Source organism: Rhinatrema bivittatum, chromosome 2 (genome assembly GCF_901001135.1).
Source record: "Rhinatrema bivittatum chromosome 2, aRhiBiv1.1, whole genome shotgun sequence".
NCBI lineage: Eukaryota > Metazoa > Chordata > Amphibia > Gymnophiona > Rhinatrematidae > Rhinatrema > Rhinatrema bivittatum.
In genome coordinates this window covers 485654062-485798240 of record NC_042616.1, presented here as the reverse complement: position 1 = coordinate 485798240, position 144179 = coordinate 485654062, and the positions used below count along the sequence as shown (strand labels likewise).

Genomic DNA, 144179 nt, shown 5'->3' with positions numbered 1-144179 from the left:
GCTTTGGCAGGAAACCGTGTGAATGGACTCGCGCTCACCGATGCTACTGCTGCTGCACAGGGAGGGAAGAAAGAGTCAGAGCTGACCAGGCCCAGGTTGCAAAGATAGGGAAGCCATGTGGAAAAGACCTTCCTGTACTACCAACCACCCTGGGCCTCTATCATGTTTTATCTTCTCCAGAGGCAGGAAGAAAAGATGCCTCAGCCCATGCTGTTATGCTCTCTGCTTGAAGTTGGTGGCTAGAGTATCTCCTGGCCCACATCAGATCTTCTTTTCTCTGAGATCTAGAGGAGTGGATCTCTAGCACCAGCTGGATCTCTTTTTCTTCAGAGATGCAGGGAAAGGATCTTCTGGCCCCGTGATCGCTCTGTTTCTCCTTCTGGTATCGCATGATGTAATCGGCTATGCAGCATGGTGGCTAGTTTTAAAAAAGAGGCTCTTACAGATGCTGCACACACATGTTTTTGCTTTACAATAAATGCTATGAGATCAATGTTTAAATCTAGCCAACTATGCATATTAGCCGGATAAGACTTATCTGGCTAATTTACACAGGATATTCAGAGGCACGGCAATACTGCTGAATATACCCGGATAAGTGTTAAAGTTAGCTATATAAGGTTACCTGGCTAACTTTAGACCTGCTACGGGACACATCTAACTTATCCAGTTAACCGGATAAGTAAGAATATCATTACTTACCCAGCTAAGCTTGCTGGATAAATAGTGCCGCCCAGTTATGGCCACGCCCATCCACACCACGCCCCTTTTTGATTCTGAGATGTGTGTGCACCGGGAGATATGCGCGCATGTAGGCAGCTTTTAAAACACGGCAGGCGAGTGTAATCTCTGCATGCACACGCATTTCCCAATTTGGTCACGTGCCGGGCTTTTAAAATTCACCTTTAATGGAATAACCACAGTCACGATGGCTGTTCTTGAGGATGCATTGCAACATTTATTGCATTTGTTAGCAAAACCGAATTTTAAAGTTTATAGCCAAGTTTAAGGAAATGAAAGAAAAAAATGATTTACCATAATCTATTTCAAGCTAGCAAAAATGAGATTTAAAAAGTTAATTTTGAAGAGCAGCAAAATTGCTGGACAATGGTATGCGATAGGCCTTGGACTGCTCAGTTCTCTTGCATTGATTTATAGAAGCAAAACCGCACCATTTGGTGGGCTTACTCCTGACAAACATTGATGCCATGGTCTTTCGTTTGCCATATTCTCTGAGAAATTAATTTTTATGCAGCCTTTTTTGTAGCTTTTACTGAGCCTAGTATTTTGATTGGATGACAGAAGCCCTCCTAATCTCTGTAAACTTCAGTTCTGCAGCGAGCTGGAAGCACTGCTGTTTTATTTTAAAACTAGAGAAGGGACTGGTCAGGGTTCCCAATTCCTGAAAAATGTTTTTACTGACAGTCTGCCAGATTTTTACTGACAGCCTGGCTTTGTTATGCACACACATTTTACTGTCGCCATTTTCTGCTCAGCTGAACTTACTGTGCCAAGATTCACCCCTTTATCCGCTGTGGAGGTTATCTCTGCCTGCATCGGGAGTCTTCAGGACTGTGGTTAAACCAAAGGACTGCTGCTAGTTTTCTTCCAGTCAGCCTTGAGGTCCTGTTTCAACTCTCCATATGCTGACTTAGCTCTGCTCTCTGGCCAGACCAGGACTGACCCAAACAGCAACTGCAAACTCAGCTGTGGATGTTTTCCCAAAGTTTTTGAGACCCTTACTTTGTTTCAGCTGGATAGTGCCACTGAAGGACCTTTTGCTTCCCACTTTACTGAACCTATGTTTCCTCAAAAGCTTGTGCACTACATCTCTGGATAGGGCTAATGTTGATCTAATGAAAGGTATCACAGCTTGCAAGAAATCCTGCTTTATACTGCTCAGGCATTGTCTGCTTGCAGAATGAGACCTTTAATTAGTTGTGCACTGCTCTGTAATTAGGATCAGATGTACTAAAGGGTTTTTCCTATTTAGTTTCTATGGGAAAAACCCTTTAATACATCTGGCCCTTAGCTTTCCCTATAGATTTAGGGCCAGATGTACTAAGCACTTTTCCATAGATACAAAGAGGTCATTATTCAAAGCCATGTTATCCATCTAAATGGCAAGCTATCCAACTAACTCACAAGTTATCTATTTAGTTTTGAATATTGGTATCACAAAGGGAGTCAATTATCAAAGTGCTATATGGCGTTTTCACTTGCAAAAACACCATAATGCAGATTAGAATCAGGATTTCTGAAGCCATATCACACAGCTTTTAATTACACCTTTTTCATGAGAGAGAGAGAGAGAGAGAGAGAGAGAGAGACTAACTATAAGGCCCACCTAGCTACTCGAGGTGAGGTTTAGTATTAGTGTAGGGGTTAGGGGCCACTTTGACATTCAGAGTGTGACGTACGAACAGAACAAATCTCATCTTTGGGTGAGTTTCCTCACTCTGAAGGTCATCAAATCTTCACAAGAGTGCACTGTTGGGTCCATCAAGTTAGGTTGAGAGAACATTGCACAAATCTCATCTTTGGGTGAGTTTCCTCACTCCGAAGGTCATCAAATCTTCACAAGAGTGCACTGTTCTGTTCGTACGTCACACTCTGAATGTCAAAGTGGCCCCTAACCCCTACACTAATACTAAACCTCACCTCGAGTAGCTAGGTGGGCCTCAAATAGAGTTATAAAATCCTACCTAGTAGGAGGGCCTTATAGCTAGTCTCTCTCTCTCTCTCTCTCTCTCTCTCTCTCTCTCTCTCTCTCTCATATATATAAAACACACCCCTTTTATTATCACATGCAATATTTAGTGCATTTTGATAAATCCAGGCCAAAGCTTGTTTACTAAGCTGTTTCCCATATACAAAGAATGAAAAACCTTAGCAAAACAGGAAAAACACTTTAGTAGATCTGTGCTATGCTGAACATGGATAATATAAAAAATATCAATGCTAAAATGCTACAGTACAGTGAACCAAACATACTGTATATGGGCCCTTTAAGCATCTATACTAGTAAAGTTTATTTGGCAGTAAAAAATAAACGAAGACCCTCCTTTTTCATTCTAATGTATAGACAAGTCCTGAGGTTGTACAGTTTTTAAAGCTTCTGCTTTTCCTCCTGAGTCATTTCTGCATTCACAAATCAAGCTAAACTGGGGTGCTACTGTGCTGATTGTTTTTAGAGCATTTTCATCATGGTGGTATAGCACAAACTTAGCAGCAGCAACAACTAAAGAGTAGACTTGGAGAAGCTTTTCGTAAAAAGGAAGGTGTGCCTATGACAACAGGTGTACACTTTATATTCCAAGCTAGGTTAATAAATACAGTAAAGAAGCAAAATATATTTCCTGAAAAAGTAGAGGCAGATTAGGAATAAGAGCAAAAAAGGATGCACTGGAGACCAGAAAAAAGCAAGTTGATATTTTGAGGCATCTCTTACATCATTCTCCATCCCACACTTACCAACCTTTCACATATTTACAAAATTAAACAAAACTTTCTTTATTTATGTAATTATTTTTATCTTCCACTACTTTTGAGCAGTAACAGAAATAACTTTCCAGTAAGAAAAAATTTCTACAATAAGTTCTGCACATCCTTCCCACTTTTTTTTTTTTTTTAAATCCTTAACTTGTAAAATAATCTGAACTGACATATTCCGACTTACAGTAACATGAAATGCAGGTGCTATGATATCCTCTGGGTATCCTCTGGTGCAAGCTAGCTGAAACATGCCAATTCTTGACCATGTACATGTAGTACTAGGAGGACAATTTATTCCTAAATATTAAAGAAGGCAAGAATAAGGCTGGACAGAATTGTAGGTTCAGAAAAAGAATGATAAATAGGGCTGGTGAAACCAGAAACTGGCAGACGGAATGGAATAGGTGGGATTCATGTTTCTGAGTGGCTATGTGAATGTGAAGAAGTCAGCCCGATAAGCTAAATGACCCTTTCCTATGCTTATAGGCTTGAAAAAAGTGACTTGCTATATTCACTTGTAACAGCAACAAGTTTCTTTGGTATACAGGCATGCAAATTAAAGCAAAACACACAAAGAAACAAAACACCAAACCTTTATTGTAAATCACTGCTCTAATATCAGAAGCATCAGACTCTCACGCGGCATGTTGCATATAAGGATTACTGTGCATTAGCTGTCAAAATCCCACTTGTTTTCTCTTTAGATGTTTCTCACCCGCTGGAAGCTAATCTTACGTATTTTTTTTCACCTTCTTACCTAGGGGTTTCCATGATGTGTATGTTTGTGCTTGAGAGGGCTCCAGATATGGTTCCTCCATGAAGAAGTAACAAGTCTTGTGTCTCTTTCATCCAGGCCAAGCAAACTCCAGCGATTACAAACAGACCCTCATAGAGTTCTAGGCTCTCAGATATTTCAAACTGGGCAAACATTGTGAGCATGGAATGCGGAAAACTGCAGACTGGATGGATGAGGCAGGATACATGATGTTTTTTAATTTGAGGAAGTGAGCAAGATAAGCCAAATAACCTTTTCCTGTTCATACAGTATATATTTATTAAGGTTTTTATGTTTTTACACATGACAGATTCTCACTGGTAATCATTAGGCAGGATGTAAAAGCACAGTATTCCAGGGAATTCCCAGGCATACTTCACCTTGCAAATGTAGGACTTTGCATAATACACATAAAATACTGCAATGCATTCACCGAGTCAGGTGAATGTATAGCCAAAGATATGTATAAACAGGAGACCTGGGTTCAGATCCTGCTTCTGCCACTGCTAATTGTTGTGGCCTTAGGTAAGTCCTCATGGTATATAAGAACATAAGATATGCTGTACTGGGTCAGACCAAGGGTCCATCAAGCCCAGTATCCTGTTTCCAACAGTGGCCAATCCAAGTTGCAAGTACCCAGACATTAAATAAAGCTCAAGCTACTATTGCTTATTAATTAATAGCAGTTTATGGATTTTCCCCTAGGAACTTATCCAAACTTATTTTTAAACCCAGTTATACTAACTGTTGTAACCACATCCTCTGGCAATGAATTCCAGAGCTTAACTATGCAAAAAATCTTATATCCCGAGTTGACATGCGTAACTCCATGTTTTAAAACCAGCCACCGCAGCACATGTCAGCTTCTTAACCAGATAACTTTATTGCTGTTCCTGATGAGGAGCAAGTCTGCATATTTTGCATTTTAGGGCTTACACTATAGGGTGAGGGATCTGGTTCAAGTGGGGGGCATGCAGAATGAAGAATCAGAGGGGTCAAGATGACCTTGAGATTGATTGGGCAAACTGGTGGACTAATTGGAAAAACTGGGAATGTCCCTCATGCAAGCATGTTTTACCTACATGCGAGCGCGTTTACCTGTGTGCTTTAAAGCCAGCAAACTCCAATGGAAGATACACAAGGTAGGTTTGCTCTAGTAACTTCTTAAAATTAGGAGCATAGTTAAGCACGCTAGCTGTATTTTAAATCTTGTGCACGTAAATGCGTGCATGATTTTAAATTGTATCATATCAGTGCTCGTGCGCCGATACTTGCATGTATGAGAGCATGTCCGCTCGTTTTAAAATTAGCCTGTTAGGTTTCAGAAGTGTTGATCGCTATTCTTTTTTAAATTAAATTTTACTTTATGCTAAACAAACAATATATCATCAGATTATAAATGCCAGTTGTATAGAGTGTAAACAAAGCAAAAAACAGCCACCAGAGGTAACATTGGCACTTTCCGAGCAGATGTTCAGCTTGGGATAGCACACTTCTGTGCAAAATAACATTCTGTGTGGGTCCTTTTTTCTCTGGCTACTTTGGGTTGAAAAAAAAGTGATTTTATCAGCTGCTTCTGTTTTGCTTCTGAAACTGTGCATGTCAAATCACCTTATGGGTTTTTTTTTTTCTAACTTTTTACCTACTTCAGTCGCTGTGTCCTGTTCCTCCTCTGGTTGCCTGTCATAGAGGATCTCAGTTCCTCTCTACATGACACCACTTTGGCCTTTTCCTGTCCCTTTTCAATCTATGGCCTCTCAATATTTGTTTATTATTTTGATTATATGCCACAATTTCCATAAAGGCTCAAAGCAACTTATAGCTTCAAAACACATAACAACACTATCCATATAAAATACGATAAAAACATCAACCAATAATAGGTCACTAACAAGTACTGAACTGTGATGGTGTTTTTAGTGGTGTGGATATTTGTCCACTGGGAACTAAACCGAGACCACCGGCTCATTTCAAATAGCCCTCTGAAGGGCTTCATTTCAGTCATTATTGATCACAGCCATATGGACTACTGTGTGGCATAGGAAAGGGAGGGCTGACGCTATGCTTGTCCTAACTTGCCTTCACCACAGTGTTGACAGCAAAGATAGTGAAAGCAATTATCAGCAAACCAATAGAAGCAAAATAGCACAGTATTTTCTGGACGACAGCTTGATGGAAGTTTGCGAGCCTTTTTTGTTTAGAAGATTGCTTGAATAGAAGTAGTGGCATCCACTCATGTTAAGTTTTTGAAAAGCGATTGCTATCAAGTAATGGCAGCTTTAGAATACCATATTAATGGGACACTTTGATCTTTGCAAATCAGGGTTGAAAAGATTGCTGACTATCAATAGAGGCAGTTGCTATCTTCAGGAAGACATACTACATTGTATCTTGTATATTGGTTTATTTATGAAGTTCGTGAAAGGTTTTTCTACCATAAGGGTTATTATGCCAAAGTGACATCGTGGTGTACTTCAGATTCAGATGAAATGATCCCCTGATGAAGCCATTAACATGTGAAGCAAGGGCTCCTTGTTGGGATCTTTAAATATTTATGTACAGGTCTATAAATATTTACTTATCGGGGTTTGACATTTTGAGAGTGGAAAGTGCAAGTTTCACATTTTTAGTGGGGGGAAAGATTGTGGAATGGGTTTTAACATAATCTTTTTAGTATAATTGTATGCTTTGTTAGCTAGAGGTACTGGAATGTACAGTACATGGATTTCCACAATCTGTACTTTTATCTATATTTTGGAATAATTGAAGATTGTGATGTTCTGTTGCATTTTTGTGTGAATATGGATCTTTATCATCTATCCTATTGTATTTTGTAAAAAATATATGTTGTTACATAATGATGTATGTTATTCATGGAGTTCTTTATAAATGATATATGTATATAAATGTATATTTCTATAATAAATATTTGTGCATATTTTTGTTAAAATTTAGATGATCCATTGTAATGTTTATACGGCAAAATAGCAAGCAGCAATTCAGCTTTATGTATTATAAGATAATTCACCTGGTTCCATGCCCTGGTCCATTAAGCTTGCAATCTAAGAGGCTGATGAGCTAAGATGAAATTCTCAGTCTGCTTCACAGATTAAAAATGGCAACTTCTGTGCCTAAATTTGATTTAGATGCACAAGCTTCCTTTTTTACACATGAAGGAGACTTTGCAAATTGTTTTGTCTTTGCGTGTAGTAAATTTAGGTTTGTGAATTTACACTTGCAAACTTTCATGCAAATTCAGTTAATGAGCTGTTATGATGCAAAATCACATGCAGCAGCTCATTAACTATGTTTGCAACATTAAAATATGTGCAAAAAGGACTGTGCTCTTTAAGGTGCAGTTATCTTTTTTGTGAAGTTGTCTGTACAAAGCTTCAGAGTGTTAGTTTTCAGCTGAGTTTATTTGCATACAAGTCCTGGTAGAAAACCCATGTAAAATCACAAATTCTGCATGAATTTCACTATGTCTTAGTACATTAGCCTCTAAATATGAGCACAGAGCGGTTTGTGACTCATTCAAGGTTGCACAGTGAGTGGCGGCTTGGGAGATCAAAACAGGGAATCCAGATGTGCAAGTCATGTTCTGTTCTGTGCTGCTGATTCTGTTGTAAAAATTGCTTGCTTCTTTCTTTATAAAATCCGGGGCAGCACATGCAAGAAGGGGGGGTGTTTGAAAATAGCAATTTACGCATGAGATCGGGCCTCCCCCAGTTCCCTTCCAGTCCACTCCAATTAAGAAGCAGACTGGGAGGAAACTTTCTTACCCCCCTACCTACTCTCCCTCACTCTTCCCCTCTTGTCCCTGGCCCCTTTGAAGGCCCTACCTTTTTGTTTTTTTCTTGTTTTCGATCTTATGCCAGTTCCTGAGCTGGTGTAAGTTGCGTGCGCTGGCAGCCTGCCGGCATGTGATCCCCCAGCACAGCAGCAAATGGCCGCTGTACCAGTGGCCTCCAGCTCCACCCTGCCCCACCCCCTGGACTGCCCCTCCCCGTCCCGGGACTGCCCCTTGGAAGAAGCCAGGCCCTTGTGCGCGTAACAGGGGTTACCCGCATGGCTGTGCCTCTTCTAAAATGTGCACAGTGCGCAAATGGCAAATGAAATTTAAAATAGACAAGTGCAAAGTGATGCACTTAGGGAAGAGTAACCCAATTTATAGCTACTAAATGCAAGGTTGCACATTAGGTGTCACCACTTAGGAAAAGGATCTAGGTGTCATCGTTGAAAATACATTGAAATCTTCTGCTCTGTGTGCAGCAGCAGCCAAGAAAGCAAATAGAATGCTAGGGATTATTAGGAAAGGAAAGGAGAATACAACAGAGAATATCATAATGCCTCTGTATTGTTCCATGGTGTGACTTCATCTTGAGTACTGTGTTCAGTTCTGGTCACCACATCTCAAGAAAGATATAGCAGAATTAGAAAATGTATAGAGAAGGACAACCAAGATGATAAAGGGGATGGAACAATTCCCCCATGAGGAAAGATTAAAGAGGTTAGGACTCTTCAGCTTGGAGAAGATATGGCTGAGGGGAGATATGATAGAGGTCTATAAAGTAATGAATAGAATGGAATGAGTAAATGTTAATCAGCTGTTTATTCTTATGAAAAGTACAAAGACCAGGGGATACACAATTAATTTACTGGGTAATACATTTAAAACTAATAAGAGAAAATATTTTTTTACTCAACGCATAATTAAGCTCTGGAATTTGTTGCCAGAGGATATGATGAAAGCTATTAGTATAGCTGCATTTAAAAAAGATTTGGACAAGTTCCTGGAGGAAAAGTCCATTAAAAATTATTAAGGCAGAGTTGTAGAAATCCACTGTTTATTCTTGGGATACGCAGCTTGGAATCTGTCTACCCCTGGGATCCTGCCAGGTACCTGTGACCTGGCTTGGCCACTGTTGGAAACAGGATGCTGGGCTTGATGGACCCTTGGTCTGACCCAGTATGGCATGTTCTTATGTTAATCTTTTTGTGGGGGAAACTCTCGCTTATGGCCCAGGTGGAAGTGTGTTTCTTTCTGTATGTGATGTTAGATGCTGCATCCCAAGGGGTGAGATGCTGGGACAAACCAGGCAGGACAAGGCTCAGAGTGGTAAATTAAAAGTTACTGACTCTTTATCATTTAAATTAAAGTCCATTTAATCCATAAAAAGTGAAATTACAGCTGACTGATGTACAAAGGTGTTTCTTTCTCTTTTGGATAGGTGTCCTTTATCTCAGGAATCTGGGTAAAACTTCCCATGGTGATTTTTAAGTGCACAAAGCTCTCCCAGTGGGCTAAACAGGAATCCTATTGGAGGATCACATTAAACTCAGAAAATTCCTACCTTAGTACCAGTTCATTCACTGATATCCAGCCTGTCCTAGCCCTGTGAGGTAGAGATCCTATGGGAGGTCTCCAAATGTCTTGATCCTTCTCCTTAGTCTTGTGTCGGTGACTTCTTGAGCAGGAAAAGTCTTAGGAATCAGGAACCAGGCTATCCCAGCCCTGGAACCCTTATGGGGAATGGTGGGTCAAAAACCCTCCCCACAAACCTGAATATTTTCTTGCTGTAAAAATCTCTCTATGTCTGCTGCTATACTGTCTCTGGTGCTTGCTCCCCTGTAGGGAATAGATCAGGTCGCCTTGGTTTCCTGTTCCGGTTTCCGAGTTCTAGTTACCTTGCGCTCATCTTGTTCCTGTGATTCCTGGTTCCTGCTTCTCGTGTTCGTCTCATCTGTCTATTGGATCGACTACCTGGTTCTGACCTCTGCTATGCTGGACCTCTGCTACACCTGACCATGCCTGCCTTCTCTGTGCCTTGACAATTGCTACATCTGACCATTTCTGCCTTCTCCGCGCCTTGATCATTGCTATGTATGACTTTGCCTCAGACATTCTTGAGTCCAGAGTTCCACGTTGCTTGCTACACCTCCTAAGTGCCGCCAGCCTCCATTCAAGCTTGTCTCTATCCTCTGGACATAGACTATTAAGGTGTTCAGGCATCCCTTGGTGCTTGAGTTTCTGTTCCACGTTCCGTCCAAGATAGAACCACGCTACCTGCTGGCTGCTGTCTCTGGGTTGAAGCATCTCCTACCTATACTCAACCTTAAGGCCCGCCTAAGTCCTGCCGGCCCCGGCACCCGAAGGCTCAACCCGAAGGGAATGTGGGCTGGTGTAGGAGAAGCTTCAGTGGCCTCCAGCTTCAGCCCACTCCGCCTGCTGACGGTGGGGACCCATAGGCCCTCGCCTGCGGGTTGCATCAACCCTATCTCAGCCCAAGGATCCACCTCCTACGCAACACCTCTGTATCGCTCCATTGTGCAACCTCATCTTGAGCTGTTCTGGTCACCATATCTCAAGAAAGATATAGCATAATTAGAAAAGGTACAGAGAAGGGTGACCAAAATGATAAAGGGAATGGAACAATTCCCCTATGAAGAAAGATATAGAGGTTAGGATTCTTCAGCTTGGATTAGAGATGGTTGATGGGAGATATGATAGAGGTCTATAAAATAATTAGTGGAATAGAATGATTAAATGTTAATCAGTTGTTTACTCTTTCGAAAAGTACAAAGACCAGGGGACACACAATTTTGTTACCAGGTAATACATTTAAAACTAATAAGAGCAAATATTTTTTTTATTCAACGTATAATTAAGCTCTGGAATTCGTTGGCAGAGGATGTGGTGAAAGCTATTAGTGGATCTGCATTTAGAAAAGTTTTGGATAAGTTCCTGGAGGAAAAATCTATTAACCATTATTAAGACAGGGTTGCAGAAATCTACTGCTTATTCTTGGGATAAGCAGCTTGTAATTTGTCTACCCTTTGGGATCCTGCCAGATCCTTGTGACCTGGCTTGGCCACACTATGGCAAGTCTTATGTTCTTATGTTCTCACAGGGATGTAATTTCTAAGCAGGGACTTAGGGCCATCTAGTGGCTGACCCAAGGGGTCACCACACAAAGAATGGTTTGATTTCTACAAATTAGAATGTAATGGACATCTCTGATGTTCTCGTAGAGGTTTCAGAGTGGCCATGAGCAGGAGATTCTTCAAGAATTTTGCAGAAGAGCTGCCAGTTTGGCCACCAGCATTAGACAGATGCTCAGGAGCTGAAAATGCTGGAGATAGACAGAATTTGTTGAAATCAAGAGGCAAGTATGCAGAATATGCTGGGAACATGGAGGCTACAATTACAGTATTGTGCACTATATAACTAAAGAAATCCAGTAGGAGTGATAGTAAAGCAGTTTGTTTTATGGCCCTAAACTCAATCTCACTGAAACTAAAGATTAATTATTCACAATAAATTCCCCTAGAAAAAAATCACAATTAATAAAAATAGCTCACTTGGTTTAGGCAGTCAATAAGCAGCACTACAGAATGTATATTGTATCAACATGGATTCCATTTCTGTTTTAATGCAGAATAATGTTAAACACCGAGCAAAGAATACAGAATAAGAATTCGTGTCCCCAGGCTGTTTCCTCAGGATGTAGGTTAGATTTAGCAAAGGATGAGAGTTTGCAAAACATCTACCCACAGCATTCCCAACTTCAAACATTTATAGATGTTCAAATCTCCAGGGGACCGGGACTAGGGTGTGCCAAAAATAGTTTGCCCTGTGGATCAGCAGTGCTCTCTGGAAGAACCCTCTTCTCTACTAGCTGCAGTCAGCACTGGCCAAACCCGCTGTGCACAATCAGCTGAAGAAAGGAAGGTTTCACTCAGACAGCAGCTGCAGTCAAATACAAAACATACAACGGCAAAAATAAAAATGAAGACTTTGCAGAATGTGTAAGAAAATCTGGCTTTTGCCCCTTAGCATTTGCAAACTCTTATTTTAGCATACTATAAATTAGCATATCAAAGGAATTTCTTCCTTTCTGTGCTGTATTGGTTTTTGCAGATCAAAACTGACACAGGACGATGATTCCGTCTAACTTTTTTGGGTCTCTGCTACAGAGTAAAACATTATCTAGATCCTTTCTTTACAATACATTCTAGTTATTATAGAGGTAATTTCAATAGCATTTATGTGCATAAAACTGGGTTTTACAAGCTTAAATAGACTTTATGCATATAATTGGGTTTTTGAAAATTGCTGTTTTTATGTGGTTGTGCAATTTCACTGAATTTTCAAAAGATTTTAGGAAAATAAACAGGCTTTTGAAAATTGCTACGATACATGCTACTTTTACGTTCTAATGCCTTTGAAAATTCACTCCTGTGGTTCTTACATTTTAGATGGAGGGAGATTTTTGATTGGCTGAAAGCAGTCTCATAGACTGGTTGATTTGTCTATCCAACTAGTTTTGACTCCTCTTCAACCATAATCACAGGGTTTTTAAGAGTGGAAAAACTTTATTAGTCAAATCAACTGTTAAATAAAATAAGCGAAGTTTCACCCTAGAGCTGCTCTCATGTTGCTGTTCAGCTTCTGGTGGTCTCTTTCCTTCAAATAAGATAACAGAAAATAAGACCCAGCCCAGGAAGCATCAGGTGAAAGGATTCTAGGAACTCCACTCTGAAGTTAGCTAAAGATCTCGCTTGAAGTCATTTTTCATTGACTGAATGTAGAATAGATGCACTGTAGATCCTGCATTCCTCTCCAGTAAAACAGATTCTTCTCACAACAAAAGACATACATATCAATAACAGACTTCGTGTTTTGTTAAAAAATGTTTTAAAAATAACACTGCACCTATAACAGGGTATATATCATCTTAATACTTTCTTAAGTTATAGAACAGATTAGTAGGTCTCAGTATTCTGGAGTTTTCCTTCTCTCAGAGAATAGCAGCGCATTATTTTCTCGGTCTGCATCTTAAGTTAGTCAGGAAGCATGACAGTCTCTCGTAAAGATAACATACAGTGGTAGATGTGCTCAGAGTCTGGCACATGTGGAACTTTGACATTTTTAACCCCATCTATAAAACAAACCCAAAAAAAAAAAAAACATGTCTTTTATGGATGAATGATAGAAAGTGTCAGTAGTCAATTATGATCAGATAACTTTACCGGCTTGCTGACACCCTTTCTTAATAGTTAAATGATTTTTTTTGAGACAGTGTTAGATTTTCAGGAGCAGTAAAAATTGTTGATATTGATTCTTTTTCTATGGGGTGACATAATGGTTGAGACAAAATTCCACCTATAACTTTTTTATTCAATTGCATGCTACCAAAGATCTTGTATATGTGACAGAGTCGCAGTAGGATGAACATAAGGAGATGCCATACTGGGTCAAACCGAGGATCCATCAGGCCTATTTTCAACAGTGGTCAATCCAGGATACAAGTACCTGGCAAGTACTCAAATATTAAATAGATCCCATGCTACAAATGCTGTAATAAGCAGTGGCTATTTCCTAAGTCAACTTGACAAATAGCAGTTTGTGAACGTCTCTTCCAGAAACTTTTCCAGACCTTTTTTAAACCCAGATAAGCTAACTGCCTAAACCACATCCTCTGGAAAGGAATTCCAGAACTTAATTATGTGTTGAGTGAAAAAGAATTTTTATCAATTTGTTTTAAATGTGCTACTTGCTAACTTTATGGTGTGCCCCCTAGTCCTTGTAATATCTGAAAGACTAAACAAACAATTTACATTAACCCATTCTAGTCCTCTCATGATTTTATAGACCTCTATCTGTTATGTTTAAGGAAGGATGTGAACCCTGGGCTGAGATGAGAGTTGTCTCCATCCACAGGGAGGAGCCCTGTGAGACTCACCATCAGCAGGTGCAGTCTCAGTGTTGCATGGGACACAGCTAGAAGTGGAGCCTTTATTATATTGGAGAGAAAAAATAATGTCCACAGAATGCAGATAAAGTAATACAGTCCTGGGCAATGGGAATTACCCAGAGTGAGTCACAGCTGAGAAGATCCGGTAGTGCCCCGCGGAGTGGGGTACACCGTGAATCCCCTCTGATGAGTGTAGGCACCTTCACTAATACAGATCCGGTAGTGGCCCACAGAGCAGGGTATGCTGAGGATGTCTGTACAGTAGATGTTGAAGAACTGGCAGCAGTACCTCAACCCGGAAGTGGCTCCTGTAGATGATGTTGACTTCCACTGAAGAAATGCGGTAGTGGCCCGAGGGTCAGGGTTCGCCGTGTGGAATCACTGAAGCAGTCTGTAGTAGAGGTCTGTAGAGGTACTCACAGTAGATGGTTCCTGGAGAGAGTTAGAGATCTGAGGAGCAGATCTAGTAGCAGTCAGAAAGGAAGGCCCTCCGAGGTGCGGATAGCTGGGAACGCAGGGGAGCCCCGTGGAGTGGGTACTCAGAGCGTCCAGATGCCAAGACCAAATCAGGAACAGAAAGTCCTTGAGAGTGGAGAGATCAGCAAGACAGAACTCCTTGCTAACTCGACAAAGGAAAGGGCAGGTCCGATTAAATACACTAGCGGGTTGACGTCATCGGGCGGGGACGCCCCCAAGGTTCCCGCCATGACGTGTTCAAATAAGGACCTTGCGTACGTGCACGCATCTAGGTAACTCCAGGTCCAAGATGGCAGTCGACAGCGCCCATACTGTCACAGGAATGCCAGCGAGGTCGGTGGGACTGGCAGAGACTGCCGTTCTTCCCAGACTTGATGGTGCATGGAAAAAAGAGGTGAGCATGAGAGGTCACAGCCATCTGTGACCAGCAGGCGTAACAGTACCCCCCTTCTTAGGGCCCCTCCCAGGGGGTTTCGGCTTCCTGGGATGCGTTCTGTGGAACTGTTGGATCAAGTCCTTGTCGAGGATGTTACATGCAGGCTCCCAACTATTTTCCTCAGGACCGAATCCTTCCCAGGAAATAAGATATTCCCATTGTCTGCCGTGTTTTCTTACATCAAGTCTTCTACTTGATATGTGATGTCCTCCTCGGCAGACAGAGGCTGGGACTCCGGTATTTTCCTGGAGAACTTCGACAGGTTGAGTGGTTTCAGAAGGGAGATATGGAATGCATTATAAGAACATAATAATGTGCCATACTGGGTCAGACCAAGGGTCCATCAAGCCCAGCATCCTGTTTCCAACAGTGGCCAATCCAGGCCATAAGAACCTGGCAAATACCCAAAAACTAAGTCTATTTCATGTTACCGTTGCTAGTAATAGCAGTGGCTATTTTCTAAGTCAACTTAATTAATAGCAGGTAATGGACTTCTCCTCCAAGAACTTATCCAATTCTTTTTTAAACACAGCTATACTAACTGAACTAACCATGTCCTCTGGCAACAAATTCCAGAGTTTAATTGTACATTGAGTGAAGAAGAACTTTCTCCGATTAGTTTTAAACGTGCCACATGCTAACTTCATGGAATGCCCCCTAGTCTTTCTATTATCTGAAAGACTAAATAACTGATTCACATCTACCCGTTCTAGACCTCTCATGATTTTAAACACCTCTATCATATCCCCCCTCAACCATCTCTTCTCCAAGCTGAAAAGTCCTAACCTCTTTAGTCTTTCCTCATAGGGGAGCTGTTCCATTCCCCTTATCATTTTGGTCGCCCTTCTCTGTACCTTCTCCATTGCAATTATATCTTTTTTGAGATGCGGCAACCAGAATTGTACACAGTATTCAGGGTGGGGTCTCACCATGGAGCGATACAGAGGCATTATGACATTCTGAGTGCCGGTGGCAGCTTCAAACTGTACGTGACTGGACCCAGGCGGTGGAGAAGTGAAAAGGGTCCTATGTACCTTGGCACAAATCAAACCTATGGCAATTTAAGACTAATGAAGCGGGTACTAAGCCATACCTTGCCGGGTAGTAACTGCTGTGCGGCTCTGAGATGGGCATCATAGAACTTCTTGGCCTGTTGTCCAGCCTTCAGGAGACATTCCTTAGTGTGTTCCCACAAGCGATGTAGTTCTTGCGCCGATGCCTGGGCTGCAGGAGAAGCTACGGATAATGGCATTGATAGTGGAGGTAACGGTTGACGTCCGTAAACTATTTGAAAAGGAGATGACCCCATTGAAGCGGAGTGATGTGAGTTCAGAGCAAATTTGGCCCAGGGGAGCAATTCTGACCAGTTGCTTTGTTTGGAGTTGACATAAGCACGAAGGAATTGTTTTAATGTATGGTTCATTCTTTCTGTCTGTCCGTTGGCTTGCCGGTGGTAAGCTGATGTAAGATCTAATGAGATGTCAATTTTCTTGCACAGAGATCTCCAAAACCTAGCTGTAAACTGGACCCCTCTGTCCGAGAGGATATGCTTAGACATGCCATGTAGATGGAAGATGTGCCAGATGAACAACTTGGCCAGCTCCGGGGCAGATGGTAAGTTGGGCAGTGCCACAAAATGTGCCATTTTGGAAAAGTGGTCAATGGTGACCCAGATTGTATTATTACCATTGGACAATAGCAAATCTACTATAAAGTCCGTGGCAATGTGTGTCCATGGTTCACTGGGCATGGACAGTGGTTGGAGGAGTCCCCAGGGACAGCCAACTGGAGGTTTCTGTCTTGCACAGGTAGGACATGACTCTACGTAAGCCTTTACATCTTCCTTCATAGAAGGCCTCCAATAATATCTCTGTAAGGTGGTGAGTGTTTGGGACTGTCCAGGGTGACCTGCAAGCATAGCATCATGGGCCCATCTGAGAACCTTCTTCCTGAGAGAGAGAGGTACCACTGTCTTCCTGGTGGGAACCATGTGTGCAGCTGCAAGAATTACCTTGGTAGGGTCAATGATATGTCGTGGTATGTCCGGGACGTCTTCTGGAACGAAGGAACGGGAGAGTGCATCTGCCCAGGTATTCTTATCTGCTGGACGATACTTCAGTAAGAAATCAAATTGATTGAAAAATAGGGACCAGTGCACTTGTCTATGGTTCAAGCGTTGCGCATGACGAAGATATTCAAGATTTTTATGGTCAGTGTAGACTGTTATCTGATGTTGTGCACCTTCGAGACATGGGCATCATTCTTCAAACGCCAATTTGATGGCAAGTAACACCTTATCTCCTATCCCATAATTCCGCTTGGCAGGAGAGAACCGCCGGGAGAAGAAGGAGCAGGGATATAGCATGTGAGTGTCACTGTGTTGACTAAGGACAGCACCAATTCCGACTTCTGAAGCATCAACCTCGACATGAATGGTCATAGGGGGTTCGGGTGACGTAGACATGGTTCATGAATAAACACTTCTTTTTATTTCTGGAAGGCATCAACTGCTTCTGTAGACCAATGAGAGGAATTGTCTCGCTTCCACGTCATGGCTGTAAGAGGCGCAGTCAAGGTGGAGTAATGGTGAATAAACGACCTGTAATAGTTCGTGAATCCGAGAAATCTCCGCAGAGCTTTGACCAGTAGGTTGGGGCCAATCCCGGATGCTTTTGGTCTTTTGTGGGTCCATTTGTAACCCCTGACTGGATACCACATAGCCAAGAAAGGGAACGGATTCCTGATGGAAGGAGCATTTTTCCAATTTGGCGTATAGGTGATTATCCCTGAGTCTTTGGAGAACGTTGGCAACATCTACTTGATGATCCTGCAGGTTTTGGGAGAAGACAAGTATATCGTCGAGATATACTACCTCACTACTGACAACATGTCCCTGAAAATTTCATTCATCATGTTTTGAAATACAGCTGGGGCGTTGCAAAGGCCGAAGGGCATGACTAAATATTCAAAATGGCTGTCGCGGGTATTAAAAGCTGTTTTCCACTCATCACCCTGGCATATATGGACCAAGTTGTATGCCCCTCTGAGGTCCAGATTTGTGAATATTTTGGCCCCTTGGAGCCGATTAAAGAGTTCAGAGATCAGTGGCAATGGGTAGCGGTCCTTCATGATGATCTCGTTTAGTCCACGGTAGTCTATACATGGGCGAAGGGATCCATAATTCTTACCCATGAAAAAGAAACCGGCCCCAGCTGGAGATTTAGAAGGCCTAATTAAGCCCTTTGCCAAGTTTTCTTGAATATAGGCTGATATAGCCTGAGTCTCTGATAGAGAAAATGGGTACACCCTTCCTCTGGGAGGTTCGGAATTAGGTACCAAATTAATGGCGCAGTCAAAGGACCATGAGGGGGAAGAGTAATTGCTGCCTTCTTAGAGAATACGTCCTGGTAGGATGAATATTGCTGAGGTAGGTCTGGAAGTGAGGTGGTAGTGGTTAGGCATGGCATGGTGGTGACCTCTGTTGCGTCCGTCGCTGCTTGACGCCCTCACTCCGCCCTCTTTACCTCTGTGGCGACTCCCTCCGGATCTGATGGACAGCTGGCTGCCGCGGCATCTCCATGCCACCTCCTTCCGGCGTACCCGGACTGGCTCGAAGCTGCAACTCCGCTATCTTGTCCTGATGCCTAGGGCGCGCACACGCACACGTCCTGACTCTTGTACCAGCAGGGCACGAACCTCAGGGGCGTCCCCCTGAGATGATGTCACCTGCTTCCAATATTTAAAGGTATTTGAAAATGCTAACAAACTGAGTTAGCAAGGATAAGCATACGGCTACATACTCGCTTCAGCTATCCAAGCTACTCTGCCTCCTCGGACTTGCTAGAGGTACCCGCTCCTCGAGGGCCTCGCTCTTTTCTTTATTTTCAGATTACAGATAGGAACCGGTACTCCTCCTCGAGGGCCCATGTTCCTGGACACTCTGAAGATTCTCTACTGCCTGGAAGCTATCACTGCTACAAACAATTGTGAGTTACCATCGCTCTCTCAGAGCTTTCCCTGGAACCAGGTACTCGCTTCTCGAGGGCCTAATCCTTTCCAGCCCCTGAGCTTACTTGAGACCTTACGTGAGTTTTGTCATCTAGTTCTGTTCATGAACTCTGTCTACTCTGCCTACTCACTTTCTACAGTTTCTCAACAGCTCAGCCATCCTGGGATTGTTGTTCCAGTACCTGAGGGACTACAGCCCTGCCGGGCATATCAGCTCACTACTGCCACCTCTGGTGGTTTCTAATAACCTGTTTAATAAAAGAATTAATGTGTGTGTCTCCATACTCCAGCCTAGCCGGTGGTCCCTCTCGGGGTATCCTCCCGAGGGCGTAGTCATCTGCCATCGGCCCAGGGATCCACCCACAACTATATCAGATTCATTACAGATTGCTACTCCTTAGCAAGACGATATCTGAGACACTACAAGATTGCTGACTCCTCCCTCTCCAGGAGCCCGCTACACAGAGCTTTCTCTATAGATTGCTCCTCCTTTCTGACTGCTCCTCCCATCAAGCATCAGATTTCCATCAGATCTCTAACAGATTGCCTCTCCGCAGTCTAACCCATAACAAATTGCTATCTTGAGCAGCAGATTTACAACAACCTCTTGAAGGTATCTTCCGTGACAGTCTCTTCCCCATTGGGACAGTTCCAAAGTGTTCCAGTCAAACTGGGGTGAGTGAATCTGTCGCCAGGGTATTCCAAGTATGACTGTATAGCTTTATCCATGACCAGGAAGGAGATAGTCTCCGAGTGGCGTGACCCCGTGCAGAGACGAATGGGTTGAGTAGCTCGCTGTGTATGGATGATAGCAACAGTGGCATGAGTGTCTGGATGGTGGGAATTCGTAGGTGCTCTACGAGTTGTTTAAGTATGAAGTTTTTCCTGGCACCAGAGTGCACTAGAGCTAATGTGTGGAATTTGAGGGTATTCGATATGATGGAGACTGGAAGAGTCAGTGGAGGATATGGAGAGGTTAGACCTAGGAGGAGTGCTCCGGCGGATCCTAGAGTCTGCAAGTTTCCTGGACAGATGGGACAGGAGGGAGCTGCATGGCCAGGTTGTCCACAGTCCATGCAGAGGCCTAATCTTTTACGATAACACCTTTCCTTGCCTGTTAGATGGCTGCGGCCTAATTGCATGGGTTCTTCCTCCTCGATACTGGGTATGGAAGTGGTCTGTGTAACCGGTGCAGGACGAGGGCGTGGAACTCCCGGTGTTATCTTCTTGGGACCCTTTATTTCTTGTGAGCGCTCCCGTAGATGACGATCAATTCGTCCTGCAAGATCAATTAGGGAGTCCAAGACATCAGGGAGCTCACGGGCTGCTAGCTCGTCTTTAATGTGGTAATTAAGACTTTCCAGGAAAATAGTCTGTAGACAACCCAGATCCCAAAGCAATTCGGATGACAAGGTTCTAAACTCAATAATATAATCAGTCAGGGGTTTGGTACTTTGTTGAAGGTGTAGGAGAGCATATCCAGCGATGGTCTTATGAGCAGGGTCGTCGAACACTGAATGAAATAGGGTAAGAAAATCCGTCAAATCACTGAGGATAGGATCATTACGCTCCCAAAGAGGTGAAGCCTAGGCCAGGGCTTTCCTGTCTAAAAGAGACAGGATATATGTAGTTTTGGACCCCATGTCTGGGAAATAGGTAGGCTGTAAGGAGAAGTGCATACAGCACTGGTTCAGGAAGCTTCTGCACAATAGGGGATCACCTGTAAAACGAATGGGTGCAGGCAAGGGCACTGAAAGTCTTACGGATCCAGTAGGTGAAGAGGAGATAGTCTTGTCAGGCAAAGATGCAGCTTTCAACCAAGAACTGAGCAGGTTGAAGGCGTTCACCAGTGTCTCCAATGTCCTTTGCTGTTCAGCCAGATGCTGGGCCAGACCAGGGATGGTCTGAAGGGCTGAGAGCTGAGCTGGGTCCATGGAGTTAGCAATCTGTTATGTTTAAGGAAGAATGTGAACCCTGGGCTGAGATGAGAGTTGTGTCCGCCCACAGGGAGGAGCCCTGTGAGCCTCACAATCAGCAGGTGCAGTCTCAGTGGCGTGGGACACAGCTAGAAGTGGAGACTTTATTATATTGGAGAGAAAAAGTAATGTCCACAGAATGCAGATAAAGTAATACAGTCCTGGGCAATGGGAATTACCCAGAGTGAGTCACAGCTGAGAAGATCTGGTAGCGACCCAAGTAGCGGGGTATGCCGTGAATCCCCTCTGAGTGTAGGCACCTTCAGTAATATGGATCCGGTAGTGGTCTGCGGAGCGGGGTATGCCGAGGATGTCCATACAGTAGATGTTGAAGAACTGGCAGTGGTACCTCAACCCGGAAGTGGCTCCTGTAGATGATGTTAAGGTATTCTGTAGAGCAGGAAAGCTGAATGACTTTCACTGAAGAAATGCGGTAGTGGCCCGAGGGTCGGGGTATACTGCGTGGAATCACCGTAGAAGTCTGGAGAGGTACTCACAGTAGATGGTTCCTGGAGAGAGTTAGAGATCTAAGGAGCAGATCTAGTAGCAGTCAGGCAGGAAGGCCCTCCGAGGAGCAGATAGCCGGGAAGACAGGGGAGCCCCCGAGGAGCGGGTACACAGAGTGTCCAGATGCCAAGACCGAATCAGGAACAGGACGTCTTTGAGAGGGGAGAGATCAGCAAGACAGAACTCCTTGCTAACTCGAGGAAGGAAAGGGCAGGTCCGATTAAATACACTAGCGGGTTGACTTCATTGGGTGGGGACGCCCCCGAAGTTCCTGCCAAGATGTGTTCAAATAAGGACCTTGCGCGCGCGCGTCTAGGTAACTCTGGGTCCAAGATGGCGGTCGGCAGTGCCAATGCTGTCCAGGGAACGCCGGCAAGGTTGGCGGGGACTGGCAGAGACCGCTGTTCTTCCCAGACTTGATGGAGCGTGGAAAAAAGAGGTGAGCATGAGAGGTCGCAGCCATCTGCGACCGACAGGCATAACACTATCATATCCCCCACTCAGCTGACTCTTCTCCAAGCTGAAGAGCCCTAACTTCTTTAGCCTTTTCTCATAGGGGAGCCATTCTATCCCCTTTATCATTTAGTCTCTTTCTCTTCCTCCTTCTCCTCCATCACAGAATGTTGATGCTCTGGTGTTGGATACTTCTCTGCTGGGTTCTCCTCCTCCTCAGTGTCCTTTTCTCACCTAGCAGGCAGCAACATGGGAGTCGAGGGGTCATTCCAATACCTTCTATCAGAGCTGGTGTGGAACGACCGTCTTTGCTGGAGGGATGGTCACAGAAGAAGCCAAAAGAATATGAGCTGAATCTATAATGTGTCTGGGGTGATCAGGTGTGTCTTGAGCCTCAAAAGATCAAGAGAGGGCATCTGCCCTGGCATTCTTGGATGTATGCCGATATCTCACTTCAAAGTCAAAATGTGCGAAGAACAGGGACCACTGGGCTTGGTGTGTGTTTAGACGCTTTGCATGGTGAAGATGTTCCAAGTTCTTGTGATCGGTATATATCGTAATCCAGTGTTGCGCACCTTCCAACCACCTTCGCCACTCCTCGAGTGCCATCTTGATGGCTAGCAACTCCCTGTCTCCTATTCCATAATTCTGCTTGGTGGAAGAGAACTTTCACGAGAAGAAGGAGCAGGGGCAGAGAAACCCCGTACTGGAGTGTTGGCTCAACATGGCCCCTACTCCCAAGGAGGACGTGTCGACTTCCAAGGTGAATGGACATTTGGGATTCGGATGATGGAGGCACGGTTCCCGGAGAAAGGCCTTCTTCAATTCTAGGAATGCTGTGACCGCTTCAGGAAGCCAGGCCTTGGTATTGGCTCCTTTTCTGGTGAGCACTGAGAGTGGGGGCCGCGATCCTGGAATAATTGGGGATGAAGTACCGGTAGTAGTTCGCAAAGCCCAAAAACCTCTGCAAAACGCGGAGGCCAGAAGGTTGTGGCCAGTCCTGGATACACCTGACCTTCTCTGAGTCTATATAGAAGGCGCTACTGGAAACAATCTATCCCAGGAAGGGTAGGCTCTCCTTCTCGAAGATGCACTTCTCCAGTTTAGCATATAATGTATTTCCCCGTGGTCACTGGAGAACTTGATGAACGTCTTGGCGATGGGACAGGAAATTCTTTGAGAAGATGAGAATGTTGTCGAGGTACACTATGTCACAGACATACAGAAGATACCTGAAGATTTCATTCATTATGTTTTGGAATACCGCAGGGGTGTTACACAGGTCAAAGGGCATTACCAGATATTCATAGTGGCTGTCTCACGTGTTGAACACCGTCTTCCATTTATCGCCTTACTTTATTCGAATTAGATTGTAGGCCCCTTGGAGATCCAACTTCTTGAACACTCTAGCCTCCTGGAGGTGGTTAAAGAGCTCTGTGCAGAGATGAATCCATTGCAGAAGAGACAGTAGGCCAGTGAGAAGACAACAAAGTTGGTCCAAGCAGAGGTTGAGGCAGGGAACAGACCTCAGCGATGACAGCAGGCTGAGGCCAGGACAGGCTGTGTTCAACATTATGAGAAGCAAGCAGAGGTCACAAGGCAGTCAGAAGTCATCAAGAAGAGGTCTGAAGTCAAGCCAGGAATCCAACCGAAGACTATGCCAGAGGGGACAAGCTGAGGTCAAGCCGAGGAGTCATTCCGAGGGAAGGGAAGTCAAGGCGGAAGAGCAGGAATACACCGAAGACAAATGAAGGACCAAGAGATGAGGACACAGGAACTCTGAGGAAGCGGAAGAAACCAGGAACACAAAGACAAGGCACAGGAACTGAAGCAAGATCAGGAATCAGGAATGACGTGCAAATGGCTGCTCCAAGGAGTTTGCTCTATTGCCGAGGCGTCTGAGGCAGGGCAGAACAGGCCTTATATATCAAGAGGCCTGTGACGTCATATCGGGGCGCTGCAGAGGATTTTCCGCCACAGGCTCTCTAAAGGTGCCCAAGTCACATGGGTGCGCATGCCTAGGGATACCCTGCTTAGCTGAGCGGAATTGCTAGTGCAGCGCATTGGACCATTGCAGCGACTGGCCGTGTCTTCGTCCAGGCCCCAGCCATGGCATCGGTGGACCCTCTGCGACCTGGGGCTGGAGGTAAGAGTGGCCAGTTGGTCAAATCAACAGTATTAATATATATAAGGCAAATAGTTTCTACTGAGTGTCTTAGCTTCATCTACACTATTAATGCTTTTGTGGTGTACTTATTGTTGGGATGGGAAGCAGCTGATGGAAATGATAGTTGTGACACATCTTCAGGGGATAGCCAAACTCTGATGACTGTCTGCAATTAATGCTGCATAAGGATCTTTACAGATAAAAGGTGATGGAGGTGGCTGAGGGGGTTGAGGTCATGGAAACAACAAGGAGTCCGTGATAGATCACAGCTGGAATCATTTGTGTGAGAGGTCTCAAATAGGACAATATTCTACATGTATTGTAAACAGAGCACACCAGTCTTTTTGGAGGCATATCTCCATTGAAATGTGGGTCTTTCTCAGCTATAAGTGTGGGCAAGTAGATGAAGGGATTTGCAGATGAAAGTGGGGAGCCTAGTGAAAGTTAGCTGGGCCCTACCATGGAGGATAGCTAGTGTGAGCAAGGAAAATGTTTTGATTGTAGTTAAGAACATAAGAAAATGCCATACTGGGTCAGACCAAGGGTCCATCAAGCCCAGCATCCTGTTTCCAACAGTGGCCAATCCAGGCCATAAGAACCTGGCAAGTACCCAAAAACTAAGTCTATTCCATGTTACCATTGCTAATGGCAGTGGCTATTCTTTAAGTGAACTTAACATAGAAACATAGAAATGACGGCAGAAGAAGACCAAACGGCCCATCCAGTCTGCCCAGCAAGCTTCACACATTTTTTTCTCATACTTATCTGTTTCTCTTAGCTCTTTGGTTCTATTTCCCTTCCACCCCCACCATTAATGTAGAGAGCAGTGATGGAGCTGCATCCAAGTGAAATATCAAGCTTGATTAGTTAGGGGTAGTAGGGGAAGTAACCGCCGCAATAAGCAAGCTACACCCATGCTTATTTGTTTTACCCAGACTATGTTATTCAGCCCTTATTGGTTGTTTTTCTTCTCCCCTGCCGTAGAAGCAGGGAGCTATGCTTAATAGCAGGTAATGGACTTCTCCTCCAAGAACTTATCCAATCCTTTTTTAAACACAGCTATACTAACTGCACTAACCACATCCTCTGGCAACAAATTCCAGAGTTTCATTGTGCGTTGAGTAAAAAAGAACTTTCTCCGATTAGTTTTAAATGTGCCCCATCAAATACCTGTAGTCATCCAGGTAAGTGTACTTCTCTGTGGGGTAAGAATGAAAATGTTGAATTTCCTTCACATCTGCATCTTTTGGGACACAGAAGTGATTTAGTCAAACTTTCAGCAGGAGCTGGCTTCTGGTGAATGGGGCTCCCATCAGAACATCTCTATGACTCATCTTCTCTGTTGTAAGTTGTGCCATTTCATGTGTGCTCCTTGTCTCCCTGTGCTGTGCATTTAGTAATGGGGAAGTATAAAAGATTTTTCCTTCTATAGACTATACATACTCGTGTTTGTGGCTAGGCTGCACTCATTTCTTAGGCCCTTTGAAGAGCTAAGATAGTTTTTTCCAACATATAGCCAATGCTGTAGCATTTCATAAATCAAATAACCCCAGAGGAAAACAAAAAACAATTAGCTGGGGTACAATCCCTTCCCAAAAATTCACTCCACTTTCACCCTCACCGCTATCCAGCTGGTTTCCTCTCTCATCCTCTACCATCTCTAGTTGATCCACCCCCTCCAGAGGATCTTCTCCCCTCCAGCGTATCTGCTCTCTCAACCTCTGTCCCTTCAGCATATATACTCTAATATCCCCCAACTCCTCTCACTTCTTCAGCTCACCTCCTCTCTCTCACACCCTTCAGATCTTTTTACATCCCCAGCTGATTCTTTCAACCCCAAACCCTTCTTATAACCCCCAACTGATTGTCTGCCATTCCCTTCATCTCAACCCTCTTCATTCCGTCCTCACTCTTATCCCCCATCCCCTATCTCTCACCTTCTCCCTTCCTGCCGACCCTTCTCTCATATCCCCTTCTCCAGGGTCAGAGACAGCATTTTCCTTTGGCCCATGGGCCAAAGACGGATATCAACAAGTGAAAAGAGATGGCAGGCTGAGGATAGGAGCAACATATATTTATTGGTTAAGTTCAGTAGTTGGTAAGGAGAGAGAAGCCATGGCAATCTTCAGCAGCCCATGCACACTCGACCTTCCCCTTCTCTCATGGCTGGTCCTAAATCTGATGTTGATCTACAAGTGGCAGCAGCATTAGTATACAAAAGCAACACTGCTTCTATGAGCCATTGCAAGCTCACAGGTTCTGCAGTGGGCCTAATCCTTCATGTTACCACAGAAACTCATTCAAGAGCAGTGACACTGCAAGGCCTGTGAATATGTGCTGGCTCACATACCCAAAGCTGACTTCAATGGTGATGATTCCTAAAGAGTTCTGCCCATAGAGGAATTTGTGACCTCACAATGAAGGTGTAGTGACCCCTTTTTGAGGTCCAGAATCACTGTTTCTGAAGCCATGAGCTAAGAAGTAAAATGTGACTACAACCTCTGAAGTGTTGTGTCCATTACAGGAAGGCCATTCAGGGGAGGCAAGTATACAGGGCATACCCTAATAACCAGAAGTGAAACACAGGCAGCGGTAAGGGCAGATGACATGAGGATAGAGATTACATTACAGACCTGCATGGCTAGATAAATGCATTACAGTGTGTGGAAGAGAGAGTGTTTGTAATAGCCCTTTCTGAATGGGGCTTTACTCAGGATAGAAAGGGATAAAAGCTGGCATAGGGGCACACACCGAATTGCAAATAATAATAAAAACTTTTATAATATAAATAGAACTTTGTAAAACTTTAAAACTTTTTACATAAAAGAAATAAAATTTGGGAAAGAATGGGAAAAACTACGGCATTAACTATTTACAAAAATAAACCAAACAGCCCCAGGGATAATGGGAGGCTAGGTCCTGAGTGGCCTAGGGGGCTGATGACTTTTAAGGTTGCCTCATTCTCATCAGCTTAAGAACTGCTGTGGAGCCATCTTGAGCTTGGGTGAGACACTCCAAAACACCCACCACCTTCTCAAGTCGGTTCACACACTGTGGACTTTCTCCCCCCATTCTCTCCACAGCAACCCAGATGTCATTCAGGGTACTGCCCTCCTGGGCCTAGAGCATGTGCTACTGAGCCAGAAATGGACTCTGCTGGCAAGGGGTGCTGCTGAGAATCAGGGTGAATGTCTCTAGGGACCTGCCCACTGAATCTGCTCAGCAATGGTTGGGAGGCATCAGGACCTTTGTCCTGAAATCATGGTACCAAACGGGGAGGAGGCCCTACAGTGAAGGGGAGAAGGATGGCTGCAGCCAAAGACCCAGAGCTTTGGGGGAGGAGGAGATTGGCTGCTGTACTATCACAGGGTCCACTACCACTGCTGGTGATGGTGGTGGGGGCTGCTGCTGCTGCTGCTGCTGTTCTGTGGTGGACAGGAGGGGCTTGGGGTTGATCGTTTTCATTCTCTTCCTCCTCTTCCTCCTCCTCGGATGAGCTGTTATCTGTGAAGACAGCAATGCTCCAGGGTGTGATGTGCTTGCTCCTACAAGCAGCTAGATGGCATAGCTTTAGTGGGAGAAGTGGAGGTGAAGGTAAATGCTCCTAACAGTGGAACACCCATGTCCTGTAAGGGATGACAAGGCCATAGACAGGTTCCCAGAGATATGAAAGCTTCTGTAAAGCTGACTTGTCATACATGAAGGCTAGATAATGTTTGTGGCTCTCAGGTAAGTTCAGTGTCTGGGTGGTTTGAGTTAAGTGCCCTACATAGCAACACGGAAAGGGCCGGGATGCTGCCACTAACCTCTCTGTGTTTGTTGAATGGGAAGCATATAGTTTACCTGGTAAGAGTATAAGGAGTAGGATCTAACACTCTTGAGTTCAACACTAGGCCTATGAGTACATAACAAATACTACCTCATGACAGTGTTCTCTGTGACAGAAAATAGGCAAACATGAAGTGAGTATTCATGAGGGTTGCTTGAAGAAGTGGGCAGAGACAGGATCATGTAGAGTGACAGAGCAATAGTGGGATCAATTATCTAAGCATGAAATTTCAACAACTACCATCCCTTACCCACAGCCCCACTCCCTATTAACCCAACCCACCCTTACCCACACCGCAACCCCCATTGTCCCCAATCCACCCCAACATCCCCTACTCACACATTGAACCTCTTATTGCCCCAACCCACTCCTAACATCTGCTACCCACACCCCAACCTCCTGTTACCTCCATTGCACCCAACCCACCTATAACACCACCTACCCACACACCCAGCCCACTATTGCCCCCCAACTCACCCTGAATATTCCTTATCCACATATCCAAACCCGTAGCCTCACCCACCTTCCTAGTTCCTACAATGTACTTACCACTCTGGGGTAGTCAGCTCTGTGATTAAATTAGCCTGGAAGCCTCTCCAGGCCCTGCAGAGTCTGGCATTGTTCCTTCTCATGCCTCTTATAGGAAAAATAATTCCCTCATTCCATTCCACCAGGGATGCCAGTCAGTAAACATCTTTCTTGGTGAAATTTAGCTGGTACTTAGGAGAGGCCATCTTGGAATGAAGCCACTTCAGAAGAACCAGAAATCTGCGTGCACATGCAAGAACATATATGCGAATGTTCATGATTTTGTGAGAATGTGTCCACATATGAATTCACATATGTATGATCATACATGCAAGTAAATCACATATGTACATTTGTTTTCTATAAAGATATGCATATTTTATAATCTGCACATGTGTATACATGCAGATTATAAAATATGACCGCACTTTCGTGTGGCACTATATATACAAATGTATATAGTGCCACGCAAACTCGTTTGAAAGTTATCCTCATAGAGGTCCATATTCAAAGGCCATTTAGATGGATAATTTAATAGTTATTATCCATCTAAATGGCTTACCCAGCTATATTCAGCCCTTATCCAGCTAAATTCTATCCAGCTAATAAGTTAGGTGACTAGAATTTAGCCAGATAAGTTAGGGATGGTCCAGGGGCGTAACTGGGAGGAGTTGAAATAGTCGGCTAAGTTAACCGGCTAACTTTGATATTCAGAGTTAGCCAGATGGCTTAGTTGTCTAAGACTGGTTGAGTCAAAGTGTTGTTTTAAACTTAGCTGGCCATAATTAGCCGGCTAGCTAATTAAGATAGCATGTTATATTCAATAGTGTGGTCGCACTATTGAATATGTCTCCAAAGTTCCTCCTCCCCCAAGAGGGTTTCTTTACAGCCATGGTATGGATTAATCCCTTGCTATCTGGTTAAGAATGACCTTCTACCATCACATTTCCAACATGCATTGGTGGAATAGTCATTCTCCAGTACAAGATCTGTCCTTTTTGAAAAGTCACTGTTGCAGTCTCTGGTGGAAACCACACAACTCTTCATGTTCAGTCCTTATGGTGAAACTGTCTTTCCTTTCTGATGCTGATCTTCTCCATTTCCTGGCTTCAGGTTTAGATGTCTTCCCATGCTGATGGTTTCAGTGTTCTTTGAACTTGCGCCCTGTATGAAAGCCTGAGGGCAGGTAGCTCTTTATTGTTGACCTTTGAGTTTCAGATTCCTGCTGGGTTTCACCAGATCAATATTGTCTGGATTATCTGAAGTCTTTTCTGACTTTTCTCAACTGGTTGCTCTACAATCTCAGCTTCATCCATATCGGTGGTGATACCCGATATACTCTGCAGTTCCATCTTGGTTCACATCAGTAGTGATTCCTGATTGCTCTACAGCTTCACTTTGGCCCATGTTGATTGTGATGCTCATAGCGACCAACTGCTCATGAATCTCATAACTTTTTTTTTAAAATTTATTTTATTTAAAAGCATTTATTACTCACCCCTCCAATGTTCGATGCGGGGTGAAAAGACATAATCATAAAAAGTAGACAAAATAAATGATACAATTATTTACATCAAAAAGAAAAGCCACAAGTGCCATGGGCTGAATAATACAAACTGGAGGAATGGCTGGATGGAAAACAAAATCTAAATCACTTTTAAGAGCTGGAGGGAAGAAGGAGGACATCACTGCTGGAAGTCCTCATGAAACAGGTGTGTTTTTAGTCATTTTTTTAAACGGTTTAGAGATCTGTGTGAGTTGCAATGAAACAGGGAGGGAAATCCAGAGGATGGGGCCATGAATGGAAAATGAGCTCTCATGTGTGGAGGCCTGACAAGCAGCTCTTGGGAGGGGCAGTGTGGACATCAAGGAAAAACTGGCAGGAGGAAGCAGAATTCGTGCGGGAGTGTGAAAAGTAGAATAGAGCTGATCCAGGGGGAATTGAGGTTGTAAAGCAAGTAAGTTATGTATGGAAATAGCAACTTTATATTTAATATGTGAAGAAATAGGTAGCCAGTGGAACAGGCGTAATATGATTTTGAATAGGAGTGCAGGTAACTAGGCAGGCAGCAGAATTCTGAATTATTTGAAGTGCACGAAGAGAATTTTGTTAAAGCCCAGTGTAGAGGGAATCACAATAATCATCGTATGACATTATCATATTTTTATTTGTTCATCGTCTTTCTGAGCAAGTGCCCAAGGCAACTTCTAACATAGCAAAAGCAATAGAAACAGAAACAATATAAAACTTTCAAAAATTTAAATTTTAACAATCAAGTTGGTAAGCAGACAAAATTTTAAAAGTCATAACAGACCCAAATAAAACCTGTAAGGTAAATTTTAAAAATTACACATGTAAAAATTAGCATATGTGCACATAAGTAGCCTCTACTCATGTACTCCATATTTTATAAAAGTCAAAAATATGAGTGTATTTTCACTTTCTTGCACACATAGACTGCCCTTTTTACACATATTAAAAAGGGCAGACTAGGGGAGTTCCAGGGAGGGGCTAACAAGTGTGTAAGTTGCTTTGTTAAAAGACACCTACGTGTTGCATTTTCAAATTTTACAACTAATTATTTGACCCATTTCCTTTATGGATCTGTAGCTCCGATTTCTCTAAGGTAAGCAGGAGTACAATTTTAACACATTGATATACTTGCAAAAAGTAAGGATTTATTGGTCACATTACCTATTCCTATACTTCTGACTCTTCACATAGTTAATTGAGGGAAATAAGAGGAGTGATCAAATCTCTCTGGTTTTAAAGAGTGTCCACCACTAGCTTCCAGTGGTGTATAGAATCCAGTTTAAAATACTCACTGGTGTTTAAGAACCAAGCAATCATGATTCATCCATCCTTGTGGGGCACTTTAATAGGTTAATTAGACTTCCTAATACCTGGCGTTTACCCCTTGGTAACCCTTGATATTAAGGGTATGTTGAGCTGTAATTATTTGTTTAATCATTTGCCCAAGGAGTGCGCATAGTTTACCATCTCTCTACAGGGTAGAGAGATGTGTATTTTATAAAACACATATTGATCAGAACTGTCACAGATTTACAGAGCCACTCCAATAATAACTCAATTTGGATTTAAGATAGACACATTAAGCTCAAGAAATTAAAATGTGATAACGAGCCAATGGAGTAAATATTATATGGGTTTCCTCATACATGTAGAATGGGAGAAACTCTTCAATAAATCAAGAACTATGCATGCAGAATTGTCTTACCAGCACCTCAGGTTGCTTCTTGCCCCAGCTCACCTTAACAGGCTGACCTAGTCCTAGTTTTACCCCTTTGCATTTTCAGAATTGTACTCCTGCTTACCTTAGAGAAGTCAGAGCACCAGGTCCATAAAGGCAATAAGTCAAAATTAAGAACAACTCATTCTGAGTCAGGTGGTAACCCTGCCAATATTAGCACCACTAGTGCAACCCTGCTTTGTAAGTGTTGCGGGCGTGGACCTTTGGACTGAAGTGAGGTTGACGCTATCCACAGGGAGGAGCTCTGCAGGCCCTTACCATCAGCAGGCGCAGTAGGTTGAGCCCTTGGGTGCTGGGGCCGGATAGACTTAGGCGCGGGCCTCTGTGTGGTGAAGGATCTGTTGCAGAAGTAGTAGGCCAGCAAGAAGAAGACAAGGTCAGTCCAAGGCAGAGGTAGGGGCAGGCAGCAGAAAGCAGTGACGAGAACAAACTGAGGTTAGGGTGGGCAGCAATCCAACAAAATCAAAGGAAGTCCGAAGTCAAGCCAGGAATCAAAAAGAAAGCAAAGCCAGAGTCTAGGCTGAGGTCAAGCCGAGAAGTCAATCCAGACGGAGAAAGGTGAGGCGGAACAGAAAAAAGAACGAAGACAGATGAGGGACCACCAGACAAAGACAAAGGACCACCGAGGAAGAAGGAACAGGACCAGGAACCGAAGACAGGAATCAGGAGTGCAAGCAGGATCAGGAAACAGGAACAACGTGGCAAACAGCTACTCCAATGAGTGGGACCTATTGCCGAGGCATCTGAGGCAGGGCAGAGCAGGTCTTAAGTAGTAGCAGGCCTGTGATGTCATCCAGAGGCTCAGCAGGGGTTTTCCTGCTGTGGGCCCTTTAAAAAGAGACTCGCCTCACACGCCGCATAGTGCCTGAGTGGCGGCCACCATGTCTCTGCTGGCAGGTGCGTTGGAGGCCTCCCCCCTCCCCTCATGCCAGAGTTAAGAGCGACCAGTTATGGGACGGATCCGCGGCCGGCCAAACACAACAGTAACTCTCTAGACTGAGAAAAACAGAGGGATGAAAAGAAAAATCAATTGGTGTCCTTTTTTACCTATAGGGAAATATCATGGAATTAAAATTCAGAAAATGTTTCTAAAAGTATATGGTTTTTATCAGAAGTATAGAAAACGTCAAATCCTCGGGTTTAGCCCATTCTCCTTTCCTGTATGCCTTCAATTAGCTGCAGAAAAGAAAACCCACAAGTAAAGGGCTGAAAATAGTTGGAGTGAAGTGACGCAGATTTCACCCCAGATGAAAGAGTAGATTCCAGAAGCCTCATTAAAAGCAACTGAGAAGCCAGTATTCAGCACAGAGTTTGCTCACCTGAAAAAATAAACCACGAGCTGCAACGAGGCTGTCGCAGAGCAGTGTGGAAAAGAGGTGACAGGGTTTCCCTCAGGTCACAGGAAAGGCCTGGCAATGCTGGAACACAAGATCCCTCTGTTTCTTCGGGGCTCGGAGAGTCAGGGGGAGTTCAGCCAGTGAGAGATGAGGCCACCTCCTGTGGAAGGCCTTACTTCACGGCATTTTGTGAGCAAAGGAGAACAGAGTCTACCAGAACAGTGACTTCTTTGAATGGCTCCCAGCCCCCGCTGTTCCGGGTACCTGGAAAGTGCAGCACTGTGTTCAGCTGAATGCTCTGCTCTCACTTCATACAGGCTCCTTTATTCCTTCACAAGTTTTCTCCATCCACACCCTTAACACTTAAAGCCTGTATCGCATGTTCAGCTTACTTACTGGTAATGCGCCAGCCAGGGATTTGGCTGTATGCACACCGCGACATCCACGTAGGTCATCTTCCTGGGTAGTGCTGTAGCACAGCGGGAAGAGCAGACCTTCTGGTGTCAGGTTTAATTCCTCCATGAGGAGCATGGAATGGGCACTTAAAAATGACAAGGGGCTTGATTCACCCATTTCAAAGCCAGAAAGGAGACCTAGGAGAAACCCTATTTGGAAAGGCTGGTGAATAAAGAGAATCCCTATTTAAAGGCAGAGCTAAGTCTGGACACAAGCATATAATGTTTTTTGGGCCCACCTGGTTCTAAATTGCAGAATGCATTAGCCTCCTCATTTCTCTGTGATTAAACTCCATTATCCCTTTCTGACATGCAAAGTCACAATAGAAAAAAGGCAGGAAAACTACATTGAGCATTCACGAACCAAGATGTTACACTCTCTGAGAGCAAGAAGCCAAAAATACCTATTTGCATGTCAGTCTCCACACAGCGTCTTACTCTACGAAACATTTATTCACTCTCTCTCTATAGAAATCAATGTGGGAAATATCAGTACTAATATAAAGATGGAAAACACATATTATTAGTGGCTTGGAAAAGTGCAAAGCCTCATGTGCTGCAATTTTTACAAGCAAATATGTACAAGCCCATCTCTAACATCACTCTATTGGATTAAGAGCTGCCCAAGACACAAAGGGGGAGCATACCCCCCTCAAATGGTTGAACAACCGTTCTGATAATCTGAGGAAGCATCACTCCACTTTTTCAATATTAAGGTGGTCTAAAACTTTACATTAGGGCAAAGTAGCATTAGAAAAACAGAGGCAGGGTGAAAAGGTGCCCAATTGCCCATTACTCTATCCCTCTTAAAATCAGCAAAGCAATGTCAGACCCTGACAGAAATGCAGAAAATGAAAACATTGTGATAGCAAGTTTGCATACCATAAATGGGGTTCTCCATTGACAGCAGGATGAATTAGTTATGATGATGCCAAAAAGACTCATCTCTCAAGCTCAATAATATCTTACAGCTGCGCATGCATGGGCGTTCCTGCATGCATGCTGCCTCATGAGCCCCTCACTGTTTTAGCTAGGTCAGCGACTCTCTAGGGAGATGGGCAGGTATTAAGCATGGCTAACATGCTTTCTCCATCGACAAGCAAGGTTCAATTAGACATGATAGACGGGGAAACCTAAGTTGAGGGTTGCTTGATGGCGCACTTACTGAATGAGCAATCTGGGCTTCCCATGGAGAGTGGACTACAGGATGAACAGGCCCAAAGTTACTGTCATTTCTTGAGAGATTTTCCAGACAGTAATGGGATGTAAAGGTGTGAACTGACGACTAAATTGCTGTTTTGCAAATGCCCTTGATTGAGACAGCTCTTAGGTGAGTTACTGAGGTAGCCATGGCTCTTATTTATTTATTTATTTAAAAGATTTATGTGCTGCCTAAAACCACAGCTCTAGTTGGCATGCAGAATAAAAAATTTATAAAAACATTACATAGAAAATATGAATCAAGCATATAATCTGTCAAATACCTAGCCTGACTTTAGCAACAATCCTGCTGATGCTGACAATGCCCCAAGTTTCTTCAACACAGAATCATACACATAACCCATATCAATTTAAGCAAATGCTTGCTGAAATAAAAATGTCCTAAACATTTTCTGAAAAGTCTTAGTAGCAGGTCACAAGATACCAGCTTTCTGGTAAAGCGTTCCAGAAGGTTAGTCCAGCCACCGAAAAGGCCCTTTCATGAGTTTTTACAAAATGTGTGTGGCTTAAAGAAAGAACATCTAACAGTCCTCTTTGCAAGGATCTAAGTATTAATGTAGGATTGTAGATGCATAACATTGAATTCAAATCACTAACGAAGCAGCTACCTCTCCAAATGATCACAAAACAAAGGAGAGAGGAGACTAAACCCACTCTATACTTCCAACATACAATTTTCAAAAATATTTTTTATGAAACAATTAAATACCCAACAAATGACAATATCATAAAGATTTTTGCTCTCGTGATAATATAATCTGCAGCCTCTCACCATGCAATGGGCCACAGGCTGTAATCAGCCTTTAGAGCTTCTTATTTATAATCATTTATTGTCATTTGTCCACCCACCTATTACCTTTATTCAATCTAATTCACCACTTTCTTAGAACTGAACGTTCTTTAAATATTGAATTCAAAAATAGAATACTTAGCCATTAATATTTTCAGTCAAGCAGCTACACTGCATTGCTGTTAAATTTTGAACATCCCAACATGAATCATGTTTCAACTGAGGTCCAGTCTTCTTCAGGGGAATTGTAAATATCAAATCAGGCCAATATATTCTGTATACCCCGGACCCAAATTTAAAGTCTCTCAGGGGGTTCAAACATGGCGCTACAGCGTCTCATCTGAAGAAGACTGGACCTCAGTTGAAACATGATTCATGTTGGGATGTTTAAAATTTAACAGCAATGCAGTGTAGCTGCTTGATTGAAAATATTAATGGCTAAGTATTCTATTTTTGAATTCAATATTTAAAGAACGTTCAGTTCTAAGAAAGTGGTGAAAGTTTATTTATGATCGCTTCCAGGAAGGACATATCACTGGGAGATGGTGTTGCAGGTGTGGACACTTGGTCTGAGGTGGAGTGGGGTGAGGCAGAGACCCAATTGGATCTTAACTTATACCAGCCCACGTTCCCCTTAGATTGAGCCCTTGGGTGCTGGAGCTGGCAGCAATCAGAAGGGCTGAAGATCTGAAGATGAAGTCATGCTGAATGGGATCAGTCTGAGGCAAGCTAGGGTCAGAGCAGGCAGCAATCAGAAATATCCAAGAACAGGCAGGAGTCGGTGGCATGTAGAGTTCAAGGAAGGTCTGGTAATCAGGCAGTGGTCAGTGGTAGGGTGGCAATCAAGAGAAATCCAGGAAGCAGGCCAAGGTCAATACCAGGTATCTGTCCAAGGGAAGGTGGGTCGGATAGGCATGACAGGAAGATGAGAGCATACAGGAGGCAAGGCACACAGAAGAACTGAAGACTGACCATGAAGCTGATGAGATGAAGACCACAAGATCAGAGGATGAACCGAAGACCAGGAACTGAAGGCACGGAGAAGACCAGGAACTTGGGAACACTGAGGCAACTCACTCTACAAGGCTGTAGGGAGACCTGTTGCTGAGGCATTGGAAGGCTGTCTGCAGAGGCCTTTTTATAGGCATGAAAAGCGATGCTGGCCCTTTAAAACTGTGGAAGTCGGGCGCACGCACACCCTAGGAGGAGCGGGTGCAAGAGGTGTCGGTGGTGTCCTGCTGAGAGAGTTTTCAGCATCCTGTTGCATTGCTGCACAGCTTCCTGCCATGTCGGAGAGAGGAGCAGCCTGGCAGCATCGGGGGCAGCCACGTAAGCCTGACCCAAGGGGTAAGTGCAGCGGTTCGCAGGTCTCCCTCGCTGACTGCCAAGCACAACAGATGGTTTCTAGGTAGGAGGGCACCTATCACTTCCACCACAAATCAAATTCACGACTTCCTATTGTCTCCCTTATATTTAAGCTGACTGATAGTATTGGCATTGCAGGACTGTTCAAACTTTGTCCTGTGAACTGTCTTACTCTCAAATCCAAAGGTATATCTAACCCAGCTTTTCTGTGGCTTCTCCCCCATAGGTGACAGAGGCTATCCACTCAGCAGAGAAGCCAGGGAGGAGTCACACCTCCGTCTCCAGTTAGAAACAGTCAACTATAAATGACAATTCAACAACTGAAAGGCCTCAGATCAACTCTTTTGCAGGAAAATGATAGAGAGCTTTGTTCATTCATAGCAGAGAAGCCAGGGAGGAGTCACACCTCCGTCTCCAGCTAGAAACAGTCACAAATCTCAACCGTAGAGGATTCCAGGAATTCAGTTAAGTTCCCAAAGTCCAATTGGTGTTGTACAGCATTCTCTCTTGCACATGCAAATGGAAGAAAATATACTCTGTTGAATTAAGGAATATTTTCTGGGGAAATCTGTAAGATCTCTGTCATACATTTCCGAACGGTAACTCGTGGCTGTTCACCCATTATTCTAGGAAAATTCAAAAGCCGCAAATTCAGATGCCTCCATGGTTTTCATTCCAGTTTCTGTCTCCATATTTGTAATTCGTGGTCTTTCTGTACTTGGTGAAGGTCAATTTTGTGTGTGTGACCGAGATGAGGTATTTAACTAGCATGTAGGTTAGTAAAATACCTCACCTTAAGAACATAAGAACATACCATACTGGGTCAGACCAAGGGTCCATCAAGCCCAGCATCCTGTTTCCAACAGAGGCCAAACCAGGCCATAAGAACCTGGCAAGTACCCAAACACTAAGAAGATCCCATGCTACTGATGCCAGTAATAGCAGTGGCTATTCTCTAGGACAACTTGATTAATAGCAATTAATGGACCTCTCCTCCATGAACTTATCTAAATCTTTTTTAAACCCAGCTACCTTATTTGTTGTGTTTTCTCAATAGGACATGCATTGGTGATGAACTGCTGTCTTTTATAAATAGGGCTATTGCGCCTGGTATTAGAGGGAGTTTGAGTTACTGTTATTGAGATAACACCAGAATTTATTTTTTGTATGGTGAGTTGTACGGGGAATGTTCTAGTTCTGCTTTATACCCATTACTGAGGGTCGGGGGTGGGGTTAGCCTTGTGACAGTCATGTGTTCAGTGTGTCACGCATGTGAGAACCATCTATCAGGTGTGTCCCGACAGACGAAAAGGTTGAGAATAATTGCATTAATGTATATAAAGAGAAAACACTTTGTTAGCTGCTGTACTAAACACAAGAGATTGCAGGAGACATTAAGACCATTAAGCTGAGTGCATCCTTATCTCCTCACACTTACAGAGAAAAAAAAATCTCAGAGTAGCAGTTTATGGAAAGAAACAAAATAAGCAATTGAAATAAACATTTTATCTTTCAACCTAAGAGATTTTTTTTTGCCCAGTATTATCCAAACATGCAAACTTCACACACCAAAAAATCAAGGCTACACAGGCACAAGGGAAACAGCTCATTGTTTTACACAACCTTTAGGTAATAGCAATACAGCAGATATTACTACCTGCATAACTGAGGCCAGATGTTCCAATGTTTAAGCTGGCACTGAGTTTGCCAAATAGAATGTAGCAGGCACTGGGTTTGCAAATGGACAATACAAGGAATGGGGTCAGCCAACCCCATTTTCTGCCTGGGAAGAATCCCCAGGCCTGATGGGAGGGGGAATTAGGTACCGAATGCAAAATCTGAGGGCCTCTGCTTTGCGTTACTATGTGACATGTCCTGTTCTTATGGCCAAATCCAAATAGCAAACAGAGCAAAAACTGCACTCAGTAATAACAGTTCCACCACATGCAGAAACATGTCACATAGTCCAATTTTTTAATTTCCAAATAATCTTTTTATTTTTACATGACTGGCAACTCCACTGTTATCATAAAAATACTTCAAAGGGTCCCCCAACACGGACCCGTGTTTCGCCGAGGCTGCGTCGGGAGGGACAGGCAGTATTTTAAAGAAATCTAAAAACAAAACATAAAGACGGACTATGTTAAAATGGGCTACAATACCGACACCCTTGTAATTTAAATTTACAGAAAAAGCTTTTTACATACCAAAGTCGATTCATAAACATTTTTCCAGGGAGCGCGTACATCAGTTCTATGAGAGGGTTTTAACAATCACAAAAAAGGCGCCAAAAATGATGGACCAATCAGCACGTGGGAGAACAGCCAATCAGAATCCAGACAGTGTCAAACCAATCAAAATCAAGTAAAATGAACCCATTCTAGTTCTTTATTGAGTCCGTGCGGTGTAACAGTATTGAGTGTATAAATCCACTTCTGCTCTCTGCGAGTCAAAAATTCTGAGAAATTGCCTCCACGATTTGAGCAAATGGGGATTTCTAACACAAAAAAGTATAAATCAGAAATAGTATGTGAGAAACGGATCCAATGATCCACCAGTGGTGCATTTTCACGTGACAGATTCAAATTAGATTTATGTTCGATGATCCTAGATTTTATCTTCCTTATGGTCTTCCCTACATATAGCTTCTGACACGGGCAGCGAATTATGTAAATAACACCTGCTGAATTTCAATCAGAGGAATCCCTTAGTATATATTTCTTTCCCGTAACTGGGTGTTCAAAGGACGATACAGGACTTGTATGTGGACATACAGAACACTGTCCACAGGGTTTTTGTATACCTATATCCTGAACGGATGACCATTTCATATACAAGTCGGACTGTGTCAACATATCTCGCAGATTCATGCCTCTCTGGTATGCAAAACGTAAAGGACCTTGAAACATATCCTGAAGCAGCAACGAGTGCCAATGCTTCTATATAATATGGGTTATAGAAAAACTTAAAGGAGAAAATGGTAATATACAATTCGTTGTAATATCTGGCTGCTGATTTTTAGGCAAGAAAAGATAATCCCTATTCACAAATAAAGCACATTTATAAGCTTGCTTAATCACTTTAGAAGGGTACCCCCTTTCCTTAAATTAAAAAATTGGACTATGTGACATGTTTCTGCACTCGTTGTGGTGGAACTGTCCTCCTTATGGTCAACATTTTTACATTGAAAGCAGAGTCCGCGAAACTTATTTTTCACTGCCCGAGCTCTATGGACTGGTTCAGGATTCCAATCAAGCACAGTACTATTGGCTAACATGCTATCACTGCCTAAGGGAGTTATCTCCCCAACCCCACCTTCTACTGGAATATCTTCTCCCCTCTTCCCAGTGGTTTTTTATCCTGTCACTTTCTACCTCATCAGAGAGCACTGCCGCAGGTAGCTCAGAATTGCAATGATCCCATAGGATTTCTTGCTCCTTATTTTTTTTCCTGTAGCTGTAAACTTGCAATCTCAGTCTCCTGCTGAGTGTTAGCCATTTTCCACTTCTCATTTAAATCAGCCTCATACTGACCATTTCCTCCTCATTATCTGCTAACTGTAACTGATATGTTTGTAGCTGCTGCTCAAGAGAAGATACCTTATGCTTTATATCCCTCTCTGCTCTCATACTTTATGAAGGACAGTGAGTAACACTCAGTCTCCCTGGGCAGCTCTTCCTTTCTTCCCCAATCTAGCTTTCCTTAGACGAGATGCAAAGGCATGGGGAGAATTTAAAACCTCTGCCTCCCAATTCTCTGCTTCCTCCACTCTCCGTTCATGCTTGTGCCACTGTGTCCCACGGAGCTCTAGTCCACCCTGGGACTCAGAAAGCCTGCTCCTCCGTAAATAAGGAATAAACAGTAAATAAGGAATAAACAGTAAATAAGGATGAAAAATGCACAGAAAAGCAATCAACTGTGATACCTGAACCCCCTATAAACCCTGTTATAGAGTCCATCAAGCTAGGGCGAGAGAACATAGTAGAAATCTCAACTTTGTGAGACTTTCCTCACGCCAAATGACGTCAAATCTTCACCGAGGGATACTGTGCTGTTCGTACTTCTCACTCTGCATGTCAAACTGGCCCCAGAACCATTCACGCCCTGTGGTATCACAGTTATTGCGTTTGTAATGGCATTAACACCATTTGATGAATGACCCTGCTGATTTCTAGCCCAACGGTTTTTCTTGTTACCCAATAATAGCTTTTCTCACTAAGCAGTAAACATTTATCATTTAACATTTATAATATCAACATTTTCTTATCTTTCCATAGTCTAGAAATTCTGAATGGTGAAATTAAAACTTCAGGATACAGTGAAACTAATCAGAGAAGTAACTTCCTAACATAAACTACTCTTGTTTCAATTTTATTTGCTTTGCTATAGCATAATTAAAGGATCGATACCTGTGTGCTATTCTATATCTTTCAGTAATGTGTGTGTGTCTTCTCTGGATCCTTTTGCGCAGGTAAATAGTTGGACTTTTTTTTTACTTTCCTTGTCTCCTCTTTTTCTAGTCTCTGTATGTTTTTCCCATTCTCTTTCTTTCTTTCTTTTCTGTTCCTCTTCTTTTTGATTATTTTTCTTGCTTGTATTTGTTAGTTCATTTTACTACTAGTTCAGGCCTGGCACACACTTAGCTGTTTTAGTTGTTAAAGCTGCACATCAGAATCTGCTGCCAGGCCAGAATCTCTTGACCTTGAAGTCTCTTTCTTCCCTTTATGTGTCTTCTTCCTATTACTCTATTCTTTAAAAAAAAAAAAAATTAAGAAAGTCTATTTCCTTTTCCCTACAACTCCTCTGCCAGCTATGTTATTTATTTATTTATTGGTTTTATATGCCGTCGTTCAGTATTCTATCACAGCGGTGCAGAGTTCCCTATGTGCGATGTCACACTGACTTATGTAACTGGTTTGTTTCTATCTAATAAAAAAAATGATAAGCAATGGAAACTCTACACCATAAGAAAGAACAGTGAATTTAAACTTTCACTCTTTCATACATACTGGTGAAATATCACTATTAAATCACTGGCACTGTTCCTTTCCTCCTAGTTAGGGGAAAGTGTTACATTGTAAAAGGACAGGTTTCTTAATTACAAACCTTCCCTTGTTCCTGGCAATTTCTCACTTTGGCGGCTCGAAGGGGATTTTTGGTAAAGGCTGACCACTTAGAATAATTAGACAGCCTTTCTCAAGATCCCACCCCAAACGAGTCTCAGCTTTTCCATGCTTCGGTTGATTAAGACCTGCTGTCACTCTGCTCCAATGTGCAGTTGTCTTATTCTGTGCGCTGCTGAGTAACCTTTCCCTTCTCAGGCCAGTTTAACCACTTTGCTGATGTTTAACTCACCTCTGGTTATAGAAGGCAGGCTCAGCTCTCCCAGAGTTGCCAGAGCTCTGATGCCTTCAGTTCTCCAGCCAGTTGTTCTTTTACCAGACTTTCAATAATTCTAACTGTGCTGTAACTAAACCCATGGTACAGCATTTCAATTACACAGTCTAGATTCCCTCTCTTACCTTGCCAGGAAACCTCATTACAAAACTACACCCATTCACTCTCCCCACTCACCCACTAATGTGCACATACTGTTCTTTCTCTTAAGCATGTCTTTTTACACTTTTTCTAGGCCTGAGAGCTGAGCACACTGACAGTGCCCCTGCTCTGTCTATTTTTCAGTCTTTTTCTCTCTCACAATTCTAAAACTGTGTCATGAGATCTCTGCTTCTGATGACGTCATTGATTGTATTAGTCCCCATACTACATAAAAATTCTGTAACTTTGCCCTCAGTGAGCTTTCCCTGTGACTTGCTACAAATATTTTTCATGTTAGTAAACATTACCAACATTTTTTATTTGTCATAATGTTTCTAATGGTCTTTGTGCTGCTGTATTTTGCCCTGTCTTTATTTTTCTTTAATTTTGTGGTTTTGTCTTTTTTTTTTTTTTAACTTTTAAACTCCCCCTTGAATTGGAGCCATGGGTTCCTGCTGACATGTTCACAATCACCAGAGCTTCTCTAATTCCCAAGACACCTTGGCTAATTTTCTTTTTTTTTTTTTCCATTAACCTCGGAGGCACTTTTTTAAAAATGTTATTTTAAAACTCACCAGCAGGCCCAGGAACTCAGCGGGGCAGGGGAACTGGTTATGGCCTGACAAGATACCATTTACTCTGGCCCCCACCCTCATCAGCCTACCCAGCACAGTCTACTCAGTGCCATGGGAACCTCTCTCCTATGATACTTTGAACTTGCAGCTCACAGCCACTGGCACCATTTCTCTCTGTCCTGTGTAAACTTCCCTGTTACTTTCCGTGGCTGCCAGCTGTTGCATAAGGACATAAGAACATAAGATATGCCATACTGGGCCAGACCAAAGGCCCATCAAGCCCAGTATCCTGTTTCCAACAGTGGCCAATCCAAGTCACAAGTACCTGGCAAGTACCCAAACATTAGATAAATCACAAACTACTATTGCTTATTAATTACCGTAATTGCAGTTTATGGATTTTTCCTCTAGGAACTTATTCAAACGTTTTTTAAACCCAGTTACACTAACTGCTGTAACCACATCCTCTGGCAATGAATTCCAGAGCTTAACTATGCGCTGAGTGAAAAATAATGTTCTTTGATTTGTTTTAAATGAGCTACTTGCTAACTTCATGGTGTGCCCCTTAGTCCTTCTATTGTCTGAGGGGCCGATGCAATAAAGTCGCGTACAAAGCGGGCGCTGAACAGTCAGGGCCCGCTCTCTTAATGCAATATTTAAATTAGGGGGTCGTGAACCCAAACGGTTTTCGTGACTGCCGGTCACGAAAACCAACGCTTTACTCGGCGTCTGTTTTTCTGATGGGTCCGACTGTCAAATTTTTTTTTCTTTGATTTCTTTTCTTTTTCTTCTTTTTTTGATGCGCACATCTATTAACGTCTGCTCCCTGGCAGGCGTTAATAGATGACAGTTAAATGTGTGTCCGAGACGCACATTTTCCTTTTGCATCAGGAGTGAATGCCTAATAGCTTCATTCACATGCATTTGTATGTGAAGAGCACTATTACATTAACTCCACGTTGGACACGCATTGAATATGTGCTAATCCCCTTATTGCATTAGGGGATTGATTAGCACCTATTCTACCCGCGTTCAACTGCACGTTAAGGGGCAGATTTTCAAAGGGTTATGGGCTAGATTTTAAAAGCCCTACCCGTGTAAATCCTCCCGGATTTACGCGTGCAGGGCACTCATGCACTGGCAGCCTATTTTGCATAGGCTGCCAGTGCGCGCAAAGCCCCGGTACGAGCGTAAGTCCTGGGGCTTAGTAAAAGGGGCGGGAGGGGGCATGTCTGGGGGCGTGTCTGAGGGTCAGGGGGTGGTCTGGGGCGGGTCTAGGGGCGTGGTGATGGTTCAGGGGCGGGCCGGGAGGGCGGTCCCAAGTCCCCCGGCACTGTGGCTTGTGCTGGGGGATGCGAGGCAGCGCGCGCAAGTTACGCCTGCTTCAAGCAGGCGTAACTTGCCCAACAAACGTAGGGGGGGGGGGAATTTAGGTAAGGCCGGGGGGGGGTTAGGTAGGGGAAGGGAGGGGAAGGTGGGGGGACGCGGAAGGAGCGGCCTCGGAGGGAACAGAGGCAGGCTGTGCGGCTCGGCGCGTGCAGGCTGCTGATTTTGCGCAGCCTTGCTCGCACCGACCCCGGATTTTATAAGATACGCGCGGCTACGAGCGTATCTTATAAAATCCGGCATACTTTTTAAAGATCTACCTCAGCGTGCATAACTTATGCGCGTAACCCTGAAAACCTGCCCCTGCGTGCGCCGAGCCTATTTTGCATAGGCTCGGCGGCACGCGCAAGCCCCGGGACACACGTACATCCCAGGGCTTTGAAAAAGGACATTGCAATCAAGCCTCTGGCAGCTGCCGTCAGGCATAATGATGGAATTCAAGGTATTAAATTGGGTGATAGGGAACAGAAGATTTCCCTTTATGCAGATGATGCTTTGATTTATCTGTCAGTTCCCTGTAGGTCAGACCCACTACTTTTGAGTCTCCTAGCTGAATATGGAGCTCTCTCTGGTTATAAAGTTTGTTTTTTAATTAAATTTTTTTTAAATTTTCTATTTATTCATTTTACAATTTTCCAAACATCAAACACTTGAATTGAAAAGCATGTTCAAACAATATTAATTAATAACCCTATAGATAAACAATATATTCTACTTTTGAACAGATACAATAATCAATTTGTAACTGTATAGTTAACAACATGCTCAAGCCCACTACAACATAGATCCAAGATCATCACAATCTCATATAATCATATTATTCAAGGACAAAATGGTACAGGAGAGAGCCTAATTTTTTTTACTAGATCCTGAGATACAGTATTTAAGGAGCTACTGGGCTAGAAGTCAAAGGAGAGCTAAGTGCACCCTTCTTTTTATTAGATAAAAAAGAAATTAATTGGGAAGGTTGGAAAAATAGGAAAAGCCTTGATATTTGATCAAACATTTGCATGGATATTTGAGAAAAAATAAAGAACCCAGTTCCAAAACTTGTGATTTCAACAATAAAAATTGTTGTCTTTTCTTCTGTGTTTGCATAGATAAATCCGGAAAGATTTGTATCTTTTGTTTCAAAAATAACTCATTCTTGTATAGAAAGTATCTTTTGAAAATCCACTCTCTATCTGCTTCTAATAAAAAGATGACCACAAAAGTTGATATCTCAACCAATTCTTCCTCAGGCTGCTCCAAGATTGCAGATAATTCCACCTTAGGTAATTCTTTAGGTAATAATACTTGAAATTTATTCATATCTGTTTGGAACCTCTTTTTTGGAGGTATGTAGTATGCTTTAAATATTATAGGTAATGTTTCTTCTGTTAGTTTCAAAACTTCTAGCATATACCTCCTCCAAAGATCTTTAGGTGCTATGTATGGAATCTTTGGAAAATGTATACATCTTAAATTTCTAGCCCGAAGCTGATTCTCCAAATTTTCGATTTTAGAATTCAAAATCTGATTTTCTTTAATCAGATCCAGCTGGGTATTGGTTTTACTCTTCATATTTATCTCCACAGACTGCAATTTTACTTTATTTTCCATTACTCCTGCATCTACTGTCTCCAAATGGTCGTCTATCAAATTAACAGTATTAGTAACATTGACCATTTGAGTGGCCATATTTACATTTAAAGTCTGGATAGCCTCCCATATCGTCTCTAAAATGAAAACCTTAGGTCTTACCAGGTTCTGTTGTAGAACTGATTGATATTCCAACCTAGCTCTCCTTAGCTACTGCTTTTCCTCTCCTGCTGCATCTTCACCTAATACCCGATCAGCTTGTATTTGTGCCGAGTCTATCCTTCAGCTGCACAGGCTTCGGAGGAGAGTTACCCAATAAGCCGACTTCCAGCACCCTGTTGTTGCTGGGTACATCTCAGCGCAGGGTTTTTAGGAGGGGATCTCTCCACCGGCGACAATGATGTCAATGATTCAAAACCAGGCTCGTGCTCTTCTTCCTCCCAAGTCCCAGTCAGCGAATCTTCTACCGGGATTTTCTCTGTCTCCCGACGAATGTGAGCATCCATGGGGCCAACCACGGGCTGAGCAGAGGGGGGCTCTGAGGCTATGTGCTCCCTCGCTCTCCTCTTACGAGCAGAATATGGCATTCACAGATTTTTCCTCTCCGGGTGTAAGCAAACGCTCACAGACATCTACCCGGTTCAAAGTCTTGGATCAACCACTTGCAGGCCTCAGGAAAAAGAAGGGGAGATCATCAATAAAAATTAGAAGGAGAAAGATGGAGACAAAAGCTGAATTGGAAACCCCAAAAGACCAGACTCTGCATGGAGTGTAATACCAGCGAAATAAAAACAATTGCATTTTCCTTGTACTATAAAAATATAGAAATATTCAGATGCAAATTTCCCAAAAATGACATAGAGAAAATCAAATTCTTCCCACTTCTCAGAGAAACAGAAGCAACAGTAGTCACATTCTCCTACCCTTCCAGGCCCCAGCAGTCTTGCTGTCCAGCCCTCTCTCGCTTCCCAGACATTTTAGTCCCCAGTAGTCATGCTCCCTAGCCTCTCTCCCAGTGGCATAGACACTAGGGGTGTGCATTCGTATTGAACATAAATGTAAAACGCTACTTTTTTTTTTTTTTTAACTTAAAAAAGTGATAAGACATAAACGATCGGATTTCCAACTTATTCAACATAGCTATGTTGAATAAGTTGGAAATCGCGATTGTTGATCCAAAATAAAAATTTAAACCCCTCACCTTCCTTAATCCCCCCCCAAAGACTTACCACAACTCCCTGGTGATCCAGCGAGGAGTGAGGACGCCATTTCTGAAAGCCTTTCCGAGGAGCAAGTGACGTCGGCGCCACGTCGGCGTGACACGGCGTCACGTGATTCCCCGCGGGTTCGCGCCGGAATGCTCGTTCGGCCCAAAAGGAACTTTTGGCCAGCTTGGGGGGGCCTCCTGACCCCCCCAAGCTGGCCAAAAGTTCCTTTTGGGCCGAACGAGGATCCCGGAAGCGACCCCGCGGGGAATCACGTGACGTCGGCGCCACGTTTGCAGTGACGCGGCATCACGTGATTCCCCGCGAGTTCCCTCCGGCACCCTCGTTCGGCCCAAAAGGAACTTTTGGCCAGCTTGGGGGTGTCAGGAGGCCCCCCAAGCTGGCCAAAAGTTCCTTTTGGGCCGAACGAGCGTTCCGGCGCGAACCCGCGGGGAATCACGTGATGCCGACGTCACGTGCTCCTTGCAAAGTTGGTCATAAATGGCGTCCTGACCCCGCTGGACCACCAGGGAGTTGTGGTAAGTCTTGGGGGGGGGGGGGGATTAAGGAGGGTGAGGGGTTTAAATTTTTATTTGCACATATGGACATATACTCAACTCATTGAATTCTGTTTATGTCCATATTGACCGCAAATGGGACCCCCTTTGGACATATGGACATATGAACTTAAACTTTTGCTCTGCACATCCCTAATAGACACAGGTGGGCCTGGATGGGCCATAATCCATCCACTTTGAATCTAGGCCCACCCAGTTCCAGCATCTGACTGGCCATGCAGGGCCAAGAGGAAGGTCAGCTTCTGCAGTCCCACGCCAACAAAAAAAAAAAAGGAAGAGGCAGCATAGGCATCAGGAGCCCCATGGAGCTGGCTTATGATGTGCCAGAGAAGACCATCACGAGGCCTCAGAATCCTACCAGTGCCGCGATCAAAACATTAGTTGCATCTGGCAGCTGGTGCCACATCATCATCAAGTGTTTTTAGCTGCTGGTGCACTCCTGCCAACGCTGTGATGAAGTACTTCTAGCTGCCGGTGCACGCCTCCTCATTCCCACATAGTTTAATGATCTGCTTTTTTGAACTGCTCAGGGCTTCAAAGAGATAAAGTGCCCTGTAGTTCAAAAAGCAGGGAGGGGGAGGAGCAGCATCGATGGTTAGAAGGTGCAGGATTAGATGCACTGACCACCAGCACTGGGAACGTGAAGGATGTAAGAGGTACGAGCTTTGAGTATTAGGGGCTCCAGGGAATAAAAAGAAACTCTGACTGGGGGATAACTAAGTGAAGATTTAGGGACTGAAGACTTCAGGGGAGAGTAGAAACTACTGAGTGGGATAGGTTGGACATTGAAAGCAATGGTGACTTGTAAACTGGGTGAGAAATGGTATGCGAGTGGGAATCTGGAGTAGGTGAGGTTTTTGGTTGGGGGAAGCCTAGGAACTTGGGGGTGAGTCAGGGGGTTAGTGAGGGCTCAGGGATTGGGTGTGGAGTGGGTGGAGACTGGGAACCTGGATTGGGTAAGGTTTTGGGGGAAGAGTGAGGACTGAATAGGGAGGGACAGTGGGATTAGGTAAGAGAATTGCAGTTTAATGAGAGCTGATGGCCTGGGTATGGATTGGCGAGAGTGGGGACTCAGAGATTGAAAAGGGACTAAGAAGAATGTAGTGGGGAAGTAGGGACTCTGGGATGGGGGAGAGCAGGGACTCAGATTGAATGGGGATTGGGAAGATAATGGGGACTTGCTATTTGGAAGAAGGCTTATGAGATGGAGATGTTAGTTGGGCTGGGAGAATAGGAGTAGGGGATCTGAGGTGGCGCTATGCATGTCGGAAGGGTGGAAGAGAAGGGGGCTTTAAAAGGGGGAGAGGTTGAGAGTGGCATGAAAGACCCGGGGTGAAAGAAAGTCGAAAAGGATAGGAAGAGGGGGCTGGAGAGGGGTGAGAGGCTTTGAAAAGGTATAGGTCTGTACTCTTTGAAGGGAGTGAGAGATGATGGAAGTGGGGGCTAGAAAGGAGATAAGAGAAGGAGCTGGAGCTGGTGAGAAGATGAAAGGCAGAAAAATAGCTGAGGCCTGGGAAAAGGAAGAGAACAGACTAGAACTGGGGGACTAGGGAATGGGTGAAAGACAAGGGGACTAAGAGATTGGGGAAGGAGTGAAAGACAGAGGGTCTGGGAGAGTGGGATGAGAAGGGGTGAAATAGGGAGATAGGTGAAAAGAGGGACATTAAGGACTGGAGTAATGAGTGGATAGAGAGGTAAAGAAGAGAATGGATAAAATAGACATGAAAGGAAATAGTAATGTCAGAGACAGATGTAGAAGAGGAAGTGAAGAAGACAGAAGAGAAAAGATATGAAAAATAGAAAGGAGACCCTGGAAAAATGGTTAAGAGAATTTAGAGGAAAGTGGGAGAGAAATTGGATCCAATTCATGAAGAAAAATTACATGCCCAGACAACAAAGATAGAAGAAAGCATTTTATTTTCAATTTAATAATTGTAATATTAATTTTGGGAATGTAAATCTCTGATTTCTTTATACTTTACTCAGTAGAGGAGGACATGCATTTCTGTTTCTATTTTTCTAGAGTTGTACTCCATACAAAGATTTACTTCTTGGGGTTTCAAATTTAATTTTTGTCTATATTTTTCTGTTTCTAATTTATGGTAACTTATTCTGCATTAGGTAAAGCTCGGTTTGTTCTGTGTAGGGATCTATAGCTTGTTCTGTTTTCCCAGTTGAAGGTGTTTTTGTATTCTTGGGCCTTGTGTAATATTTGCAGTCTTTTCTTTGCAGTATGCATTCTGGGAGTTAGTACTATTTATTTATAGGTATGCTCTATAGGTCTGGAATTACCTTTGTAGGGTAGCAGATTTAAAACAAATTAGAGGAAGTGTTTATTCACTCAATGCACAATTAAGCTGTAGGATTTGTTGCTGGAGGAGTTGGTCAAGGCACCTTGCATAATGAGGTTTAAAACAGGTTTGACAAGTGCTTGGAGAAAAAGCCCATAAACAATTATAAGCCAGGTAGATTTGAGAAAGCCACTGCTTATCCCTGGGAGTGAGCAACAAAGAATTGGAGACACTGTTTGGGATCTGCTGGGTACTTCCTAATGACCCAGATTAACCACTGTTGGAGACAGGACGCTGGGCACGATGGACCTTTGGTCTGACCCAGCATGGTTCTGACTCAGCTTATGTTCTTATGTTTTGTATGTCTTCAATGTGCCTGGCAGTGGAGAACATTTGTGCTGCTGTTACTGAAGTGACATTAGAAATCATGATTGGTTCTGTTAACAAAATTTTGGTGGGAACCCTAGAGGTCCAAGCCCTGAGTTTACATAGCTGGCATTGCTTCTGGGATGTGATGTGTTCAGTTAAGAGAGATGCTGGAAAGGAAGGGGTTTGAGAGACACTGCTGGAGACAGGAGAGAAAGAAACTACTGGGGATGGGGGCAGAGGTAGGCTTGCGAGAAGGACTCGTCCCTAGGGGTGTGCATTCGTTTTGAACGCATATGTAAAACGCAACGTAATTTTTTTTTTAACTTAAAAAAGTGATGAGGCGAAAACGATCGGATTTCCAACTTATTCAACATAGCTATGTTGAATACGTTGGAAATCGCAATTGTTGATCCTAAATAAAAATTTAAACCCCTCACCCTCCTTAATCCCCCCCCCAAGACTTACCAAAACTCCCTGGTGGTCGAGCGGGGAGTCAGGACGCCATTTCTGTATTCCTTTGCGAGGAGCACGTGACGTCGGCGTGATTCCCCGCGTGTTTGCTCCGGGACCCTCGTTGGACACAACCAGAACTTTTGGCCAGCTTGGGGGGGCCTCCTGACCCCCCCAAGCTGGCCAAAAGTTCCGGTTGTGTCCAAATAGGGTCCCGGAGCGAACGCGCGGGGAATCACGCCGACGTCACGTGCTCCTCGCAAAGGAATACAGAAATGGCGTCCTGACTCCCCGCTCGACCACCAGGGAGTTTTGGTAAGACTTGGGGGGGGGGGGGGGATTAAGGAGGGTGAGGGGTTTAAATTTTTATTTAGGGAATCGGTGCACGTATGGACATAGACTCAACTTATAGAATTCTACATATGTCCATATTGACCGAAATTGACCCCCCCTTTCGACTTATGGACTTATGAACATAAACTTTTTGTCTGCACATCCCTACTCGTCCCCCATTCCCCAACACATTCCCCAACCCTGTCCTCAGCAGTCTTGCTCTCTCTCAGTGCCCCTTCTCCATCATTCTCTCTTTTACATCAAAGAGAGAAGGGGCATTGAGCGAGAGAGTAGAATGACTGCTGGGTAGGGGGAATGGTTTCTGGATAAATATATAACTATCACTGTCACACATGTATGCCAAGTGGCCACCCATGCTAACTTCAGGCCCTGCCAAAATAGGAGTTCTGGCTACGCCTCTGGTCTCTCTCTTCCCAGACATCATCCAGACTCATATGCGGAGCAATAATGCAAAAACAGAAACATCACCATTCCTCATAAAACAAAATGAAGACATATAAATCCATCATAACAGAAACCGTACTAATAAAAAGCAATATTTCAGAACAGATTACGAACAGATCATCTAATAAATAATAAGGAGAAAAACAACTTTAAACATTTCCCAAAAATCAATTAAATATTTCAAATAGCACACATATCAAATAAAACCCAGTAATAAAAACTAATAATGATAAATGTCCCCTTCTCTATACCTGGGAACTTTTGATTTCTAGTCACCCTGAGATTGTCCTGGATTAGTGGAAGGGAGGTGGAGGGTGTGTCTCTGCTGGGCACAGCCTGTCCCAGTGGGAGGATATTGAGGAGGTTTGACGGTAAGGGAGACAGAAAGGCTGGAATCTGGTTTCACCTTTGTAGCTGATACTCTCTATGATTTTAATTGAGCCTCAGCAAGAGGTACGGTGGCCTCAGTATCAGCCAGGCGTTTGTTGTAGTTGTGTAACTAGGCAGCAGATGCCTGGTCCTAGTCACATCTGGGAAAACTGCTCTTTTGGGGGAACGCTTCTATTTAGGGAAAACCTGGAGAATGTAGTAAAGCAGTTGGGTGAGCCAAAATCTCATATGTTGCTGGAGGATAAGCCATGGGGAACTCATAAAAGGGTTCCCAACAGGCCTAAGATTAGGGAGGCAAAGTGCTACCAGCCGAGAAAGAGTTCTTCTCAGAGGCAGTTTGAGAAAACATTTCAGCCCTTTCGTGCAAGGCAAAGAGGCGCAAGGAACAGTGTTGGAGGCAGCACAGGGGGAGTCAAAGGTTCCTAATAAGGTTTGACGGATTCATTCTCCTCCTCTGCAGATTGGAGGATGACTGTCCTAGTTTTATGGAGCGTGGACCCAAATGACAACTGACCAGTGAATCCTTGCTGTAGTAAGAAATGAGTTCGAGTTAGGATTTGCTCGCCTAGTGTTTTTCAAACATTTCAGTTGCTGAATTCATGTAGGTGTTGAATTAGCACAAGTTTGAAACCATGTGTAGTAGTGCCAGACAGGGAGAGAGTGAGAGAGAGCTCAGTTAGCCTCTCAGCTTGTCCTGAGAGAGTCAATGAGAGCCAGCTAAGTAGCCAAGTCAGCTAGCCCAGCAAGAGCATGGCAGTGGTAGGGGTAGGGTAGCCGCTGAAAATCTCCTTTTTTAAAAAATTGCTCTCCATTGGCAGCTCTACTTTATGTGCAACTACCTAGCTTCTTTCCCCATTTTTAATCCCCATTGTAGCAGAGACTGCGGCTCTTACCAGAACCCAGAATGCATTGCCTGACTATGGCCAGTTTCTGTCACCATTGTGATGACTGAGACACCTTTCCCACTTCCAGGAGTTACGGGTGCTGCCTCTAAGACCGTGCTGAATGCTAAAATGGCTCACTGAGTGGCAAGGCTAAGAGCCATGGTACTAGTTTCAACATTGGCAGACTTGCAAAGAGGGACACAACTGGGTTCTGCCTTATGGCCACAAGATTTCCTAATGACCCTTGTCTGAATGAGGGAGATAGGCAGCTGTGGGCAATTGAGTGGGGAGAATGCAGAGTACTTGCTGTCTGTCTCCTGACTTTATATACTGTGGGCTTTACATCTATATCGCAGTAAAAACATTTAGGACTTAGAATGCCGATGTCTTGCCATGTGTCTAGAATTTGCCATACATACCCATTCAGCTTTATATTTAGAGTGTATACGCGTCCCAGACCTCAAGCTATGCTATCATTAACAGTACCTAACGGTCTGAAATTGCAGCTCCTGTCAGGCACATATGTGCCATTTGGCATTAGCCACCTTGTGTCTTTTGTTCACTTTATTGCTGTATAGCCAATACATTCCCCAGGCAACAAAAAGCTTTCTGTTTTTAGACACAATTAGCATGTCTGGAAAATTAAAGCAATTACATTTCTTTGGATAAATGGTATCATTTGATTTAGTTTGCAATGAGAACCCGAGGAGGAACAGTACTGTTCACCTCAGGGCACAATTTTTTTGATTTTCCCAGTTGGCAAATTGTTTAATACTTGCTCTGCAGAATTAATTGGTGGGGGCTGGGGGGGGGGGGGCCCTTAACTTCCTTCAAAATAAGCCAAATTCTGTGCTTGCAGTGCAGTATGTCTAATGCAAGGGAAGGCAGTTCTCTCCCAACCAGCTCACACGTTTCCATCAATGTCTGCTGGAATTGCTAGCATGTGTGCCAATTGGCAATCAAGTGCTTTTAATTCACCAGGGAGTGGAACAAGGAAAGCATTTTTATAAGGCTATTTAAAAACTATATGCAAGGGAAACAATTAAAAAAAATGTGCAGTCATTTTCTTGAGGGTGCAGAAATGCTATATCCAATATCCTCTCAAAAGTGCCAAATTTCTTCCACTGGATTTATGCCATGACTGATGCCAGCTCGTCAGAAATCTAAATAGTGAAGTGTTTCATTTTAAATATAATTTTTTATTTAGTAGAGCCAAAAATACCCAGACTGCCCAAGTCATACAATTAGACGATTTCTGCCAGATGAGGTATGTTCGTATTCCCCACTTTATGCAACCCAGTGAGTGAGGAAATCTGCCGAAGTACTGAAGTCTCCAAATGGTCAGCCTTAACCCAAATCCAAACTGCAAGCAAGATCTTGTGTGGAAATGCAGCATTACATATGATTTTTTTCTTGCATTCCTGATTTCTACTTGATAAGCAAGTTGAAAAAGATAATGTAACCCTGACCTGGGTGGCTCACTATGAGTTGGGGCATTCACACTTGATACTGGAGCTAAGTCACAGTCTCAGATCATTCACTTTCCTTAAGCTGTATATTTCACCTGAACATTGATTCCTTTCCAAAGAAATTAGTAAATTTTACTTTTGAACACTCAGACCTGTGTCCTGCCTTCTTTGTCCCATCCAGCAGAAGACAGGACACTGCACATCAGAAGGGGAATCTCCTTACCACCTGGGCCACAAGTACCTGCTTACCCCCATAGAAAGGCCTTACCCTTGGGGCAGTAAGGTCTGAAGGCATCAATGGCAGAGGAAGATAGCCCCATAAGAACATGCCATACTGGGTCAGACCAAGGGTGTATCAAGCCCAGCATCCTGTTTCCAACAGTGGCTAATCCAGGCCATAAGAACCCAAAAACTAAGTCTATTTCATGTTACCGTTGCTAGTAATAGCAGTGGCTATTTTCTAAGTCAACTCAATTAATAGCAGGTAATGGACTTCTCCTCCAAGAACTTATCTAATCCTGTTTTGAACCCAGTTACACTAACTGCACTAACCACATCCTCTGGCAACAAATTCCAGAGCTTAATTGTGCGTTGAGTGAAAAATAACTTTCTCCGATTAGTTTTAAATGTGCCACATGCTAACTTCAGAGATACAAAATTATTTTGTGTGGCCTGGAGGAAGCTCTCACCTTTAAAACAGGATTACACAAGAAAATAGAGAAAAAGAGAAAAAAAAATGCCCCCCATGACTTATCCCCTTTAGTAATCGAGTTTAAGATCTCCGCTTACTTGTCAAAAACATATGAGAAGTAGTATTACAAAATATGACATAAATCTTCAACTCTGTTCAGGTTGATATCCCAATCTCTTTTTTTGCAAGATCTAATAACAAAACAGGAACTATAAAATATAAGCTCTTGAAATTTCAGCGTCATCATGAATCTTCAAAGTGTGCTATGTCATACAAAACCTGAAGCACTATTCATTCCAGAGCTTCCATGAACTTATCAGTTTGGTCTTTCGATTGAATTAAAACTTGTTTTCCTTCTTGAAAAAGGGATCTTAAGTTTTGCTGAGAATGGTAAGTTAAATTTAATACCTTTGCAATGAAGGACCAAACACAGAAGCATTAATGCTAGCCTGCTTTCTTGCACTTTCACTGAAAAATCATTAAATAGGAGAACATTTTGGTTATTACACAGTAATGCATCTTTTTTCCTATATGCCATCATTATCTTTGCTTTATCTGCATAATTTAATATATGTGTGACCACAGGCCTAGGCTTGGCTCCCATCTCGTGCATTAGGCTCACTCTATGAAGGATAACCCAAGAGTTTGAGGAGCCATACCTGCACAATATACGATAATTCCAGCTCCTTGATATTCTTTGGCAAACCTAGCAATCACAGGTTGTTATGGCATCCTCGGTTTTCCTGATCTTCAATTCTTTCTAAAAATATTGCCTTTTGCTTTTTTATAGCTTCAAACTGCATTGTTAACTGTTCTGTTTTCATTTCTTGTGCAGTAACTCTTTAATCTAACTCAGAAATCGCAGTGTTTTGTTTCTCAAATCCTTCTTTTATCTCATCTTTTTAGGACTGCATTTTATTTAAGCAATCTCTGAGTACTGGATAGACACCTTTAGAAATCTCTTTTATCATGTCTTCTTTTGTAGCGAAGGGAGAACGAGCACTCTCAGACGCCATCTTGGAATCAGTTTCTTTCAGGCGACTTAAGGCATTTTCGTGGGCATAACCTCGTCTAATAATGAAAAATGCTCCTCTGCTTATTGTGGTATGTTCTCAATATCTCTCTCACAAGAAAAGGTAATAAGTAGAATCTGGCAAATAAAAATCCGGGTGAACAATGAAGGCCTCGACAGAGCTCCACTTCTCTGTACCTCTCAGCAGCATGGCATCACTGATCGTCCTGTTTGTGTGTACCTTTAATTTTCAAAAAGTATGCATATAACCAGCATGTCAATAACATGCATCATTTTATGCCATTGCTTTAAAATGAGAAAAGTCATGGATGTACATTTAGCCACACAATCTAATATTTAAACACAATTAATGCAAGTACTTTATGTTTGAAAATTGGTTTGTTGTGTGGGCTGAAAAGTACTCGTGTAACTTTGTAGTTAGGTATCCTGTCAATCATTTAGCCTGTAAATTGTAAAGGGAACAAAGACAACAAGAGACAAAATGGATTTTAAAAAGAAAAAAAAATGGTGTGACCACATCTCAAAGATGGTAAAAACCTCTTTTATGCATTTGCATCAGATTTATGAACTGTGCAACTATTTTGACAAATACAGCCTTGCTACTATGATACATAAGTTAATCACTGGTCATGTTGACTACTCTAATTCTCTGTTTCATGGCATATAATCTTAAATGCCTCCAACGCCTATAACATATGGCTACCAAAATTTTGGTAGAGGCCAAAACAGCTGCCATATAAGGCCAATTTCAAGTCAGCTATAGCGGCTCCCAGTCCAATACAGGATTCCATTCAAAACACTTTGCTTTTTTTTTCAAGAGTGAGAATATCATGGCCCTTGAATATCTCTCCCAGCTCTTGTTCTCCTACGCTCCTACAAGATAAGTTCAATCTTCCTAAATTGCCCCCCTTTTCTCTCCTCCACTGGTTTCTGCTAGATTAACTTGTCCAAGACTTTGTGTATTTAGCTGCTATGCCCCAAAATTATGGAACATGATACCACATCTTAAGAATTGCCAAAGAGGTAAAGCGAGGTGACAAAACATTTTTCAGATACATCAGTGAAAGGAGAAAAGTCCAAAGTGGTATACTGAAATTGAAAGGTGAAAAGGATCAATGGGTGGAGACAGATGAAGAAATGGCAGAAATATTAAACGAATACTTCAGTTTGGTGTTCACTAAAGAAGACCCCGGAGAATGACCGTTGCTAGTTAACAAGAAACTGGAGGGGAGTGGAATGGATGAAACTCTGTTTACGGAAGAGAATGTATGGGAAGAGCTGGGAAAATTGAAAGTGGAAAAAGCCATGGGGCCTGATGAGGTTCATCCCAGAATACTGAGGGAGCTCAGAGATGTGCTGTCGGCTCCACTGTGTGACCTGTTCAATAGATCCCTGGAAACGGGAGTGGTGCCGAGTGATTGGAGAAGAGTGACGGTGGTCCCGCTTCACAAGAGTGGGAGCAGAGAGGAGGTTGGAAACTACAGGCCGGTTAGCCTCACCTCGGTGGTGGGAAAAGTATTGGAGTTGCTGCTGAAGGAAGCAATAGTGAACTATCTACAAGCAGCAGAATTGATGGACCACAGGCAGCATGATTTCACCAAGGGAAGGTCCTGTCAGACGAATCTGTTCGACATTTTTGATTGGGTGACTAAGGAATTGGATCGAGGAAGAGTGCTCAATGTCATCTACTTGGATTTTAGCAAAGCTTTTGTTATGGTCCTGCACAGAGGCTTGTGAATAAAACGAGAAGCTTGGGTGTGAGTGCCAAGGTGGTGGCCTGGATAGCAAACTGGTTGAAGGACAGAAGACAGGATTTAAAGAAATTGGAAGATTGGTCAAAGTTATGGCACCATAAAATGTTATTCACAACTACCCAAGGGTTTTTTTGCCTCTAATTTTATAGACCAGGATTTAAAGAAGCTGGAAGACTGGTCAAAGTTATGGCAGCTGAGATTCAATGCCAAGAAGTGCAGAGTCATGCATATGGGGTGTGGAAATCCGAAAGAAATGTATTCGATGGGGGATGAAGGGCTGATGTGCACAGAGCAGGAGAGCGACCTTGGGGTGATAGTATCTAACGATCTGAAGTCAGCGGGGGGGGGGGGGGGGGGGGGGAAATGAAGAAATAGGATTTACATCCAGTCAACATCTAACAAAGCATTGATCTGAGCGGTATGAGTACCCAAACATTGGGATAACTTGCTCGATACGACGGTTACTACCCTCAAACATTAAGGGGCGGATTTTCAGAGCCCTGCTCGCGTAAATCCGCCCAAAACCGGGCGGATTTACGCGAGCAGGGCCCTGCGCGCCGGTGAGCCTATTTTACATAGGCTCACCGGCGCGCGCAGAACCCCGGGACTCGCGTAAGTCCCGGGGTTTTCGGAGTGGGCGTGTCGGGAGGCGTGTCGGGGGGCGGGGCCGGAGCGCGCGGCGTTGCGGGGGCGTGTCGGCAGCGTTTTGGGGGCGGGTACGGGGGCGTGGCTACGGCCCGGGGCGGTCCGGGGGCGTGGCCGCACCCTCCGTACCCGCCCCCAGGTCGCGGCCCGGCGCGCAGGAGTCCCGCTCGCGCGCGGGGATTTACGCCTCCCTCTGGGAGGCGTAAATCCCCCGACAAAGGTAGGATGGGGGTTTAGACAGGGCTGGGTGGGTGGGTTAGGTAGGGGAAGGGAGGGGAAGGTGAGGGGAGGGCAAAGGAAAGTTCCCTTCTAGGCCGCTCCGATTTCGGAGCGGCCTAGGAGGGAACGGGGGTAGGCTGCGCGGCTCGGCGCGCGCAGGCTATACGAAATCGATAGCCTTGCGCGCGCCGATCCAGGATTTTAGCCGATACGCGCAAACAAAAGTAGGCTATTCGCGCTCGTCTGAAAATCTACCCCTAAGCCTTATACTTTCCTTTGATACAGCTCCAACACTGCTCTCTGCATCAATGGCAAGGGTGGAAGGAAATTAGAATAAAAAAGCTACCAATAAGGGCCCTGAACTCAGCGGTCGGAGTAACAGATAAGTATGAGAAAATAAGTGTGAAAGCTTGCTAGGCAGACTGGATGGGCCTATTCGTTTTCTTCTATCATTTCTATGTTTCTATGTTACCTTCAGGAAAAAAAGACAAGGTTTAGCTATTGGGCCAGACTTTACCCCAGATTCTACTATGACAAAGACAGTGAATGAGATTCCCTTCTATCATTGGTCACCTGGACGCAGCCATGAGACTACTTCATCATCCCCTGCCCACCTTACTTACTTTAATACACCTTTCACTATCCTAGCTCCCTAATCTTCCTAGTAGACCTGTGATTGTTACATCTTGTGCTAATTGAAGATGACCATTTAAAACCCCCTTCATATCACTATCTATATGCCTATATCTATATGGGAGGAGGAATAGCCTAGTAGTTAGAGCAGTGGACTATGAACCAGGAGACCAGCGTTCAAGTCCTGCTGTCGCTCCTTGTGACCTTGGGCAAGTCCCTTTACCCTCCATTACCTCAGGTACAAAAACATAGATTGTAAGCCCTCTGGGGATAGAGAAATACCTACAGTACCTGAATGTAAACCAGTGTGATATCTCAATTGAGATTAAATGTTAGTATATAAAAAATAAATAAATATATACTCCACCTTCAGGTTTGTCCCTACACTACCATAAATTTTGATGAAAATGTAATGAGGATTTATTATAAATTTGGCTGTAATCTGCCTTGAGACTAACTTGGAAAAGACAGACTTTCAAATGTTTATAAACAAAATATAAACTACAGTAAGTGATAAAAATGCATACGCATTAAGGGCAGACTTTTCAAATCATTTATGTGCATAAAATGCCAGACTTTGCATGGAAAAAGTGTGCACATAATTAGATTTCACGTATACTTTTCTGCATGCACCTGTTGCAAAAGTGGATCCTTAGGCCGAGGTGGAGTTGGCACAAGCTGCAGGGAGGAGCCCTGCAGGTTCTCACCATTGGCAGGTGGAGCTGGCTGGAGCAGAGGTCCAACAGGAACTTCGCCAATACCAGCCCTTGTTCCCCTTAGGTTGAGCTCTCAGGTGCTGGGGCCAGCTGGACTTCGGCGCGGGCCTCTGTGGAGGTGAAGATCCAACATGTAGAAGGTGCTGCAGGCCAGCACAAAGAGGACAGCAGAGTCAGAACAGGCAGTGGTTAGGGCAGTCAGTAGGCAAACAGGATCAGGATCAGGCTGTGGTCAGAGGCAGGTGGCGTTCATTCAGTGTCATGGTTTAGGCAGCGGTCAGGGCAGGCAGAGTTCAATCTGTAACAGTGAGCAGACAGTGATCAGAGGCAAGCGAAAGTCAAGCAGCATCAAAGTCCAGTCAGAACTCAAGCCAGAAGTCCAATCCAAGAGATGAGGAACAAAGAGGAGGCCGAAAGATCACAGGAGTGAGAGGAGCGCTGAAGACAGACAAAGGGAAAAACTGACCTCGAAGACAAGAACTCAGAAAGCAAACTAGACAGCCAGGATCCACGCACAGGACACAGGAACAACACACAGCAGAATCAGGAACCAGGAAGCAAGGATCAGGAACCAAGAATGCAGAGGCAAAGCACTTCTCCAATGTAACTTTGGGCAGGGGAGTTTGTTCACATATGTTCCAAGAATTTCCAAAACTAAAGTATGTGCTTGAAAATGTGTGGAAAATCATTGGGTAAAAGTACCCATAGATAATCTCCCTCTTTGCCCTTTAAAAGTGTAAAATGTGGGTATAAAAATTTATACTTTAGGCCTAATCCCATGGCTCGAGTGGTTAGTGCTGCATATTGCCATGCAAAAGATTAGGATCTGATTCCTGGGCTGAGTTCCTGGCTCCCTGGCCAGCCAGCCTGAGGATGCTGCATAGGCAGTGCTCATATACCCTAGGGAAGGGATTCTCAGCCATTGCTCAAGGCTGGCACCCAGAGGTCAGAGTTATGGTCCATGTTAGCTGGTCATCCGAGGGAGCCATGGTTTGTGGCCAGTGCTCAAGGATTGTCATTGCAATGGCTGGGCCGAGCTGAGAAATGTCTATAAAATTAGAGGCAAACCCCCACCCTTGGGTAGTTGTGAATAACATTTTATGGTACCATAGCCCAATAAAGGCCAGTTTGAACAGAATTGGAAGCTCAAAGAAACAGGAGAAACTGCTAGGTCAAAAAACTAAAAAAAGGTAACTTTAACTCTCCATAGGTCTTCCCGTTAGGGTTGCAACTGTCTCCAGATTTTCAGGGCAGGTTGATCCAGTCCTGATTTTACCCCATGGCATGATGGAACTTATTCTGATTTCCCCATTGCATTCCCTAAGAAAAGCAAGACTATAAATACCTGCATGCAGGGGGAGTAAAACCAGGACCGGATCAACCTGTCCTGAAAATCTGGAGCCAGTTGGCGACCCTATTTCCCATTATACTGTTTGCAGTAGTTTTCATTGGATATACTGCTCTTATGGCAGCACCAGTCTTGGAGTCACATGAAAAGAGAAAGAGTTACTACGGCCCGTGGCCTCTGAAGCTGGTTTGGAGTCCTGCCATTTCTATTTTATTACTTATCAAATGACAGGGCCCAACCTGAGTGCAATAAATTGCACTGACAAAACATTTCTCAAATAATTAAATACCTGAGAGGTTTTGTAAGGCACCTAATTGTATCCAGCAAGGTCATGACTTTGCAGAGATACAGGTGGTCCCTGAATTCATGCCAATGTACCCCACGTATTCCCTTGAAATCCTGCAACTACTATAATGTGCAGGTGCGATAAGTACAGGGTGTGTTTATGAGACAAACTGGCTGGCAGGGAGGCAGGTCAGGGAGAACTGTGCCAATAGAAAACCCCTCTGGCTCCCTTGTGAACAACTTGCTTTGGAAGCGTGCACCATTTGATGCCTCAAGCCTGTCTTTTAGAAGCCGAGCCACTGAATAAATGTCAGGCAAGTAATTTTCCAACAAGATCTTGTAATGAGCAGCCAGTCTGAAGGTTTGGGTCCGCTTTAGCACAGTGGCAGTTCAGAAATGAAGAAAGGAGAGAAGGCAAAGAAGAGAATGAGATGCAGCACGGCAAGAAGCAAAAGGAATGCTAGTAAATAGGACACACAACAGAGTTGTTTTTCTTTTTTTCTGATATAGCAAAATCAGTATGTCAGTAAACTCTAAATACAGCACTAACCTGCTGATAGCACATGATCCCAACCCTGGTAGAGTTAGAATCTATTTATTTATTTATTAAGTTTTGTATACTGTCACTAAGACAATCCATTGTAACGGTTCACAGCATATTAACAATAACAATATTTCAAACCTAAAAACATCAAAATCATATTCATATAATTAATAATTAAGAAACATAAAAATACCTAAAATACAGTAAGAATTATTAACTAAAAAATCGTAAAAACAAACCACTTAATAATAACAGTTACTAAAGAAGAAGAGTGCTTAGTTTAGTTCTGTTGTACATGACACTTCACAAAAATATATCAGAAACATGATACATCAAATAAGGGATGATCCCATAAGGATCATCACTCTCCTCCACCCTCTTCAAAATATACATGCTACCCCTCTGCAAGCTCCTCTCGGACCTGGGCCTCTCCCACTACGTCTATGCAGACAACGTCCAGATCCTACTCCCCTTGAAAGCGAACATACAGAACACATTGCTACAATGGGAGTCTTCTCATACCAAATACAAAAACTCCTAACTCAGACATCGCTCACTCTCAACCGCAAGAAAACCGAAATACTATACATATCAAACAAACCCCCCTCAAAAAGCATTCAAAACCCCTTGATCACACAACCTAACACTCAACTCGCATCATTCGTAAAAGACCTAGGCGTCACCTTAGACTCCAAACTAAACCTAAAAAACCACATCAACGCAATAATAAAAGAGGGCTACTTCAAGCTACAGGTCCTCAAAAAAACTCAAACCCCTCCTATTCAATCATGACTACCGGTCAGTGCTCCAGGCCCTCCTATTTTCCAAGCTAGACTATTGCAACTCCCTCCTCCTCGGGCTCCCAGCGCCCACCCTCAAACCTCTGCATCTACTTCAAAATGCAGCTGCCAGATCCCTCACAAACAGCAAACGCTCCACCCATATCATTCCCATTCTTAAAGACCTCCACTGGCTCCCCATAACCCAAGAATGCAATACAAAACCCTAACCCTCATGCATAAGACCATCAACAATGAAAAGATAGACTGGCTAAAAGGACACCCTCCAACCACATGACTCGCAAAGAAACCTCCGATCCAAAAACACTGGACTACTAACCATTCCTTCCCCCAAACTGGCCCACCTTACCACAACAAGAGAACGCGCCATCTCAACTGCAGGCCCCTCACTGTGGAATAAACTCCTGACCCAAATCAGAACGGAACCCTCAACCCAGACATTCAAGAAGATCCTAAAAACAAGGCTATTCCAGAAAGCCTTCCAGCCAATGAGTTAACTTCATCCCCTCCCCACCCTACAATCATGGTTAAACTCACTCCTATCCTCACCCCCCCAGCACCCCCCTAAGCCCCTCCCCACCCCTCTCCCGTTCCCCTCCCCCATGTCAGCCACCGAGCCCTTATTCAAGTGTCTAAACCGCCAGTTATTTATTAGTTACCCCTTCAAGAAGAATAAGGCACTGCTATTTCAGCATCCCATACTCCCTTATGCTCCAAACTAGAGTTCCAAATAGTTAAATTGAGTCACTTTGTTTCTTTGTATATCATACGATAGTTCCAAACTGTTAAACTTTTATTTTATCTTATTCTGTTACGATGTAAAAAACAATAAGACACCGTTGTCATATCCTATGAGTTACTCTGTAAACCAATGTGATATTCCATATTGAATGTCGGTATAGAAAAAACAAACACATAAATAAATACATAATTCAGCTCTACATTGGCACAGCTGTTCAGGCTCGTCCAGGGCGGCCAAATATAATGTGGACCCCTTGCCAGCCGGGAGACACACTCCTCACCTCTCACGTTCCCTATGCTTTTCTTTCCCAAGTACGGGTTGAACGGGGGCGGGGTTTAGGAGAAGGGCAATAGTTTAAATCGCCGAATGGCCTATACCTCAGGGTCCAAGTACATCTCCAGGGCAACAGCCATAATATGTTGTGGGGGGCCCTGGCACACAAGGACCTCAGTCTAAAAACATCCACCTCCCCTCGAGTGCCGCACACCGCTCTCTGTTCGAGATTCTCACACACACCCCGCCCTCCCCTTTTCTTTTGGTTTCTTGTCTTTTGGTTTTTTTTTTTTCCACTGGATATGGTTGTTTAATGTTTGTTAGTGCTTTCTGTGTATCCGATGATTCTGTCGCAGCTGGTGAGGTACCCGAGCAGGGGTCTGGGCTCAGCCCTGCAGATCAAACTGGCTAAAAGACAGGAAACTGGCTAAAAGACAGGAAACAGAGAGTAGGATTAAATGGGCAATTTTCTCAGTGGAAGGGAGTGGACAGTGGAGTGCCTCAGGGATCTGTATTGGGACCCTTACTGTTCAATATATTTATAAATGATCTGGAAAGAAATACGACGAGTGAGATACGACGAGTGAGATAATCAGATTTGCAGATGACACAAAATTGTTCAGAGTAGTTAAATCCAAAGCAGATTGTGATAAATTGCAGGAAGACCTTGTGAGACTGGAAAATTGGGCATCCAAATGGCAGATGAAATTTAATGTGGATAAGTGCAAGGTGATGCATATAGGGAAAAATAACCCATGCTATAATTACACAATGTTGGGTTCCATATTAGGTGCTACAACCCAAGAAAGAGATCTAGGTGTCATAGTGGATAACACATTGAAATCGTCGGTGCAGTGTGCTGCGGCAGTCAAAAAAGCAAACAGAATGTTGGGAATTATTAGAAAAGGAATGATGAATAAAACGGAAAATGTCATAATGCCTCTGTATCGCTCCATGGTGAGACCGCACCTTGAATACTGTGTACAATTCTGGTCGCCGCATCTCAAAAAAGATATAATTGCGATGGAGAAGGTACAGAGAAGGGCTACCAAAATGATAAAGGGAATGGAACAACTCCCCTATGAGGAAAGACTAAAGAGGTTAGGACTTTTCAGCTTGGAGAAGAGACGACTGAGGGGGGATATGATAGAGGTGTTTAAAATCATGAGAGGTCTAGAACGGGTAGATGTGAATCGGTTATTTACTCTTTCGGATAGTAGAAAGACTAGGGGGCACTCCATGAAGTTAGCATGGGGCACATTTAAAACTAATCGGAGAAAGTTCTTTTTTACTCAACGCACAATTAAACTCTGGAATTTGTTGCCAGAGAATGTGGTTCGTGCAATTAGTATAGCTGTGTTTAAAAAAGGATTGGATAAGTTCTTGGAGGAGAAGTCCATTACCTGCTATTAAGTTCACTTAGAGAATAGCCACTGCCATTAGCAATGGTTACATGGAATAGACTTAGTTTTTGGGTACTTGCCAGGTTCTTATGGCCTGGATTGGCCACTGTTGGAAACAGGATGCTGGGCTTGATGGACCCTTGGTCTGACCCAGTATGGCATTTTCTTATGTTCTTATGTTCTTATTGCTGGTTATGGTGGGGGCCTGCAGTCAATGTGGCCTAAAAAGGATCTGGGGACAGTGTTGGCTTGCTAGGTTGTGGCAGTTAACTTTCCAGGGCCGGTATGTGGGATGGTTTACTGTTGGTTAGGTGTAATGTTTCTATTATGTGGCTTGGGTATTGTATGGTAATAAAGCTGCGGCCATTGACCTTTCAAATACTTGTTGATTTATGTATGAGTGTGAAAGGATGGGCCGAGCAGCTCGGAGGCTGGTCCAGGATATCTTCATATTATAAATTAATATAAGCAAAAAACAATACTAAGGCATAGGCAACTCTGGTCTTGGAGTGCCACATACAGGCCATGTTTTTCAGGATATCCACAATGAATATGTATGAGAAAGATTTGCATGCACTGCCTCCATTTTATTGTATTGTGTTGTGTTTTATATTTTATGTATGTGATCTCCTTTTGGTAACTGCTGTGACATTATTATGAGTCATGGTATAGAAGTATTTTTAAATAAATAAACAAATACATTGTATGCAAATATATTTCATGCTAATCATTGTGGATATCCTGAAAACCAGACCTGTTTATGGCACTCCAGGACAGGAGTTGCCTGTAATATATCAAATACATAATATATCAATACATCATTAAACAAATCAGAATCAATTACATTCTATCATAAATTAAATCCATATAACTTACCTTCCTCCAAAACCCTTCTCTCATGAAGAGCTTGGGGCTAAGTAATGTATTTGCTGGGATGCTGTAATTATAATGTGATTTTATGTATGTTTGATTGTTACATTGCTACACTGCTGAGAATTGAGGGTTGTGCGGGATATATATTTTTTTAAAACATAACTAACTAAATAAATCCATACCAATCCCCAAAACCTCCTAATGCAGTGATATTCACTTCTAGGTCCTCAAGAGTGGCAGGTCAGGTTTTGAGGATATCCTTAATGACTATGCATGGCATAGACGTGCATGCATACTGCCTCAATTGTATGCAAATCTACCCGATATATATTCATTAGAGATATCCGGAAAACCTGATTCGCCTGTGGTCCTTGAGGACTAAAGTGAAAACCACTGCCCTAATATATAAAATAACATAATCAAACCCAAAACAAAAAAAGGGAACTAATAACAAGAATAAGAACATAAGAAATTGCCATGCTGGGTCGGACCAAGGGTCCATCAAGCCCAGCATCCTGTTTCCAACAGAGGCCAAACCAGGCCACAAGAACCTGGCAATTACCCAAACACCAAGAAGAACCCATGCTACTGATGCAATTAATAGCAGAGGCCATTCCCCAAGTCAACTTGATTAATAGCAGTTAATGGACTTCTCCAAGAACTTATCCAATCCTTTTTTAAACCCAGCTACATTTTCTGACAACAAATTCCAGAGCTTAATTGTGCGTTGAATGAAAAATAATTTTCTCCGATTTAGTCTTAAATGTGCTACTTGCTAACTTCATGGAATGCCCCCAAGTCCTTCTATTATCCAAAAGTGTAAATAACCGAGTCACATCTACTCGTTCAAGACCTCTCATGATCTTAAAGACCTCTATCATATCCCCCCTCAGCTGTTTCTTCTCCAAGTTGAACAGCCCTAACCTCTTCAGCCTTTCCTTGTTATAAAACTCTGTAAACCTTTGTGATGGTTCCCGAATGACGGTATATAAAAGTTATTAAATAAAATAAATAAATAAATAAAATGTTTGGGATGTGGAATATAAACTGGGATGTGATGTCACCAGCAGTGTGTTGTATATTACAGCTGCATTTTCCTCATTACCCATTTTACTACTACTATGCTTACTATTTATCATTTCTGAAGCATTACTAGACAATTATGCAATGCTGTACAGATACACATAAGAGACAGTGCCTGCTCCACAGAGCTTACAGTCTAGTCAAGACAAACATACATGATAAACAAGAGTCTGGGGAAAGTGTATTGATTGTAGTGAAGTGCTTAAATTTAAAAGCAGCCTCAAAAAGGTGAGTTTTTAGACTGGATTTGAATAGGAATGTATATTAGACCAGTTGTTCTCAGCCTTTGTTTTCCATCATGACACACCTGACAGATGATACTCACATGTGTGACACATTGCACACTATATTTAACAGCTCTACTAAAAAAAAAATATCCTAGATATTATTTTATTGTTGAAAATGATGCAGGAGAAAGATAACATATTCTTTAATTTTAATAACTGCTTATAAAATATCATTATTAAATGCTATTTTTTCACAAAACTTTTGATATTTACTTACTGCATCGATGAGAAATCTGGGACTGCTATGCATTTACAGCAGAGTTTTTCGATACAGACACTCTCATGCATTTCACTGTCCACCTCAGAAAGTTCTGACTTCTTCTGTAGTTTATACAGACCAGAGTTGGGAAATTTCCCCTTTCAATTCACCATACAAATAATATATTAATATTCCGGTATCCTCTCTGTAATAGCACTTCAAAATCTCTTCCCTGCCAGGCACTTTTGGGCCGATTCAGTAAAGTCCGCGGGAGAGCGGGCCACTTGCCTGTGCACGCGATTCAGTATTTAAATGAGGCCCGGCAGTAGAAACGAGCAAAAGGAGGCGCTAGGGACACTAGCGCGTCCCTAGCGCCTCCTTTTGGCCCGGAGCAGTGGCTGTCAGTGGGTTTGACAGCCAACGCTCAATTTTGCCGGCGTCAGTTCTCGAGCCCGCTGACAGCCACGGACTCGGAAACTGGACGCTGGCAAAATTGAACGTCCGGTTTTCGATCCGACAGCTGCAGGCCGACTTCAAATTTTTTTTTTTTTTTACTTTTTTTACCCTTCGAGACCTCCGACTTAATATCGCCATGATATTAAGTTGGAGGCTGCACAGAAAAGCAGTTTTTATTGCTTTTCTGTGCACTTTCCCGGTGCTGGAAGAAATTAGGCGCTAATTTCTGAAAGCAAAATGTGCGGCTTGGCTGCACATTTTGTTTTCTGAATCGCACGGGAATGACTAATAGGGCCATCAACATTCATTTGCATGTTGAGGGTGCTATTAGGTTTGGTGGGTTGGACGCGCGTTTTCGGCCCCTTACTGAATAAGGGGTAAGGGAAAACACGCGTTCAATGGCGGGTTAACAGTGCGCTCCGCTGGAGCGCACTGTACTGTATCGGCCCGTTAGTGAAATAACATGAAAACCTGCTAAAAAGACATCTAGAAATTATATAGCATTCCAGCCATACCATAAGAGCACTAACACCCAGGACTTGAACAGCAACAACCTTACCTATGAAAAAGCAAAACTGCAAATATAGAACACAGTACACTTACTATTGGAGAAACCAAGAAAGCCAGACTGCTCTAGATTCCTACACAGAATCTACATCCTAGTTAGCAGAATCCCTCACCTCTGTCAAACTTGCAGAATGCAGGCTGACTCTTATCTAATACAGAACAAAAGACCATAAATTATAAACATTCATATAGAGAAAAACAAACTCCAAGAAACCAGTAAGGGGGCGCAGCAGAAAGGCAGGGGCAGGATACAGCAGACCTGCAACATTTGTGGCTTGGATTGGTGGTGGCAGTGATTGCCAGGGTTGAGGGAAAAGCAGCAACAGGGAACGGTGATGAAGAATTTTAAGTTCCAGTTCCTTACTCTGCACTCTCCTCAAGCAGCAAGCATAAGTGGATGTTATAGAAAGCATAGGCTTGCCATGTCAAATTTTTGGTGACAAACCTTTCACACCTTGGTGAAACACTGGTTGAGAACCACTGTATTAGACCTTCCTTAAAAGCCTGATACCAGGCATTTAGCTAGGTGCACCTTAAGCCACAGACAGGAAGGGAGTTCCACTCTGAGGGTGCTCTCCTTAGAAGGGAATAAGAAGCTAGGCCTAGGGAGAACACAGGGACCCCAGGTAAAAGAAGGAAGACTAGAGGGCTAATTCTGTTGAACCATGAGTTATATTGCTGTCTTTATTTTGTGAACTGCGAAGGTAAGCAGAGCTGCTTCTGTTTTGTTTTATTGTTATTAATAAAGAAGTTTATGAGAGAACAGCCAAGAGTCCAGCCTGAATCTGTTCTCTGGCTCGCCTAAGACCGCTCACGGTGTCACACCCAGTTTGTAATGTAATGTTAATTTTTTTGCAGTTTATTTCTCTGCTGTAATTGTTCTACTACCGTATACTTAAATACTGACTCCAAAATGTTACTTGTTGGTGATTTTATGTAATATCCCACTTTATACAAGCTTAAGCCCAAAGTGGGTTATAATACAAAATAAATTAATAAACACACAGAAACTACAGTAAATTTTGTATACATCCAGATTAAGGGTAAAAGAGTTTCCTTCAATTCCATTTAAATGGAAGTTCAGGTCTTTGAATTTCTGCTTGGCATTTACTCTGATGTTAATACCCACCTATGGCCTGACTCACATGTGACTGATTTCTTTTTAAATCCAGAATTATTAAGATCATTTCAGATGAATGCAAATATTTACAGGTTTGAAGCATTCATAATATTCAGAGATAGACTGTATCTGGTGAGGAATTGTAAATCAAGCAGGCAAATTGAAACATTTTAGTGGGAATTCACTATGTAGAACCTTTTTACTCTTAGAAAAAAATATTGAAAAGGTTAACTTTAAAATTTGCAATTTTCTGAAACTTGGAAACCAGTTATTTAAAAAAAAATGTAGATTTCACTTTGGTTCAAATTAAGAAATGCAAAATGCACACAAAAGTGTAATTTCCTAATTCAATATACTCACAGTGACCAGAAGCCCCAAACTAAACACACTCGTCACTTCAATCCACAGCAAGGCTGGAGTCTGGCCTCTTTGCTTCATCATTTGACCCCTTAATGTAAGACATTAACAATTAAATTAAATCTGTCCAAACTTTTGTACTCCTTGGTCATAAGAAGGGTAGTTTTTAAAGCCAATTCTGCAGGCAAAACCCTGCAGAAATTAGTTTTTAGAATATTATCGGCCCTGTATGTGTTGTGGTTTTGCTAGGGAGTTAGCGATCTGTTGTGGGTTAGACTGCGCAGTTAGCAATCTGTTGGAAATCTGATGCTTGATGGGAGGAGCAGTCAGATAGGAGGAGCAATCTGTAGAGAAAGCTCTGTGTTGCAGGCTCCTGCAGAGGGAGGAGTCGGCAATCTTGTAGTGTCTCAGATATCTTCTTGCTAAGGAGTAGCAATCTGTAATGAATCTGATATAGTTGTGGGTGGATCCCTGGGCCGATGGCAGATGACTACACTCTCGGGAGGATACCCCGAGAGGGACCACCGGCTAGGCTAGAGTATGGAGACAGACATACATCTTTTATTAAACAGGTTATTAGAAACCACCAGAGGTGGCAGTAGTGAGTTGATATGCTGTAGTCCCTCAGGTACTGGAACAACGATCCCAGGATGGCTGAGCTGTTGAGAAACTGTAGAAAGTGAGTAGGCAGAGTTCATGAACAGAACTAGATGACAAAACTCACGTAAGGTCTCAAGTAAGCTCAGGAGCTAGAAAGGATTAGGCCCTCGAGGAGCAAGTACCTGGTTCCAGGGAAAGCTCTGAGAGAGCGATGGAAACTCACAATTGTTTGTAGCAGCGATAACTTCCAAGCAGTAGAGAATCTTCAGAGTGTACAGGAACATGGGCCCTCGAGGAGCAAATACCGGTTCCTATCTGTAATCTGAAAATAAAAAAAGAGCGAGGCCCCCGAGGAGTGGGTACCTCTGGTAAGTCTGAGGAGGCAGTGTAGCTTGGATAGCCGAAGCGAGTACGAATCTGTATCCGAATCCATATCTTTGCTAACTCAGTTTGTTAGCATTTCAAAGACCTTTAAATATTGGAAGCAGATGACGTCATCTCAGGGGGATGCCCCTGAAGGTCGCACCCTTACTGGTACAAGAGTCGGGACGCACGCGCGCGCCCTAGGCATCAGGACAAGATGGCGGAGTTGCAGCGTCGAGCCTGTCCGGGGATGCCGGAGGGAGGCGGCATGGAGACGCAGCAGCAGCCAGCCATCCATCAGACCCGGAGGGAGTCGCCACAGAGGTAAAGAGAGCGGAGTGAGGACGTCGAGCAGCGACGGTCGCAACAGTATGTTGGTAAAAGCATGTGTGTAGCGGCCTCTCTGTGTGCACCTTTATCCACGGTGGCCAAGAGGTCGATCCCAGGGGCAGGGGTAAGAGAGGTGCTTGCCCTTATATGCGTACCTTTGCATTTTCAAAAGCATGCAAGTAAATTGTTCCCAGGAAAACTTCCTGCACACATTAGTGGGTGTCAGTGTGTATGAGTAGTTTTCCTTGGGGATAATTTTCAAAGTGAAAATAGGCAGCTAAATTGAAAATGAGTGCATAACCTGTAGGTAAACATTATCCTCAGACTTTATGTTTCTGCAGATAGTCTTAAAATTACCCCCTTATACGGCAATTTTCAAAAGCTATATGCAAGGGTTAAAGGGCTGTCTGAAAACTACCCTCCCTGTATGCAGGCAAAAGTATGCATGGGGATCAACAAATGTGCGTACCTTTATCCATGAGAAAAGTAGGTGGGACTAGAGACATGGTGAAGTCAGGGGTGGCAGCAACACATATAGTTTTGAAGGGAAAAAGTAGCCAAGGAAAAAACAGGTGCAAACCTCTGCGGGTACTTTTGTGCCTATGCAATTGTCATGGACTGACATACTGGAGCCAGGGAACACCCCCATAGAGACAGTACAGGGCTACAGGGCAGGACCCGAGCTGGTCTTCTGCCTAACCAAACCCCTCCCCAGCAAATTGAGCACTTGGGTCCTGGGAGTTGGTAGGACTTGTCTTCTATGGAACATCAGGGCACAGACTAGGAGCTGAGGTCAGGCATAGGCTGGACGAGGCAGGACAGGTTGAACAAGACAAGGCAAGCTGGAAGCTGAGGCTTAGAGTGGGATATAGGTACTGGCTAGGAGCTGGATACAGAACACAAGCTGGGCTGGATATGAGGCAAAGGGCAAGGCCTGGAGAATAGACAAGGGACTGAACTGGACTGAGCAGGATAAGGAGAAGACTGAACTAGACAGATAACAGGGAACAAGAAAGCCCAACAGGGCAAAGTAATTCTAGTAGGCCCAAAGGTCGTAAGGTAAGACAGAAAATTCCAGGAGGGCACAGGGCATGGCAGGGAGCCTGAGAGACTGCAGGGCAAGGCCAGAAGGCCTGAAAGGGCCCAGAGCATGGCAAGAGGCCAAGAGAGGCCACAGAGACAGTGAGAAGCCAAGATAGGCCACAAGCCTAGGCAAAGCAGAAGGCCCAGAGGCCACAAGGCTAGGCAAAGCAGAAGGCCCGGAGGCCAAAAAGCTATACAAGCCAGGTTCCAAAGTTAGGCAAGGTAAAATAGTAAAGTAAGAGTGGCCGGATCAGAGAGCCAAGGTGATTCATTATTATTAAGCTTTCTTTTTTATTAGCCCCCCTTTTCCTCCTCTTATAAATGTGGACATATGATAATATTAATTACCTGCTATCAATTAAGTTGACTTAGAAAATAGCCACTGCTATTATTAGCAACAGTAACATGGAATAGACTTAGTTTTTGGGTACTTGCCAGGTTCTTATGGCCTGGATTGGCCACTGTTGGAAACAGGATGCTGGGCTTGATGGACCCTTGGCCTGACCCTGTATGGCATGTTCTTATGTTCTTAATAAGTTTTGCTTTATATTTTGCTTATATTGTGACTCACTTTCATTTTCTGAATTATTTTGTATTACTGTACTGTAACAAAAGATTATAAATAAAGAATTAAAAAAAAAGAATTGTGAGGAACAGCTATCAGATTGAACTTCCACAATAAACTATATACATATTCTTTAGCATTACTAATATTAGGAGCTGGTATCCTATTGTCATTATTTTGCCCTAACAAGTGTGGTCTCCCTTGGTCCGAACTATAAATTACCCATTGCTTGGAATGTGGAGTACCGTATGAAAAATATTTAATAATATGATTTATTTTCAGGTTTGTAGCCTGAGTAGGGGATTAAACAGGTACTAGTCACCTTGATACCACATTTTCATGCCCTTTCCAAACAACCTATCCCTTGTGACACCACACACCAGATAAAATCATCGCACCAGAACAAAACAGTAATTAACCCTTTTACTAGTAGTGTGTAAGAAGACAGTAAATCCAACCAGAAATTTAAATGGGAAAAGTATAGTTGTGAAGATAATAAAAACTTAAAATTTTCTTATTTTAAATCAAGCAATGCAAAAATATCACTGGGTATGGCCTGTTAGCCAGAGCAACCAACCTACCCATATGGATAGTAAAAAGAAAAAAAAAATAAGGAATGCTGATAGAGAGAGGTTGGGAGGAAAAGCAGTGAAGAACACAGCTTTCAAAAATTGTCTTTACCCGAGTACTCAAAAAGGCGGGGGGGGGGAGGAACAGATCCACCCCAATGTCACCAGTTTGTAAAGGGTGTACCCTGTCCCAAACACAAAATTGTGTGAAAAAAAATAAATTAAGAAAATGAAGTCCCTTTTGATGGTGGAGCTGGCTAGATGAGAACTGTAATGTGTGAAAGGTCTCTCTCTTTTAGGGAACCTCCATAAATGGTTTACTTGGTACTAAATAGAAAGCTGGCCTGGTTTCATTCTCTTACAGAAAGACTACAGTCCATCAGTGTCTCTTTCCCAGCGATATCTCATGTGGCTGTACCTGCCAGCTAGGGTTTAAGGTTGACTGTGGCTAAAAGGCTGAAGAAGTTAAGATGAGATACAGATTTTATGACAAAAGGAAAGGAAATAAATCTTGTCTCTCCTCTGCTAAGATACTCTGTACAAAGTTTAGATTACTTAACTCAGTCTCTTAGGAGGGTGATCCAGCCATGTACTCCTGGGCCTGGATATCTCTGGAAAGGAAGACTCTCAGTCTCTCTGCTTCTGGTTCATCTGTCCCTTGTTGGGATTTTCCATGTAACTCCCCTATGAAGCAAGAACAGCTGTCTGTCTCTATATTTCCACAGAGCATGGACTTCTGTCTCTCCCTCTTGATAATTAGCTATTCAGGAGAAGAACTGATTGCAGGATTGCCAGATGTACTCTTCTCTTCCTGGCTTCTGGCTCCAACTCCTGGCCATCCCCGCCCCTCACACACAGACAGAGCCAGTCAAATTGCAACTTTTCTTCCTTAAATGGTCTTCCAGCATGTCTTTAGCTTCCTCCTCTGCTGGCTATGTAGTGCTGTTCTCTGAGCAGGCTAAACAGTACAGCCCTTTTCTTAACTTGTTAACACTGTGAGTGCTGGATGCTGGTTCTTGCAGAATATTTGTCATTCACAGGATAGCACACAGTGGTTTTGCCATATTTTTATATTCCTTCACCTTGGCTGTGATGGCTTGCAGTCTCTCAGGGTTGAAAAACCCATTTTGACAGGTCCAGAAAAGATCTAGATGCAGCTCGGTCCACATTGTAAGGCTCCAACGCCTGGTATGCTCATGGGGGCAGGAACCTGGTTTGTAGTAGCTTGCTACACAAAGGATATACGTTTTACTAGCCCTTCTGTTACCTCCCTTACTTGACTGATAAAGAGATGGCAAATGATTCTAATTGAAAAAGTATATACTCTTTGTAGCAAGCTACTACAAAGCAGGTTCCTGCACACAGGAGATCATCATGTGTTGGAGCCTTTCAATGTGGATTGAGCTGTGTTTGGATCTGAGTGATGTGTTTTGGACCTGCCAGGAAGGGTTTTTCAACCCTGCAGAGACCTCAAGCTGCTGCAGCCAAAGTGAAGGAATATAAAAATACATCAGAACCCTGTTATGTTCTTCTGTGAATGTAGCCCAGCAGGAAGCACTAGGCGAGCTAGGCCTGGGCCTAGGGTGCCAGCCATTAGGGGGCGCCGCTGCCACTCGCAAGCCAGTGAGGCAGGATGAGGTGACCGCTTAAGGCAGAAGAATTGTGGTGGCAAAAAGTGCCCTTTTAAAATTCTGCCAAGCACCTCCTCACCCTACCTTCCTCTCCGTCTTGCCACCCTCCTGACCCCCCCCCCCCCAAGACTCATGAAAACCCCTGCTGGACCAGCAGGGGGCTGCCGCTCCTGGGCCATCATCTGTCACTAAGCAAAATGGCGCCTGTGGCCTTTAGCCCTTACCATGTGAGAGGGGCTACCAGTGCCATAGGCCGGCCCCTGTTTCATGGTAGGGACAATGGACAACCGGCGCCATTTTAAAAATTGGCATGGGCCATCCATTGCCCCTATCATATGACGGGGCTGGCGCTATTTTGGTTAGTGGCAGCCGATGACTGGTGAGTGGCAGATCGCTCCTGGGCCCCCGCTGGGCCACCAGGGGTTTTCGTGAGTCTTGGGGGGTTATTTTATTTGAATTTGGGAGGTGGTGCAGGGGGTGGGGGAGCGGTGGCATGTGGTCCCCGCCTCAGGCGACACATTTCCTTGAGCCGGCCCTGGAGATAGGAGTCAGGGCTGCGTCCGGGGGTGGGGAAGGGGGCTGGGGATGTCGGCGCGACCTGGGTGAGAGGGGTGGTGCAAGGCAGAAAGTGCCTAGGGCGCCTAATCCCCTTGCACCAGCCCTATGTGAAAGACAAATGTTCTGCAGGAGCCAGCATCCAGCATTCACAGTGTTAGCAAGGTGAGAAAAAGGTTGTACTGTTCCACTACCTCCCTTATTTGACTGATAAAAGGCTGGTAAATGATTACACTGGGGAACAATTTTTAACATTAATTCCTGTTGAGTTCGATTTTTCAGCTGTTTTAGACATAAATAGGCAAGCTGATTTCAAAACTGCAGTTAGTTTTCTTCTATCACGTCAAGTTTTTTCTCTACAGCCTATCTTAAGCCTCATGAAGCAATTTGTTAAAGCTTTGCCAACAGAAGGAGACTGTTTAAAGTATCTCATTTTGGCATTTCCTAGCCTGTCGTTTGAAAAGATAAAAGCCGGTATGTTTGATGGTCCACAGATTCGGCAGCTCATGAAAGATGAACATTTCATCGGGACAATGTCAGAACTCCAAAAGAATGCTTGGTTGTCATTCAAAAACCTTGTCAAGGACTTTCTTGGAAATACACGAGCACAGAATTACACCAAAATTGTCCAGAAACCCTTGGAGAGCTTCAAAATGCTTTGTTGCAACATGAGCATCAAGGTGTATTTTCTGCATAGCCATCTTGCTGACTTCCCGAAAAACCTTGGTGCAGTCAATGATGAGCAAGGTGAACGATTCCACCAAGATTTGAAGGTCATGGAGGCACGGTATCAGGGTAGATGGGATGTACATATGATGGCTGACTATTGTTGGCACATCAGGCGAGATTGTCCTCAGAGTGAACACTGCCAGAAAAACTATAAGTGTAATTTTTTACCTTAATATGTATGTTTGGTAGCAGAACTTTACTACTTGTACACAGTTTGACTTACAGTAACAATATATAGCCTTTTGTATGAATAAAATAACTCTAAATAAACAATATATTCAGGTAATTTTTTCTTTTATTTCCTTTGTATGTACATTTTGTATGATTTTTGGGACAAAGGGAGGGTATCCTGTACCTTAAAAAGTTGACGTGATAGAGAAAAACTGGGGTCATTTTTGGATTCAGATGTCAAAAGTTAGTCAAAAACAAGTGTCAGATCTAACTCAACGAAAATTGTGTTCCCCAGTGTTATAATTGGAAAAAGTATATGCAATCTTAGGGCAAAATAATGACAAAATGATTCCAGCTCATAATATTAATAAATAATGCTAAAGAATATGTGTATATGGCTTACTGTGGAAGATCATTCTGTTAGCTGTTCCCCCGCAGTTCTATAGTAGTAAGACGAGGACCATTGCTTAAGCTTCTCAGAGAGGTTTGTTGCATCTCTTTCTTGCCAATATAATTTCTTTGCCCTTTTTTTTCCCTCTTTCTCCCCTCTCTTTAGTACTTTCCCATTTTCCAGCCTTCTCTCCCCTTTATCACATTTTTCTCCAACTTTCCTTCCCTGGTCCTGCTTTCTCCTTATTTAGCCTTTTTTCTTGTCCCTTTCTCTCTGTCTCTCCTTTCCTGATTCTTTTGCCCACTTTCCCCTGCCTTCATTTTCTCTCTCTTTCCCTTTCTTTCCCTCCCATTCCCAAGTTTATGTTGTACCATTATGACTCTGATGACTCCAGCTCCAGCCGCTGCTCTGCCCCTCTGTCTCATGCCTCAGTCCTGCTTTTTCCTACTCACGCTGTGCCCCTACTCAGGTGGCCCTTCCTCCAGCCAGGCCACTGTGGTTCAAGCAGTGGGCAGCTTAGGCTGCAGCCTTCTTCCCCTCCGTGGCTAGTCGCCCTAGCTCCATTCCTCAGGCATCCTCTGCACCTGCTGTACACATATTGTCAAAAACAGCCCACAAGGAGGAAGCTATGCTGCCTCAGCGAGGTTCGGGTTTCAATTTAGTACTGTTTACTCTGCCAGTACAGGAGTCTGCCCTCTAGAGGATGAGTGGAATAGGAGCAAGAACCCTGTGCACAGTCACCACCACAGGATTTGCCTATGTTGACTGCTTAAATAACTGGCTTAGAGATCACGTGATGCACTGAGGAGAGCAGACATGAGCTCCCCTCCCGGGCCCCCTTCTTGTGAATCCAGCCCCATTTGCAGCGCTGCCTTTTAACTCCAACTTGTTTCAGTCGCTGTGCTCTCTTGAAGTTTGATAATCGCGGCACAAATGGCGAAAAAAGAGAAGGAAAAAGAAAAGGCCCGAAGTGCAGACCCGATGCCTGAGGAAGATGGCGGCCCCACTGAAGTAAGTCATGTGGCCACGGACATTAAAGCTGCGGTGGTGGGGGCACTAGAACCTGAGCTGAAGAAAATCTCAGCCAAGCTAAATGAGTTAGCAGATTCTTTTGCTGGTTATGAAGCCCGCTTTACTCAGGTTGAACAGCGGGTCTCTGCTGTGCAGGATGGCCTACAGATCGCACAGGAAGAATAGAGCAGTTGAAAGCAGTTCTCATTAAACGCACAGACTGCCTCGATGACCTAGAAAATCGATCACGGCGCTCCAATTTGCAATTTATAGGCTTACCAGAATCTCTAGATGTTAAAGACTTGGCTCCCTTTTTGGAATCCTGGCTCTCCCGGGAGCTGGGCCTCTCTAAATCACATGGCCCACTCCACGTGGAATGTGCTCACAGGCTGGAGCCCAAGGGATCACAATCGGGTAAGTCCCGAGTAGTTATTGCAAAGATCTTTAATTTCGCTCACAAGACTGAAATACTGCAGGCCTTAGGCTCCGGGAAAACGTAGAATTATAATAGTAAAAGAATCCTGGTTTTCCAGGATTATTCAGCTGCCCTGGCTGCCCAGCACCGGGCTATGGCTCCTTTGTGCACCAAATTGTTCGAGATGGTGATCCGCGCTGTGATGATGTATCTAGCCAGGGTGCAAGTGTTTCGAATGATTCCAGGGGAGCGGACGGCGATGATTCATAAGCAGGCACCTCTTTTTCAATCCGTGCCGCAGCTGATTTTAGGCGGATTACAAGTTTTGGAAATGCTGTTCAAGTCTCCAGAGCTACTGGCTTCCCTTGCACTATCTTTACAGCCTTTCTTTAGTCCCATTGTGAGGGTTATCTAATGGTTTACTGCACCCTTCTTACGGGACCAGAGGAAGGACAGGTGGCCCGACAACCTGCCTCTGCAGACCACCGAGGGCATTAATATATCCTGTGGCTTCTGTTATCTTTCTCTTTTGCAAGAAGTACTTTTTTGTGAAAACCGGCACACTAAAACAACCCTAAAACCCACCCCGACAATTTAAAATAAATCCCCCACCCTCCCGAACCCCCCCAAAATGCCTTAAATTACCTGGGGTCCAGAGGAAGGGTCCCGGTGTGATCTTTTACTCTCGGACCTCCGGTGCTTGTAGAAATGGCGCCGGCGCTACCTTTGCCTTGTCATATGACAGGTCAAAGGTAGCGCCGGCACCATTTTGTTTTTTGTCCTCCGAGGTCAGCAGCGTAGGAGATCGCTCCCGGACCCCCGCTGGACCCCCAGGAACTTTTGGCCAGCTTGGGGGGGCCTCCTGACCCCCACAAGACTTGCCAAAAGTCCAGCGGGGGTCCGGAATGACCTGCAGTCGAATCGTGTTGTCTACGGCCGGCGCCATTTTGCGCCGCCATTTTGCGCAAAATGGCGCCGGCCGTAGACAACACGATTCGACTGCAGGAGGTCGTTCCGGACCCCCGCTGGACTTTTGGCAAGTCTTGTGGGGGTCAGGAGGCCCCCCAAGCTGGCCAAAAGTCCCTGGGGGTCCAGCGGGGGTCCGGGAGCGATCTCCTGCCGCGAATCGTTTTTCCGTACGGAAAAACCAAAGGTAGCACCGGCGCCATTTCTACAAGCACCGGAGGTCCAAGAGTAAAAGATCACACCGGGACCTTTCCTCTGGACCCCAGGTAATTTAAGGCATTTTGGGGGGGTTCGGGAGGGTGGGGGATTTATTTTAAAGGGTCGGGGTGGGTTTTAGGGTTGTTTTAGTGTGCCGGTTTTCCCGCCCTCCCCCTTCCCCCGATTTACAATTTTTTGACGATAAATCGGAGGAATTGTTATTGTATCGCGGCTCTAACGATTTTTGACGATTTAAAATATATCGGACGATATTGTAAATCGTCAAAAAACGATTCACATCCCTAATAGCCAGTAATCTGCGCCTCTTGCAAGACTGGATCATCAGTAAATCCCTATTTGTAAACCTTGAGGCAGAGAGGGCATTAGTTTCCCCGTTAGATCTACGTTACGTGCTGCAGGCCCCTACAAAAGACCTTCCCCCATCTTTGCAACATCATATTTTATTAGAGCCTATGCGGTGGGCATGGACACAGCTGACAAAGAAATTAGGCATCCCAAGGCTCTGCTCATACCTTTTGCCTTTCCGGGGTAACTATGCATTTACTCCTGGGTTGCACACTGCAGCCTTCCGCTTATGGGCAGCTCAAGGAATAACAGATTGGGCACATTCTAGATGGGGAGGGGATACTTTTGTCATTTCAAGATTTGGTAGATCTTTATGGGCTGTGCTCCTCCCACCTTTTTTCTTACAGGCCCAACACTGTTTTCTCTCTATCCCAGGAATCTCGAACTCCCAGAGTCTTCAATGCCATAAATAATGTGCTTTTACTGGAGAATCCAGAGTCTCCCTCACTATCAAAATATTATAACAATTTGCAAGGGATTGTTTCCCCAGATCCCAGTTCTGTTTTGATGGCACGCTAAAACAGGGAGGGAGTGTTCGCCTTGACTCCCTCAGTCTTTCAGTCTGGTTTCAGGCAAATCTCAACCACCTCAATAAATATGTATTACAGAGAAATGCAATTTAAATTTTTGAGCCGGGCATACATAACCCCTTATACCAGATATTTATATAAACTATCAGACTCAGCTCTATGCATAAAATGTCACCAGGCATTGGATTTTCTATCCCATTTGTTTCTGGGGCCGTATCGCAGCCTACCTTTCTGGAATACTTCATGTCTCACTTCCCTTATCCCCCCAAACTGTTTCTGTTCGATTGTATTCCCCCTTTACAGGTTAGGGGTCAAGGACCCGCCTTCTACTCAAGAATGCAAGTGTGGTTGAGAAACATACGATTCTTCGACTCTGGTCTACGGTAGACTCTCCATCATTTTGGATGTGGCGGAATCAGTTCCATCGAGTGATGCAAATGGATAATATGGCCTCTCGGTTCTCCCCACACCATCGTCAGAAATTTTTGTCCATGTGGAACAGCTACATACAAACACTTCCTCATCAGGCCAGGAGTTTGATTTTTGAATGACTGACTGTTGTGGGTTCCTGCGTAGCAAACTGTGGGTGGCGATGACACCATTCCATTGTTGTTCTGGGAAGGAGTGGGTTTGGGAGAGGGAGGGGGGATCAGGGAGGGGTAGAGAGTGGAGGGAGGGTTATGACAACGCAATGAGCTCAGCAGTTTGATGGTTTGTTGGATTTCTTTATTATATAATTAAGGTCATTTATTGTTATTCCCTGCAGAAGACTCAGAGCGTAAGTCTCGCAGGATGATGTTATTTAGTACTGCAAATAAAAATTGTTGAAACATAAATAACTGACTTTCTGTAAAGCGACGCAATTAATAGACGTGCAAGTATCAAGAAGACAAAACCATTAAAAATTCTCATGCAGACCCTACATAAATTTGGTTGCTCTTCTCTCGACTGCCTCCATACTGTCTTTGTCCGTTTTGAGATATGGACTCCAGAACTGAAGACAGTACTCTCAAGTGAGGCCTCACCAAGGACCTGTACAAGGGCATTATCATCTCCTTTTTCTTACTGGTTATTCCTCTCTCTGTTCAGCTCAGCATTCTTTTGGCTTTAGCTATCACCTTGTCACATTGCTTCACCATCTTCAGATCTACAGACACTATTACTTCAAGATCCCTCTCATGGTCCATGTACATCAGTTTTTCATCTCCCATCAAAAACAGCTCTTTTGGATTACTGCACCCCCAGATACATGACAATGCACTTCTTGGCATTGAATCCCAGCTGCCAAATCTTGGACCACTCTTCCAGCTTTCTTAAATCCATTTTCTTTTTCTCTATTCCTTAAGATGTGTCCACTCTATCGCAAATCTTAGTATCATCCGCAAATAGACAAATTTTACCTTCTATCCCTTCTGCAATGTTGCTTACAAAGATATTGAACAGAACTGGTTCCAAAATCAGTTTGTAATCCACGCCACCACCTTGGCAAGCACTCCCAAGCTTCTCATTTTATTCACAAGCCTCCAATGTTGGACTGTATCAAAAGCTTTGCTGAAATCCTAGTAGATCATAGCAAAATTCAAAAAGGTACAGAGAAGGGCGACCAAGGTGATAAAGATGATGGAACAATTCCCCTATGAAGAAAGGCTAAAGAGGTTAGGACTCTTCAGTTTGGAGAAGAGATGGATGAGGGGAGATATGATAGAAGTCCTTAAAGTAATGAGCGGAATGCAGTGAGTAAACATTAATCAGTTGTTTACTCTTTTGAAAAGTACAAAGACCGGGGGGGGAGGGGACACACACACAATGAATTTATTTATTTATTTAGAATTTTTCTATACCGACATTCTTGAACAAAATATCAAATCATATCGGTTTGATATTTTGTTCAATACATTTAAAACTAATAAGAGAAAACATATTTTTTACTCAATGCATAATTAAGCTCTAGAATTTGTTGCCAGAGGATGTGATGAAAGTTCTTAGTATAGCTGTGTTTAAAAAAGATTTGGACAAGTTCCTGGAGGAAAAGTCCATTAACAATTAAGGTAGAATTGCAGAAATCCACTGCTTATTCTTGGGATAAGCAGCTTGGAATCTATATATACCTTCGGATCCTGCCAGGTACTTGGGACCTGACTTAGCCACTGTTGGAAACAGGATACTGGGTTTGATGGACCTTTGGTCTGACCCAATATGGCAAGCCTTATATTTTTATATATATCGAGCAGTCTTTCTCGATCCAATTCTCTAGGCATCCAATCAATAAAATCAGAGTTGCCTGAGAATTTCTTTCCCTTTTGAATCCATGTTGCTTCAGGTCCAGAAACCCCCCAGAGTGTAGATAGTTTACTCTCCTTTCTTTCAGCAGAGTCTCTATTAATTTTCCCACAGCTGACGTGAGGCTAACCAGTCTGTAGTTTCCGGCCTCCTCTCTGCTCCCACTCTTTTGAAGCGGGGCCACCACTGCTCTTCTCCAATCCTGCGGCACCACTCCCACTTCCAGGGATCTATTGAAGAGGTCCTTCAGCGGACCTGCCAGCACATTTCTGAGCTCTTTCAATATCCTGGGGTGTATCTTATCCAGCCCCATGACCTTGTCCACTTTCAGTTTGCCTAGCTCCTCCCATACACTCTCTTCTCTAAACTGAGTATTGTCTACTCCATCCCCATCTACAGTCTTGTTAACCAGCAACGATTCTTCTCCAGGGTCTTCTTTAGTGAACACAGAACTGAAGTATTTGTTTAATATTTCTGCCATTTCTTTGTTACTTTCTACACATTCCTCCTTGTCACCTTTGAATTTCACGTTACCACGTCTGACCTCCCTTTCAATGAGGGCTAGACTTAATCAAAACTGATGCACCCCTCCCTATTTGAGCCCAGTGACTGATTTCGGATTCTACCACCCCTAGGCACTGATGGTGCTATCGTGTCCTCAACCCTTCCCCCACGAACACTCCTGAAAAAGGTCGGAGAACAGAGAATGTGTCAAAGATACAAACCCAGAGTTTCCTGCGAGAGTTCAGGGGTAGATTCTATGGCAAAAATGTGAAAATTCTGAAGTACACTGATTATAAAATGGGGAAGTAGTGCACATTTTATAATTTATGATGTTGAAAAATGCTTTAAAAAATGGCTTAAAATGGACCAATAATTATACAAGTACCCCTGTATTTATCAAAAGGGCATAAGTTCATGCTCTAAAAGGTATTAACTAAGGGGTTTTATGATGGTCCCATAAAATTTTAAAAAACTTTTTTTTACATAAATTGAGAAAAATTGGTGAACATGTTTGCATTCCTATATTTAAAAAAGAAATGACATAAAATAATTTAAAATCAGGCCTTAAGAACATAAGAACATGCCATACTGGGTTAGATCAAGGGTCCATCAAGCCCAGCATCCTGTTTCCAACAGTGGCCAATCCAGGCCATAAGAACCTGGCAAGTACCCAAAAACTAAGTCTATTCCATGTTACTGTTGCTAGTAATAGCAGTGGCTATTTTCTAAGTCAACTTAATTAATAGCAGGTAATGGACTTCTCCTCCAAGAACTTATCCAATCCTTTTTTTTTTTTTTTCAATTTATTGTTTATTATTTTATGTCATTTATCAGATACATTTCACAGTTCCTTAAGAAAAAAGAATCGGAAAATTATTTAACAACCTAAACTTAAATCAGACTGTGAATATCCATCCAAGTAACTAAAAATCAAGAAAAGAGAGTGCTGGAGATTTTAAACAGTCTTGAAGCAGATATTAAGAAAAGAAAAATAACACACAAGAAATTTCCATTACCTCCTATATAACATTTTTTTTAAACCAACACAATCCTTTTTTAAACACAGCTACACTAATTGCACTAACCACTTCCTCTGGCAACAAATTCCAGAGCTTAATTGTGCATTGAGTGAAAAAGAACTTTCTCCGATTAGTTTTAAATGTGCCACATGCTAACTTCATGGATTGCTCCCTAGTCTTTCTATTATCCGAAAGAGTAAATAACTGATTCATATCTACCCATTCTAGACCTCTCATGATTTTAAACACCTCTATCATATCCCCTCTCAGTCGTCTCTTCTCCAAGCTGAAAAGTCCTAACCTCTTTAGTCTTTCCTCATAGGGGAGCTGTTCCATCCCCTTATCATTTTGGTCACTCTTCTCTGTACCTTCTCCATCGCAACTATATCTTTTTTGAGATGCGGCGACCAGAATTGTACACAGTATTCAAGGTGCGGTCTTACCATGGAGCGATACAGAGGCATTATGACATTTTCCGTTTTATTCACCATTCCCTTAGTTTTTCTTATTTTACATAAAAGTTAAGTAATGCAGACCTGTCATTTGTGGTAGTATTTAGCTTTAGTGTGCTTGCACGAGTTTGATATGCCCTTATCAATACATATCACCTAGACATACAGGTCTTTTTAATACTAAAAGTTAAAGTAAAAAACTCCACTCTTGTTCAGCCATCACACTTCTCTTTTTCTGTTTAGATCATTATCCTTTCTTCAAAGTCATGCAGCAAAATATAATGTAAAAAGCCTTTTTATGATTAAGAAAGGAACATGTTATACTGTACTTTTATTGTTTTCTTCAAGATTTTGAAATATTCCCATCTACTTGACAGGCAAAAAAATTGGATTATCGCTTTCTGGAAAAATAAACCAATTGAACTGACATCTCCACCACTGTCAGTATGTACCTTTGTGGAACTTTCACCAAGAATTTAATAAACAGTCATCCTTATAGCTGAAAATGAGTAGAAGTAAATCAATACACACTGCACCTGATATATCAGCATTTCTCTTGTAATGTAAGGCAACTGTAGTTCAATTCCTAGCTCCTTCAAACATTGCTGCCTAAGTGGTTTTCTAATATAAACATAGCGCTTCCCTTTGAAATGTAGACAAATCATGGGCCATATGCAACACGAGTTTCCCACAAATCCCACTGATGATCAGGCGCTCTTATGAAAAACCGTGCGTTTCAATTGTGTGGTTTTCCTGCTTTTCAATGAATGACACTGTATAATTTGGTTGAGAAGAGAGATCAGTAAAAAAATGACTCATTTATAAGGTATGCGAGATGAGTTGGTGATTTGACTACATCCAAGTCTTAGGGTTACTGACTGGCTTGCTGTTTTCAGGACGATTATGCAGTGCCGTGAAGGCAGCCAACCTATGCAATCTCTAATCTCGCTGTCACTACAGATTGTGCATCTTTCTGGCATGTTTTTGGCTGGAAAAGGGAGGTTTATGACAATCTTTATAAAGACATGAAATTGGCAGAAGAGCATTTTTCTTTCACTCTCTGTGATCAGTTGCTTTCCAGCAGTGAAATTATTCCCTGCTCTGTTTCAGAGGATTATGGTAGGAGTCCTAAGCAATTCATTTGAAATATTTACTTTCTTTTTAAAACAAAGACATCTTTTTCTTTGGAAAATATTTTGCTGGACTGGATGGACTACTAGCTTGTTTTCAACTGAACTTGTTTACAGTAGATGCTAATACTGTACTAATGTAACCTCCATTCCCGGGTGTGGATTGCTACCCGATGAGACCATAAAAGAATTTGTTGTTCCCCTTTGGGGCTGGTCCCTTCCCAGGCTACCTATTGCACAGTCTCTTCTTTTCAGGGCCTGGATTCTTGGTCGAGCTGAGGGGAGATTACACCCAAGGCCCCGAGTACTAAGGGAGGCTCTACGTGTCTCTTGTTATGGTCCCTGGGGAGGGGTAGGTGTCTGTCCCACTGTGTGCTGAGGGTGCCAAATAAAGTCAATGGTGCCACTCTGTTAGTTTCCAACTAAATCCTTTACTGTCGCAAATAAGTGAAATTGGCACAGTATTGATCCACAGCAACCACAGAATGTTCTTTCTACAAACTCTTCCCTCAGTCTGTGCAGGAATATTGGCTGCCAGAGCCAGGGAGAACTTCCACTTTCCAGGGCTTGGAAAAACAGAGTCCAAGGTGGGCAGGGTGTCCTTTAGCTGGGCAGGAACACCCATCTAACTGGGAAAGATGTACTGTGTCAGTCTCTGCACAGGGAGAGAACTTTCTCTCTCCCCAGGGGTCTTGAAGAATCAACGGATTGGTGTCTTCCTGAATGTCAGGCTCTGCCTTAATGCAGTCCTTTAGATCTTTTCTTCAAATCCCAGATGGGATGGATGCCTTGGAGCAGGGCTTTCAGTGCTCCGCTCAGGTGGGAAAGGCAGTCAAAAACTTCCTCCTGGTTGTTGAACTTAGTCTTTATACAACTGAGAATAACACTGGGGTTACTGGGGTAACTCTTCCTCACTGAGGCTATGGGGGGCAGGTCTTCCCTAACCTGCCCAGGCCCAGACCCAGGGTTTCCCGTTCCTTGGGCACAGGAGCTGAACAAGCTCCAGCCAGGCCTCTAACACTTAAAAGCTTAAATTCAAAAACATGTGCTCAGAGAGATAACTCCCACCAGACAGGTTGTGTACTGGCTGGGCAGAAACCCTTTGGACCCTGATCAGGACCACCAAACAGGGCTTGCTTGGCTCCTCTGGCTGGGCCTGGAAAATAATAAAAAGCTTAACTCTCTCTACCTCTGATCTCTGTTCTAAACTCACAGGACTGCCTCTCTAGTAGTAGCCAGAGCCCTGCTTTTAAAAGCTGACTAGAGGGATGATCATTTCAGACTCCTCTCCACTTTCATCCTGCACTAGCTAGCTGACTCTTGACACCCAAGGATTAATGGTAACAGAACAAAGAGTCTGTTACACTAACAGGCTGATACAGATACATTTGGACGCGCTAGCTTTACCCCTTATTCAGTGAGGGGTAATAGCACGTTGAAAATGTGTGTCCAACCCCCCCCCCCCCCCGAGACTAATAGCGCCCGCAACATTCAAATGCATGTTGCGGGCACTATTAGTTATTCCCGCGCGTTACAGAAAGTAAAATGTGCAGCCAAGCCACACATTTTACTTTAAGAAATTAGCACCTACCTAAAGATCGGCGTTACTTTCTGCCAGCGCCAGAGAAGTGCACAGAAAAGCAGTAAAAACTGCTTTTCTGTGCACCCTCTGACTTAATATCATGGCGATATTAAGTCAGAGGTCCCAAAAGTTAAAAAAAAGGTAAAAATAAAAAAATTTAAAAAATTTAAAATCAGCCCGCGGCTCGCGGGTTGAAAACCGGATGCTCAATTTTGCCAGCGACCGGTTTCCGAACCAGTGGCTGTTAGCGGGCTCAAGAACCGACGCCACCAAAATTGAGCGGCGGCTGTCAAACCCGCTGACAGCCACCGCTCCTGACCAAAAAAAGGTGCTAGGGTCGCGCTAGTGTCCCTAGTGCCTCTTTTTACCATGGGCCCTAATTTAAATATTTTGTTTTACTGTATCGCGCGCACAGGACACTGGCCTGTGTGCGCGCCGGGAGAGAGCCCGCTCCCCCTTGAACATTACTGTATCGGCCTGTAAAAGAGCTAGAGGGTAACAAGGCTTGAAAAAAAAACCAAAACAGACTTAGAGGTCCATATTCAAAAGCATTTAGCTCAAACTTTAGCCAGCTAAATGAATATTTGGGCTCATATCCGGCTAAATTCTAGGCATTCCAGGTGCTCAGATAGCACACATTGGGTTCAACTAACTTTGTACTAAGAAAGTTATGGTATTATAACACACGTTTATATGATACTTATTTAAACTTTTAGGATTGGGGTTTTTCAAGCTACATTAAGAGGCCAAAGTATTTAAACTGCATTATCATCTGGCATTAATATCTGTAAACAGTGTTTTGTTATGCATTATTGGCGTATGTCAATGAGATGCAAATGAGGCACATTATACTGCAGATGGTAAAGTATTTGCATTAAAGCATACACATTAATGAGGACAGTAACACAAAAACTTGACACTTTCCCAAGTCTTTGGTATTTAATGAACCTGCATTACATTTTTAGCGTGTTTTAATGTATGCACTTTTTTGCCATGCTAATAAGATAATGCACTTTTTTTCACATGCTTGCATTTCATTACCTCAGCATAGATTTAGTGTTTACACTAATACAAGCTAATTTATGCATGTTAGCCATTTGTAAAAGATAACACAGGTATTTAACGTGCACTGATACTTGCATTACTCATGAATACACTTTCATGCACTGGCCGCTAAATTAGAAAGATTTTAGGTTTATACCCATTTCCATTTCGTTGACTTTTTATAAGTATTACATTTCAGAAACCAATGTTGTTTCTAAACCAAATCTTTCTATGTTGTTTGTTTTTAATTCTAAAGAAAGCTTCAAAGGAAAGAAAAAAAAAAAAGCAAACATGGGTGCTACTACAACTTGTACTTGTGTATTTAAAACACATTAGCAATATTTTTTAATGAGTAAGATTCCGTCTCTCTCTTTCATGCTTCCATTTAATGGTGAACTAATTATCAGCCTTGAATCTGCTCTCTGGGATGACAGAAAAGTAAAGATGAGGATGCTGCTTTAGAATCTGTGTGTGTTTGAATATATTTTCACCAGCATTTGCCCAGTTGGCAACTATTTTTCCCACTGATTTTAATTTTGTGAAACCAGCAAGAAAGTATGCTGACATTTCTCAGCCTGATTTCAGGCTTTCTGAATCACAGGTGCGAGACAGCTTCGAACAGAGAGGCTCTTGGTGCTTTGACTTTCGACCGGCAGTAATGAGCACAGATATCATACCACTGAATATGAGAAAGAGGGGAATGCCTCGGTCTTTCATGCGGACACAGGACAGGAGGGAGCCGTTGAGGATGCCACTGTAGGAAAGTGTCGGTGTTGTTGGATAAGAAAAAGGAAAACTAAGGAAGGAGAAATTAGCAACTGTCAGGTGAAGAACATCTTGTAAAATCAGTCTGCCAACCTTCTGTATTTTAAGGCTGGTTTCCTACAGTGAAGATCTATAAGGGTCAATAGTCAGTTTGGGATTTAGCCGGGCAAATGGCGGGATTTAAAAATTCCCAAACTGGAAAAGTACTTAGCCGGATAACCTGGAGGCATTCTAGGGGGTATTGGAGGGGCAGAGTTAAGTTATTTGGCTAACTGTAAACATGACTAAGAGGAGGTCTAAAGATATCCAGGAACATGTTCCCAAATAACTTTCTTTAACTGGCTACATGAAAAAAAATAAATATATATATATATATAACTGGGTAAGAGGTAATCGTCTGTTTAAAAAAAAATTACTTTATAGTAGATTCTAACTGTTAAAATTTATTAGACCTTTATTCATTATCTTTGTTGTTTAAAATATTTTTTTTAAAAATGGTTTGTGATTGATCACATCAAACAAGATTTGAGAGGAGGCAATTGAGAGAAGTGGTTGTTCAGAAAAGAGCAGGAGTGGATTTTTAAGTTACTTTCAGAGGATCCCATTGGTCTCAATTCAAAGATCGAATGGAATAGTTTGTTACATTAAAATTAATACGCACAATAAATGGGAATTTATCAGTGAATTTAGAAAGGGGTTCTAATAAAGTTGATCTGTATTATGAGCAATTGTAATCGAAAAGGAGAAAAGCAGCCATTTTAGAGATTGGACAGGAATGGAACAACATATATAATGGCTAGACCAGAGCTTTCCAAAGTGTGTGTCGCAACACTTAGTGTGTCGCCTGCAGTGTGCCGGTGTGTTGCACAAGCCCGGTGCACGTGACGGGGCGGAGCACGTGGTATACCAAGGAGAGGTCAGGGGGAGCCAATGTGGCCACCGGTGGACCTCATCCCACTGGCGGCTGAATAGTGAAGTATCACTGTGCTGTGCCGGAGATACACAGCAGAAAGATCGGCAGGGCCGTGGTGGAGCTCATGTCACCACGTCCCGAAGAAAAAGGTCACATCTAAACGTGCAGGTGCTCCTCCTCCTTCTTGCCCACGCGGCCCCAGAAGAAAAATGTTGCCGGAGCCATGCGGGCAGGAAGGAGGAGGAGCATCAGCCACGTGCAGAAGAGGAGCAGCATTGTTGCAGTGGGCTGAGAAGAGGAGGAAGCCTGGTAGCAGGGCCGCCACAGCTGATCGGCCCGAGAAGATCAGGGCTGCCGTTGCCGTGGATCAGCCCGAGAAGATCAGGGCTGCCGCCGCCACGGATTGGCCCGAGAAGATCCGGGCCGCTGCAGAGCCCATCCTGCAGTGACCTGTGAAGAGGAGGCCCAGAGGTAAGAGAGAGGCTGAAGGCCCATAGTGTGTGTGTATGAGATGAGTTGAGAGATTGTGTGCGTGTATGAGATGAGTTGAGAGATTGTGTGTCTGTGAGAGTGAGTTGAGAGACTGTGTGTGTGTGGGAGTGAGGACCTGAATGTTTGCAGAGACAGCATGTGAGAGCCTGTGTGTGTGTGTGTGTGTGTGTGAGAGAGACAGCATGTGACAGTGAGAGCCTCTGTGTATGAATGATTGTATGAGAGAGAGCATGTAACAGTGAGAGCCTGTGCTTGAGCAAGACAGCATGTGGGAGTGAGAAAGAGCCTGGGGGTGTGATAGTCAGACAGCATATGCAAGAGAGAGACTGTGTATGAATGATTGTATGAGAGAAAGCATGTGAGAGTGAGAGCCTGTGTGTGTGTGTGAGAGAGAGAGAGAGAAAGCATGTGAGAATGAGAACCTGACTGTGTGTTTGAGGGAAGAAGATAGATGGAGAGAAAGAAATAGACAAAAAAAGACAATATGAAAGGAATTGGCAAAAAAATAAGAAAGGGAAGGTGGAACAAAAAAGCCTGTGACCAACCGATTAGAAAACTAAGATCAGTTAGCAAAGGTAAAAAAAAAAATTACTTTTTACTGATTGGCACATGTAATCTTTGGTAATGTGCAAGAGTAGCACTTTCTCTATGCGGATCTCACAATCTACGAGATCAACATGGAAGAAGTGGAAACCCACGGGGCATGCACAGAGGAGGCAGCAGAATGGGCTTCAGTGCCAGTAGCAGCAATCAGCGCCTCCCCAATAGCCACGTGGCATCAGTGACAGTGCAAGGTTGCTGGCAAAAGAAAGAGAGGGGGTCTGCCTTTAGTGTGTGCATGTGTATGAATGGTAGTCTGCCTGGGGGTGTATGTGTGTGAATGCATGGGTGCCTGCCTGAGGGTGTGTCTGTGTATGAGTATGAATGGGTGTGTTCCTGGAGTTTGTATGTGTGAGAATAGGTGCCTGCCTGTGTGTGTGGTGTATGTGTGTGTGAGAATGAATTGGTGCCTGCCTGGGGGTCTGTGTGTGTGAGAATGAATGTGTGCATGCCTGGGGGATGGTGAGGGAGTGTTGTGAAAATGAATGGGAGCCTGCCTGAGGGTCAGTTTCAGTATGTGAGAATGATTGGGAGCTTGCCTGGGTGTGTGTCTTTGTGTGTATGTGAGGGAGCCAGAGAGAGTGAGAGCAAGAGTGTGTATGAGAAAATCCAGGCTTGAACATGTTGATAGCCCGGGTGGCAACGGCAGCAGTGGAAGACTGTCCCTCTTGCTCGGTGAGGGAAAAGGGGGGAAGAGCAGCAGGAGACCAGTTGAGAAGCACTGCTTTGGAGGGAGGGTAGGAAGGCGGCATGAGAATGAAAGGAGCCTGCCACAGAGGAAAGCTGTAGGAGCTGGGAGGCAGGCATTCAGCCCGCGGTGAGGCAGCGGAAGGAAGTGTACTGGCTGCCTCCCGCCAGCAAAAACGCAAGCGGGGCAGGCGCAAATGGAAGCGGCGGGGCACAGGAAAAGTGCCGTGGGGAAAATTCAGAAGCAGCACTTAAGCGGAGGGCCTCGGGGGAGGCTTCTGCTCTCGGAGAAATGTCACATGACTGCTGTTGGTCGCTGCGACCAACACCTATCACGTTATTGGGAGACCGGCCCACTGGGGCATGCCCGAAGCCCCAATAGGCCAATCCGCCCCTGCCCGAGGTCCCCCAGGGAGAAGCCCGTGAGGACCCGAGCCACTGGGGCTTAGGAGAACCCTCCGGGTGGGGATGAACAAGTACCTGCGGCAGTGGGAAGAGATGAAACCGAAGTCCAGGAACAAGCCAAGGTCGGGAGTCAGAAATCAGATATCGGATGCCAAAACCAGGGACAGAAGCAGGAGCCGGAGTCGAAGAACGAAGCAAGGTCAGGAGCCAGGAATCAGAAGTCGGATGCCAAAACCAGGGATGGAAGCAGAAGCCAGAGTCGAAGAACAAAGCAAGGTCAGGAGCCAGGAATCAGACGTCAGGAACAAGCAGGAACCAGGAAGCAGGAAGCACAACTAGCTACTCCAAAGAGTCAACCTTGTTGCAAGGCACTGGTTAGCTGTGGCTGCTGGGTTTAAATAACCCAGCAGCGTCTGACGTCAGCAGGGAGGCGTCCTCTGTTTTCCTGCGCTGGTTCCTTTAAATAGAGAGCTCCTGCGCACCTGAGCGCCTAGGGGGCGGGGCCAGCAGCGGATCACTGGCAGCGTCTCCCTCGCAGGGGGGACGCCGCAGTAGGCCGCGTCTCAGGCCTGGGTGGCTGCGTGTTGGGTTCGGCAGGCCGGAGGGGGCTCCCGCGGACAGAGCGGACCGGGTGGTGAGTGGAGATCCCGGGGCATGACCCGGGATCGCAACAGTACCCCCCCTCCTACGCCCCCTTCCTGGAGGCCGGGATTTACCTGGCTGATCCACATGAAACTGGCGGAGAAAGCCTTTGTCCAAGATGTTGGCGGCTGGTTCCCAGGAATTCTCTTTGGGGCCGTAGCCCTCCCAGGAAAGGAGATACTCCCACTGACGACGGTGGAATCGGACATCCAGGACGTCTTTCAAGGTATATGTATCACCCTATTCGGCGGTAAAGGTGGTTGGTACCGGAGGCTTGGTCTGTAATGGAGAGAGGACACTGGCTTGAGCAAGGACACGTGGAACACATTATGGATCCTCAGGGTAGACGGCAATCGTAGCCGGTAGGACACTGCCCCAATACGTTCTGCCACAGTGAAGGGGCCGATATAGCGGGGTGCCAACTGCATGGAGGGGATGTGTAGCTGAATATTCTTGGTACTTAACCATATATTACTCCCTGGTTGGAAGAACGGTGCCGGTCGTTAGGACCTGTCAACATACTCTTTAGATTTGGCAGCTGTCCGACGAAGCTTTTCCTGGGTGGAGTGCTAGAGGTGGCGCAGTTGTTGGGCCGTAAGTTGTACTGCAGGAGACGGCACCATCAGAGGCAACGGTAATGGAGGTCTGGGAGTCTTCCCGTAGACCAATTGAAAAGGGGACCGGTTGGTTGCAGAGTGTTTATTGTGGTTATATGAAAACTCTACCCAGGGTAACAAGGCGACCCAATCATTTTGGAGATCTCTGATGAAGGCTCAGAGGAAGGCTTTTAGAGTTCGGTTGGTTCGTTCGGCTTGGCCGTTGTCCTGAGGGTGAAAGGCAGATCCAATTGTACTCCGAACTTCTTGCAAAGGGCCTTCCAATATTTCGCCGTAAACTGAGGACCACAGTCTGAAGCGATGTGCAAAGGAAGTCCGTGCGGTCGGAAGATATGCTTGGTAAAGAGATTGGCCAACTCGGGTGCTGTAGGTAGTTTAGCGAGAGGCACGAAGTGAGTCATCTTCGAGAATCGGTCGACCGTGACCCAGATCACGGTCTTCCCGTCAGAGGGTGGCAATTCCACGATAAAGTCTGTGGACATGTGGGTCCAGGGCTCAGTAGGTACGGGTAGCGGCTGAAGGAGATCCCAGGGACGGCCCTGCAAGGGTTTTTTTTTTAATTATTATTTATTTATTAAGTTTTTCATTACAAACAAAGATATCTTTGCTTAGATATCATATGAAAGTTTACAAAAAAGCAATATATTTTCCCCTCATTAACAACAACTGGAAATACAAAGACTTTCAAATTTTCAAAGTAATATTGGGGGGAGAGGAATGAAAACAGGAGTACAACTAAGAAATAATTAAAAAAAGAATAATGCCTCCCTTAATACCATATCTTAATTCATGCGCGAGAATATCTTTTAATTCGCGAGGGTAGCTACCCTGGCATTTAAGAATTCCTTAGATGCTCTGGGTTGTAGAAAACATAAACATTACCAGAGTATATTATCATGCATCTTGCAGGATATCTTAAAAGAAATTCAGCCCCAAGAGCACGAGCCTCTGGGCGCATTGTTAGGAAAACTTTCCTGCATGATTGCGTTACTCTGGATAAATCCGGAAATATACGGATTAGACCCCCCATATAGTTAACATTTATTGCCTTGAAGTAATATTTCATTATTAATTGTTATGAAACTCCTGCCCACGGGTTCCCCTGCGAGCAGGCACTCATCCCATGTTGCCTTTTGTTCTTCTGCTTCACCCGACATGGCACGGAGGCCGCTGTCGGGCCTGCCTGTGCGGCTGGAGCCACGGACTTGAGTTCACCACGCGGCCTGGAGGCCGCCCCTGGTGCTCAGCTTCACTGCGGCGGGAGCCGCGGACTTTTCAGCATCCTCTTCGCAGTCGGAGCCGCCCCCGACGTCCTCGTCACCTTCGCAGCCTGGAGGCCGCATCCCCGGGCTGGAGTAGCGGCAGGAGCCGCTCCTGGGGCCTCCTGCAGCGCCTGGAGCCGCTGCCGTCTTCGGGGCCTGCTTTCCCGGCCAGCCCTGCATCGTCGATGCTGTGCAGGCTGCTGTCCATGGTCCTGCACAGCCCTGCTTCCTGCTTCCTCTGGGTGTGCGGCCACGCCTCTTCACAGAATTTAAAGGGCCAGTCACAGGAAGTGTGCTGGCCCCACCTAGGGAGTGGACTTCCTGTTCCAGCCCTATAAAGGGCTGCTCCATCATTTCAGTCTTCGCCTTGCATCGGAGTTACTTCTCTCTGGAGGCTCCTGCCTGCCAGAGCTCTGTCAGGTCTTCTTCGTGGAGCTCCTCTTCGTTTCGTCTCGCCATGTCAAGTTATGTCTTCATGCTATGTCTTCGTGCCTGAGGTCTTCGTCCTGGTGATTGTCTCCTGGTGTTTCGCCTCCTGGTGTCCTGCCCTCTTTGGTGTTCACGTCTGTGCTCCTGAGCCTTCTGGTCCTGTCGGTCCTTCTCCCTTGGACGACATCTTTCCCGGGTTGGAGAGGCCTGCAGGTGGACTGGCGTCCTGAGCTCCTGAGCAGTCTAACCTCCGAGTTGAAACTGCTTGTTCTTTCATGCAGCCAGCATTTAAGTCAGAAAGCTGTTTTAGATCATTTTTAACTTGAAGCAATTCACTTGTTTGTCCTTCATTCTTTATCTTTACTTGATTTTCCAAGGCATACATTCTCAGGGAGAGATCATCCGTTTTTTGGGTATATTCATTAACCACCCTGGTCATCCCCACTATTAAGTCCCAAAGGGACTCCATTGTTATTACAACCGGTCTTATTACCTCCAGGGAGCATTTTGAACCTCCACTTGCTTCATTCTCTCCTTTTCCCGCCGATGGTATCTGCAGTTCTCTCCCGGCACTGTCTTTAGACGTCGCCAGGTTCTCCGGAGTCATGAGGGAGGAAGAAGGACGCTCCCAATCTGCTGAAATGCCGAGCCGCCCACCATGTTGAGTCGCTCCTGTGTCATCATCCGCCGGTGACTCAACCTGCTCGGCGGATCTTGGAGGGGTTATTCTTGGCTGATCTCGCGGCTCCGGTGGGGTCAATGATATCTCCCCCTGCTCCTGTCCTGCCTGCAGGGCTCATAACCCCAACTTGCTAAATGGATGTCGCGAACTGCAGAATCACTCGTTGGCCGGCAGGAAGTGAGGGCACAGATGGATGCACCCTCACTTTGCCTTTTCTTTTGTGAGGCATCAAATCTATCCAGGTAATATAAAAATATCCAAAGAAATATGGGAGTGTCCGGGTCTGCGACCGTTCAGGGAGCCATCTTGGTTCCTCTCCTAAGTTGCAAGTTTAATTGGGCCCCCCTGCAAGGGTTTCTGCTGGGTGCAGGTAGGACATGACTGGACGTAGAGCCGGACGTCTCTCTTAAGCTGTGGCTACCAGTAGAACTCAGTCAGAAGTTCTAGTGTCCGGGCAGTACCTCGGTGCCCTGCAGTCAGGGAATCGTGAGCCCAAGCTAACACCTTTCTCCGTGAATGAGCGGGCACCACTGTCTTACCCGCGGGGGCCACCTCGGATGTGGCTAAAAGAACTTTGGCTAGGTCCAGGATGTATTGAGGCGGGTCGATGGTATCGTAAGTCTCTGTTGTGCGGGAAAGGGCATCCGCTCAGATGTTCTTAGCTGCCGGTCTGTAGTGGAGGGAAAAATTGAGGGACCAGCGCGCCTGCTGTGGATTAAGGCGCTGGGCGCGGCACAGGTACTCTAGATTTTTATGGTCGGTGTAGACAACCACTGGGTGCTGGGCTCCCTCCAACCAATGGCACCATTCCTGGAAAGCTAGATTGATGGCCAGTAGTTCTTTGTCTCCTATGCCATAGTTTCTCTCTGCAGGGGAGAACTTGCATGAGAAATAGGAGCATGGAAGGGATTTACCACTCTTGGACAACTGGCTTAAGACGGCACGGACTGCCATGTCGGAGGCGTCAACCTCCACGATGAATTGGCATTGAGAGTCCAGGTGCCAGAGGCAGGTGTCTTGGAAGAAGGCGTTCTTCAGATCTTGAAAGGCTCATATGGCCATGGCCGACTAATTCTTAGCGTCTGCCCCCTTCCTCGTAAGGGCTGTCAGCGGGGCCACCATGCTGGAATAGTGGGGAATAAATTGCCGGAAGAAGTTGGCAAAGCCGAGGAACCGCTGCAGCGCCTTGACTCTCACAGGTTGAGGCCAATTCTTGATGGCGGCGACCTTCTCTGGGTCCATATGGAACCCTGTGGAGGATTCAATGTACCCCAGAAAGGGTAATGATTCCTGTTCAAATTGGCATTTCTCCAATTTGGCATAAAGCTGATTCTCTTGCAGTTTCTGAAGTACTTGATGGACATCTTGGCGATGTGCTTCCAAGTCCTTGGAGTATATTAATACGTCATCAAGGTAAACAATCACTGAGGTGTGCAGCATTTCCCTGAGTACCTCGTTCATGAGGTTCTGAAACACAGCTGAGGCATTGCAAAGGCCGAAGGGCATGACTAGATATTTGTAATGGCCATCTCTTGTGTTGAATGCGGTCTTCCACTCATCCCCGGGCTGAATTCTCACCAGATTATATGCCCCCCAGAGATCCAATTTCATGAAGACCTTGGCTCCTTGTAGCCGATCCAATAGTTCTGGGATCAAGGGTAGCGGGTAGCGGTCACGCCGCATAATGCTGTTCAGACCGCGGTAATCAATACAGGGTTGGATGGACCCATCCTTCTTACCTACAAAGAAGAACCCGGCTCCGGCTGGGGAGTTGGATGGTCTGATAAACCCTCGGTCCAAGTTTTCTTTGATATAGGCGGACATGGCCTGGGTCTCCGGGAGTGATAGTAGGTAGACCCTTCCTCGAGGTGGCGAGGTACCGGGGATCAGGTTCATCGCACAATCGAAGGGCCGGTGCTCGGGGAGCAGCTTGGCCTTCTCTTTCGAGAATACGTCTCGGAAGGCGTGGTACTGGGGTGGTAGCGCTAGTGGTGTTGTCAAGAGGGTATCAGTGGTCAAGGCCAGGCAGACAGACATTCATTAAAGCAGGTTGGCCCCCAGGACATAATCTGGAGGGATTCTCAACTGATCACGGGAGAGTGCTTACGAAGCCATGGCAGGCCTAACACGACTGGATGTATGGATTTCTCCAGGATGAGGAACGAGATCTCCTCTAGGTGTAGGAGACTGGTGCAGAGCGTTAGTGGCTGAGTACGAGTGTAAATGGTTCCTGGAAGTGGGGTCCCCTGAATCGAAGAGGGGGTTTCTGAGGTTGGACCCCAAGCTGGAGTTGCTCTACCAGGTCCCGGAGGATAAAGTTCCCCCCGGCTCTAGAGTCCACCAGGGCTAGGGTGTCGAAGTTCCCGTCCGGGAGAATCAAGGTTACTGGAACAGTACATGGGGAGGCAGAGGTGGTGTTACCTAGAGTTAACTCCCCGACTGACTCTAGGTCCGAGCGTTTCCCTGATGCTCGTGACAGCGGGCAAGGAAATGCCCTTGCCCCCACAATAAAAACACAGGCCCTGGGCCCGGCGCCTTCTCCTTTCCTCTTGGGAAATCAGACTCCGGTCCAACTGCATGGATTCTGCATCGTGTAGCCCCGGGGAGGCCGGAGGAGAATGCCTGGTTTGGGGAGGCATGGTTCTGGAGCCCCCGAGTTCTCGAGTGGGTCTCCTCTCCCAGAACCGGCGTTGGATGCGGCGGTCTACGCGGCCAGCCAGGTCAATAAGATCATTCAAGTTGTCCGGGAGATCCCTGGCCACCAACTCAACCTGAAGTTGTGGAGAGAGCCCCTCCAGGAATATGCCATGCAGGCTATCGCTTCTCCAGTTCAGCTTGGCAGCCAGGGTCTGAAACTCTACGGTGTACTCTGCCAAGGGACGGTTACCCTGCCGTAGCTGGAGTAATTCAGATGTGGCCGTGGGTCCACGGGAGGGCTCGTCAAAGATCTGTCGGAAAGAAGTGACGAACTGAACTAAGTTGGCTAAGTGAGAATCCTGGTGCTCCCATAGGGAAGAGGCCCAAGCCAATGGCCTCCCATCCAAGGGGGATATAATGTAGCTCGTTTTGATCTGGTGAGTGGGAAACTGCGCTGGTAATAGGTTGAAGTGGATATAACATTGGTTCAAGAATCCGTGACACATTTTCGCGTCCCCTGAGTACCGTGAAGGTGTTGGCATCTCTATGGGCGCAGACGGCCCTGCATTAGGGATGGCTACCGGTACAGGGGAACCGGAAGCGGCGGCTCCTTCCACCCAGTCCGCTAACCTCTGCACAGTTGCCACCAGTGACTTGAGGCAAGTTTGCTGCTGTTGCAACCTCTGTGCAATTCCCGGGATGGCTTTCAAGGTCGAGAGGTCCGCCGGGTCCATGGCCTTGTAAACTGTTATGTTCGTGGACCCTTGGGCCGGCTGAGACTGCAGGTGTCGTGCTGTGGATACCCACAGTGGGCGTCGCAGCCGGGAGGTGGCACTGAGGAGAGACTTCAATGATGGCTTCACCACTGGAAGCCCAAGGTCCCCCCAGGAGGAGCCCATAGGGACCTGAGCCTCTTAAGAACATAAGAACATAAGAAAATGCCATACTGGGTCAGACCAAGGGTCCATCAAGCCCAGCATCCTGTTTCCAACAGTGGCCAATCCAGGTCATAAGAACCTGGCAAGTACCCAAAAACTAAGTCTATTCCATGTTACTGTTGCTAATGGCAGTGGCTATTCTCCAAGTGAACTTAATAGCAGGTAATGGACTTCTCCTCCAAGAACTTATCCAATCCTTTTTTAAACACAGCTATACTAACTGCACTGACCACATCCCCTGGTAACAAATTCCAGAGTTTAATTGTGCGTTGAGTAAAAAATAACTTTCTCCGATTAGTTTTAAATGTGCCCCATGCTAACTTCATGGAGTGCCCCCTAGTCTTTCTACTATCCGAAAGAGTAAATAACCGATTCACATCTACCCGTTCTAGACCTCTCATGATTTTAAACACCTCTATCATATCCCCCCTCAGTCGTCTCTTCTCCAAGCTGAAAAGTCCTAACCTCTTTAGTCTTTCCTCGTAGGGAAGCTGTTCCATTCCCCTTATCATTTTGGTAGCCCTTCTCTGTACCTTCTCCATCGCAATTATATCTTTTTTGAGATGCGGCGACCAGAACTGTACACAGTATTCAAGGTGTGGTCTCACCATGGAGCGATACAGAGGCATTATGACATTTTCCGTTTTATTCACCATTCCCTTTCTAATAATTCCCAACATTCTGTTTGCTTTTTTGACTGCCGCAGCACACTGAACCGACGATTTCAATGTGTTATCCACTATGACACCTAGATCTCTTTCTTGGGTTGTAGCATCTAATATGGAACCTAACATTGTGTAATTATAGCATGGGTTATTTTTCCCTATATGCATTACCTTGCACTTATCCACATTAAATTTCATCTGCCATTTTGATGCCCAATTTTCCAGCCTCACAAGGTCTTCCTGCAATTTATCACAATCTGCTTGTGCTTTAACTACTCTGAACAATTTTGTGTCATCTGCAAATTTGATTATCTCACTCGTCGTATTTCTTTCCAGATCATTTATAAATATATTGAAAAGTAAGGGTCCCAATACAGATCCCTGAGGCACTCCACTGTCCACTCCCTTCCACTGAGAAAATTGTCCATTTAATCCTACTCTCTGTTTCCTGTCTTTTAGCCAGTTTGCAATCCACGAAAGGACATCGCCACCTATCCCATGACTTTTTACTTTTCCTAGAAGCCTCTCATGAGGAACTTTGTCAAACGCCTTCTGAAAATCCAAGTATACTATATCTACCGGTTCACCTTTATCCACATGTTTATTAACTCCTTCAAAAAAGTGAAGCAGATTTGTGAGGCAAGACTTGCCTTGGGAAAAGCCATGCTGACTTTGTTCCATTAAACCATGTCTTTCTATATGTTCTATGATTTTGATGTTTAGATCACTTTCCACTATTTTTCCTGGCACTGAAGTGAGGCTAACCGGTCTGTAGTTTCCCGGATAACCCCTGGAGCCCTTTTTAAATATTGGGGTTACATTTGCTATCTTCCAGTCTTCAGGTACAATGGATGATTTTAGTGATAAGTTACAAATTTTTACTAATAGGTCTGAAATTTCATTTTTTAGTTCCTTCAGAACTCTGGGGTGTATACCATCCGGTCCAGGTGTTTTACTACTCTTCAGTTTGTCAATCAGGCCTACCACATCTTCTAGGTTCACCGTGATTTGATTCAGTCCATCTGAACCTTTACCCATGAAAACCTTCTCCATTACGGGTACCTCCCCAACATCCTCTTCAGTAAACACCGAAGCAAAGAAATCATTTAATCTTTCCGCGATGGCCTTATCTTCTCTAAGTGCCCCTTTAACCCCTCGATCATCTAACGGTCCAACTGACTCCCTCACAGGCTTTCTGCTTCGGATATATTTAAAAAAGTTTTTACTGTGAGTTTTTGCCTCTACTGCCAACTTCTTTTCAAATTCTCTCTTAGCCTGTCTTATCAATGTTTTACATCTTGGCCTTAGGTGGATCCTATGTAACCAAGGATCAGAAGAGCAGCCTGCTGAGGTAATCCAATGATGAGATGGCACCCAGGGGTCAGGAGAGACTTCACCCTTGGAAGTCCGTGGTCCCCCCGGAGGAGCCAGTGAGGACCTGAGCCGCTAGGGCTTAGGAGAACCCTCCGGGTGGGGATGAACAAGTACCTGTGGCAGTAGGAAGAGACGAAACCGAAGTCCAGGAACAAGCCAAGGTCGGGAGCCAGAAGTCAGATATCGGATGCCAAAACCAGGGACGGAAGCAGGAGCCAGAGTCGAAGAACGAAGCAAGGTCAGGAGCCAGGAATCAGATGTCAGGAACAAGCAGGAACCGGGAAGCAGGAAGCACAACTAGCTACTCCGAAGAGTCAACCTCGTTGCAAGGCAGCGTCTGTCGTCAGCAGGGAGGCGTCCTCTGTTTTCCCGCGCTGGCCCCTTTAAATAGAGAGCCCCTGCGTACGCGAGTGCCTAGGGGGCGGGGCCAGCAGCGATCACCAGCGGCGTCTCCCTTGCAGGGGGGACACCGTAGTAGGCCGCGTCTCAGGCCTGGGCGGACGTGTCTTGGGTTCGGCGGGCTGGAGGGGGCTCCCGCGGACAGAGCGGACCGGGTGGTGAGTGGAAATCCCAGGGCACGACCCTGGATCACAACACCTATATGGTATTAGGCCTATTGTAATGTATGTTAAGTGTTCGCTTGATCCTCAAAAAGCCACGAGGACATGAAATTACAATATAATAAATTTTACATACCAGACCAGAACTAACTGCCAGCACTTAAACAGTAACAACCTTACTGTGAAGAACCATCCCTGAAAACCCTCCTTAATCAGTGCTGGACCAGGCATCTAGCTTAGTCCATCTTAAAAAGTATAAGGCAATCAGTAGCTATAAGGGCACAGCCCTGACAGCAGGAGCCCTAGAGGAAGGCAGGCAGGCCCCAGGGACTCCAGGAGAAGGCAGCTCCTTTGTTATAACCTGTCATAACCATGAATAAGAAGAGAAAGGCAGCCCTTCTTACTCATGGTTAGCTGACCTGCTTCTAGTGAAAAGACTGTGAATGTGAATGTTTTAACTTGAAGTTGTGTTGCTGAGAGTAAACAGACTGTTGGCAATTTCTGCACTGTAAATAAAGCACTTATAAATTCGGTCTGCTTGTGCTATCTTACACCTACCTATGAAAACATAACACTGCAAATATTTCATCGGGTCCTGAAACACCAATACATTTGCTTTTATGAAAACAAAATAATATAAGTTGTTATAGATTCCTACACAGAAACTATATGCTAGCAGAATACTTCATCTTGGTACACATGCAGAACACAGACAAACTCTCAACAAATACTGAATAAAGAGACATAAAATGTAAATGGAAACATGCAGACAAGATCTGAACTGGACACTGCAACAAGCCAGACTTTGTATGCAGTGCAGCAATAAAAAAGAACAGAAATCTTACCATTCCTCATAAAACACCAAACAATAAAATCAAGAAATATAAATAACAGTAAAATAAAACCAATAAAAATAAATATTTTAGAACAGCTGATGAATAAACATCTAATAATTAAAAATTCAAATACAGTTTTTTAAACATTTTCCAAATACAAATTCAAAATTGCAGACACATCAAACACCAATGATTACAACTAATAAGGAAAAGAATCCTCAGCTCTCTAGGTGCTTTGAGATTATCATGGATTAGAGGTGGTGGAGGTATTGCACACAAACGTTCTCCTCTCTCATATACAATACTCTCACACACACATGCTCTCTCTCACTCATACATGCTCAGATCTGCAGACATGTTCTCTCTTACACACACTGTCTTTCATACATGCTCACTCATACTCATCTCATATGCTCAATCACACACACACATTCTTTTACTCACACATGCTCAATCACACTCAAACATACTCTCTCTCACTCACATACACATCTGCCTTTCACATATGCTCTCACTCTCTCACACAAACATCTTTTTACAGACATGCTTTCTCTCTCACCAATTCCTCTTCCAAGCCTCTGCAGGTGGGAAAAAAAGGAGAGTTCATTGTTGCCAGCCCCAAAACTCTAGGCAGCTGCCTAGGGCAACTAGTGCTTCCACTCGCCTGGCTAGAGGCTGCCGGGAGCAGTATGAGAGTACCTTAATCCCAGCAGCCAAAGGGGTATAAGAGGGTACCAGGTGGGTGAGAGGGGAAGGGTTGGTCTGGGAGGAGTGGGTAGGCGGGATGGTTAAGGGTAGTAACCGCCACACCAGCAAGTTACTTCCATGCCATTTGTTTTCCCAGACCATAAAATCCAATGTCCTTGTTGGTTGCTGTCTGAATCTAATTCCCCTTTTCCTCTTTTCCCCCTGACGTAAAAGCAGAAAGCAATAATGGAGTTGCATCAACAATATGAATGCCTATTGGTTAAGGCTAGTAATAAGAGTTTGCAAGAGTCCACAATCTTACAAGCTACTCATTGTTCTGGAGATGTAACTAACTTTCTAATCACACAGAACAGTATTCAGAATCAGAAGAAAGATTGAACTTAGAGAATGACTTCTATGAGAAACAGTGCTCATGCTAAAACAAGCAATGCAAATTTGCCAAGCAACAGAAAGTACTCAGACACTGAGAGAGTTTATAAAGCAAGATGAAAATGTAGGACCTATAGATAACATTTCATGAAATGAATGGACTCTTAAGAAAAAAAAATAATTAATTACAATTCTGGAGGTAGATTATGATATATTTTCAAGCAACAAGGAAAAAGGTATTCTATTGCATGAGCTTTCAAGACCTCATATAAGAAGAGGAGGTCTGTGAGGTTTGAAAACTCATATATTACAACATCATCTTGAAATGTCGAACAAATCTACCAGGCCTCCAGATCTAACCAGAAGCAATATGGTTTCTGAAAATCTGCATTTAAAATCAAACAAACTGGAAAATAGTTGAACCATACCTTTTCTAAAGGAACCAACTTTTTCAGATGCAAGCTTTTGAGGCTTACTTAAGCCTCTTTCTCAGACAGTCCTAGACATCTTGGATAGAGATGGAATCCAGCTTAATTCATTTCCTGCTAGGCACAAACATATTGTAGTTAGCCGAATACTCAGGGGGTAGGCAGTGGGCATAACTGGGTGAGCTACTTATTCGGCTAACTTGGCCTGGATTCATCATTCTATCGCAGAATGATGAATCCTGCGAAAACAGGGGGCGGGGAGGCAAAGGGAGGGCGAGCCTGAGAAAACCGGCAGCCTTCACACCACCACAGTGTCTTCACTGCCGACTTTCGTACCAAATAGCGCCACCGTGAAAGGTGGTGTTATTCGGCGTGCTACTGGTGACGATAAGGTTACTAACCTTATCACTGCCAGCGAAGACATCGCCGAGTTTGCCCCCTCGCCGCCCCAACTCCTCCCCTCGCCGCCCCGACTCCGCCCCCAGCATGCTATCACTAGTTGGCTAAGTAGCAATATTCAGTCATCTGGTTTAATTAACCTGATAAACAGGTCTAAAGTTATCCAGATAAGCTTATCCGGCTAACTTTAATATTGTGCTGCTGAATATCCCGTGCTGCTGAATATCCTGTGTAAGTTAGCCGGATAAGTCTTATCCGGCTAACTTATATAGATGGCTATATTTAAATATTGGCACCTCTTTGTTCTGACTTGTAACTTGTAGAGAACTGTGCTGGGGGCTAGGCTCACCCAGGATGGCCTTTCTTTTGAGATGGCCCTAAAGGGGCTTTCTCCTTTAAGGGGAAAGGCCTGAGAAACAAAGAAGTATTTCCCTTCAAGAGGCGACTACCAGGGAACATTTCCTGAGCTCCACAGACAGAAGAGAGTTGGCATTCTCAAAGTCAACATGGAGACTTTAAAGGGTGTGAGCCAGGAACTCTGGGAACCGTCTTTTGTGATTCTTGAGGTTCTGGCCATGTAATCTTCTTTCCCCAATCTAACCCTGCCCCTCAAACTGCCCAGAATTTGAGTGGCTAAATTTAGCTGCTGATTTAAACTAGGAGGCTAAATTTAACTGCTCGGTGGGGTACGTTTTCAAAGTCTTTGATCAACCAATTAATTCCTTATTTAGCCAGTTAAATGATTTTCAAAATTTGCCTGGAATGTCCATGATTAAAATAAGTTAATTAATTACTATTGATGATCTTGTAGTCTTGAATAGAAATAAACCAGTGAGGTACAGTTTGAGAGACAGTCTGGCTCATCTAATATTCAATGACAGAAAAGATAGGGACCAGCTGGTTTCCAATGTTATCGCATGAAAAGAACTAGCTGTAAAGTACCACAAGTTATATGGATGATATTATAAGTTTATAGTAAAAACCAATCTTTATTCTACTAATGGTTAGAAATTTCAAAGAATATTTATTATGGAGACGTAAACCTCAGAACTGGTAAACCAAGTAGTTTTACAATGTTTTTTGAACCAGTAAACTCAATCATAGGTTTCTATATGTCTCCCTTTTTTGTTTTTCATAAAAATAATTTCACTTCTTGGCGTGATGAAATTTGATGTTCTAACGAATATTTCAAAATCAATAATGAATTCTCATTTTGATGAAACTTTTCTCATGACGTGTGAGTGAAAAACTTTTGAAGAGAATAGACTCTTTGATGATACGTCTATTTCTTTGGCAGAGTTAATCTGCTTACTGATAACATGGTCAGCGTATTTACCGCTTAATACTTCACTTAATAAGTGTATATTTCAACAAAAAAGCTTCTCCGCTTGCTCACATCATCTTTTTTTAGAAATAATATCCATATTCACTTGTGTGTTAAGAGCCCAAAATTGGTATAGTTGATTGAAAGGACAAGATAAATTTATGATTTCTTTGCCCTGCAAAGTATAGCACTTATCTTTAAGACTTGTTGCGATTTTTGACACTTGAACAAGTCTGTGCTTAGAATCCCCGCCAACGTCAACGTTTCGCATACGCTTCTTCAGGGCGGATTCTACAAAATAACATGATAATACAAACATTAGTGTTTTTAAAACCGAATAATTTTATCATCTTTGTATGCAGTTGTACTCACGATACGGTCTGTGACTTGTAACACGCGGGCTTCTAACTGCCGATCGCCTCGGCTAAGCTCATTTTATAGTACTCCAGCGTTTTGAATAGTGACCAATCACGTCGTTCATTTTGAACGTACTTCACGTCACCACGTAACTTTGTTGCGGGGTTTTTTAAAGCACCTCACGTCCCCTGACATTTTCCGTTTTATTCATCATTCCTTTTCTAATAATTCCCAACATTCTGTTTGCTTTTTTGACTGCCGCAGCACACTGCACCGACGATTTCAATGTGTTATCCACTATGACACCTAGATCAGATTAACTCTGCCAAAGAAATAGACGTATCATCAAAGAGTCTATTTTCTTCAAAAGTTTTTCACTCACACGTCATGAGAAAAGTTTCATCTAATATTCATACAGATATTTTTGATATAACTTGGGGAGGTAATTTTCTTTTTTTGTTTCTGTATTTTTATTTTTTTTTGCCAAGAAGATTGTTTAGTAATGTGAACATTTCCAACACTGCTTATCCTTCTCTAACTTTTAAGATGAGCAATGGAATAAACCAAGACCGTTCATTTTTTTTCCTTTTTGAAGGGTGGTATTTGGCTCTATACATTCAGTTGCATTTGCAGTCAACTTTTGTGTCACATGGTACTTGACAGAATATGGTGAGACCAGGAGATCTGTTTTGCAGAGTGGCATCAATGTCTCCTCAAATAAAGTTAGTATGCCACAGGCCTCAAAAAGGTCTATATTTTAGTGCAGTTTCTCAAATGGGGCCATCAACAGGTCTTTTTTGTTGATGAAGGACTTGGCTACAGTTAACTTAATGTTAGAAAAACTTGTCAGTGTAGCCACCAAAATATGTACTGTGAGAACTTCTGCTCTAGTGACGCTGCTACTCCTGAACAGTGCCCCTTTGGCCAACCTACAGAAGATGCAGATTCTACTACAGCAAGCCAGCAATGTTAGCTTTTTTGGCTATAGAAAGCATACTTCTGGGTCTTTTTCTTACTTCTTCAAAGCAATCTTTTCATCCACTTATAAGTCACAATGTTATTTAAATATTCATTTTTTTAAAAAGTGAAATTCTATTTAATTCATGGCCAGAATATTGTTCAGAAAAACTGAGGGGGTAATGAGGTGAGGCCAGATTGCAAAGTTAGCCGGATAAATATATCCGGCTAACTTTGGAGGGATATTCAGTGGTGCAGGCGGCGCACTATTAAATAATATAGCCAATTATCTTTGGGACTACTCTACGGCATGACCAGAGTTAGCCAGAGACGTTATCTGGCTAACTCTGAAAATCCAAGTTAATGGACAATTTAGGATAATTTAAGTCCACCCCAGAAAGCCCCTATATAATTCGGATAAATTTTAAATTGATAATAATTTAGCCAGATAAAAGAGGGAAGTTGTTGTGCTGGAGGTGCACCCTTGGCCTGGTGCAGGATTAGTATGGCCCTCTGGTCAGACCCAGAGAGCACCTGCCACTAGGAGGTGGAGCACACAAGGAGACAGAGGCTAGCTGGAGCTTCGCCAATAACAGTCCGGGGTTTCCGCAGGTTGAGCCCTTGGGTACCTGGACTGCCTGGACTTAGGTGGGCCTCCGGTGATCTCCCAGAGAGGTATCGGAGAGGTGTGTCCACCACAAGCAAGGGTGCGCGGCTGATGCAGAGTGAGTGGACTAGACCAGAACTGGAAGCTCCGGAGACCTCGGGAAGGCAACAGTTCAGAGAGGTCCTCCGGATGAGACAGGCAGCGCCTGCAGGTCCAGCCATGTGGAAGCCGCCGTTGTTATCCAAGTGCGTAGGCCCGATAGTCACCGGGGCCGGAAGAGAGTGTCCGAGTGAAACACAAGTGTCAAAGCCAGAATATCAGTCCAAGAGAGGTCAGCCAAAGCGGGGGTCAATACCAGAGTAAGTCCGTGCATAGTCGTGGCATAGTTCCAGGCGGCAGACAAAAGGGTAGTCAGGCAGGCAGTGGTCAGTTCCAGGCGGCAGGCAGAAGAATGGTCAGGCAGGCAGAGGTCAGTACCAAGAAGTCAGTCCGGATAGGTACTTCCTGAGAAGGACACGGGAGTGGGAGAGACTGGAACTGGAGACACTGGAACTGGAGACACTGGAACACGAAGGCAAACTCACTACACTAACGGTGTCGACCCGATTGCCAAGGCAGGGATCAGGGGTTTGAGCCCTTCCTTATATATGGAAGGCTGATGACGTCATCGGGGCATGCCTCCGGGTGGTTTCCCGTGCTGGGCCCTTTAAGTATGGTGAGGTTGGCCGTGCGCGCGTCTAGGGGCAGGGCCGAGCCGGCCGAGGACGCGGAGCCCCAACAGGAGCTCCACTGTGAGGCCTGTAGGGACGGAGATGCCGAGGGAGGCTGCAGTGAGCGACAGGGAAGCCGGAGGTTAGCGGCAGTGGGCAAGCCTGCGCTAGTGGACGGTAATGCCAGGTGAACAGGCCCGGTCGCGGCACTCACGCGGCCGGGCCGCACATCAAAAGTATTGAAAAGTCAGCATTTAGCCGGTTCACTGGTGAGTTATATGGCTAAATGCCACTGAATATTGACCCCTTAGGTAATAGTAATAAAATATGCAGCATTTCATCCAAACGCCTTTCTAGTCAATGTGCATAATATATGATTTAACAATGCTTCAGCTATAGACAGCCTAGAAAATGAATTAACCTTTCTCTGGCTTTCTCCGAAGCACTCAAGAAGTAGCAATAGACCTTCTATCTAGAGGTATATAAATACAAGAAATTAGAGATACATTTGGCTCATGAAACTTTAAATAGAACTCCTATTTCCATTATATTGACCTGCTCATTTAGGAGTGTCACTCCTAAAAACTAGTCAAGAAATGTATGCAGTCTGATAAAAAGGCTTCACCTCATTTCGTTGTTTGTTAAGCTTTATTTACATGCCTTATTTTGGTGTAACTGAAGGTACAACTCAGTTAATAAGAACCCATTGTAATGTCGGAGCTTTCTTTGGGACCACGGAATTCACAGTAGCAAAATCACAGCTAGTCAGACCTGAGTGCTTTTTTTACAGAACAAATGTAAAGTGGGCAGTGGCTATCCAGAAATTTAATTCCAAAGAAAGGTATGTGAGAATTTACAATACCTCTGGGTCTTTTGTAACGTGTGTGAAAGGTAATTATGTGGCTGCTTTTCTTCGCATGTCCAGACAGGTCAGGAAACTGGCACATTTCCATGACTGACAGCAGCAGACACAAAAAACAAAATGCCCCCGTGTGCAAGCGTAGGTGATCAGAGTAGTATCTACTCTTGTACTGAAGCACTTGCTTCTGAGTAAGTTATATATTTTCCCGCGATTGGAAAAATTGAAAAACGTAACTGAGGCTCCGCACCAGACATCTCACTGACTGCAATGCCACTGAGGAAGGAGCTGAGAATCAGCAGCGCAGCCCCCCTCTGCAACCAATTTTGCAGTGGGAGCAAGAGAAATGTGTGGCAGGCTGGGTCAGCAAGAGTTCAGCCATTTCTGCAGCAGAACGCATGCAGAGAACTATCTGACGGCACTAATAACTTTTATTACCTTTAACATGTACTCACTTAAGCCAAACAGGTGAAAGTGATTTGTGCCAGGGTCCTATGAGCCCAGAGGCTGGGAACAAAATGGAGGTTTGTAGGACGGGGGCCCAAGCTTCTCCTGGTTCCCATCCCAGTATGAAGTCTGTGAGAAATTCAATTTTGAGAGCGCAGCCTTTTCAACTCTGAGGCAGGCTTAGCCGGCTGAATCAAAACCAGATGTACTTATCGTGGCTAAAGATAACAAATAGCACTTGAGACCCTGTCAGAGGCGGACCACCGGAGCAAAGGCTAGGAAACTCACTTGACTCCTGAAACCCTAGCGCATTGTATATTAATGCTCGCCCTAGCTCTGCAGTCAAGTCTTTTTTTTTTTGCACATTGAAGGACATTGTAATAGTGTATACTGGCCAATTGAGACTGTTTAAGTGAAACTGCAACGCTCTTGCCCTTTCTTCTTTGTTCCCCTGCTTCCACACCCCTGGAGATGCCAGAAACAGGCCTTTTCAAGTGTGCCCTTAGCAGGGGATAGTTTATTTTGGCGAGAGGAGCAGGTGCCTTCCCAGCTATGAAAAAAAACAAGAGTTGTCAGCAGCGAGCTGAGATCTTGGGTGGCCAGCTTCACGCTTTCACTTCCCCGTGTCAGCTGATACTACATGTCTACCACCCACGTACAATAAAAGATTCCAGCGGGGCTCAGCATCATGTTTAAAAAAAAAAAAAATGCCTTCAATGCGCCACCCTCCCTCCGTTTCTCGGCCTGTAACAGTCAAGGCTTTTGGGATTGTGAAGCACGTGCTTGCTTTTTTAAAAACAGCAAGGTATCTTTCGATAAACATGGGACTGCTAACATTAACTTCCTGGAGATGATTTAAAAAAAAAAAAAAACAAAACAGGCTGTGTAAACTATCCAGAGGGAAGCGGAGCGTACACATTGCAGTGGAATGTGTCAGTGAGCATGCTTGCAGGGTTCATCAAACTGCCCCCTCTGGACATATTTTTACCATGTTTTATCTACATGTGTAGGGCGGCACTGAACTAGCAGCGCATTTGCAAAATCTCTTCCATTTCATTGAGAATGAATTAACACTGCAGCAAAGAGAAGGCAAAGCTGGCATAAAATAGCTTACATCCATAACACATGTATAACTCCCTAGCAGGGTAGGAAGAAATAGGAGAGGTAAGTTTCCCCTGTGCAGTGCCATATGCGATACTTTGGTTTTAATATTACCTCCACTGTTTCTTTTGTGGGGAATTGAAAAGGAGAATGTGTAGCAATGATTAACTATACGATATGCTTCTTCGGCGGTAAGAGATAAAGGTTGGTACCTTTTTAAATTAAAATGAAAAATAAAGAGATCTTTGACTAAGACCTTGTTTCCATTAATAACAATCACACACAAAGGAATTTTCTGAATGTCATTGAATATGAAATAATAATGAAATAATTTAAATGACAGTTGTGCTTTTGATTTTCAGAAAGAAAAAATATCCATTTAAGTCAAGCCTCACAGCAGTGCACTCAAAGGGCATTAATATGTAAGTATTTTTTTTTCCCTCTTCCATATACTTTTCTTTGACTTCTAACTTTTTTCTCTCAGGTTTCTAACCTCCATATTATATCTTATACTAACTATTTCTTCTTTTTGTAGGTTTTCAAAACTATCAGATAAAGCATGGACATAGAAAAGCAGTAGAAAGTAAATATCTCACGCTCTAAACAAAGAACTCAGTTCTTAAATTTTTCTATTATGTTTTTAAGAAGCGTAGGTCTTCCGAACGTTCTCTTTCAGGTAAGTATACAATTTTGTTACTTTATTAGGGTACATACTACTACATGTTTTGTCTGTGGTCAGACACTACTGTTAATTGTTACTACACAAAATGTGAAAATTATTTCTGGCCAGAAATGCAGGTAAATGTTGTGAGTATACAGCTCACAGTTCATCAGTGGAGAATTGTTGTTGGGCTTTGCTTAAATCTATTTTGTCTGATCTTCGCTTCCTCTACAGTCCCTCTCTGGCAGTAATGAAATTCTACCACTCTAACTTGAAGAAATCAAGAAGAGTAAACTATCTATTCTCTCGCATCCCCCTCACCCATACATTAAATATCAGTATGTGCCCCTCACTTTCTCGTGATACTGTAGTGCTAACTGGTGTAAAAATAAAGAATAAACATATTCTCCTGTTTACTTTTATTGCAGAATAATAGTGTTCCTGGGGTTGTGCAGGTTTATTTAGCTAGAAATAATATTGGCAGATTTATATTTGCTGCATTTTATTTCAGTTTGGTACATTATTTTTATTTTTATAATCTTATAGGTGGCAGGAGTTTTATAGTTCTAGTTCCTTCAGAAATGTTTCAAACCTCACTTATCAGAACCCTTTTGTTATGTTTGCTGACACACTCACTCCAACACCGGTCTCCATGAAGCATGGCAGGACAACCACTTATTGTTTTCTCTCTCTACGGTGACCCCCTTCAAGGAAGAGTCGGGCAGTGCATCATTCCGTTCACCCTCCACACCGGTGTACTTCATTTGGAGATGTTCATGCTCTACATGCTACGCCGAGCAGTCAATCCAATTTTCCTGTGTCTTCCTTAGCTGCAAAGGCATCAATCCACCATCGATTGGTCCACACTCGAACTGGTCCACAGGGGACTGACCTGTTTCTCCTTCCTATCTCACCTCACTCACTCCTCTGGCTTCCATCACTATTGCTGCTGCCTAGACAGGGCTACTTCCCCAATATGCAGAATACTTGGAATTGTTCTCCAAACAGCAGGATAAGACATTGCCTCCTCATTGCTCCTACAACTGCGGATCAAGCTGCTCCAGGGCAAGGATCGTCTGTGAGGCAGGGTGTATCCACTCTCAGGATCGGAAGCCAAGGCTATGAGCAACTATATATCCAAGAGAACCTTGCCAGAGGCTTTATTTGTCCATCTTCCTCACCTGCTGGCGCAGGGTTCTTCTTCGATGCGACAAAGGATGGAACGCTACGACTTTGAATTGACTACAGGGCCTGAATGCTATCACCAAAAAGGATTGCTACCCCTTGTGATTAGTTTCCAAGCTGTTTGATAGACTACAGGGAGCTTGAGTTTTCACCAGATTGAATCTCCAGGGTGCGTACAACCTCATTTTAATCAAGCATGGGAATGTGTGGAAAACAGTTTTTAATACAAGGGATGGATTCTATGAATATTTTGTCATGTCTTTCGGTTTGTGCAATGCCCCACCAGTCTTCCAAAAATGGTGAACTATATTTTCTGGGACTTCCTATACTCTTCCATGGTGGTATACATCAATGATATCCTCATCTTTTCCTACTCACTGTCTGTTCACAGGACCCAGGTAAAACAAGTACTCCAATGCTTATGTGAAAAAGCAAGTTTGCTTACCGTAAACGGTGTTTTCCATAGATAGCCGGGAATTTAGCCATGCATGCTGGGTGACGTCATCCATGATGTCACGAAGGCGGAGCTTACTCTCATAGCTCGAAGAGCTTTGAAGTGCACATGACCTCGGGTTCCCGCGCTCCTTGAGCTTCCCTTCAGTTAGTTTTCCAAGCTGATTGCTGGTTGAGGTGTTGTGTAGATGGATGGCTGTCCAGGGAGGTGGGTGGGAATGCATGGCTAAATTCCCGGCTATCTACGGAAAACACCATTTACGGTAAGCAAACTTGCTTTTTTCTGTCGATAAGCAGGGCATTTAGCCATGCATGCTGGGAGTCCCAAGCTCATAGGTTGCAGGTTTGATTATAATGTTTTTTCTTTCCCTTGCAACCTATGGGAGGTGGACAGCCATTAAGGCTTTGACATAGTCTTTAGAATTGCAGATCCCAATGAGGAATCTGATGCAGACTGCTGATCGAGGCAATGGTGCGATGTAAATGTATGAATGGATGACCAGGTTGCTGCTCTGCAAATGTCCTAGATTGGCACACCCTGGATATGTGCTATGGAAGCTGCAGTCGCTCTAATTTGATGAGCTTTTACTGGACCTGCGAGAGGTACGTCCTTTGTAGAATAGCAGAAGTGTATACAGGCTGTTAGCCAGTAAGACAGTGTTCGCTTTGAGACCGGTTGACCCAGATTATTTGGGTTGAAAGAGACGAATAATTGAGAGGAATTTATGACTGAGTCAGTTCTATTCTTGTAAAAGCCAAAGCTCTTTTACAATCTAACGTATGAAGCAGTCTCTGCCGTTCATCAGTATGTGGTTTTGGGCAAAAAACTGGTAGAGATATTGTTTCATTTATGTGAAAAGCGGACACTACTTTTAGTAGGAAAGAGGGTGAGTCCGCAATAGCACCGTGTCATGATGAAATTGAAGATATGGCTCATTGATTACCAATGCTTGAAGTTCACTTATTCTTCTCACCAAAGTGATGGCGACAAGGAAAAGAACCTTCCAGGTTAAGAATTTTAGTGAAGTGGATGGAATTGGCTCGAAAGGAGGATGCATCAACGCTTCTAGAACAATATTAATATCCCATGGAACTATTGGTTTTCGAAAAGGCAGGTGAAGACGAAGTACTCCCCTCATGAATTTGGAAATCAAAGGATGGGAAGAGATGGAGCCGTCCTTATCTCTATTATGATAAGCTGCAATTGCACTAAGGTGTACTCTTATGGATGTTACTGCTAGTCCTTAAAGAGATAAACTGTGTAGATAAGTTAAAAGCGATGCTGCTGGACAAGAAAGGGGGTCAAGTCCTTGACGGGAGCACTATGTAGAGTACCTTTTCCATTTGAAGGCATAATTTCTCCTGGTGGAAGGTTTTCAAGATGCTATGAGAATGTCCATTATGTGCGGTGGAAGTTGCAGAGAATTTAGTACATGCCGTTCAATCTCCATGCCATCAGGTGAAGGGAGGATTGCATGGGGTGCATCAGAGTTCCCTTGTCTTGTGAAAGGAGAAAGGGGACTGTAGGTAATGGTATTGGAGGGCTGATCGAGAGTCGAAGAAGATAAGCATACCATGGTTGTCTCGGCCATGCTGGAGCGATTAGTATTAGGTCTGCTCTGTCCGCAATATATTTTTGGATTGTGCGTGAAATTAGTGGTATGGGAGGAAAAGCGTACAGAAGGCCATTGCTCCACAGAATCAGGAAAGCATCCTGGGACATTCTGTGTATACTGGGAAGAAGAGAGCAGAATTTGTTCACTTTGCGATTCTCTTCTGATGCAAAGAGGTCTATCTCTGGCGAACCCCATTGTGCGAAGATCTTGTTCACTTCCATTTGATTTAGTGACCATTCGTGTGGGTGAAAAAGGCAGCTGAGCCTGTCCGCCCTTGTGTTTGCAAGCCCTGGAAGGTAGGATGCTTGAAGAAAGATTTTGTTGTGTTCTGCCCATTCCCATATTTGAACTGCTTCCTTGCAAAGAGGCAATAATCCCCCTTGCTTGTTTATATAAAACATCACCACTTGGTTGTCGGTGTGGATCATGACTAAATTGCCTTGTACCCATGACTGGAATACTCTTAGAGAGTTTCATATTGCTCTGAGTTCCAACAGATTTATTTGGAGACCTTTCTCTGTGTTTGACCAAAGTCCCTGTGTCTGTAAATGCAAGAGATGGGTACCCCAACCCTTCGTGGATGCATCCGTTGTGAGGGATTAGCTGATGAGGGGGCTGGTGGAATGGGTTTCCTTCGGTCAATACTGAGGGGCAAAGCCACCATTTGATGTCTTTCTTCATGGAATTTGTTACGTGAATCTTGTGCGACATTGGTTGTGTCAGTTGGTTCCATTGAGATTTGAGACCCCACTAGAGATGTCGGATGTGGAGTCGAGTATGTTGGACAACATGTATTGCTGCAGCCATATGGCCCAAGAGCACCATTATATGCCGTGCCGGAACTATCTTGTGAAGTAGAAGCGCACGAGAAAGGTTTTGCAAACTTTGGTTCGGTCCAGAGGTAGAAAGGCTATGGAAAGTGGGGTTCGAATAACTGCTCCTATGAATTGAATTGTCTGGGAGGGGTGGAGTTGTGATTTCTCGTAATTGACTATCCATCCTAAGTTCTTGAGGCAAGAAGAGTGGTTTCCACCTGCTGCAATAGGAGTTGAGCATTGGAAGACACAATGAGCCAGTCGTCCAAGTAAGGGAATATAGTTATCCCTTGTTTGCAGAGATGCACCACAACAACAGCTAGACATTTTGTGAAGACCCGCGGGGCCGATGAGAGACCAAAGGGGAGTACCTTATTTATTTATTTATTTATTTAAAAACTTTTCTATACCGTCGCTAAGTTATATACCATCGCAACGGTTTACAAATAGGCACATAGACTAAGGTAAGTAAATGTAGGATATCGTAGTGGTGATCCGCCACTTGGAAACAAAGGTAACGCGAAAAATTCTTGTGAATGGGAATGTGAGTGTTAAGCATCTTTCAGATCTAGTGAGCACATCCAGTCGTTTGGTTGTAGAAAGGGGAGAACTGTCTTGAGAGAAATCATTTTGAATCTTTCTTTTACTAGATGTTTGTTTAGCGCTTGGAGATCTAAGATGGGGTGTAGGACTCCTGATTTCTTGGAATGAGGAAGTATTGGGAATAGAATTTGTTCTCCCCATGCAAGGGAGGTACCGGCTGTATCGCTTTCTGTTGAAGGAGGAGTGACACCTCCTTCTTGATAGATGGGATTTGCAGTTGGGGTGTTTTGGAAGCGATCAAATGCGGAAGTAACTGAAAAGTAGATGGTATTCTTGTGAAATGATGCTTAATACCCATTGGTCCTTGGTGATGATGGACCATTGGGAAGAAAAGAAAGATAGTCTTCCCTTCACTTGAGCTGTTGTTGTGGCCTTCTGATCTAAAAAGATTGTTTTGGAAATTGCTGAGAAGGTTGTGGCTTCTGTGGCCTTTGGTTTCTTTACCGTGGTCTTTGGCTTTGTGGCTGAGACATAGGCTGTTGTGGCTGGAATGATTGATGCCTATAACTGGATTGATAGGGTTGATAGTAGCGGTATGGTTTGCGATAGTAATAACCCCTTTTATACTGGTTGAAGTAACGGCGAGACATGGAAGGGGTGTCCAGAGGTGTTGCTAAAGACTGGACTGCAATATTCTGCTCCTTAATTAAAGAAACAGTCTCGCTAAGCTTTTCCCCAAAAGGATTGTCAGGTCTGCATGGTAAGTTGGCAAATCTATCATGTACATCGTCTCTGATGCTGCTGGCTCGTAGCCATGCCAGCCGACGAGCTGATAAGGAAATTGCTGATGACTTTGCTGATGTATCAAAGGCTTCATATGATGTGTGCAACAAATGACGCAATCCTTCTTGGAGGTCTAGAAATGGCTGAGGTAGTGGAGCATCACCCTGCACAGTGGATAGCAGGGGCTGCAACTGTTGTGTACAAGTAAACAAATACTGAATAATATAACATTGATGGTGGTTAATACGAGAATTTAGCATGGAATTCTGATAGATCTTTTTTGCAAAGTCATCCAAAATCTTGTTGTCTTTGCCAGGGGGCATGTTAGAATATAGCCTGTTCTTTTTCGGTCTTTTCATTGCCGATTCCATGACTATTGTGTTGTGAGGAATCTGTACATTTGAATAGTATGAAATTTTCTGCATTCTGTACTTTAAGTCCAACTTCCTTGATATTGGTGGAAGAAGGTATGGAGTATCCCAAGCTTTTCCCATGAGACCTTCCAAAATTTGATGTGGTGGTAGAGCAGTAGGCTCAGCTGGAACATCTAGTATTTGCAGAAGTCCCATTTCCTCAGATCTCGGGTCTGGGAGTTTTTTAGTTTCGATATTAAGTGCTAAGCCTAACTTCTCCAGGAACTTAGCATACGTGAGATCTTCCGGCGGTGAAGTGGGCTGGGGAAGATCTTGTGAAGGGTCAGATGGAATGCTGGTTGAACTGCCCGGAGTTGATAATGGAGAAAGATTCCGGGGATATCGTTGTGTACAGAAGATTCAGGGGACTTAGTGTGTCGTGGAGATGGTACATCCCAAGGAGAGGGAGAGAACTGTGGTGATGAAGGACTTTGAGATCCTAATGGTAAAGGATTAGGTTCTGGTGGTAATCCTTGCATGAAGGAGTGCAAGAGAGTGGCGATCTGAGACATTGTCTCATGCGCTGTCGGTCGTTGAGGTTGGTCTGGTTCTTTGGTAGATTTTTTGGATCTTTTAACCGGTGTATTTGGGAGAGGTAAATGAGGCGACCTTGGTCTCTTATGAAGTTTTGCAGGAAGAGATACTATTTCTGGAGATACTCCCAGCCCCCTGCTTGGTCTTCTACAATAATATCATACAACACTGATGAAGAGAAATGATTACCCCCTGGTGAAGGTGCAATGTGCCTCCGAGCAGATTCCGATTCAGGAGGTGCTGTAGAGGGCGGTGTCAGATGTTTTGTTTTTGAAACTGATTTACGTGGTTTGTCCAGTGGTTTAGATGTATCAGTTCTCTTCCTCAGTTGATGATGAGGAGGCTTCTTATGTTTATGAGGCACTTGCTTCGTAGGTGCTCGAGATGCATCGTGATGCGTCGTGGATGTTTTAGATGCGTAGACATGCGTCGCGGATAATGACGCCTTCGGTACTGCCGATGCATGCATCAATTGCATCGTATGATGTCCTGGAACTGGGAGGGACACAGGTTTTAATGATGCATGCGTCGTGTGTGTTGTATCCGGCGCAGCACTCGACACATGATGCGTGGTCGCCGATGCAGTCTTCGACGCACATTCTTCCAAAGCCGAGTGCGCGCGTCAAGGAGTCTCGGACCGAGGTTTTTGAACGCCCGGTGAAGACTTTGTCGATCTTTTATCCGCTAGAGAGGGGGTAAAAGAGTGCCTCAGCCTCTCCATTTTCTCAGCCCTTTGTCTTCTTGCTCGCAAGGACATCCTTCCACAGTCCCTGCATGTGGCCTGATCATGGTCAGGATCGAGGCATAAATAACAGTAATTATTCCCATCAGTCACTGACATGATCTTGTCTCAGGAGCAGTACTTAAATACTGGGCTCTTCGGCATCTTCTTTCTTCTTTTCTTCACTTATTTGAAAGATTTTAATTTTCCTGTCAGGGAGAGAGTAGCCACACGTTTGTATAGAACCGCAAAATCTAAAACTGAAGGGAAGCTCGAGGAGCGCGGGAACCCGAGGTCATGTGCACTTCAAAGCTATTTGAGCTATGAGAGTAAGCTCTGCCTTCGTGACATCATGGATGACGTCACCCAGCAAGCATGGCTAAATGCCCTGCTTATCGACGGAAAAACCTTTTGTACGCCAAGTTGGAGAATTGTCTCTTCAAACAAGAGAACCTGCCCTCCCTGGGGTACATCATCTCCAGTACTGGACTTAGCATGGATCCTGCAAACAGAAGGCTATCCTTGAATGGCCCCAGTTGGTGGAATTGGGAGCCTTACAAAGATTCTTGGATTCACCAGTTACTACTGGCAATTCATCCATGGAAACTCCACCCTGGCCGATCCACTCACGGTCTTAACCTGAAAGGGAAAAGATACCAGAAACTGGCCACTGGAGGTGCTTGAAGCCTTCCAGAAGTTCAAACAAGTCTTCATTCAAGGACCTGTCTCTGGCACCCAGACACTTCCTGTCCTTTTGTGCTCTAGGTAGTTGCCTCTTCCCTTGGTGTTGGGGCTGTCCTCAGTCAACACAGCACAGAAGGAAAACTTCTTCCTTCATTCTTCTCTCAAAAATATTCTCTATCTGAGAAAATCTATACTACAGGAGACAGAATGTTTTGTCATCACTCACCATGGAAGAGTGGTAGCTCCTCTTGAAGGGCGCTTAATACAAAATCATTAACTATATCCATCATGAAAACCTAGACTATCTTCTGCAGGCTCAATGCCTCAATCCTCTACAAGCCTGCTGGTCCCTCTTCATCTCTTGATTTGACTTCAAAATCTGTTTCCATTCTGCCGAGAAGAACCTCTGAGTAGATGTGTTATCTTGTCCTCCATAACCAAGGATACCACAGAAGCACCACAACATATCATTGACCCAGTTAGGATCTTTCTGGCCTCCACCACCTCTGTTCCAGCAGGGAAGACCATTGTTTCCAAGAGACTCCGGGAAAAAGTGTTGAAATGTGCACAAAACTCCCATGTAGCAGGGCACCCAGGAGTGTCTAGAACCCTCAAACTCCTCCAGTGCCACAACTGGTGGCCGTGCTTCAAGCAGGATGAAAAGGACTATGTAAGGTCCTGCCCAGCCTGCACATAGAACAATGCTGATTGTACCAGATCCTGGGAGCCTCTACAGCCTTTGCCAGACCCCAGGGAACCCTGGACCCTGGCCTGAGTTTTGTTGACATATGATCTAAGAAGATTTGAGGCAATGGGCAGACCGAAAGAACTAATCAGAGTCTCAAAACTTCTTAGATCATATGTCAACAAAACTCAGGCCAATTGGGCCTCTCTACTACCTTGGATGGAATTCTCCCACAACAATCATGTAAATAGTTCCACTAGTTCTTCAACCTGCTGTCTCTCACTGTGGATGGTCTGGTAGCCCATCTCAGGAACTCCATGTCTGCTGGATTCAGACCACTCAACTAATATTACAGGCTGCTGCATGAGCTAAAAGGTACTGACACCAAATGCCAACCAGCACCTCAACTCAAGGAGAGTGATTTGGTATGGCTGAACACGCAACACCTATGTCTGAGTTCCTTCCCTCCTCCTGGCACCACATTTCATTGGACTGTAGCCATTCAACGACAGGTCCTGTCATTTTTCAATTAAAGCTCCCCAAAACACTCAGAATTCTTGAAGTGTTCCATGTGTCCTTTTTGAAACAGTTAATCCTCTCCTGGCCTTCCAGGAAGCTTCTCACCATCACAGATGTAACTGTGGAAGAAGGCACATAGTTCAAAATGGAGCAGCAGGGCAAACTTGAGTACCTCATTGCCTGGAAGCATTTTGGCCCAGAAGAAAACTTTTGGGAACCTGTCACCAACCTTTAAGCACCAGTCTGATAAAGGATTTCCATAGACAATTCTCTTCGAAACCAAAGCCTTGGACCCTGAGGAGGAGCTTAAGAAGGGGGTTACGGTCCGGCAGGCTGTCTCCTCTCCCCACTGTTATATATATTGGCCATCAACCAACTCCTCCACAAAATTGCCAATCGCCAGAAATATCAGGTTTTGGGGAGGGCCTCCAGGTGTTTAGAATCGCAGCATTTGTGGATGACGTATTAATTTTTCTCACCACTCCTCAGCAATCCCTGTGTCCACTCGTGTCCATTCAAACCGAGTATAGCAAATTTGTGAGACTTCAAATAAATCAAGACAAGTCAGAAGCTCTGAATGTGGGTGGTAGGGTAAAAGGAAGCTGGCAGGGACCCTTTCCGATAAAATGGGTAGACACCACGATCAAATATCTAGGTATTAAAATATCCAGTGTGGTGGAGGATTTACATAGAGTTAACATAAATCCCTTGATCCAATCAACAGCCCAACTCTTAAAGAAATGGCAAGGTTTACCACTCTCTATCTCTGGTAGGATCCAACTAATCAAGATGATGATATTGCCGAAGTAGCTGTATGTTCTGCAAATGACCCCACTGTGGCTCACCAACAAGGACTGCAGGGAAGTGGGTACTTTGATTAGAAAATTTATCTGGAATGGTAGAAAGGCGCATTTTGCACTCGGGGTACTAATGCAGCCAATACCCACAGGGGGCCTGAATTGTCTGAATTTTCATACCTTTAACTTGGCGTGTCTTCTGCGGCATTTGAGAGATATGAAAGGTGGAACCTCTTATTATGCTCCACAGAATGCCCTAAAATCTTGGTTGGGAATCCAGTCACTTAACCTATGATTCAGGCCCCATGAAATACTCTTCCATTGATAGTTGTCTCCCAGCCATTGATACAAGCATGCCGTAAGGCATGGGACTTTCTTTGCAATCAAGTACACCTACATTCGAGATTATCGGCGTTCCTAAGTATTTGTGACCACCAGCTTTTCCCACCGGCTTCCACCAGCTCTGTGTTTCATAAATGGAAGAACAAAGGACTGATTTGGGTTTATCAATGCTTCTCTAAAGCTACAGGCCTCTTACTTACCTTCCTAGAGCTCCAACAAACATACTCTCTGCTTCAGATTAATTTGCATATCTGCAGTTGCGGAATTTTCTCCATACAAATGAAAATTCACTGACCACATCTTCACAATTCTGGTCCCTTTATAATATAGTGATAGCCACTAAATTACAAAAGCCAACCATAGTGGCCTACAGTAAAATTCTGCATTCTACCATAGAACAAGACACCACGACCAATGCCTTTGCGAATTGGCAGTACTAGCCATTGATTAAACTTTTTACAACCTAGCACCAATGGAATGAGGAATATACTAGTTATGACTGACATGTTCACTAGATTTACAATGGCTATACCAACTTGAAACCAAATTGCAATTACAACAGCTAAAGTCGTTGTTAAAGAATGGATAAGTCATTATGGCTGTCCTCGCTGTCTACATTCTGATCAAGGATGTAATTTTGAATCTTCAGTAATCAAGGAATTGTGTAAGATTTATAATATGGCCAAGAGTCGTACAACTCCATAAAATCCAGAGGAAAATGCACAATGTGAGCATTTTAATAGGACCTTATATGATATGTTACATACATTAACAGAAAAAGAGAATAGACAATGGGTTGACTTCTTACCAGAATTGGGAATGACATACAATGGAAAGATACATAGCTCTACAGGGTATTGCTCATATTCAGGCCGATATCGGATGCGCATTTTCCCTTACCCCTTATTCAGTAAGGGGAGGAAAATGCGCGTCCAACCCATGGCACCTAATAGCGCCCTCAACATGCAAATGCATGTTGAGGGCCCTATTAGGTATGCGCGCGGGATACAGAAAGTAAAATGTGCAGCCAAGCCGCATATTTTACTTTCAGAAATTAGCGCTGACCCAAAGGTAGGCTCTAATTTCTTTCAGCACCGGGATATTAATTTGGAGGTCCCGAAGAGTAAAAAAAGTTAAAAAAAAAAATTTGAATTCGGCCCGTGGCTGTCGGGCCGAAAACCGGACGCTCAATTTTGCCGGCGTCCGGTTTCCGAGTCTGTGGCTGACAGCGGGCTCGAGAACCGACGCCGGCAAAATTGAGCGTCAGCTGTCAAACCCGCTGACAGCCGCCGCTCCAAGCTAAAAGGAGGCACTATGGACGCGCTAGTGTCCCTAGGGCCTCCTTTTCCCTGTTTCTACTGCACCACCTAATTTGAATACTGAATCACGCGCACCGGCAGGCGTTCGTCCGCTCTCCCGTGGACTTTACTGAATTGGCCTGAATATTTGATGTTTGGCAGAGATGCAGATTTACCATATGGCATACCAACGGAAATAGAAACTATTCCAAAAGGTTTAGACCCATGTTTAGAACAACACCAACAGAAGCTAAAAATAACATGAAATTGCACGAAGGACATCTCTTCAACACTTTCAATATCACAAGAGGCATTTTGATAGGAGAACAAGAGGAGCAATCTTAAACATTGGAGATAAAGTTTTATTGTGAAACTTTGAACACAAAAGAGGAGGAAAGATAGCAGACATTTGGGAAAAATATCCTTATGAAATTGTACAGATATACGAACCATCTAAAACTAGCATTAAAATAAAGTCAAAAAAGGGCCAAACCAAAGTAGTACAAAGGAATAATTTAAAATTATTTCTATTGCCTGACTTGTACATACCACCAATACTGAAAGAAAGTAAGCCTCAAGAGTTAGCTATTGAGGAACTAAGAGAAAATGATTCTGGAATAACTATTAATGAGAATACTAGAAAAGACTGGTATATAATTGAAATGACAGAAAGAAGAACACAACTGTTACCTGAAGAAGTAGAAGATGAAGTGAATGATGGGTGCAATAATGAAGAAGGAATTTCAGATGAGGCAGTAAGAAGGCCCATCCGAATTAATAGATGGAAACTACCGGGTTATTTAAGTGATTATAAATTGTATTAAAATAATAGAAGTTGGTTACTTCGTATCCTCATAATATCTGAGGAGAGCTAAGCTAGTAGATGAGAGACAAGTGATTGTAAAGTTTTCTCAATGATTGAATGTATTGGGAGAACAGATACCTCCACCTACATGTGTTCTTGAATGAGGGAGAACATTGGTAAATGAAAGAACATAAGCTGCGATTAGCTATATTAAATTATTTTGCAAATCACCATAATTTGTTTGAGGATGAGACTGGAGGGTGGTTAATGTAACCCCAATATTTAAAAAGTGCTCCAGAGGCGATCCAGAAAACTACAGACCAGTTAGCCTGACTTCAGTGCCAGGAAAAATAGTGGAAAGTGTTCAAAATATCAAAATCACAGAACATGTAGAAAGACATGGTTTAATGGAACAAAGTCAACATGGCTTTACCCAAGGCAAGCCTTGCCTCACAAATCTGCTTCACTTTTTTGAAGGAGTTAATAAACATGTAGATAAAGGTGAACAGTAGATGTAGTATATTTGGATTTTCAGAAGGCGTTTGACAAAGTTCCTCATGAGAGGCTTCTAGGAAAAGTAAAAAGTCATGGGATAGGTGGCGATATCCTTTCGTGGATTACAAACTGGTTAAAAGAGAGGAAACAGAGAGTAGGATTAAATGGACAATTTTCTCAGTGGAAGGGAGTGGGCAGTGGAGTGCCTCAGGGATCTGTATTGGGACCCGTACCTTTCAATATATTTATAAATGATCTGGAAAGAAATATGACAAGTGAGGAATTCAAATTTGCAGATGATACAAAATTGTTCAGAGTAATTAAATCACAAGCAGATTGTGATAAATTGCAGGAAGACCTTGTGAAACTGGAAAATTGGGCATCCAAATGGCAGATGAAATTTAATGTGGATAATAGAGATATGATTCGGCCGAACCTTTTGGTTCGGCCTTCGTTATCGGCCCGCTGCGTGAAATTTTGTTTTCCCGCGGTTCGGGCCGATTTTATTTTGTCTGCCCCCTGAAACGATGCCCGAAACCCGCCCCAACCCTTCAAATTAAAAAAAACAACAAAATCCCAAACCCACCCCAACCCTTCAAATTTAATTAATTGCAACCCCCCACATGCCCGACCCCCCCCCCCAAGACTTACCTGAACCCCCACAAGACTTACCAAAAGTCCCTGGTGGTCCAGTGGGGTCCCGGGAGCAATCTCCCCATCTTGGGCCATCAGCTGCCACTAATCAAAATGGCGCTGATGGCCCTTTGCCCTTACCGTGTGACAGGGCTATCAGTGCCATTGGCCGGCCTCTGTCACATGGTAGGAGCAATGGACGGCTGGCACCATCTTAAAAAATGGCATGGGCCATCCATTGTTCCTACCATGTGACAGGAGCCGACCAATGGCACCGATAGCCCCTGTCACATGGTAAGGGCAAAGGGCCATCGGCGCCATTTTGAATATTAGTGGCAGCCAACGGCCCGCGAGGGGGAGAGAGCTTTTGGGACCCCGCTGGAACACCAGGGACTTTTGGTAAGTCTTGGGGGAGGGGTCGGGCAAGTCTTGGGGGGTTGAGAGGGTGGGGGGTTGCAATTAATTAAATTTGAAGGGTTGGGTTGGGTTTGGGGTTTTTTGTTTTTTTTAATGTGCCTTTTCTCCTCTCCCCAAAAACGATAAGAAAACCACATGAAATTTCGAGGGTTTCCTTATTGTTTCATTGCCCCCCCGAAATGCGACAAAATAGGAAATATCGTCTCTATTTCCTATTTCATCACGAAACGAATGCACATCCCTAGTGGATAAGTGCAAGGTGATGCATATAGGGAAAAATAACCCATGTTATAGTTACACAATGTTAGGTTCCATATTAAGAGCTACCACCCAAGAAAGAAATCTAGGCATCATAGTGGATAACACATTGAAATCATCAGTTCAGTGTGCTGTGGCAGTCAAAAAATCAAACAGAATGTTGGGAATTATTAGAAAGAGAATGATGAATAAAGCGGAAAATGTCATAATGCCTCTGTATCGCTCCATGGTGAGACTGCACCTTGAATACTGTGTACAATTATGGTCGCCGCATCTCAAAAAAAGATATAATTGCGATGGAGAAGGAACAGAGAAGGGCAACCAAAATGATAAAGGGAATGGAACAGCTCCCCTATGAGGAAAGACTAAAGAGGTTAGGACTTTTCAGCTTGGAGAAGACAGCTGAGGGGGATATGATAGAGGTGTTTAACATCATGAGAGGTCTAGAACAGGTTAATGTGAATCAGTTAGTTACTCTTTCAGATAATAGAAAGACTAGGGGGCACTTCATGAAGTTAGCATGTGGTACATTTAAAACTAATCGGAAAAAGTTCTTTTTCATTCAATGCACAGTTAAACTCTGGAATTTGTTGCCAGAGGATGTGGTTAGTGCAGTTAGTGTAGCTGTGTTTAAAAAAGGATTGGATACGTTCTTGGAGGAGAAGTCCAGTACCTGCTATTAATTAAATTGACTTAGAAAATAGCCACTGCTATTACTAGCAACAGTAACATGGACTAGACTTAGTTTTTGGGTACTTGCCAGGATCTTATGGCCTGGATTGGCCACTGTTGGAAACAGTAGGGTGTGCACTCGTTTGCAACGTATTGGTAATCCGCAACATATAGGGCCATATTCGTTGTATTCGTGGGGAAGCGAAACGTATTGCGATTCCCTATGAATACAAAGAATCTTCACCGAATTATTTGGCCATCTAAAGGAGTGAATTTAAACAAACCCCCCACCCTCCTGACCACCCCAAGACTTACCAAAACTTCCTGGTGGTCCAGCGGGGGGTCCGGGAGCCGTCTCCTGCACTGACGCCGTCGGCTGCCGGTATTCAAAATGGTGCCGATAGCCTTTGACCTTACTATGTCACAGGGTGCCATTGGTCAGCCCCTGTCACATGGTAGGAGCACAAGATGGCGCCGGCCGTCCATTGCTCCTTCCATGTGACAGGGGCCGACCAATGGCACCAGTAGCCCCTGTAATATAGTAAGGTCAGCTATCGGTGCCATTTTGAATACCGGCAGCCGATGGCGTGAGTGCAGGAGATGGCTCCCAGACCCCGCGCTGGACCACCAGGGAGTTTTGGTAAGTCTTGGGTGGGTCAGGAGGGTGGGGGACTGTAATTAAATTTTAGCTGGGAAACAAGAATGAACACATTAACGTATCGGGGGCCCCTCTTGCCGAATGCAACGTATCTGCCCCCCGATGAATACGAATACCGAATGCAACATATGCGGTCCTTCTGCACATCCCTAGGAAACAGGATGCTGGGCTTGATGGACCCTTGGTCTGACCCAGTATGGCATGTTCTTTTGTTCTTATGAGATGGATGTAGGCAATGTTGAGGCCAACATTGTGTTTCAGCACAGGGAAATGTAATATAGGTATTAAAAAAATAATTAAATAATAATAGAATAATAAAAATAAATAGTTACCTGGGACTGAAGCAAGAGCAGGACAAGCAAAAGCAGTGTTGCAGGGGTAGCAAGATTTTTTTTTTTAAAGAATTTGAGCTGTCATTGAGCTTTCCTTTTTGTAACAGCTGCTGCACTTGTAAAGAAGAGGATAGAAAAGGGAGAGAGGTGCTGTTTGGGGCATGTTTGTTTTGTTTATTTGCTGCTCCGATGTCTGAGACTGTTGGGAAAGCCAGCAGGGTGATATCTGCTTTAATGCAGATGTAAACACGTTTTGTTTTGTTTGTTTGCTTAGGTTAAACGCCCTCTAGCAGGAGAGGGGTCCTGTCCTGCCTGAAGCAAAACACTCCTTGCTCTGATGCTGACTGCAGAGAGTGGGTAAGTCCTTGATTTTTGTTTGAGGCTGACCGCAGCTGCCACCTTGTTTATTTATTTATTTACAAAAAAAAAAAAAGGGGGGGGGGGGATTAACAGTGGGGTTATAAAAGGCCTTGACGGAGAAATAAAATGTCTAGGCCTCTGTGCTGATGTCCGAGAGGGGGAGCTATAGAAAAATTCTGTAGCCGTAACCAGGGCTAACATGCGTTTGGCTTCCCTGGTTAGAAGTGAAATGGTCAGTGATAGCTGAAGGATAGTTTAGAATTTCAGGAGATCTGAGGCATCAGTTGAGAGGTGTAAAAGCACAGACTCAGTGCTCTGTCCCCAAAGGCCTCATATGTGAAAAAAATAATATTAAAAAAAACCCAAAACAGCGGATTACACATTTTTAATATGAATGAAGGTAAGAAAACAGAGTGAGTTAGTTTAAAGTAATACTAAACGCTGTCCCGCGTAACTAATGACAGCATAGCCTTAAGAAGCGTGCATGGAAAATTGAATTTTCATTTATTTCATTTGTTAAAATTTATTAATCGCCTAACACTTAACAAGGCCTAGGCGATATACAAGGGTACATACATAATAAAAACAAAATAAAATACAGACAACAGATTTCAGCTTCACAGAAACCAAGCCGCAAAATACCAAATATTAATGGTACATTTACTATTTTAGACATAAGAGCATATTCCAAAAATTGAATATTCAATTAATAAATCATCATATATCTTTTAATGAGCAGATTAAGAACATTCATGCAGCCTCATTTATCATTGAACGCACGATGAAGCAGATATTCCTTAAATGCCGTTTTAAATTTTTTAACATCTTCTAAAGATCTGAGGTCAAAAGGAAGAAGGTTCCATTGAATGGGTGCCGCAATGGAGAAAAAAGTCTCCCTAGTACAGGATAAACGGGCATGGCAAATTGAGGGAATCTCTAGCAAATTAAATTGTGAAGATCTCAAACATCTAACTGGATTATAAATCTGTAACAGTACATTAAACCAAAAGGTAGAATTTGACGCACGAAGCTTGTACACTAACATGCCTATTTTGAACACTATACGTTCATTCACTGGTAACCAGTTAAGTCTACATAGGGTTGGCGAGATCTTTTCAAAGCGCTTTGTGTGAGAAACCAGCCTGGCAGCTGAGTTTAGCAAAAGTTGTACTGATTGAATTAAACACTTCAGTAAACCAATATATAACCCATTACAGTAGTCAATGTGCGGAAAAATAATGGCACGAACAACCATCAAAAACTCTTTGTCATACAACAAATGACGAAGGCCTCTTAACAGCCGAAGTTTAAAGAAGCCTGTTTTAATCAGCAATTTTATTTGAGGTTTGAAAGATAAGAAAGAGTCAATCATGATGCCTAGACTCTTGATAGGTTTAGTAAGAGAAAATGAAAAATTGTCTATTGAGATAGTGTCCTGTAAAGGTTCGGAATGAGGTCGATGAATTAACAACATTGTGGTCTTACCAGTATTTAGCAACAACTTATTGTGTCCATGCCTAAGACTCTGCCAGAACCTGCTCCGCTTCAGGGTGGTCCACGACCAGCCACAGACGGCTGTGTAGGGCGTGAACCGGTGCAGGCCTCTACTGAATCTTCGTCATGTTCCAGTCTCAAGTTCCACTTGTTTGCCTGGTGTCTGCTTCACGTTCAGCATAGTCCGCGACCAGCCAGCCATGGGTGGCTGCGTAGGGTGCGCTGCGATTCAGTTCTCCCCCACTACTTTCGCCTGACTCCTGAATCCTTGCCTGAAACCTCTGAGTAACCTGAATCCTTGTCCAAGTCTTCTGAGTAACCTGAGTCCTTGTCTTAGTCTCCTAAGTATCTAAGTCTTCATCTGAGTCTCCTGAGTATCCAAGTCTGAGTCTTCTGAGTATCCAAGTCTTTGTCTGAATCCTCCGAGTATCCTGAGTCTTCATCTGAGTCTTCTTGTTCCTGCCCTCAGCCTCCGTCTGGCCTCAAGAAGGATGACGTCATCCGAAGGGGACGCCCCCGAGGTTCCCGCTAAAACGTGGTTAAGACTGGCCCTTGCACACACACGTGCGCCTAGAGAGTCATAGAGAGTCAAGATGGTGGTCAGCGGCATCCAGGCCGACCCGGGAGGCCTGGGAGCTGTAGGCAGGTCATTGGCAGCTATCGGAGGCTGCCAATCTACCCGATGGAGTCAGGGAGGCAAAGAAGGAGGTGAGCAATAGTGGTCGCAGCTGTCTGCAACCGACGGGCGTAACACTTGCTCTCTACCCTACAGCTTTTGGGCCTTCTTGCTCCTTATCTTGCCTTGTGGCCTTTGGGCCTTCTTGCTCCTTTCTTGCCTTGTGATCTTTTGGCCTTCTTGTTCCTAGTGCCTTGATTTGTGGTCTTTTGCCTTCTTGCTTCTAGCCTTGTGGCCTATTTAGACCTCTCTCTTCTCCTAGGGGCTTTCGGGCCTGTTGCCTAGTAGCTTATGTGCCTCCAGCCTTGTTGCCTGCAGGCTATTGTAGAGCATCTAGTATGGAACTATTTATTTTGCACAGTGCCACGTAGAAGTAACTGAATAGCTAAGAAGGTTTCCCCAAATAAATGAAATATTAATTAGTTTAAACAAGTTCCCTTTACTTTTATTCCAGATTTCTTCACAAGAAATCAAGAAGCCACCAAAGGCAAATTTCCAAATAATTAAAAATGTATTTGTTGTTAATATGTAATTATTTAACTATTTAATGTAACCAATAGCAAAGAAACAATTATATATATATTTTTTCAGTAATAATGTTCTCTTATTCTCACATTTAAGACAACTGAAATCTTAAAGTATCAAACAAAGAAGGAACGGTTTCACAAATCTGGATTTGTCAGATAAATATTATGGATGAGAACTTTATAACATTTGCATGTATATGCATACAGTTATACTTTCTAGAATTGATTCTTGGTTTAACTTTATAATTTCAGGTATGCAAGAATGGATCACCACACCAAAAATATGACTTCAGGTAAGTATACATTTCTAATAGATATGTATATAATCTTTACACCATTAGATATTTATTTATTTATTTATTTATTTAGGGTTTTTATATACCGACATTCTCGATATAAAATATCGAATCAGGTCGGTTTCCATAGAACAAAACTGTCGCTGGTAAGGCGTTACATTAAACATTAAGTATTGAACATTAGATAGAGAGAGAGAGTGAGAGAGAGGGAGAGAGAAAACAATTCCAGAGGAATGGAAGAAAAATACACTAATGTAAATAGAATGGCAGTAGTTAAAACACAAATCTTTAACTTATACTTCAAAAGAATGAAAATAAATGAGTAACTATACTCTTAAGTTTGATTAATGTAACACAAACAGTACAACTTACATATATCCATGTGTTGAACAAAAATAAAATAATCTCTGCCTATACACATCTTATTTAATGAATAACAGTGCAATATTGTAAAGTAGAATGAATGCTTACATACTGGGAAATCAATTTTCTACAAGTGATATCACTTAGCATAATCCCTTTTTGGTCATTTTACAAAACATTACAGCAGTATATTCAACATTGTAAACTTGTAATGTTTTGTAAAATTATCTAAGAGGGATTATGCTAACTTGTTGAACATTGATTTCCCAGTATGCAAGCATTTATTCTACTTTACAATATTGCGCTGTGCTCACTACCTTGCCTTGTCTCTGTCCATTGCAGCCCCAGTCCTTGTTATGTGTCTATGCCAGTAACAAGTCTTACCCGTTCCAGCCTGTCCAAGCCTTGCTCCAGTCTGAACGATTTCAATTTTTTTTAGCTCCAATGTATCTGCTTCAGTACTGCAGGATATCCTAGAGAATGTCTATTGTGTCTGTCCTGACTGTCAAATTCAGAATACTGTAGTCCTTCCCACACATTCCCCATATCTCTATCTTGATTCTGCTCTGGGTAGAGCCAGAAAACCTCAGGGAAAAAAAAAAAAGTCAGTACAATCCCAATACGCAAGATGATTTACATCCTGTACCTGGCAGGACAAAACCTGCTCCAGCTGTGGCCCAAAAGAACATTCCTGATAGTTTGTTGTATTATGTCTGCCCTGTTTACCAGCTCCACAGTCCTCCAACCCTTGATAAATATGTGTGCTGCCACCTCATTAACCCAGCTAAATGGAGGTGCTACAAATGCCAGTTTGCTAGCCCTCACTGCTTACAGACCTGTTGCAACCGTGAGGCCTCTAAAATGCTCCCTACCCCACAGACACCAGAAATAGCTAATATGTAAAATATTCAGGGAAAACCTAGTCCAGAGGCAGTAAAATCATCAGCACCTTCAGGCATCCCTAACTAATACAGCAGATCTAAGTTGGCAGAGAAGTTTACCTACCTGTAATTCCAGCTCTGATCGGGGCCAATGCAATATAGTGAGCTCAGCCGAGCGCACTGTTTAACCCGCTGTTGGACGCGGGTTAAATAGGCGCTAATCCACCCCCTAATGCAATAGGGAGATTAGCGCCTATTTAACGCACGTCCAACGCGGAGTGAATGAGTTAGCGCTCATCACATGCAAATGCATGTGAACGAAGCTATTACTCATTCACTCCCAATACAAAAAAATCAATGTGCATCTCAGATGCACATTTATCGCTCAGATATTAACGCCTGCCTGGAGCAGGCGTTAGTAGCTGAGCGCACTGAAAAAAAGTACAGAAAAGCAGAAAAAACTGCTTTTCTGTACTTTTTTTAAAGTTAAAAAAAAAAGCCACTTTGAAGATCGACGCCGATATGCTCGGTGTCTGTTTTCAAAACTGCCCGGCTGCAGTAATGAAAACCGATGCCGATAAAGTCGGCGTCGCTTTTCATAACCGGCGGACTGCAGTTACGAAAATCGATGCTGAGTTTATCGGCATCGGTGTTCATAACCGGCAGCCAGCCGGTAACCGCGGGGTCGCGTTAGCAAGGAGGCGCTAAGGTCGTGCTAGCGACCCTAGCGCCTCCTTGCTAGCACGACTCCTCATTTGTTTATTGCATGGCGCCCCCTTGCGGGCGCCATGCGTGCGCTAAGAAAGCGGGCGCTGAAAAATCAGCCCGCTTTCTGCAAATTTTATTGCACCGACCCCATTGGCAGGAACCTTCAGTACTTCCAGGCACCTCTACAAATAATCACAAGGTTTTAAAATCAATTCCTGCAGAGGTACAAACTGCCAATCAGGCTCTGTGCACAGTCTTCCCAAGCAGAATAGCTAAGGTAACTGCAATCAGCCATGAAAACTTTGATTATTTATCTGGAGAAACCAAAACTGCTCTAAAGCCCAGCCAGGATAACCTGGGACTAATGAGTGTGACAAGTAAAACTGCTCCACTAACATTTAGTCCCAAAGAGCTAATTAGGATTGCCTCCAGGGCTCAGCAGCCTCCACCTAAAACTCTGAGACCCTTAATTACTGTTATTCTCTGCAATTAATTTCTTGCATGGTCCTCAGAATCATCTCCTTAACTGACTGAGAAATTCAAACTAGAGACTCCTGTTTTTGCATGTTTCAATTTTGTCTGCTGTACAGCTCATTGTACCCTGATTCTGATTACCATGTTGCCTCCTTACCTGCAGAGGACACCAGTGAGCTCTGTTCAGAGCTATCCAAGCCAGCTCCTCAATGGCTTCCTGACTCAGGCTGACTTGCAGCCTCGCTCCAGCCTTGCCAAGCTCCTCCTCACTGCTTGCACCATACCTAAGGTCCAGCCCTATGTAATCCACTCACCCTTGGCTCCTTAACTTAGCTGCTGTTTCTTGCTTTGCAAAACTCAGGGCCTTCTTGCTCCTTGTCTTGCCTTGGGACCTTTGGGCCTTCTTGTTCCTAGTGCTTGCTTTGTGGTCTCTTGCCTTATTGCTTCTAGGCTTGTGGTCTATCTAGGCCTCTCCCTCTCCTAGGGACCTTCAGGCCTATTGCCTAGTAGCCTACAGGCTTCCAGTCTTGTTGCCTTCTGCCTTATATGTTCTCTGTTCTGTGTTACCTTTGTCCGTCTTGTCTGGGTTCCTGCCCTTATCTGCCTTGTTGGTCTTGTCCTTTTCTTATCTTGTCAAACTCTGTTCAGTCCTGCCGGTTCCAATATCCAGTCCAGCTCCATGTCCTGTTCTTGCCCAGTACCCTGCCTTGCTTGTATTGTTCCTTGGCTGTGCTCACTACCTTGCCTCTCTGTTCGTTGCAGCCCAAGTCCTTGTTATGAGTCTATGCCAGTACCAAGCCTTACCCGTTCCAGCCTGTCCAAGCCTTGCTCCAACCTGTCCAGCCTTGCTCCAGTCTGACCAGTCTCTCTAGACCTGGTCCCACCTGCATAGTCTCACAATGATGTACTGTCACTGCAGTCAAGTCCTACTGGCTTCCAGAACCCAACGGCTCAACCTGTAGGGGAGGTGGGCTAACTAGGCAGAAGACCAGCCCATGTCTATTCTTGAAGTCCTGTACTGCTCCTCGGAAGGTGTACCCTGAGTCCAGCTAAGCAACTCATGACACTGCGATAGAAGGGAATAAGTTTCACAGCTCTACAATTTTGCTCCAGAGTCTTCTGTAGATGTTATAGAGATGGAGTTTTCTGCAGTTCTCCACCACTTGTTCCCTTCTCTGCTGGGAGAGAAATACCAATGGCAAGCTTAAGACTTCACTCTTTTCTTAACAAAGAAGACTTATCTCTGATGCCTACTGGCAGAACCTAGTCACACTTTTCTTACTACCTAGAATATTCTCTGTGTTAGGGAATTCTTTTTACTTTAGACCAAGGGATATTACTCCATAATAGGGACAAAAGGTAAAGAATTGAAAAACTTACCAGTATTATCACATTTCAATCTCTGATGGGCAAATGATATACTCGCAATTCATAATTTGGTAGGAATTGTTAAATACCTTAGGAAGAAAAACTTTACCATACCGCCCAACACAATTCTATCTCTGGGAACATTTTTTCCAGAGGTCAATGTCAGATTAATTTTATGATACAAATCTGTGTGGTTAAGGCTAAGTTAAGTTGAATATCTGTTGCACATTTTTCAACTTGCATTACATTCATGACACTACTGGCAAAGCAAAATAAGACTTGGTTAACAGCACCAATGGTCTGAGCTTAGATTCCTGGTGCCATCTGTAATATTACAATTTATTTCATTTCACTCCGCAGAAAAGGGTTAGCCAAGTCATCAAGATTAGATCTTAAATGGGAATGTTCCAAGTTTCATAGCTGAGTTAAGAGAAATAATATATTGCGATGTTTATTGAATGTTTAGCTTAAAGAAAGTGATACTGGATTTCTATGATGTTTGGAATTCTAGAATTCATCTGCACGCTTTCACTATGACAGTTTCGGTGAAATGTACTACGAGATTTCCTTGTCTTGCTAACATTGGAAATGTTTAAATGGTTTCTATTAGATCTTTTAGGGTTCCCCAGGATTTTGTTCTGTTGTGAGACCTAGAAAGTTTTATGGATACAAATACTGAAGTACTGTAGATGCTTGACCAAATATAGTGTGTTTTAAAAAATGTGCATGTATGCACACATGTCTTAAAGTAAATACAGCATTCAGTATACATTTTTATCTTTATTAACTTTGTAACTTATGGTCATTTTGTGAGTGCACTTGACACCAGGGAAGGGAGCAGTTTAGCATGTCCTTTGCACCAGCCAGTAGGCCAGCCTTCACCCTCTGCATGCATGAAATCCTTCACGGCATGGGCGGAGGGCCAGTCCTAGGCACAGCTGACCAAATCCGGCCTGGAAGGGGAGGGGCTTGGGTGGCCTGGACCAATTCAAAAGCGGGGAAGCTAAGCCATTGGGAATTCTGCCCAGGAGGTGCATCCTGCTGCCTTCCTACCTCCTGGAAATAAAAGGGGGAAGGTGAGAGGATTCTGTCACAACAAGTAGAGGCAAAGAAACTCAGAGCCCTCCCCACGTTCTGGCCCAAAGAAATCTTTGTGATTGATTCAGGCAGCTGCATATCTTCTTTGTCTTGTGTGATACCAATAGGGGTGGCTCAAGGCAATCTGCTGCCTGAGGCAAGGGATGAGTTGGCGTCTCCCCCAAGGCACGGCACAGGTCAAATCATTAAGAGGGTCATGGAGGTCCCATTGGAGTCTGGCCCTTTCGATAATTTTAAATGCTGCAGAAGGGGGGAAAAGAGGGGTGAGAATTCCCAAAGGAGAGGCAGTATGTTAGTGATGATATTTCTAGGAAGCTGGCAGCTCCTGCCGCGCTCCCAGGAACCCTGCCACCTGCCTCCCACATTTCCCCAGTATTTGCCTCCTGGAGAAGGGGGAAACGGGTGAATGATGGGGGTCTTTGCGTGGTGCACTCTCTCCAGGTCAGTGCACTAGGCAAACTTTACAGCCTCGTGTTCCCTCCTTCCCAGCCCTCACTGCACACAAGTAAAAACTGTGCATTTGTAATAACCGATTTTACAAGAGAAGGTCATTCATAGTCTTCTGGGGTAAAAATCACCGCAACATTTAGATTATTTTTACATGCACCGCACTGGTTCCAAACAGAAAACCCTGCAAAAACAACACTTGGAACCCATATGGTATTAGGAGGACTATTGTAAAGTGCATTTGATATGGGCTTAGCCCTGAGAAAGCCATGAGTAAACTGAATTACAGTGATAATATAGTAAACCTCCCATACCAAAACAGTACTAATGTCAGCACTCAAACACTAACAACCCTATCTATGAAAATGCAATACTGCAAATATTATCCCAGGTCCTAAAACACTAATATACCACCTATTAGGGAAAACAGAATAAACCAGGCTGCTATAGATCCCTACACAAAGTACATGCCAGCAGAATACCTCACCTCGATCACACATGACCGACACCATATGCAGAATAAAATATAAACAGAAATGTGCAGACAAAACCTGAATGAAACCACAGGAAGCCCGCTGTATGCAGTGTATCACTAGAAAACCAGAAACACCATCATTCTTCATAAAATAATAATAGAATCAAGAAATATAACACATTAATCATAATAGTAAAACTATACAAATAGAATAAATATTTCAAAACAGCTGATGAACAGATAATTCAAAAATTAAATTACATTTTTTTTAAATGTACTCAAAAACCAATAAAATATTTCAAAACAGACAGATCAAATTACCCTGAACAATTAAATCTAAGAAGAATAAAAAAGAATTCCCCACGCTCCATACCTGATATCTTTTGATTTCCAGTCACCCTGAAACTATCGTGGATTAGGGGGAGGGACCACACAAACTTTATCTCCTCTCTCACACATACATATATTCACAGGCACTCATGCACAGCACACACACATACATACACACGGGTCCTCTCACACACCACACTGACACGTACACACAATCTATCTTGCACACTGTATATACTCACACATGCATGCAGGCTCTTATGCATACCTATACCACATATACATGCATACAGGCTGTCTCTTCCTCACCCACACACAGACTCTACCTCTCACACACACGTACACACAGGCTCTCTCACACACCCACACCACACAAACATGCACAAAGGCACCCTTGTGCACACACACTGATGTGCACACACACAGGTTCTCACTCTCACGCATGCACATACACAGACACACACAAGGTCTCATTCTCTGGCACATACACATACACATGCACACAGACTCACTCTCTCACTTGCATACATGCACACATATTCATACTCTCAGGGCCTCCCCATCTCTTAAAGCCACGACGGAAAGGGGTCTGCCACGGACCTACCAGGCCTCTCTTCAGGTTGTGGCAGGATAGATGATGCTAGTGGTGCCCAATGCAACCACCCAGCACTTACTACCCAAAGGCTTACTGCTCACACTCACCCCCTCCCCCAGTCCAGTCTCTTTCTCCCTCACCAGTCACTGTCACTCCCTCCCTCAGACCAGTCTCTCTCTTTTACCAGTCATTGTCACCCCTCCCCCTAGACCAGTGTCTCCGTCTTTCACCAGTCACGGAAACCCATTTCACCAGACCTGTTGCTCTCTCTCACCAGTCACTGTCACTCCTCTCCCCAGACCACTCTTTCACCAGTCACTGTTTCCCCCTCCCTCAGACCAGTTTTCTCTCACCAGTCACTGTCACTCCTCTTCCCAGACCAATCTCCCTCTCTCTTCAGTCACTGTCATCAGTGCTACAGAATTTTTTCTTTCTCTTTCACTCTAATTATATTTATCTCTCTGTTCAGCCACTGTCACCCCCTCCTCCCTAGACCAATGTCTCTCTCTTCAGGTCACTTTTACCCTCTCCTGCCCAGACCACTGCCTCTCTCTCTCTCTCTCTCTCTCTCCAGGAGCAGGGAGGAGCCAGTGTGCTGCATAGCGACATTCAGACAGAGGAGATCAGGCGTCACTGCACTTGTAATGCTGCTACTGAAGAGCAGGGCCTGCCAGCACCGGGCTCAGTGTCGTCCACCAGGTCTCCTGCTGAGCTCCGTTCCAGTCACCCCCAGCCTCCGGTCTGTGTGTGCTGCCTACAGTGCTGTGGCTGCCTTGGATCTCCCGTCCCATTGTACCCCAAGGTCCCTCCTCCCTCCCTGAGACCACCTTGACTCTTCCTTCTTCTGACCCCCCACCTAGCTGCCTCCCCTCCTGTGAGCCCCCCCCCCCCCCCCGAGTAACATGGGGGGACAAGGGAATCAGTCTTAAGCAATGAAATGCGGCCTCCGGCAATTTTAAACTTCAACAATACTTTACTTAATTTTACTTTAAGATCCCATGGGGGCAGGCATTTAAGCCACAGAACAGGTAGCATAGCACGGGCGGCAAGCTGAGTAGTGCGGGACCAGTCTATAACTTTGCTTCTGCCCTGCTCCTTAGTCAGCAAAGCTCTATGGCATGAGGCAGAACAAACTGATGAGCTTGCCTGCTCATGCTGAGGTTGGGAAGCTGCACCTCTGTCGTTTTCTGATGCATGCGCACTGTTAACTGGCTCATATGAGACAGACGCTGCATGGGCATTTTAGGGGGGCATAATTTGCCACCTCAAAATTTTGCTGCCTGAGGCGGCCGCCTTACCCTACCTCATTATAGAACCGCCCCTGGATAACCCATAATCATGGAGCTGATAAGCAGGGCCCAATTTAGGCATGGGTAAAATGAGCATGTGCCTAGGGTACCAAATTCTGCAGGTGCCCAAAAACTATAACTTCTCAGGCTGCTCCCTGGTTTCTAGGGGCAAGGCCCCCATTCCATCTTCTGCCTATGGACACTATAATCTTAAATCCGGCCTTGCCGATATGCCAACTAAAAGATAAAGTCTAAGTAATTTCTACATGATCTACAAACCACAGTCCATAGTATCGGCTACGAGAAATGTTTCTCAACCAGGCTGCAAAGAAACAGACACTAGTGAATGGACCTTGGGCAAGTTATTTCACTCTCCAATTCATTGCCTCAGGTACATTGTAAGCCCTCTGGGGACACAGAAAATACTTACTGTACCTGATTGTAACTCATCTTCAGCTATCAATACAAAGGCATGTGCTAAATCTACCATAAATAAAATATAATAATTAAAGGACATAACTAGGGGTACAAATGTCTATGTAAAGTTAGATTTGATTTGGGGTCAAATTCACTAAGGTTTTTCCCCCATAGTCAATGAATGGGAAAAAAAGACTTAGTGACTCAGCCACTTAATGTGTTATGTATGATTAAGATGTTAGTAGTAAATAGTAAGCTGTGACCTAATGTTTCTATTTAATTCCTACTTCCTGGTGTTTATATGTTCTGTCTAGGGTGCGAGGAGAAGAAAAGTTGGGAAGGTGGAGAAGGGTCAAGGGGTTGGGTGAGTGTAGGAAATGAGAGTGGGGATGGGATGAGTCAAGCCAGGAGCAAGCTAGCTAATAGTACTCATGTTATGTTGCATGTATTTTCTAAATCTTGGATATACAGAACAAGATGTGTGGCACTCATTTTCCCTCATATGTAATGCATTGTTACATCCTGTAACATCATTGCCATATTATACGTTACAAAACAGAATATATAAAACAAGCTGCTCAGGTTTTAGGAATGGGGGTTAGATAAATTGTTTATTTGCTGGATTTAAAAATCCCTCTTTAGGAGTGAATGGTTTTGTCTTTGTGCTTCTGAATAGCTATTGAAAGACTGCATGTAAAGAAAGAAAGGAGGAAGACATGTCAAGAAACTGTAAGATACAGTAGAGTAAAGTGATTCTTAAGGGCACAGCGGGAACATCCTCGATGCATATGTTCCTTGCTCTAAAGGTGTAAGAAGCTGCAATTTATATATTTTGATTCTCCTTAATTTATATGCCGACACAGGTACCCAATTAAAAAAACAGCTGACCTCAAGTCCACAATTTCTTTTGGATCCAAGAACTCAATCTGAGGAAAGAATTGTATTAAACAATTCAAAAGGAAACAAAAACTGTTATACAAGGTACAATCACTTTCAGTAGCGAACCTATGCCGTACCCATCACTCACTTGGCTGAAATTGGAGAGGAGCTAGCAACTGGAGGGGTTTTATCTACAAGAAAAGCAGATAACTGATTTGGTTAGTAGAAGGTATATAAGAGGCCTTGAGTACAGAGAGAGATTGTCCGATATTGTTTTGTATTTTCCTTTGTATCTTTTGTATTTGTATCTCTGATTTCAAATCAAGATGTGGAATTTCTTGAAAATATCTTGTTAAATTCAATAAATAATAATAATTAAAAAAACAGCTGAAACTTGAATATTTTTTATAAGCTTTTCCAGTTTGATTTTATCAGATAACTCATCTTGTTTTCTGATGGTAAAATGTGAGGTCACTAGCGTGAGAAAACTGGGGTTAAAGATATTATTTTTATGACTGAGTTTAAGATGGGTAATTTTATTTATTGTTTTGACCTGGATGTTTATATTGCTGTAATTTGCTTTGTGTGTAATTTAAGGTAAGGCAATTAAAAAAATCAGAATTGATGATGATGATGATGATGATGATCATAATGATGACAAAGAGGCAAAGGAGGAGGCTCACCATACAACGTACCCTGAATACTGCAACACAAGATCCTGATACAGGAGTAGAATCCTTGAGGGATGTGCATTCACTCTATTTGCCTTTGGCCGTTTGTGCACATACATTTTTTAAGCACAGAACATTCAATTTTATTACGTGACTTTTTAAAGAGGTTTTCCATGTAAAAATAGCATATACGCACACAAGTAGCAGTGATCACTCATATATGCCATTGTATAAGCCTTGAGAATGCATACATATTTGCAATGTGACATGTGCATTTTATCAGTGGTCTAAGGACAGTCTAGGGGCAAGGCTCAGAAGTATCTGCTCATGTTGCCATTTTATATGAGGTCTATGTTTAGGTGTTACCAAACTTATTCATACATTTTTACACCTGCTAATGAACTCGCATAATGGAAAATCGGACTTGTCTGCAGTTTTTGGGTGGGAGGTCTGGGTGCACATCTGTGCTTCATATAACAGTACCTGACTATGAACTCTTTAGCTCTTTTGCCATTTTGCTTGCCTTGAATTTTCTTCAGGTTGAACCTTTTACAGAGTCCTCACAGTCCTTTTTCTATTATTGGCACAGATAAGATAAGTAATTTTTCTAAAATAGTTTATAGTTTGGTATTGTCATAAGAAGCGCAGATGTGCATTATAACTTATATGCCCTTAGTTGATTTATAAAAAGAAAACAAAAAAAAATATATTGTTGGAATAAAGATTTAAGATTTTTTGAGAAGTGTGAATGAGCGGTGATTCCCACAGGCACAGGAGCTGCCTTCATCCCGGAGACCTGGGCCTGGTCTGCTTTTCCCCACCTACATCCCAGCTCGTATTCCCCAGTCTCTGGTTATGCCCTCTGGGCCCCACCTGCCCTGCAGGATCCTGCCCATAGAGCATACTCTCCTTAGTGGATTTAAGGTGGACCAGGTATCTAGCCTGGTCCTGCACAGGAAAATAGGGGAACACGAGGGGCGCGGCCTCACATACCCCTCCCCTCAGCTTGGACCCATCAGGCCAAGCATCCCTACCCCCTCCTAGATCCCATCCAGAAGAGTCCAAAATCTCCCAGTCCCCTTCTCTTAGGGTTACCCTCAAAAGCATCACAACCACCACCCAATCCTTTAAGTCCTTTGCTAGCTCTGGGTTTGAATTCCCCCTGCTGGAGCTATATGGACTGACTGGGGAACCACCAGTGCTGGTTCCTCTATAAGCAGCTACACCTGCTTCCTGGCTTCTGTTATCTGATGTAGAGCCCCTCCCTGGTTCTTCTGTATCCTCAGTAGCTGGAGCCTCCATAGTACCATCTTCTAAGCTCTAAGTGGTCTCTTCCTCCAGATTCTCCACAGCGCCTCCCTCTGGGCTCTCCATGGTTTCCTCTTCTGTATACTCTGGCCACTTGCCCATGCTGGTTGCTGGCTCCTCCACAGTCTCACTTGCTGGGGTCTCCGCAGTACTACCCTCTGGGCTCTCCATGGCATCTCTCGCTTGCTTTTCTCTCTTTGGGCTTCTCACAAGAGGTGTTTTGGGGCTCCCGGTAGTGTTTGTATACCCTACATGGTCTCTCTTGGGACCTTCTATATTGACTACTCCTAACTTCATACTGCCTCCTGCTAGGCAGTCTGCGTTGCTCTTGCTAGGGCTCTCTGTGTCCCCTCTCTCAGGGTTTTTCACAGCCCCCTTCTCTGAGCTTCTCACAGGAGCAGTCTCTTCACTCCCGTTAGTGTTTGGGCCCCCTACAGCTTCTTCCTCGCGACCATCTCAGACTATTGCCATGACTCAGTCTGCTCACTGGACACTTCTGCCAACCACTCATCTAATTCCTCCATGAGCTATTAGTTCTCCTTGTCCAGCTCATCTGTAATGCACCCTCCTGGGCACTCTGCATTACCAGTTCTTGACAAGACCACGAAGCTCCACGTCACACAAAAGTTGACAATGGTCCAGCGTGCTTCCTGGTTTCATATTTGCTCAGCCTAGGCCCGCTGACTCCTTGCCAAGCTCTTGTAATCTCCTATCTCCCTCCTGGAAATTCTGGATCAGGGCCTGCCAGCTTCCTTCCGTCATGCTCTCAGACTGCTGCATTCTGGGCTGCAATACTGTGGCTTCTCCACTCCAGGTTCTCTCATGGCTGCACACCTCCTTTGCAGAGTAGCTTGCTTGCTGGAAGAGGGTCCCACCAGGTTTCCATTCAGTGCACTCACTGCCCACTCTGGTAGCTTTTCCAGGGCCTCACCCTGTTCAGCACAGCCCTGCTGCACCAGTGTTCCTTCCTCTTTTCTTTTTTCTCAAGGCAAAAAAAAAAAAAAAAGCCTGCATATCCAGCAATAACTAAATCACTTTTAAATCCCTGTCTAACTCCCAGCAGGGCTTCTCACTTTATTTATTTATTTATTATTTTTTATATACCGATATTCAATCTGAGATATCACATTGGTTTACATTCAGGTACTGTAGGTATTTCCCTATCCCCAGAGGGCTTACAATCTAAGTTTTGTACCTGAGGCAGTTTACCCCTAAAAGTTCCTGCAAATCCCTGCAACTAGGCCCACACACTGGGGCGGATTTTAAATGCCCTGTGCGCGTAAATCCGGCCTGATTTACGCGCGCCACGCACCTATTTTGCATAGGCCGCCGGCGCGCGCAGAGCCCTGGGACGCGCGCAAGTCCCGGGGCTTTGTAAAAGGGGGCGTGTTGGGGGCGTGTCCTATATGACATGGCGTTTCGGGGGCGGGCCCGGGGGCGTGGTGCCAGCCCAGGGGCGTGGTCGAGGCCTCCGGACCAGCCCCCGGGTCGGGTGATGGTGCGCCAGCAGCCCGCTGGCGTGCGCAGATTTACATCTGCTTTTAGCAGGCGTAAATCAT

At 44.0% G+C, this 144179-nt stretch overlaps 1 long non-coding RNA gene across 1 annotated transcript; it reads left to right on the top strand.

Annotated features, from left to right (window-relative positions):
• The first annotated feature begins 69528 nt into the window (after nt 1-69528).
• LOC115086178 lies at nt 69529-140902 on the top strand. Its single transcript, XR_003855129.1, has 6 exons — nt 69529-69618; nt 112008-112067; nt 112181-112321; nt 128239-128321; nt 131274-131314; nt 140626-140902. It is a non-coding gene; the product is annotated as an uncharacterized LOC115086178 (long non-coding RNA).
• The last annotated feature ends 3277 nt before the right edge of the window (nt 140903-144179 follow it).